Source organism: Geotrypetes seraphini, chromosome 10 (assembly GCF_902459505.1).
Source record: "Geotrypetes seraphini chromosome 10, aGeoSer1.1, whole genome shotgun sequence".
NCBI lineage: Eukaryota > Metazoa > Chordata > Amphibia > Gymnophiona > Dermophiidae > Geotrypetes > Geotrypetes seraphini.
In genome coordinates, this window is record NC_047093.1 from 20,940,285 (window position 1) to 21,058,561 (window position 118,277).

Here is a 118,277-nt window from a genome sequence, read left to right on the forward strand (position 1 = left end):
CTTCTCTTATCTGCTGGAGGCAAAGAAAGCGACCCTCCCCTCCCTGCAAATTATTGGATTTTAAACGCTGTTTCCCCCCCCAAATGCAAAACCGACTTTCATTTTCTGCGCTCCCTATGCATTAAAGTTCACAATCTCTTTTAACATTTCGGGGGACTGAAAGCTCTGAAACCCAAGTCCGAGTTTGAAATCTCGTTGACGGGATCCGAGGGAGGGAAGTCGCCTTTCTCTGTGGATCATCCGATTGCGAGATGCCGGGGTGTGACGAGGCATTTAAATGATTCACATGGCTACCGTTTATTTAAATGTGTTGCATGTGAACGATGAAAGTACAAATCTTGTTCCGACTGGCCCCGGATAGGCAGCGGGGTGAGAGGAACATTTTTTAACAGAATCAAGAACAAAACAGTCCACGATAGCATAAAAATGCATCGTATTAACAGCCCTTAAGGACAGGAAAAAGGTCCTATTCGCGCCAACATTTACCACTTTGAACCAAAGTGGGTCACAGTAAAAACAGGCGAATCAGGCAACAGGAGAGAGGCAGAACAATGGTCCTTCCAGAGGAAAAGAAGCCGAAAAGAGGATCAATAAAAACATCCATTTATTCTGTCCATCCGCAAAGATAACACAGTAAAAACATACACAATGCAAAATAAACTCATACAAACACACAATATTCATCTTAAGAAACTAAACAATTACATACATACAAATCTTTTAACAGAGTCCCACCAACAAACATTCACATTATCCTGCCCTGGACACAATGACGAGAATACAGCACTCACAGAGCTGGTTACTATGATTATACCTCTGCTGTTGCATCAGACTTAAAACACCCTTGTGCCTTATGCAAGAAAAAATATCCCTGAGGTGTTGCAAGTAAAGCAGCTCATGAATATTAATATAACTATTATTAAACTGGCCAATTTAGTTACATATTGGTTAATTGCACACTCAATACAAGGCTAGATATGGACTATATAACCACTAACCCCCTGATTCTTGCATCCCCCCCCCCCCACACCTTTACACTTAGCGTGCAAAATTATGTCTGCAATACCTAAATTGACAAATTTGCTGCTAATTGGCACAGACAACCAGTTATTGGTCATAATTGTTATTGATCTGCACTAATTAGAATTACACGCATCACTGGCCTTAGTATTCTATAACCCTAGCATACAAATTCTATAGGGTGTGGATGGAGAGTGGGGGTGTAAGGGGGGCCCCAGAACTTATATGCTAGGGTTACAAAATACTGACACGTGTAACTGTAACATTTAGGGCTCCTTTTATCAAGGTGCTCTACGGGGGTTAGCGCGTCGGACATTTAGGCACGCGCTAACCCCCGCGGCACACCAAGACACGCCTCGTCAATGGAGGCGTTAGCGACTAGCGCGGCAGGCGGTTGAACGCTCGGTATTCCACGCGTTAACCGCCTACCGCAGCTTGATAAAAGGAGCCCTTAGTCATGTACATTTGCTCCAGCCACTGACATGGTATAAGGAGCTGTGCCTAATTTTTGTCTGTACAGAACTACCCCAAATTCCTACAAGACCCCTGTGGACTGATTTTCCAACTTCTGGGTTTCCTTTTCTCCCAGATATATCCCCACCTCCTCAGTGCTGCTGTTCAGAAACTGAATCCAATCCAAACCTTAGGGCTTATTTGCTGCCTCGCATTAATGCAGTGGTTCCCAACCCTGTCCTGGAGGACCACCAGGTCAATCGGGTTTTCAGGCTAGCCCTAATGAATATGCATGGAGCAGATTTGCATGCCTCTCACTTCCATTATATGCAAATCTCTCATGCATAATCATTAGGGCTATCCTGAACACCCGAATGACCTGGTGGTCCTCCAGGACAGGGTTGGGAACCACTGCATTAATGGTTTATGTATCTTTCTTTTAAGTTTTCCTTGCACATCCAGGGGGTGGGGGGGGGGGGGGGAGGGAACTGTATTTGGGAAATTGATATTAATTCTTCATAATAAAGTAATCACTAAAGATGTCTTATATTATTAATAATTGAGAGAAGGGTAATATAGTGTAATCTCTGTAATAATTTTTGTGTTTAATCAAATGTATTACACTGTTTTAGTTTGTAAAACAATAAAATTTTAAAAAATAAAATAAAAACCTTAGGGCTCCTTTTATCAAGGCGTGCTACGGGGGTTAGCGCATCGGACATTTCATCATGCGCTAATTCCTGTGGCACCCTAAAATCCTAATGCCTCATCAATGGAGGCATTAGGTACTAGCGCGGCGGCTGTTTAACGCGTGGTATTCTGCGTGTTAAACCGCTACCGCCCCTTAGTCTTATATACCAGGTCATTCCCACTGGGGACTCGATCTGGTTCACAAAATTAATTAGAAAGACAAAGGAAAGCTTTGATTGACCAGAAATTAATCTGTTACAGTCTCTTATTTATCTATTAAAAAATTTCTGGAAAAGATACGTCTTCAAGGTTTTGCTAAAAAATGTCAAGGATGAAAGAAGTTTCATTTCCAAAGGAAGATCATTCCAGATTTTTACCAAGGTAAATGCTATAGAGCAGGGGTGTCCAACCTTTTGGCTTCCCTGGGCCGCATTGGCCGAAAAAAATGTTTCTGGGGCCACGCAAACGCTGCAGCAAGACAGAGGAGGAAGCCGGCAAGACGGTAAACACCCAGGGGCAGCAGAGGAAAACACTGCATCAACCTCGATCGGGGCCACACAAAATACTTCACGGGGCCACAGGTTGGACACCCCTGCCATAGAGTAAGACAGCCTACCCAAGGTTTTAATACCCCTAATGGAAGGGAATACTAATTTAAATTTGTGTATTCCTCTAGAGCAGGGGTCTCAAAGTCCCTCCTCGAGGGCCGGAATCCAGTCGGGTTTTCAGGATTTCCTCAATGAAAATGCATGAGATCTATTTGCATACACTGCTTTCATTGAATGCAAATAGATCTCATGCATAATATGCATGAGATCTATTTGCATTCAATGAAAGCAGTGTATGCAAATAGATCTCATGCATATTCATTGGGAAAATCCTGAAAACCCGACTGGATTGCAGCCCTCGAGGAGGGACTTTGAGACCCCTGCTCTAGAGGAATGGGGTTGTTGGGAACTGAAACCAAAAGTAAGCAATGGGGAAAAAAATCCCGTATAAGATTTTAAGTACAACACTGGCACGCTTAGGGCTCCTTTTACTAAGCTGCATTAGGGCATTCACGCACGGAATAGCAAGCACTAGACGCTAACGCCAGCATTGAGCTGGCGTTAGTTCTAGCCACGTAGTGTGGGGTTAGCGCGCACTAATCTGCATGCGCTAAAAATGCTAGCACACCTTAGTAAAAGGAGCCCTTAAATTGAACCCTCCAATGAACCGGAAGCCAATGCAATGTCCTCAGCAATGGAGTAAGGGAGAGAAGGAAGGACACCTGCCCCACCAGCACGCTTTCAAGAAAACAGTTGCCTCTTAGCTAACGCCAATAAAGTTAGTCGAGTTGAACATGTGCTGAAGTGGAAATTCTATTGCAAAAGTATCTAATTCCGTGTTCATTTCAAAACAAGTTTCCATCTTAAACTAACCTCAGACAGTCAAGGCTTGGATTTACCTCATACCTTTTTTTCAATTGTAGCTCTGTTGTTTTTTTTTTTATTGGGGGGGGGGGGGGGGCACAGATGTTGAAAAAAGATGGGAGTTCCTTGAATTTTTTAGACTGTAAGCTGCTGAGAAAGTATGCCCTTGGTGCGGAATAGCAAAAACGAAATATACTTGGTGCCAGTAATAGGAATTTATTTATTCATTTTCCTTCACTTGAGTCTTCACTGACCCTCTTGGTACTTCCTATAGGGTACTTGGTACCCTATAACTTTATTGCCTGATGAATCAACAGAATGTGATTTATTTACCTAACATAGAAACATGATGGCAGATAAAGGCCAAAAGGCCATTATCTCTTTCTTTCTCTGAGAGATTCCAGGTGCCTATCCCAGGCCCTCTTGAATTAAGACAGTCTCTGTTTCCACCACCTCTTAATGTGAGTACCTGCCTCATGTTTTCACCCTTTACTTTTTCCCCTTGCTTCTGCTCTTGAGCGTTATTTTGAAATACTTTAATCTCCAAACCCTGTTCCCATTGCCAGGGCAGGATTAACCAATAGGCCAATAAATGGTCAGGGGAGCCCGATGAAGGAGGGCATCAACATTGTTTTTTCCAAACGGTGATGGGCCCCTCCATCATCAATCGGCAACGTGCCCCCCCCCCCTCCCCAATCGACAGAAAGTAAGATAAGCAAGCAACGCGGGTAAGAAAGGCAACAGGAACTGTAATTGTGCAAGTGGTGCTGCTTGCCCAAAGCTTCCCTCTGACGCAGCATCCTGTTTCCGCCTGGGCACAGGGTGGAGTGGGGCGGGGCAGGGGGGGGCCCAGTGTACTTGGGTGCCTAGGGACCCTCGACAAATTAATCCTGCCCATTGCTGTCCTCTATATCTGTTCCATGTGTGCTGAATTCTATCACAGTACTGGTGTCTGTCATCCCTGGTGGTAGTTTATTCCAGGTATACCCTTTCTCTTGGTAAATAATTTTTTATTTTCTTTTTCATTTTTTCCTCAGAAGTTTACTCTCCTTATTTTCAGACCATGACTCCTTATCCTTGAAATTCCTTTCCTATAGAATATCTTCACTTTCTGTTATTTATGAATAATAACTTAATAATAACTTTATTCTTCTATACCGCCACAATCTTGCGACTTCTAGGCGATTTACATTCAAGAGAGCTGGACATTCAGCGAGTTATAATATGCAGATAGTCAGAGGAAATATAGAGTACAGAAACTTTTAAGAAAGCGGAAATGTAAACTGTACAGTTTGCTAAGCGAATATATAAAATATACAGTTTGCTAAGAAATTTCCGAGAGGACCTGTTAGGAAAAGGTCGCGAATTACAAAAAAAATACAGCGACAATTACAATATACAGCGAAAATTTCATTATACAGCGAAATTCCGAGAGGGCCTGTTAGGAAAAGGTCGTGAATTACAAAAAAAAAATTACAATATACAGCAAAAATTTCAATATACAGCAAAAATTACAGTATACAGTTTGTTAAGGATTTTCAGTGGGGACATATTAGAAGACAGGTTCCGAATTTCAAAATACGATTTGATTAGGATTTAGAGGGGGCATATTTGGAACGAGAAAAGAAAAAAAAGAAAAAAGTTCTTCATCCAACTGTTCGGTGAAGATTCTGTTTAGGTGATATATCTGTCGAATAAGGCACTTTTTAATGAGTTTTCTAAGGTGCGCTAACCGATTAACGCAAGCTAATCGAATTAGTGCAAAGCCTGTTGAACAGCTAGAAACCAGTAGCCCCATCGCCACATTCAAGTGGAGCTCTGCTGATGCGAGGGCCAGTGCAAGCGTACTGGGTGCCTTATATGAACCCTCAGCCTTGCAACTCCCCTCCCTAAATCCTCATAATCACTCTTTCTGGAAATAGCCGCAGATGTGAGCTACTTGAAAACTACCTTCACTCCCTGCTGCTAGAAACGCCTCTTGCTTCTTTGAGTTAGTGTTGCGTTGGGATAGATTGTTTTGTCTTGGCTATACCTGCTCTTTTCTGCTCTCCCAGAAGCTGCTGCCCTAAGCGAGTGCCTAGTCCTACCTAATGGTTGGGCTGACACTGGCTGTTGATCGGAATAAGGGTCTCATTGAAGATCTTACAAGAGCTCTGTGTGGGTTTAACCTCCCACGAAAGATTTCGAGCTCCATAAACTGCTTTGGAACCTCAGCTAGTGAGCGTTCATTACCTCCCCAGATGAAATTTCAAAGACAATCCACAGCGTGACTAGGGCCGCCCAAATCAATGTAGTCTATACTTACTTACTGGTGAACTGGGCTCTCATGTTACTACGAGAGGCCGCTGAAAAGTTCTCAGCCCAACCAACAAAGTTGGGGCAGTCTCCAGCGAGGGCTATACACTTAGGGGGCCATTTTCTAAGGCGTGCTAACCAATGTAGCGTGCGCTAAAGATTAGCTAAGGCGCCTATTGAATATAATGGGTGCCTTAGCATTTAGCATGCGCTAAATCAGTTATTGCGCCTTAGTAAAAGGCCCCCTAAGCAGGGCCGGATTTAGATGAAAAGAGGCCCTAGGCTATTCCACTTATGAGGCCCTTTCACCTCCCATTTTTAAGTTTGTAAATTACATGAGAGATAATAAAATACATCATTACTGTGATATATATCAATATGTTAAATGAAACATGTTGTTATTGGTACTAACCTTTATAAAAAATGTGACACGGATAATAAATAAAAAAAAGTCGAGAACACTTATTTGGACATTTATTCTCAGCACCATATATAGTACTTGTAACAATAACTAATCAAACATAACACACAACATTGCCCCTTCCTATGTCCATAGTGTCCCCAGTGCGTCCTTCCTCACCTCACCCCCCCCCTCCGATGCCCACCTGTCTCCCATCTCCCTTCCATTGAACACCCTCCCATGCCATCCTGCCTGCCTGCCTTCCATTAAACCCCCCCACCCCCCCTCCGATGCCAGCCTGCCTGCCTCCCATCCCCCTTCCACTGAAACATCCCCCCCCCCCCGATACCAGTCTGGGCAGCCCTGTCCTGACGGATCCACGTTTTGCCTCTCTCCCCACGGGGCCGAGCTTTGCCCAGCTGTTTCCGGACTGACGTCTTTCCCTCCCCGATCCCCTTCCCAGGGCAAGAAAAAGAAAGGGAGAAGCCGAGTCGGCGCCCCGTTGCGGCCGGAGCCGGTTCCGATCCCGAAGCGTAGAATTTCTCCTTATTTTCGGTTCAGTGTTTTAGTGTTCACTGTTTTTAGAATAGTGTAATTTTAATTTTGCTAACAATTTGAATGTAGGCCCCTCTTGATCTTGAGGCCCTAGGCTGAAGCATAGTTAGCCTATAGGAAAATCCAGCCCTGCCCCTAAGTGTATAGCCCTCGCTGGAGACTGCCCCAACTTTGTTGGTTGGGCTGAGAACTTTTCAGCGGTTCCTCGTACTGAAGCATGCCAATGTCTTAGAGATTTGACCAGCATATGCTTGCCATAAAGTAGACGTCAAGTATTTGAATGATCCTATCATAGGACTCCTTTTCTCTTCTTTCTTCTAGCACGAACCTTTTGGTGGTTTTAAGTCTCTCTTTGTAAAGCTTATGTAGCAGGCCCTGCATTATTTTTGTAACCCTTCTCTGACCTGCTTCCTGCTCGCAATGTCCTTTCATATCTCGATATTTTTCCCTATCTCCACACGTTTCCTTCCATAGTATTATCATACACCCTCCACTGTTTCAAATGGCAGTGTTTAACTCGAAATCATTGTGTAATACTGTATACAAATGATGCAACAGAGAGCAGTTAGTTTGCATTTTCTTCAGCTCTGCAAGTTGTCCCAGCTGACAAAAGATATATTTACTTGAATCTACAAGACACTAAGGAACTGAACTCAGGTAACACTTCCAGTATATGAGCTCCTACCCTTACCTTTCGGGGAAGAATGTCCAGAGAATGACTTCAGCATACATTAACATGCAACTTCATGACAAAGGCTCAGGTTGTCAACTTCATAAAAGAACCACTGAAGTCTTAACATATGGTACCGAGGGCCTGATTTAGAAATATGCATATTACACCCCCCCTCCCCCACTCTTTTACAAAGCTGTGTGACAACGGCCCTGAAGCCCTTTAAATCCCTATGGGCTTTGGGGCAGTTACTGCAGCGGCCTGCATTAAATGGCTTCGTAAAACAGGCCCTGTTAGTAGACCAGTTGGGTCACTTAGTCCTCGCTTGCCAACAACGTCACTATATTGATGCTATAAAAATTCTGTTCATGATGTTTATTTGAATAATTTGTTGCTGGAGAAAGCAGTGAAATCAATTAGCTTAGCGGGGTTTAAAAAGGTTTGGATAATTTCCTAAAAGAAAAGTCCATAGGGACATTTTTGAAATGGCTTGGGGAAATCTACTGCTTATTCCTAGGATAAGCAGCATAAAGTCTATTTTACTCCTTGGGATCTAGCTAGGTACTTGGGACCTGGGTTGGCCACTGTTGGAAACAGGAAACTGGGCTTGATGGACCTGTGGTCTGTCCCAGTATAGCAATTCTTATGTTCTTTATAACCTTAGCAAATTAAAGGCTCCTTTTACTAAACCGCGGAAGAGCTTCTTACTGTGGGCCGGCGAGGTAAAAGCTCTAACACTCGTTCAATTCCTATGAGCTTAAAAGAGTTGAGTAATTCTGGAACAAAATTTAATAGAGGAAACTCCCTTATGGATAATTCCATGGTTACCTAATGAGAGCTTGAAAACAATTAGCCCTTAATATTAATCCTATTATACAACATACTTTGACATTATGGATTAACATACAAATTAAACTGATGGGCCACCGAAACTTTTTCTATGAATCAGCTATAATATATTTGCCGCTTTTCATTATTGGGAAAAACACGGATTAAGGTTCTTGGGCCAATTAATAAAGGATGGAAAACTAATCTCATTTGACTGAAGTTAGACTATGGCACGGAAGATAGAGATTTATATAATTATAGACAAATAAATGATGTCAAGTATTACAAGAACTAACTCAATCGCCTACATTACTGGAGAAGGCTTTTTATATGGAGTAAGTAGAAGGACTATTTCATGATTGTACAATGCGATTATTCATATTTTAACAATACCATCAAAATATAAGGCAGCTTGGGATGAGATACTTGGAAAATCCTATGAGCAAAATGTCTGGAATAAACAATTAGAGGGGCATAATAGAAAAAAAGCATCTAAGTCCCCTTTTGGCCTAAGTCCCTAAACGTTCAACCCAGAAGCAGGGAAAGTGTCCATAACCAAAACAAACGTCCCATGTTTTGATTATGGCCTTCCTCTGCCTAAACGCCCAATCTCCGCTTCGTCTAAAGGTGCACCCACACCACGTCTACACATTTTAGCCATAATGAAACAAAACAACGCCTAAGCCACAAACGTCCAACAGAAGGGCTTTTAGGCGAAGGAGGAGCCAGTCCTTCGCCTAAAAGCTGGATTCTGTAACCGGTGTCTGTCAAAAACAACACCGGTTACAGAATCCCCCCCCTCCCCACAATGATCCAGGCAGGAGGGTGCCCAAGCCCTCCTGCCATGGCAAACCGCGACCCCCCCCCTCCCGACAACATCGGGGCAAGAGGGAGCTCAAGCCCTCTTGCCCCAGCCAACCGCGGCACCCCCGACATATCGGGGCAAGAAGGAGCCCAAAGCCCTCTTGCCCTGCTGCAACCACGACTCCCTCGACTCAATCGGGGCAAGAGGGAGCCCAAGCCCTCTTGCCCTGCTACAACTGCGACACCCCTGACTCGATCGGGGCAAGAGGGAGCCCAAGCCCTCTTGCCCTGCCGCAACCGCGACCCCGCTGACTCGATCGGGCCAGGAGGGAGCCCAAGCCCTCCTGGCCCAGGCGACCCCCTACCCCCACCCCCCACTACATTACGGGCAGGAGGGATCCCAGGCTCTCCTGCCCTCGATGAACCCCCCTCCCCCCAACGTCCACCCCCCCAGAACCCCCAACTGCTCCCCCGGCTGACCCCCGACCCCCCAGCCGACCCCCCAGACCCCCCCCCACCCTTCCCCGTACCTGGTTTGAAGTTGGCCGGACAGACGGGTGCCCAAACCCGCCTGTCCGGCAGGCAGCCACTGGCAGAATGAGGCCGGATTGGCCCAGCCATCCCAAAGGCCCGCCCACAGGTGGGGCCTAAGGCGCCTGGGCCAATCAGAATAGGTCTAAGTGCCGACTAAACTGTTTTGATTATAGGTGTTTATTGAATATGGTTACATTTGAAATATTAGATCATTATAGCAAATGGATTGGGCTAGTTATGACATCAGCACAAATGGTATTAGCTGCATATTGGGGAAAAAAAGATATACCATCAATTAAGATAGTACAATGTAAGATAAAATTTGTCTATAACATGACTAAACTAACTGTAATGAGAAGAAACCAAATATCCACCTTTCAAAAAAATATGGTCTAAATATAAAATCTGGGAAGAATCTGCTATATTAGAATAGATCACAATGGTTTGAATTTATAGCGTTTTTGTCACCTCCTGGCCTTAAGGGAGGGGGTGGACGGGGGGGGGAGGGTTGATGGGGAGGTTGGGTTTTAATGATTTGGATAATTATAATAGGAAAGAATATGATTTTGATGAGTAGTGTTATCTGTTATTTTTTCTTTATTGTTAGATATTATAATATGTAATATATGTATTATAATATGTAATATGTATAATTATAATATGTAATATGTATTATAATAGTAACCATATAATAGTGAATGAGTTGGGGATAATTTGTATATGGCTGCTATGATGTATGATTTTGAAGCTTTGTATTTTGAAATACTTTAATAAAGAATATAAAAGGGGGGGGGGGGGGAATTCCTGTGAGCTTTGGAGTATTTGCCTTACCAGCCTTTGGTAAGAAGCTCTTTTGACCACAGAAATGTCCAAGTTTAAAACGTTCAAATCCAGACCATTAGGAGTGGGAGGGGCCAGCATTGTAATGGATGGGCCACACAGACATTCCAACAGGGCAGTGGGGCACTGCTGGGAACTTCACATAAAGGGTGCCGGGGTACATCTCACCAGAGCCCCCTTATAATGTATGGTGAGCCCTCCAAAACCTTTTATACCCACCTTTTATACCACCCCAATAGCCCTTATGGCTGCAGGTGGCATCTATATGGCAGTAGAGTAGGTTATGGTGGCCTCACACTTTCCACCAAAAATGTAGTGGTTAGAATGGCTTGTGGGCCTGGGTCCTCCTCTCTATGGCTCACTTTCCCTCTCACCAGGCTTCTTAAGACACCTGTGTGATGCTCTACTAGGCTTTCCCTTACCAGATATTGTTGATCCACTATCTCCTCCTCTCCCTAAGAGATCCGATGTGCCTGTCTTTGTCTCCATCACCTCTACAGGACAAAGGAGCTCCCAGAACAGCTCTGAGGGCTAGATTCTCAAAACTTTGCGTTAAAAAACGACGGGCCATTGTCGCAGCCGTTATTGTAGTGATTTCAAAAAGGTGAGTCATTCTCTAAAAAATGCATATGCAAATGAGGTTGGCGAAGAGTAGGGAAGGTTTGATAAATTTGCATGTGCCCATTGCTGGTGATAGCAAACAGCACATGCGCAGAATAAACACACACAAACCCCCCCAAAACAAACAAACCCAAATCGAGATTGCAGGAGGGATGCCCACTCCCTCCCTTCACTAAAGTCAAGCAGCCCCTCCCCCACAGCAGCAAGAGAGATGCTCACTCTCTCCTGCCCACCGAAGTCAAGCAAATCCCCCCACTGTAACGGGAGAAATTCCCACTCCCACTGCCAAGCAATGCCCCCCAACACCCCCTGGCAGCGGGAGAGATGCCCACTTCCTCCCGCCACTGATGTCAAGCAACCCCATAGAAGGGGCCTTGTACAACCTGGGCCAATCAGAGCCTTAGGCTTCTCCCCAGGCCTACTGGCCAGAGGGAGTAGGCATCCCTTCCAGCCATCCATTGTAAACAAGGTATGGGGGAGGAGGGCAGAGGTCACTGGAGAATGGGGGTGTCAGGAGTGAGTGAGCATCTCTCCTGCTGCCGGTGAGGTGTCAGGCATTGCTTGGTGGCAGGAGGGAGTGTCATGGGGGCATTGCTTGGTGGTGGGAGGGAGTGGGTATCTCTCCCGCTGCTGGGGGGGGGTTATCGTGGAGGGCATTGCTTGGTGGCGCGAAAGGGAGGGGTTTGGTGTCGGAGGGGTTTGGGGGAGACATTGCTTGGTGGTGGTAGGGAATAGGCATCTCTCCTGCTGCTGGGGGGGGGGGGGGGAGGTGTCAGGGGGTTGTTTGACAGTGGCAAAATTTTCTGACAGGTTTGAGCTGTCAAGCGTTACTTTCCTGTCAGTGCCTCAGCCAATCAGCTCAATGACAGCTCAGACCTGTTGGCAAATTTTGGCCGTAAATGTGGCACAACAAGTCGGCAATTATAGAGAATCGCTCGGAGTTCTTATTTTAATATTAATGCCTTCGTACTACATTTGCATGGCTGTATCGGAGACTGCTAGAAAACTCAGAAAAGACCATGGCAAGCCATTTTAATAACCTGCCACTAAAACACATGCATGCTAAACCAGCTGGAACCGGTTTAGCAAGCAGGTTAAAGGCAGATTTTAGCTTTGAGAACCTGCCCCTGAATTCCTTGACTGCCCTTGGATGTATCCCATCATGCCCCATCGCTTTATCTAGTTTTAATTTAGCTAGCTCCTTAGAAACAAGCTCATACACTTATTTTTTGTACTGTAAATTTTTAATTAAGATTTAAGCAAATTTGGATCTTATTTGCCTTTCGTAAAAAGGAAGAGAGAATGTTAGGGGAGAAAAAAGGGATTCTGTAGTGTCCTCAGTAAATTTTACATTTCGGAATCCCGAAGAGGACTGCCAAAAATGGAAACCAGATATAAGCTGAGGTTTCTGGGTATATCAGTAGACAATGCAATGTAATATATACTACTAGTTACATTAACGGGTGCTAGAATATATGTCTGTGTGTCTTTATTTCTGTCTCTCCCTCCCTCCCGCTGTCTGTCTTTCTCCCTGGCCCCCTTTGTCTGTCTGTCTTTCTGCCCCTGTGTCTTTCTTCTTTTCTTTCTATCAGTCTCTCTTCCTGCCTCCTATGCAGCAGCATTTCTCTCCCACTATTTCCCTGTGCAGCACCCACTGGCAGGATTCCCTCCCCCTCCATTTCCTTCCCCCCACACCACTTCCCTGTGCAGCAGCAGCATTTCCCCTATCCCCCCTTTCCCTTCCCGCGGTCTGACCGGCTCCCTTAGTCCCTTACTGCCCCCCCCCCCCTTCCCTTCCTGTGGTCCCGACTAACCTTCCGATTCCAGCAGCGTCTGCAGCACTCTACACACTGCTGCTTCGGGGCCTTCAGTAGAAGGCCCCGAAGCAGCGTGTGTAGAGTGCTGCAGACGCTGCTTGAATCAGAAGGTTTCAGGACCCGCAGCCCTTGCCGGACCCAAAGTGAGCTCTGGGGTTGGTTTTGTTTTTGTTTTTACGCGGGCCTAGCCGGAGCAGGAAGCCTGGGAAGGCAGGAATTAAAGTCCGTTGTGGCCCCCACTGACGTTGCCCTGGCCAGTTAACATCCTTCAGACTGCAAGAGCCGCCGCATCTGACAGGCTCTGTGACACCGCGCGCATGCGCACTCCTACCTGCGGGTCCCTACAGCTTACGGAAAACGGGAGCACGCAGGTGGGAGTGTGCATGCGCGCTTTGGGCTTTATTATATTAGATTCCACTCATGGAGCACTAAATACTATGCTGATTTTCCAGTCTATGATAAGACTGTGCGTAGGCTCCAATTCTGAGGCCTTTTCCTGAATAGAAAGAAGTTGTTATATGTAATATAACACTGTATATGCACCTCCTGGATTGAGTGGAATAGTATATATTACGTTATATTGATTATTTATACCACTCAGGGTGATAAACCTTTAAGTTATACCAGTAGACACCCATCTGTAACAGTTCAGGGCAGTGCATTCAGTTCTGCTGCTGGAGGAAGGAAGGAAGGGATGGGAATTTGGGATTTAGTTGACACCTTTTTCAATTGTAGCTCATGGCAGTTCACACCATGTATGTGATCAAACTCTTTTTCGAAAAATTAATTTTTTTTAAAAATTGCTCGTGAAAGAATATTATTTAAAAAATGTTCAAATACAGTTCATTTATGTTTGCAATCCAATGTAAAACACAATCTCCTCCCAATTTTTTTTTATCAGGAGGGGGGGGGGGAAGCGTGGTGCAGTGGTTAAAGCGACAGCCTCAGCACCCTGAGATGGTGGGCTCAAACCCATGCTGCTCCTTGTGACCCTGGGCAAGTCACTTAATCCCCCCAGGTGCCAGATTGTGAGCCCACTGGGACAGACAGGGAAAAATGCTTGAGGACCTGAATAAATTCATGTAAAATGTTCTGAGCTCCCTTGGGAGAATGGTATAGAAAATTAAATAAATAAATTTGTCTGAACACCCACAGAAGTCTTCGTAAGTGCTACACTGCTATAGTTATCCCATGCATTGACAAATTTAAGATAAGCTTGAAGACCTTCTTATTTAGTGATGCCTTTTCCTGTGTTTAGATTGTCCTATACATACATATAGGGGGGGGGGGGGGTTTCTCTCTCTTTTCTTTTTTTTTTTTTCTTTCTTTCTCTCCTTACTTCCATTCTTCATCTTTTTCTTCTTTTTATATTCAACCAACCGCTTTTATAAAGCGATCCCACCCTATTTGTTTTACCCTCTTCCCTCTTTCTCCTTTCTTCTTTTAACATGTAACTTTCCCCCCCCCCCCATCCTTCCCATTTTTCCCTCACCTTCAAGTCTGTCTACTTAATGTCTTCAGTGTACACTTTGATTATTTTATATTTATTTATTTAATTTTTCCTTTCAAATTTTTATTGTAAACCGGCCAGATACTTGTTGATGGTCGGTATATTAAAAGCCAATAATCTTGAAACTTGAAACATGAATCAAATCTACCAACTAGCTCCAGAAGCCTGTAGCTTTGCTAAGTGTCAATTCTGTTCTCAGAATGACACACAGGCATTGGAACATGGGGGAAGGGTGAGCGCTTGAGTCCTGGCTTCAGCAAAAGTTTCCTGATAGCTGTCACCTTCTCTTACCTGCAGGGCGGCGGGAGCTTGTGTTTCTGCTTCAGCCACTCTGCCACCCTTGGCCATTGGCACTTTGGCCCAGATTCTATAAATGGCGCCTAAGCGGACCTACAATGTAGATGCCGCTCCGCAAGTTGCAAATCAACCACTAGACGCTTCTTATAGGATTGCACCTAGAGACAAGTTTTACCTGGCTTAATTTGCCGGTGTCTAACTCAGACAACGCCTAGGTTTATCACACCTAGGGGTCCTTTTATCAAGGCGCGGTAGGGGAATACCGCGCGTTAAACTGCCTGCCGTGCTAGTCGCTAACGCCTCCATTGACCGGGCTTAGTTTTTTTGCTTGCCGCGGGGGTTAGCACGTGATGAAATGTCCGACGTGCTAACCCCGCTAGCGCGGCTTGATTAAAGGACGTTACAGGGCGGGGATTGGTGGGCCTTGGGGCGGGCCTAGGAGGTCTGGATTTTCCGATTGGAAAATCTGGCAACACTAGGGAAGTGAAGGCACGTACGGTGGGGAGAGGAGTGGGAAGGAGCGAGTGAGAAGGGGCGGGGGTCCAGAGAGGAGGACAGATGTCAGCGCCCCCACCAAAATGGTGCCCAGTGTGGAGTCGGACCCCTTTACTACGCCACTGGCCTTATTCTACTATCATTTTCTATGTTTCAGTGTTTCCAAGTCATAAGTGCCATAATCTTATCTCATTTGCTAACGGCACACATAAACCATCTTTAAAGAATTTCAGCTCAAAAACACTTCTGCCAGGAGTGGAACCGATGCACAACACAGTCACTGAATTAACGTTTGACACAATTAGACAGAAAGGGTTCTAAAAGGTGCAATTAATGCACAAATAAATAATTCAGTGGTCGTTGCTAGGAGTGAGAATTTCCTGCAGGTATCACTGCTAATGCATAATGCATTTGCAGAGTCAAGAAGAAACTCCTGATCAGCTTGCCCGTGCCTGCCTTCCTCCTCTGATCCCAGCCCTTGCAAAGATGAACTATAAATTTAAAATCTATTTTAAGCTATTTGATTCCACGCCTCAGCATATAAGCTTGGAGCGTGGCACAATAAAACGCGCTCAAAATCACCATACTTAAATTAAAGTAGAACCACAAGGTGAAAAAGATTTAGCAGGCACAAAAGAAAATGCAGAAAAATAAACAATTAGGTTAGTGCCTTGTTCATAGAAGGGATTGGAGAAGGGTTACAGAGTGACAGAAGGCACAGTATATATATTGAGTTGTCTGTATTGCTCACAACTAAATCTGGTTTTTTTGCACTGATGTGCCTGTCACGCTTATTAAATAAGAACATAAGAACGCTAGAGCATCTTTGTAAACAGAGCCCTTAAAGAAAAAGGAAAGTATAATAAGAATTATGAATTATGGGCTTCTTCTATTAAACTACGCTAGCAGTTTCTAGCATGGGGAGCCACCCTTCCCCTCGCCACGCGCGTACCCCCTTCCCTTCTCCTGTACTTCTAGTTCACCACCGAAAGCAATAACTTCACCGTGCTCCTTGTGACCACGTTAACTCTCCCGCTGATGTCACTTCCGGGTGCCGCGCATAGGAAGTGGCGTCAGAGGGATGGCCGACGGGGTCTCGAGGTGCACACTGAAATTCTTGTTGCTTGCGGTGGTGAACAACTAGATGTGAAGGGAAGGCCCCGAAGCATCAGTGTGTAGAGTGCTGCAGACGCTGCTGGAATCAGAAGGTTTCAGGACCCGCAGCCCTTGAAGGATCCGAAGCGAGCTCTGGGTTTTTTTGTGGTTTTTTTTTTACGCGGGCCCAGCCGAAGCAGGAGGAGAAGCCTGGGAGGCAGCAATTAAAGTCCGTTCCAGCCCCCGCTGACGTCGCCCTGGCTAGTTCACATCCTTAAGTTCAGACAGCAAGAGCCGCCGCGTCCGACAGGCTCCGCGCCCCGCACGCATGCGCCCTTAGGGCTTTATTATGTTAGATTATTCCCTCTCAATCCAGCTGATCTCAGGGGGAATAGTGGTAGAGAATGAATGTGAATCTCTGAAAGTTGTTTGCTGCTGTCAAAGAGAGAACATTACCAATAAATTTCACCTCTGTAGGCCACTGGCAACCTGGCTTTCCTACAAACATTATTTCAGTTTTGTCTACATTTGGTTTCAGACCTTGTTCTCCCATCCACTCCTCAATTTTACACATGTATGCGGTCAATAATTGTTCAACATTCTTATCCCCTCCACTTTGGCGGGGGGGGGGGGGGAAAGGGAAGGGGGTTGAAGAAGGAGAGTTAGGGGAACAGCAATGCTCCTTTAGGAATATGCTTGAAAGCTGCATCTTGCAACTTCATTAGCGATGAATATTGAATCTGGATGTCTAAGGGCAACTGTGTTACCGTCATGAGCTGCTGTGCAATTTGGCCTATTATAATACTTGTTTAGGAAAGCAGTAATTTGCATTTAATTTCCATAGTTGCTTAAATTAGATCCTTTGTTATTAGCCCTAAATGACATCTCTCAATTGGCAAAAAAAAAATAAAAATGAAATAACACCAAGATAAGCTCTTTTGATCTCTTTGAGTGTGATTCCGTTTTCATCGAGATAAGTAATATAGATTTGGTGTGAGGATTTTAAACAAATGTTGTTTTTATCTGTCTCTTCTAACTTCTCTATAAAGCAAGACCCCTAAGGACGATACATGGTCGTCTACTACTATTAATTATTTCTATAGCGCTACCAGACACACGGCAGCGCTGCACAAAGTCACAAAGAAGAAGAAAGCTCCTGCTCAAAAGAGCTTACAATCTAAACAGACAAGACAAACAGAATGTCATGGATACAGTTAAGGGGAACGGTTAATCTGCTGGCTGGGTTGGAGGGAAGAGGGGAGTACAGGACAATCAAGCCAATGTGACATCACTGATGAGGTTGGCTCTTATTGGTGGAATGAGGCATTATGACATCACACTCTCAGCTCTGCTTCTCAAAGACTGAAACTCTTCACACTACCACTACTACTACTATGAATTATTTCTATAGTGCTACCAGACGCATGCAGCGCTGTACAGTGTCACAAAGAAGACAGTCCCTGCTCAAAAAAGCTTACAGTCTAAACAGCCAAGACAGACAAACAGGATGTCATGGATACAGGGGGAACGGTTAATCAGCGGGATGGGTTGGAGGGGCAGAGAAGTAGGGTTAAGGATTGAAGGCTATATCAAAAAGATGGGTTTTCCGTCTGCTTTTAAACAAGGGAAGGGGCTTGACGGACAAACTCAGGTAATTTATTCCAGGCATAGGGGTGCAGCTAGATGAAAAGAATGAAGTCTGGAATTAGCCATGGAGGAGAAGGGTAAAGCTAAGAGCGGCTTATCTGAGGAATGGAGTTCTCTGGGTGGTGTATAAGGAGAGAGAAGCAAGGAGAGATTGAGGGGCAGCAGAATGAACACACTTGTAGGTCAGCAAAAGGAGCTTGAACTGTATGCGATGACAGATAGGGAGCCAGTGAAGTGACCTAAGGAGAGGGGTGACATAAGCGTAGCGAGGTTGGTAGAAGATGAGTCACGTATAATCATGATATAAACTTTACCCTAACACTAGATAGCAAGTGAATATTTAACGTGTAGTGGGGGGGGGGGGTTTCCCCCCACACCCCTCAAAAAACAACATGGTATCCACCACCCAGTTGTCGGGTTGCACACTTGTTCCTGCACGCAATTGTCAGGGTGCATTTGACCTGCGCTCATTTGACGGGTCACCATATTTTATATTTGTAAACCACTTGGACCTGTCGTAAGAACAAGCCGTATAACAAGTTTTAATAAAACTTAAACACCACACCCAAAGACAAACACAAATATTTTCTTAAATTATCAGGGCTCTCTGGTGTTTTTTTCCCCCACTTTGCGTCAGTGGCAGAAACTCTTGGTGATCGTGAGGGTTTATTTTTTGTTGTTGTTGTTAGTCCAAATCTCTTTGATAAGGACACGTCTGTTTTGCCTCAGATTTCCATGGTTTCAAAGATAGCTTTAGACTCTTGAGACTCGTTTGTGAGCCAGTGTCAGGATGTGTTTACAAGAGAATGGCAGAATAAAGTTTGCCCTTTTCAACTTTACCTCATTGGAAGTACAGAATTCTTGCACAGATTTACTTTTCTAAAGGCACTAAGGGGCCTTTTTACTAAGCTGTGGTATAAAGTGGACTTAGCACTCTCTTACACAAGTTTTTTTTCCCTCAATCTAAGGCTGTTTTTACCACAACCAGAAAATGGACAATTTTCCATTTTCCAAATTGAGTGGCCATGTGCTAATAGAAAAAAAAAATAGGGGTCTGACACAATGGACTAGTTTTACTAAGGTGCACTATGCGTTTAAGTCTATGGATGCGTTAGCATTTAGCGCACGCTAATATTTGTAAAAGAGGGGGAATGTTTTCCAACCAACAGAAGAAATTTATTTATTAGCTCTTTGACTCCACACGGTCCTGTGTTTCAGCGGAAACCCACCGGCCTCATTGTATAAGATGTACGTCCACTTATTTTCTCTCTATAATTTCTATTCTATTTTTGGATATTGAATATCTTATTTTATATATATAAATACAGTATTGCTACTTATATTGTTTATATGTTGTTTATGTGTTTTGATTGTTGACATTGTGACTCCTGAGGCAGGTAGGTTTCCACCGAAACATGGCACCTTGTCTAGTTAAAGAGCTAATACATTTTACATAGTAACATAGTAAATGACAGCAGATAAAGACCTGAATGGTCCATTCACTCTGCCCATAAATTATACCCATTAAAAAATACATGATTAAATTAACTTGTCTCTTCTTTGATATTTCTGGCCCGTAGACTATTGTCCTAGGTTGCAAATATTGAAGTTGCCGTCCAAGCTCACTCCAGTCTATCCAACCATCCCGTTGTTTGCAGGACATCAACCGTGAAGTCTGGCCAGTAACAACCTCCTGTTCCAAGTTAGTGGAGTTCCCATTGATGCCCTCCCCAGCCCATCCTACACCAAATCACCATATATGGGACACAGACCGTGCAGGTCTGTCCAATACTGGCCTTAATTCTTTAATTTACATCCTTCATTTTCTAATTAGAGATCCTCTATTTTTATCCCACACTTTTTTTGAATTCCATCACCGTTTTCTCCCCATCATTTCCCTTTTTGATGATTGAATACATTTCTTCTGTTGGTTGGAAAACCCCTAGTTTCGGTTTATTCTTGGTTTCTGCATTGGGGTTACCATTTTGCTTTTTTGGGTTTCTTCTAATATGGCCATTACCCAAAACATAGTGCAGGAACCCTTACCACCACCTATTTTGTGCATGGTAAGCACTGGCATAGCAAGGGTGGGAGGCGCCCCCTCACCCTCTTCTCAGCCCCCTCCCCCCTGCCCCTTCCTTTTCCTCATACCTATTTAGTTTCCCCAGGGGGGGGCGAAGCATCTCCAACATGCTGCCCGCATCGGCATTGGCTCTCCCTCTGATGTCACTTCCTAGTCTTGGGACCTGGAAGTGACATCAGAGAGGAGTGCTGAGGCCAGTACGAGCAGCAACTTGGAGCTGCTGGTCATGCCGGCGAAGACCTAAAGGTATGGTGGGGGGAAGTGAGGCACACACGCAGTGGAGAAGGAGTTGGAAGGAGCGGGGGGGGGCAGAGAGAAGCCGATGTACCAGTGTCCCCATGAAGACGGCACCCATGGTGGTCCTTCCCCCTTCCCCCTTACATGCGGCCCACCAGGTACTATTTTGAGGCCCTCGGTATGTTTATAATAATAATAATAATTTATTGTTTATATACCGCCAAAGCCAAGTTAGTTTGAGGCGGTTTACAATAAAGAAGAGCTGGACATACAGCGAAAAAAAAAACAATGAAGTCTTTGAGTACAATTCAGTGCAGTGCAAAATAGAAGAGCTGGAACATACAGCGAAAAAACAGAAACAAGAAGGCTTTGTGTGCATGACTGTTTGTATAGAATAAGGTAACATTGTAGGGACGGTTTGCAATAAGAGTGAGACAAAAGGGAACAGGTCGTACAGTGAGGGGTAAGTAGTGAAGGCTTTGGGAGATTTTGGTCAAAAGGGAGTAGGTCGAGGAGATTTACAAAGAAGGGTAGGTCATACAGTGTGGGGATAGCAGTGAAGATTTTAGGCATTCCTGGTCAAGAATCGGTTGAACAGGTTGGTTTTGATTAGTTTTCTTTTTTTTTTTTTTTTTATTCTTTATTTATCATTTTAAAAATTTTAACAAAAATCAAAACATTTTGTACAGAAAGATTGTCAGATCGATCACAAAATAATAAGTAAATTATTAACATAAAAAGAACAAAATTCAAATCGGACAATCTCAAGTCCTCAATAATTATGTGATCCAAGATATATATAAGAGTGAACTTTTAAGGAAATCAATTATAAATTCTATATAATAAAGAACAGTATCATGTGTCTGACTTGAGGAATTATTCTATTACCAAGTCCAACAATTACTTAGTTGTTATTGTGGTAGTTGTTGTTATACCCTCTTTTTCCAGACGTTTCAGTCAAAAGGGAGTAGGTCGAGGAGATTTACAAAGAAGGGTAGGTCATACAGTGTGGGGATAGCAGTGAAGATTTTAGGCATTCCTGGTCAAGAATCGGTTGAACAGGTTGGTTTTGATTAGTTTTCTGAAGTTGAGGTAGGATGAGGAGTGCATGATGGTGCTGCTTAGCCAGTCGTTCTGTAGGCTTGCTTGGAAGGCCAGCGTTCTGTCAAGGAATTTGTAGGGTGGCTGAACAAGCGTATTCTGCGTGTAGGCCTGGTGGAGCAGTCTAGTTTGAATCACAAAACTAAAATAAAAGTTTCTTGATCATATGTCTCTTTAGCTATAAATTACAATATTATTCTTAAGCTATAAATTACAATATTATTATTAAGACTTAGCCAAAAGGAAAGATTTGTAAACTCTAAAGAGTTTTACCTCATGCAAAATTGTCATTTCTTTAATAAGCCATTAACTATTTTTTCTGAAGCCCTCCAAATCTAAAATGTGGCCCTGCAAAGGGTTTGAGTTTGAGACCACTGAGTGATGTAGCTATGCTAACTGATTCACACCGTCATGTTCATCACTCTCTACCCCCAGACACCCCCTTCCCCCCACTAAGAAAAATAAAGAAAATCTTTTAGCATATTATTGACTTTTTCTGCAAGATGCCCCAGCGCACCCTATGGTAAGCCATTTTAAGCTACTGCTTACCACCTATGTGAAATTGTAAACACGATTTTGCAGCTCTGCTTGATGTTTGGTGGTAGTGAACTTGGGTTTGGGATGAGATTCCCCCTTTGCAGTAAAAATGAGGTTTCCAGCTGGCTTTGACATTTTGCCAACTCTGCATTTCTCTGGCACTTTCAAGTGGTTTGAGGTACCTCTCATGTGGCACAGTCAATTGAAAATCTTTTTTCTGTATCTTTTCAAGTTTGTAAAGAAGGTGTGTCTTGTCAAAGACCCTGCAGATGTCACAGCCAGAGAAGGCAATGTTCCCAAGTTGACAACGCCTCGTTGCCTTTTAAATTTCCACTGCCGAGTGTCAACCCACCCACATCTATCAGGCCTGACAACATAGGGCAAATGTTACAGAGGGCTTTATCTTTGTGTTACATAATACACAGGATTTTAAACTCTTTCCCAAGGGTCTTAAGCTAAGCGCATGAGTTTTTTCAAGTCAGTACAGGTAAATTGATGAATTTTATGGGGGTAATATTCAGCCTTCGACAATAAGTGGCTGTAAGTTGCTTCCAGCCAAAGGCTGATATTCAGTGTTGGGGCTTGCGTGGCTCCTGCCATTGAATATATAGGTATCTGCACTGACAACCGGGCACTGGTTGATATTCAAACCAACGCCAGGGTGACTCAGCGCGTAAAGGTTTGGGCAACCTCAACGTCACTGCTAATCATCCAATTGCTGCCTCCCATCCAACTCCGCCCCTGAACTTGGAATTAAGAGCAAAGAGGACTGGTCAGAGGTCTTCTTCCTTGAACCCGGCGGCTTGAACGCTGTAGAATAGGACGAGTGACAGCTGAGAAGCCGCAGAAATGCGAGTACGCCCAGCTGGCTCAGCCGAAGGCCAGTAAAAGTTCGAGCTTATTTTATGAGGCACCAAAAGTGAGTCACTTTTGTGATTAAAACGTTTACAATATGGTATACCTGAGCTTCAGTGTCTGAGACTTTTGCGATTTAAAAAAAAAAAAAAATATATATATATATATATACTGTATACATATATATAACATCAGTACGTTACACTTGATCTTCAATGTCTGTGTTTGGCAGTATTTCTCCCTGACAGTGCACTAAGACACATAAAAATCATCTTTCTTGATTTATTACAAAATTAAAGGAGGCTAAGATAGGTGTTTTTGATAGATCATTTCATATCCTTTCCTAGAACTAAATCCTTCATCAGGTCGGAGCAGAGCAGATACATGAAGCTAGTCCAGTAAACAACTCTCACCCATATTTTGCTGAGTGATGCTCTTTTCTGCATATTACACCGACTTGCACAGCGACACGATCTCTCTAATTCTGTAAGTTAATGCTTAGCACGCAAAGTTGCATGTGCAAGTTATAGAATAGCGCAGTTGTGGGCCTAAATTAGTAAATTAGCTGCTAACAGTGGCGTAGCGAGAGGCACCCAAGGCGGTGGCGCCCCTTCCCTGCCCCCACGCCTTCCCCGATCCCTTCTACCCTTTTGCTGCTGTTCCTCCAGCTTTTCACAACCTCTTGTTCATTTGTTCTAAATAGCGCCAGAGAGAAGACTTCCCTGAGGTCCCTCTTTATAACCAGGTCAAAAGCCAACAGAATTTTGTTTCTGAAAAAAACTTTTCAGAACATAAGCTGACAACTGGCTATTTTACAATAGACATATTTATTTCATTTTCTATACTGTTCTTCCAGGGGAGATCTGAATGGCTTACATGAATTTATTCAGGTCCTCAAGCATTTTCCCCTGTCTGTCCTGGTGAGCTCACGATCTATCTAATGTACCTGGGGCAACGGGGGGATAAAGTGATTTGTCCAGGGTTACTAGGAGCAGTGTGGGATTCGAGCCCACAACCTCAGGGTGCTGAGGCTGTAGCTTTGACCCTCTTTAAGTTGGTCCATTTATAAATCATATCGTCACTCAACTAACAAGAACCAGCTTTAAATCTTTAGAACTCTTCGGGGATCCCAGCTTCGGCTTTTAAATGTCATAAATTGTTAACAAAGGGATCAGTGAAGAAAAGATGTGTAAGTCCCCAGCGATTATGAAAGATTGAATCGCAACGGGTAGCGTCGCTGAGATCGCCGAGGAGTTCTAAAGATTTAAAGCCGGTTATTGTTAGTTGAGTGACTATCCCACCCACCCCTTATACAAAACCATGTGCCAGCCACGGCGGTAACAGCTCCGACGCTCATAGGAATTCTATGAGTGTCAGAGCTGTCGGCACTAAACACCATGCAAAATGAGGGGGGAGGGGATATATCATTATATGAAATAGGCATAAAAATATGGACGACCTGATACTTCCTAATGAGTCATTCGGCACTTTTATCAGGCTTTGACTATGGAATGTGGCTGAAGATATTAATAAGACATCTTGCATTGGACAGACTGCAAAATGATTCTGTGTGTATTACACTGGTATTTATGCTGAATAAAGCAAAGGTATTATAGGTTGGAATAAGATAGATTGTTCACGTCGGTAAGAAAGCTTAGGCCTATATGCTCAAAACTCGCCGTGCCTTTAACAATCGATGCTACACCAGTTTTAACCTGTTTAGCATCAAAGCACTTCAGCTATCGATGCCCAAAATGGCTAATCGCACTCTTTTTTCGTGGTTTGTAAGCAGCTTCAGATAATTGTATGTAAATAGAATACAACGAGCTCATCAATATTAAAATGAACACTCTGATCGATGCCCATCTCATGCACAAAATGAAGTGCCAGTTTTTAATGCTCCAAAATCTCTGACAGGTTTGGAGGTGCTGATCAACGGCCCACATCCCCCAAACTTAAAAAAAAAAAAAAAAAATCAGCAGGAAGGAAGCCCACTCCCTCCTGCCTCAGCCACCCGGACCCCCCAATTTTAAATTCAAGATTGGCAGGAGGGATGCCCACCCCCTCCTGCCGCTGAGCAGAAACCCAGAAAGTAGAAAGTAAAATGCATGTGCAGTGTTTTAAGGGGTTAGAAAACACGGCCAGATTTTAGGCGGTGACATTTTGAGCTCATCTTATAATCGTGTCTTAAGAGCTTTGAATCAAAAATAGAGCTTAACTGCATTTATAGCCCTGGAGAGACTGTTAATAGTGATGTAGAAACCTAATTATCTTCCCTCTCAATGAAACAGAAGTGAGGAAAGCCCAAGATCACATGAAGCAATTAGTTTGTTTCATTTTGCAGGGCGGAAAATCTTATCGCTGCTTTATAAAGGAAGAACATTTTCCAACAGGGATTTATTTGACTGTTTTCACATCAGACAGTGGGATGAGTTGGAGGCTAAGGCGGGACCTAGCAGGGTGTCACTCAGACACGCCCCAAAAACATTATCAGGGCCATTAAATAGTCCTAGAGCCCATTCCCCAATGATCCACACCTGCATCACCCAGCCCAGCCATCACTCAACCTCCCGGGGTGCAAATGACAAAAGCCATGGAACTGTACAACTTTTAGTGGGATTGAAAAGAAGAAAAGGCTAGAAAGAACTGCTAATCTGACACTTAATTTAGCTTCAACTGTGTCAGCATCAAGAGAGTTTACTAGAGTTTCCCATAATGCCCCTGCCTCTGACTCTAACCCCCCCAAAAAAAAATTTTTTTCAAGGTCACAATTCATTGAATAAATTCTGTTCTTACCAGCCAAGAGAAATGGTCCAGCATAAGCAATTGCACGGGTGGCTTGTGAGAGCAGAGAGGAAAGGTCTTTCCCTGCCTATGGCCACCGGGTCCCTTGGGTCCAGCTCTGGCCTCCTGGGAGCTGAGGAAGGTTTTCTACTGTGTCTTGTTGCCAGGAGACCAGCAGCAGCCTGGGAAGCCTTCAGAATCTTGGCCCTCTCAAGGCATTCCCAATCAAATGCCAAGAGGACTCTCGACCTTGCCAGCGGAGCCATTCTGATGGACTGCATCCCCCCAAAGCAACACCTGGTAAAAACCACAGGGTTTTCTTTTACAGTGAAGGTATTGCCTTTGAGAGCTAATGAAAAAAAAAAAATAATAATGCATTGCTAGTCCCATAGAAATATATCATCACATATTTTTTAGCGTGCCACCGTGAGTTGGGCTTGATGGACCATTGGTCTGACCCAGTAAGGCATGTTCTTAAGCATGTGCCAAATAGGAGCTTAATGCAGGATGCCTGAGCGCATCCCACGGTAAGTCATGTTAAACGGGAGTGGCTGCGTGCTAGCACATACTGCGGCTTAGTAAAAGAGCCTCAGTTAGGTGACTAAACCCTTTTTTTTTTTTTTTTGTATAATATTTCTTTATTGAGCAAGCCAACAGCATACAAAACAATACAAAGCAATAACACATCTGCAGATCCAGCGCACCCGCCCAAACGGGACAGGTGATAAATATCAAGCAATAGTCCAGCACAAAGCAGATGTCATGCGAATCAAATATGCCCAATACTGGATTTTACAATAACCGCAAACACCCGCCCCCCGAGGAAACAGAGTAACCCAGAACACAATACAAAAGCTAAGAACTAAAAGACCCAACAGCCCAACCCACCCATCTCCCCCCCCCCCCCAACCTGTGAAATGTGGAGGAAAAATTTAAAGAAAATAAATAGAGGCGAAACAAAAAAGAGAAAGGTGCATCCAAAAGGAGTAGAGAAAAGACAAAAGGAACTACACAAGGAGGCGAAGTTCCCCGTCAATATCTAAAAATTTAACAACATGCTGTGCTCCCGATGCGGAAGAGAAAACCAGTACCCCTCCCATATATCCTGAAACCTGGTCCAAAGGCGCTCATCGTGCGTCCCCGCCGCTCTCCGTTCCAGGAGAGCTAAATCAAAGAGGGACAAATGCCACAAAGAGAAGGAGGGAGCACACGGCGTGCACCAGAAAACCAAGATGGCCTTCTTTGCCAAAAGGAGAGCCTTAAACACCAACATCCTCTGCCCCTTGGATTCACGGGAGAGGGCAGCTCCATCATAAAAAAAAGAGCAATAGATGGGGTACATGTAGGCAACGAAGGAAGTATGGAGATCAAGAAGGCCCACACCCGCTTCCAAAAAGTCCGTATCAAGGGGCAAGCCCAGAACATATGACCCGGGGAAGCAGGCGTCATGGAGCATTTGGGGCAACCAGCATGCTCAGCAAAGCCCGCCCTATAGACCCTTTGTGGGGAAATAAACGTTCTATGGAGAAATTTGTACTCCTGTTCTCTGTGAAGCATGTGAGGACATGAAGGCTGCCAATCAAGTGGAGCAAGCTTCTTCCAAGGCAAGACAAATCATAGGTTGCATACGCATGAGTTTCGTCAGCTGTAAGCCTGAAGTCATTATGCCTTTGTATAGATCCATGGTGAGACCCCACCTGGAATACTGTGTGCAATTCTGGAGGCCGCATTACCGTAAGGATGTGCTGAGGCTGGAATCGGTCCAGAGAATGGCCACCCGGATGGTCTCGGGACTGAAGGATCTCCCGTACGAAGAACGGTTAGATAAATTACAGCTATACTCGCTCGAGGAGCGCAGAGAGAGGGGAGACATGATCGAGACGTTCAAGTATCTCACGGGCCGCATTGATGCAGAGGAGGATATCTTCTTTTTCAAGGGTCCCACGGCAACAAGAGGACATCCGTGGAAAATCAGAGGCGGGAAACTGCGTGGTGACACCAGGAAATTCTTTTTCACCGAAAGGGTGGTTGATCGCTGGAATGGTCTTCCACTTCAGGTGATTGAGGCCAGCAGCGTGCCTGATTTTAAGGCCAAATGGGATCGACACGTGGGATCTATTCGCAGGGTAAAGGCAGACTGGATGGGCCGTGGCCCTTATCTGCCGTCAATTTCTATGTTTCTATGTTTCTAAGGAAATAGTACGCAGCAGAACAAAACAGTGAGAAATCAATGTGGATGATAGCATTTCCCAAGTCAGCACTCCATGCCCCTGCCAACCAATCGGCCCGCTCCGTCATCTGAGAAGAGTTCAGTACGGACTAAACCCTTTTAAAAGTGATCTCCAAGCAGCCCCCTGGAAGACTGGCTGTTTTGGGGGGGTATCAAGGGCCTCTTTTTTCATTCAGAAAAAAACATATTATTTATGTAGAAGTCCATACCTGTTTACTATGGACCTGGATTATACCACATTAATTCTGTATGTTCATAAGAGATAAAAGCAAACCAATTTCCTGTATCTATATAGCTGGTAAAGGAAATGTAAAGGGTAATACAGTAGTTATTTTTCCCTTAACATTCATAAAGTACAAATGCCAGGTCTATGAAATAACAAGCATATAGTTTCAGTGAGTAGTGAGGAAACAAGAAAATTTCCTCTTAATATAGAAATGTGAAGCTTCAGTGCTCCTAGAATGTTAATGCATCCGTTATATTCTATGGACGCTTTAGCATGTGCTAAATCGGTTAGCACGCCTTAGTAAAAGACCCCCTTGGAGAGCTGGTTTCAGTGAGGTGCACTAAATGATTATATGGAATGGAGTGTCACATCATTTAATCACATGGAGCAGAGCTAGTGAAGAACCTCTTGATAAGAGATTGAGAGCACTTCATTTGGGTTCATAGACAACGGCGCGAAAGACAAAAGCGCGCGCCGACAATTGAACGCAGCGTGGAGGTGCGCGCCGCACAAAATTACAGTTTTTAGGGGCTCCGATGGGGGGTTTTGTTGGGGAATCCCCCCCAGTTTACTTAGACATTGCGCCGGCGTTATGGGGGGTTGTAACCCTCCACATTTTACTGTAAACTGAACTTTTTCCCTAAAAACAGGGAAAAAGTGAAGTTTTCAGTAAAATGTGAGGGGTTACAACCCCCCACGCCCCCCACAACGCCCCCACAACGCGGCACGATGTCTATTAAGTAAAGGGCCCCCTGTCGGAGCCCTAAAAACAGTAATTTAGAGCGGTGTGCGCCTCCGCGCTGCGCTCAATTGTCTGGGCGTGCCTTTGTCCCGGCGCGCTTTTGACCTGACACCCTTCATTTGATGTTTTATTTTCCTTACACAAACATATATGAATTTAGAATATGATCATAGGAAGGGCTGAATTGTAGCCAAGTACTGGGGCAAGGGAGAGGTCTCCCCTGAGGAAGAGGAGGAGTGGTAATGGTGATGGAGGTGACGGTGGAGGAGACCTTTCTCGGTAATCTACAAGCCCTAGGAGCCTCTTTGTGAAACTGTACCTTTAAGGAAGCCGATTTTTAGCAGCCTGATTGGCTTACTAGGGGATTCCCAAATTCCCAATAGGTCATAGCAAGGTTGAAGCAATGGGAACACTACATTTTTATGCAGATATCTTATTTACAAACCACTTCTCCCCCTGCACGCTATATACATTTGTTGTTGAGCCCTTTCTTTTTCTTTTTAAGGGGGGTTGTTGCAGATTTTGTGTGCTAATAGTGCAAAAACCTAAAAAGAAAAGCCTTCAGAAACAAATATTTTTAATTTTGTAATTAGCGCATTTTAGAAAAATAAACCTGGTATAGTGTATGTTATGTGTTATACGAGTTATTGCACAGAAGCACAATTTGAATGTGTTATATGCAAACATGCAACTTAATTGAATAACAAGCCAATTAGCATGATAATTGGTTTCGTGATACAATTATTAACACTCATCGGCTTTAATTTAAAATTATATGCACAAATGTAGGTGTGGGATCCGAGCCTAAAACTTGCATGTGGCACTACAAAGGAGGTGCAGAAATGAGCTGATTTGGGGGCCGTTCCTCACTGTTGCATGTGCAATTATAGAAGAAGGAGCATCTATGCCTAACCTGAGGTATGAGATTTTGCACCACGTGTCCATTGGTACAAATGGTTGCGCCTAGAGTTAAGCATGGTTCCTGGGTGTAAATGTTATTCATAAACCGTGCGTAACTTTACGTACCATTTATAGAATAGTCCTTAGACTGGTTTTATTCCAGCATCATTTTTTTAGGTGCAATAAATACACTTCCCCCTCCGTATTCGCGAATTCCATATCTACGGATTCACTTATTTGCGGTTTTAAACCACAAAATTAATTTTAATTTTTCAGACTATTTTAAGCCCTATAAGCCCTCCCCCCCCTTAAGCCTTACCTGGTGGTCTAGCGGGTTTTCGGGGCAGGAGCGATCTTCCAATGCTCCTGCCCAGTGCAGATCTCTCACAGGAAATGGCTCGAGAGACTATGGGAGCTCAAGGCAGCCATTTCCTGTGAACGATCTGCACGGGGCATTAGCGTGGGAAGATCGCTTCTGCCTGAAAACCTGCTAGACCACCAGATAAGGCTTAAAGGGGGGGGGCTTTCAGGGCTTAAAATAGCCAGGGGGAAGCGGGGCTTAGGGGCAGAACCGGCCCAAATATTATTTGCGGTTTTTTAATATTCGCGGGCCGGCTCTGCCCCTAACCCCCGCGAATACGGAGGGGGAAGTGTAGAATTCAGTCCTTTATCATCTGAGCACAGGTCTTGCATATCTCCCGGGGAGGGAAAGACATAGTGCAACCTAGCAAGTAAAATGTAATAATATACTGGACTGTTGCAGTGGCATAGCGAGGCTGAGAGGCACCCTTCCCCCACTCCTTTCCCATCCCCCTTACCTCTTTAATTTCTCTGGCACGAGCAGCATCATCAACTTGCTACCCGCACCGGCGCTGGCTCTCCCTCCGACATCACTTCATAGGCACGGCACCCGGAAGTGACATCGGAGGGAGCGCCGACACCAGCGTGAGCAGCAGGTTGGAGGCGCTGCTCATGCTCATGCCAAAGGTATGGTGAAGGGGAAGTGAAGGAGCTTGTGCGGCGGGGGAGGGGTGGGAAACATCGGGGGGGAGGGGCAGAGAGGAGGAAGGGGCGAACTGCCCTCCCTTACTTTGCCACTGGATTGTTGATTCAACACAGCCTTGATCATGAGTGCGGGGCTGTTAGGCAGACTGGATGGGCCACGCAGGTCTTTATCTGCCATCATTTACTCACCCCCTCTTCTTTTACTAAGGTGCGCTAATTGGTTAGCGCGTCCATAGACTACCATGCACACGTTAGCGTTTAATAATAATAATAATAATAATAACTTTATTTTGTATACTGCCATACCCAGAGAGTTCTAGGCGGTTCACAGCAGTTAATAAGATTACACACGAGATAACATTGGAATTAACAATTTTTTGCAATGTACATGTCGTTGAAGTTCACAGGGAGATACAAGGCATATACAAGGACACTATAGATCACGCCCTACTACTCAATCGTTTGGAATCCTTCGGTATTGGAGGACAGGTACTGGAATGGTTTCAATCTTTTCTTTCCAATCGATTTTCAACTGTCATGATCAAAGAAGATTACTCTACCCCTTACACTTCGCCTTTTGGTATACCTCAAGGTTCTATTCTATCACCTCTTTTATTCAATATCTTTCTATCACCTTTTCTTACTATCTGTCAATCACTGGGTTTTACTTCATTTTCCTATGCTGATGATATCCAACTTCTCCACCCACTTGACCCCAGAAATAATGAAGAAATTATAGCCATCAATACCAAATTGGATATAATAAAAAACTGGCTCTGCAACAACAAACTCTCACTAAATATACAAAAAACACAAACAATGCTATTTACATGGAAAAAAGACATTATACCAATATCCCCTTTTTTGCTTGAAAATAACACAATTGAATCTGTTTCATCCATAAAAATTTTAGGAGTTACTATTGATATGAACCTATCTTTTCATGATCACATAAGTCAAATGGTTAAATCCTGTTTTTATAAATTACGTTTGATAAGATCTATTTCATCCTTTCTAGAACCAAAATCTGTTAATATCCTTGTTCATTCTATGATCATTTCCAAATTAGACTACTGTAATTCTTTATTATATAATATTTCCCAAAAAGAAAAGAAAAGACTCCAAATAATCCAAAATATCGCCATAAAACTTATACATAAAGCAAAAAAATACGACCACGTAACACCCCTTCTTATTAAGTCACACTGGCTACCTATTAATCATAGAATAACATTTAAAATAGCATTTCTAGTTTTTAAGGTCCTACTATATAATACCCCTCAATTTATATCCAGAATGATTATTCCATATCATTCAAATCGATCCCTTCGATCGTCACAACAAGAGTTATTATTGGTCCCTTCCTTAAAAATTGTGGGAACAAGGAGAAACGATATGTTCTCTGTTTTAGCTCCCCAACTCTGGAACACTCTGCCTCTTTTTATTAGAAAGGATAGAGATCTTGTCTCTTTTAAAAAACTTTTTAAAAACTTTCTTATTCAATGATGCCTTTATCGATTAATTAATCTTTTTTTTTTTCCTCTCTCTTTTCTTCTATCTTCTTCCCCTCCCTTTGTTTTTTTCCCTAATTTATGTTTTCTCCTCCACCAAGAGAAAAATTTGTAACTTTTTCCCCCCTTTCCCTCTTTTCATGTTTGTTTTTAACATTATGTATTGAGATCTTTTCTGTTTTATGTAATTATTTAACAGATTTTTATTTTTATTTCGCTGTTATTAATGTATTACTAATATGATTGTATGTTCTCTTATAACTTGTTTTTAATTGTACATCGCTTAGAATGTTCTAAATAGGCAATTCATCAAAAATAAAGTGAACTTGAACTTGAACTTGAACTACAAGGAATATATAAGGAATATAATACAAGTAATATACAAGGAATATGCGAGTAATATACAAGGAATATAGTACATGGAATATACAAGATTGTACAATAGTTTTTTGGTTTTTTTGTTTGTTTGGTTTTTTTTTGTTGTTATAGGGAAAAAAAACATACCGGTCAGGGAAGTTAATTGGTTTGGAGGGTACCTTGGGGAGGGGGGGAAGGTGGAGGTTCAAGAGTAATTGAAGGGAGTAGAAGCCGCGAGAGGGAGAGTTAGGGATTCTGACATTGGAATAAGTGAGTTTTGAGTTTTTTTCTGAAGTCCAGGTAAGTGGGGGCGTCAAGTATAATTTGGGCAAGCCATGAGTTAGTTTGGCCGCCTGGAAGGAGAAGGTTTTGTCAACGAATCGTTTGAGAGGACATAGTTTTAGGGAGGGGAAGGCGAACAGATGAATTCTGCGAGAGTTCTTATTGTCGTGATTTAATTTAAAGTGGGGGGATGAGGTAGCTTGGGGATAGACCAAATACGGTTTTGTAGCTGAGGCATGCGAACTTGAACAGGACTCTGGATTCAAATGGCAGCCAGTGCAGTTTATGGTAGAAAGGGGTGATATGTTCCCATTTGTTTAGACCAAATATCAGGCGGACGGCCGTGTTCTGGATCAGTTTTAGTCTCCTGGTGGTTTTCTTCATGGCGCCTAGGTAAATGATGTTGCAATAATCGAGGATGCTGAGAATGGAGGATTGTACTAACAGTCGGAATGAGTTGTCATCAAAGTATTTTTTTATGGTGCGGAGTTTCCAGAGCGCCGAGAAGCATTTCCTGACGGTAAGATCAGTGTGCTTCTCAAGGGAGAGGTGTTTGTCTAGGGTGACTCCTAGTATTTTTAAGATTTGTTCTAGGGGGAAGTCCGATCCATTCACTTGGATTGAGGTATTTTTGAGTTTATCATTGGGGGAGGCCAGGAATAATTTAGTTTTATCAGCGTTTAGTTTTAGTCTATAGGATAGCATCCAGAGTTCTATCTGTCTGAGTAAGTGTGATATAGAGTCGAGCAACTCTGGGGTGAAACTGGTTAGTGGGATGATTATTGTGATGTCGTCTGCGTATATGAAGAATTTTAGCTTGAAGCTGTGCAGTAGGTTTCCCAGGGATACGAGATAGATATTGAATAGGGCGGGGGATAGTGTTTAGTGCGCGCTAATCGGTTAGCGCACCATAGTAAAAGAAGGTCGTGTTACTCGGTGTAAAAATACGGTAGTTTACTCCTGGATGCTACGTGCAGTGGCGTAGCGAGGGCGAGAGGCGCCTCATCTCCGCCCCCCCCCACTCCTTCCCCGATTCCTCCTGCCCTCTAGTTATTCCCCCTCCCCCTGTACCTCCAGTTATTCACTGCCGCGAGTAGCAACTTCAAGGTACTCCTCACAAGCCCGGCAGCTCTCCCTCCGACGTCACTTCCTAGGTACGGCACACCCGGAAGTGACATCAGCGGGAGAGCCGACGTGGTCGCGAACGACATGTTGAATTTGCTTGCGGCGGCGGACAACTAGAAGTACGGGGGAAGGGAAGGGGGAGGCCGGCGCCCCTATCAACATGACAACTGGGGAGGATCGTCCCCTCCCCCCCTCCTTACTACGCCACTGGCTGTGTGAACGAAGGATGCTCCAGAACACATTTGGTGACATAATCTAATCTAATCTTTAGTTCATCCCTACAAGAGGGCTCGACTGGCCAAAACGTTCAGGGCATATGTACAGCACCTAATAAAGCGAGCACTCTTGAATCAAAGTCTTCTAGGGGTTTATGCTCATTTAAAACACTCGATTGCCCGCTGCTTCTGTCATTTGATCGTGTTATTTGTCCCAAGCAATATGCTACAATGTATCCAGTACTGAAGAACATTCCAGCCTCGCCGCACTAATTCTGCACTCGGCTGCTTTGGCCTAAGCCAAGGGTTCCTTTAAAGCTGAGCTTTCGTGGGCCCTATTGTGTTGGGAAAGGGCTTCAATGCAGCTCCTCAATGGCTGTCAGAATGGCTATAGTTCAGGTTTCTGGTGCTAAAGGAAAGCCATTGCTTTTTAAGAGGATATCTTATTTCTTGGCTTGAATAGAAGGTACCAAAGATGGTCCCATAAGCACAATGGTTTGTGTCAGCCAGAAGCACAGATGAAACTATCTTGACTTCTTTGCATGTTTAAGTTATTCACGAGAGGGTAGCTTGTCTTCACTAAGAGCTCTGGGTGCAAAATGAAGCAGCAGCGCTAGACAAACGCCCTAGGTCAGTGGTCTCAAACTCAAACCCTTTGCAGGGCCACATTTTGGATTTGTAGGTACTTGGAGGGCCGCAGCAAAAATAGTTAATGTCTTATTAAAGAAATGACAATTTTGCATGAGGTAAAACTCTTTATAGTTTATAAATCTTACCTCCCCCTCTGAAGGCCTGCATGTTCCCCCCTTCTCTGCAGCGTCCTCCAGCTTCCCCCCTGGTTTCCCGGTCTTAGTTTCAGCTAATTACCGCAGCCTGCAGAGAGGATTGCCAGTGCTGTAGCATTCCTTGCAGGCTGCCATCGGCCTCCACAGCCTGTTCCCTCTGAAATGGTCCCGCCCCTCCTCTGATGTCGGGGGCAGGATCGCGGCAGAGGGAACGTGCTGCTGAGGACGACAGCAGCCTGAAAGGATCGCTACAGCACCGGCAATCCTCTCTGCAGACTGTGGTAATTATCTGAAGGTAAGATTAGGATTCCAGGGGGGAAGCCGGAGGACGCTGCAAAGAGCGGGCAGCACTAGTACAGACCGCGGGCCGCAAAGTAGAACCTAGTGGGCCGCATGTGGCCCCCGGGCCAAGAGTTTGAGACCACTGCCCTAGGGAGACTACAAGAAGAGCTCGGATTGTTTCATGAGTCACCGGCTAAGAAAACTCACGCCCATCATTGTTAAAATTCTTTATTAAACACTTTCCGGTGTCTTTCCTTTCTCTGTGGATTATTTAGTACATCGCATAAAAATGGGTAAAGCAAAATGGATCAGTTGCCTCGGCTTTAAACTTCCTGATGGCTCTAGGGCTCATAAGGACGAAGGCGATTTCGATAGCAGGGCTGAAAATGGGGAACAACTTTAGTCGGGCAGTTAAGGATGATGGAGAATAAACACAGTTTTAAAAAGCTGCTGGAAACAACCTTATTTATGGAAGTGTTTTCTTAAACATATGGTCAGTTTATATAGCAGGAAATAAGAGCAACATAATAACATACATAGTAGATGACGGCAGATAAAGACCCCAATGGTCCATCCAGTCTGCCCAACCTGATTCAATTCAATTTAATATGTTTTTTTTTTTTCCTTCTTAGCTATTTCTGGGCAAGAATCCAAAGCTCTGCCCAGTCCTGTGCTTAGGTTCCAAGGAATTAACGAGTTCAGCGAGACAAGCAGCTAAAATACGATTTTAAATTTTTGTTTGCGCTTTTACAAAACCATAGCGCGGGTTTCAGCACTGGCCACGGCGGTAACAGCTCCAACACTTTGAGTATCACTATGTTACCGCCATGGCCGGTGCTAAAAACTGCGCTACGGCTTTGTAAAAGGGGGGTAATGTAACTATGGGCTCCTTGTACTAAGCTGCACCAACGGTTTTAGCGCACGCGTAGCACCCGCTGCAATGCCGCGTGCGCTAGACGCCAGTGCCTCCATTGAGCTGGCGTTAGTTTTTGGCACATAGCGGGGGGTTAGCACGCGCGGCAATGTCGCGCATGCTAAAAACGCTAGCGTACCTTAGTAAAAGGAGCCCTGTGTTTGTTTAATATTTTATGTATTTATGGTTGTAACCCGCTTAATCTAATCTAGTCTAATACACAACTTATTAATTGCACTATACCAAAAAAAGGTTCAAGGCGGTATATTTCAAAAAGGCTGTAAAATCTACAGGAAAATACAAAAGCAATCAATAATTTAAATTAAATTAAATTAAAAAAAATATCTTCGAAACATGAATATTACTGCAAGTCTCATAAAAAAGTTTTCAGGTTTTTACGAAATTTTAAGGCCCAGGGCTGCCCAAGTCCGGTCCTTGAGATCTATTGGCAGGCCAGGTTTTCAGGATATCCACACCGAACATGCATGAGAGAGATTTGCATACCAAGAAGGCAGTGCAGGCAAATCTCTCTCATGCATGTTCATTGAAGATATCCAGAAAACCTGGCCTGCCACTAGATCTCGAGGACCGGACTTGGCAGCCCTAAGCAATCGCTATCAGTCCTAATGTGAACGGCGTTAGATGATTCCAAATTGTAATGGCGGCATTTTCTGACTGCTGTAACATAGTAAATAATGGTCGCTAAAGACCGATTGGTCCGCCAAATCTTCTCACACCAGATTCCTCCTTTATGGTCAGTGCTGATGCAAGGGAATCTTCAGCTTTGCACCCCCCTTTACCTCATTAACCCTTAAGCTCCTGGGCGCCACCTCCCCCCACCCCCACTCTGTTTGAAATTTTGCAAATTAATCTCCTGCCGATCAACCTAAAAGCACCCCGACAGTCCTGTTAAAACACACGCACACATGCATAGACGGACTATTTGAAAACACGCCATCCTTCCTCTAGTTAAAGGTGTGCGCTGATGGGTTTTTAGTTTGCGTGGCTGTCAGGACCTATTGTCGTGCTTTGACTCTAGCCGCTGTCCTAGGTGAGGGCCTCATTTGTTTACTGGTTAAGCTCAGTGGCATAGTAGGGAGGTGGCATGGAGGGTCCGTGTGCCCCAAGCACCGTCTTGGTAGGGGCGCTGGCACCCGTCCGCCCCGCCCTCGCCCGCCCCTTCCCACGTACCTCTTTAATGTTTGCGACGTGACCAGCGACCCCAACTTGCTGCTCGTGCCAGCGTCGGCACTTTCTCCGACTCCACTTCCTGGACCCACGCCTAGGAAATGATGTCACAGGAAGAGCCGACATTGGCGTGAGCAGAAGGTTGGGGTTATTGCTCGCGCCACGAATGTTACAGAGGTACGGGGGAAGGAGCGGATGGGAGTGGGGTGGGGGGGGGGCACCACTACCCCGGGTGCCTCTCAACCTCACTACACCACTGTTTAAGCTGATCCTGTTTCTGGTTAGGGTTGCGTTGGTTACCCCAGTGAAGTGAAGTTTGCTTAGTATATATTTGCACTTTTCTTTCTGAGTAATCGATAATATATATTTTTTCATTAAATTCTTGATATGGTACAACCAAAGCAGCTTATATTTACTATCTCTCCCCTACTTTTACAAAACCACAGCGCAGTTTTTAGCGCTGGCCGCGGCGGTAACAGCTCTGATGCTCAAAGAATTCCTATGAGCGTCGGAGCTGATACTGCCACGGCCGGCGCTAAAAAACGTGCTACTTTTCTAAAAGGGGAGGAGGGGGTTCTATTTCTAATGGGCTTACAATCTTTTTTTTTCTATCTGGTACAATGGAGTGAATCTTGGCAGTAACTTGCCCAGGGACACAAGGAGCTGCAGTGGGAACCAAACTCAGTTCCCCCCCTTCTCATTTGCATCCCACTGCTCTAATCATTAGGATATTCCTCCATTCTCACAATTGCACCTTTTTTTTTTTTTTTTTTTTATCCTTTCAGAAATGCCAAGTTACCCCGTTCTAGACTGGAGATGTTTTATCCAGTCCTGGTTTTGAACTTCCATCCCAAATCAGTGTGGGATTTGTAGTGCCAGATCCTGCCCACTGACATCAGTGCTGCAGGTCCCATGTAACGTACCAGGATGGGGTGGAGAGAAATCCAGAACTATCCCAAACTTGATTACGGTAGCATGGAAAGACTCTCTTTTCTGTGTCCTGTGGGGCTCTTATAATGGTTTCACGGACCTCCCAGGGGTCCATGGACTGTGGGTTAGGAGCCTTTCTCATGGTTGCTGAGGTGTTCTACCTTTGCGTGAGTGATGATAGAGTCGCTGAGGAGACGGCTGTGGAAGACCCCAAACTTCTGTGGTTACAATGGCAGAGGATGAGCTTCTCAGTGACTCGATGAGCATCAGTTTTGAAAGTCCCATGTTGTTCTCCCTTCCTTTGATTTTGGCTATAGAAATTTATTCCCATTATGTCTGTAATTTTGTCTTCGCCCTTGGAAGAGGTAAATAGCTCTCTTGTCTGCTATTAAACTGAGGGATGTGCTTTAATATACAAATTTATTCTATCTGGCTCTTATATTTATAACCTCTCTCAAAGTCAAATAGTATAGTAGAGTAATCAGAGAGGCTTTAGTATCTCATGACTCACTGACCTCAGCAATGCCTGGGGATATGTTCGTTAGTCTTTAGAGAACATATAGACCCAAATTGGCACCCATAATCGTCATAGGTCAATTATAATATTAAGTAAATAGTTTATATATATTTAAAGTATTAGAAAGTACTCATCTGTTAGTTTTGCTTTCATCTACGCGGGTGGGGGTGGGCACTCCGACATAGACTATGTTTCGCCCATACGGGCTTTATCAAGGAATCCCCCTGCAATAATAACATTTCATTGAAATCATTAAACGTTACATTCATTTTAGTATAAAACTATATTATAAACAAGATATTCTACAGTACCTTAAGTCAAGCGACTCATGCTTCCCGCTATAGAGTTTTGTATCAGGAAAACATGGCCGCGGCGTTTGTAGCTATAAATAGCTATACTCTAGCGTAATGACGTGGCTTCAGCGGCAGACACACCTCCCGTCTAATTTCCTCACTATATCTTATTAAAGGAACACCATCTCAGTCATATTAAATTAAAGAAAACCATTCGATTTCGGCATTAAGTCCCGACGGTATTACAGTGTTTAATCCATAGATCCATTTCTGTTCTTTGAAATTCAATTTCTCTTTAATATTTCCACCCTCCCACCCACATAACACCTGATCTATGACCCTCCATTTCATATCCATTATTTTATGTTTTTTCTCCCTCCAATGCTGAACTAGGGGGGCCTCTAAGTTTCCTGTATTTATTCTTGATTTATGTTCATTTAGACGGATGTTAATTTTCCTACTTGTTCGTCCAATATACAACAGTTGGCATGGACATTGAATCATATAGATGACAGAAGAACTCTGACAGGATGTATTTGAGCGAGCTCGATATATAATATTAGTCCCCGGATCTTTCCAAGTGGGGCCTTCCAGTGTTAAGTCACACCATTGACACTGTGAACAAGCTTGATGATTAAATAAAGTCATGTCATCTCTTCTTTTTATTTCATACCGATGCATAGATAGAAATTCTCCCACTGTCCTTCCTCGCTTATAAGAAGCAATAGGATACTCTTGAAATAAAGGACTGAGTTGAAGCGTTCCCCAATGGTTTTTAATTATAGCAAAGAAAGCAGTACTTAAAGATGTATATGGAAGTACCATTATTAGCTTTTCATCTGGAGGCTCTATATTTTTCTCCCTAAGGAGAAGAGATCGTTGTGCATACTTAGCTCTAAGATAGGCACGTTTAACTGATTTACGAGAGTAGCCCCTATTATAGAATCGATCACAGAGAAGCTTCGCTTGTATTTCAAAATCCACATCAGAGGAACAAAGTTTCTTAATACGCAAAAATTGACTGACAGGGATGTTAAATTTCAGAAAAAACGGATGAAAGCTGGAAAAATGAAGGAAATGATTTCTATCCACTTCTTTTCGATATAACGTTGTTCTAAGTTGTTGGTTCTCATTCTTAATCAGACAAATATCTAGAAAAGAGATATGATTTTTATGGTAAGTCATAGTAAACATCAGGTGGGGGTTGAGAGTGTTCAACCATGATAGAAAGTCATTAAGTTCGGATTCGGATCCATCCCAAAAAAACAAAATATCATCCAGATATCTTTTCCAGAGGGTAATATGTTGAAAATTAGAAGCAGGGAAAACTTTAGTCTGTTCAAAATGAGCAACATATAGACTTGCTACAGATGGAGCCAGGGTGGCCCCCATTGCTACACCCTGAATTTGTTTATAGAAGTCACCATTGTACCAAAAGAAATTCTCTGTTATTACTAATTTAGCTAAAGCTAGAACCCATTCAGATCTAAATCTGCCTAAATCTATTTGCAAGAGAGTCTTTTTTATAACCTCTAAAGCCGCCTCTTGAGGTATTTTTGTATATAGGGATGTTATGTCCATAGTCACAAGAAAAGTGATGTCATCAAAGTTGTTATATTCCTCTAGCATACGTAGTAGGTGGGCTGAAGGACAGTGGGAGAATTTCTATCTATGCATCGGTATGAAATAAAAAGAAGAGATGACATGACTTTATTTAATCATCAAGCTTGTTCACAGTGTCAATGGTGTGACTTAACACTGGAAGGCCCCACTTGGAAAGATCCGGGGACTAATATTATATATCGAGCTCGCTCAAATACATCCTGTCAGAGTTCTTCTGTCATCTATATGATTCAATGTCCATGCCAACTGTTGTATATTGGACGAACAAGTAGGAAAATTAACATCCGTCTAAATGAACATAAATCAAGAATAAATACAGGAAACTTAGAGGCCCCCCTAGTTCAGCATTGGAGGGAGAAAAAACATAAAATAATGGATATGAAATGGAGGGTCATAGATCAGGTGTTATGTGGGTGGGAGGGTGGAAATATTAAAGAGAAATTGAATTTCAAAGAACAGAAATGGATCTATGGATTAAACACTGTAATACCGTCGGGACTTAATGCCGAAATCGAATGGTTTTCTTTAATTTAATATGACTGAGATGGTGTTCCTTTAATAAGATATAGTGAGGAAATTAGACGGGAGGTGTGTCTGCCGCTGAAGCCACGTCATTACGCTAGAGTATAGCTATTTATAGCTACAAACGCCGCGGCCATGTTTTCCTGATACAAAACTCTATAGCGGGAAGCATGAGTCGCTTGACTTAAGGTACTGTAGAATATCTTGTTTATAATATAGTTTTATACTAAAATGAATGTAACGTTTAATGATTTCAATGAAATGTTATTATTGCAGGGGGATTCCTTGATAAAGCCCGTATGGGCGAAACATAGTCTATGTCGGAGTGCCCACCCCCACCCGCGTAGATGAAAGCAAAACTAACAGATGAGTACTTTCTAATACTTTAAATATATATAAACTATTTACTTAATATTATAATTGACCTATGACGATTATGGGTGCCAATTTGGGTCTATATGTTCTCTAAAGACTAACGAACATATCCCCAGGCATTGCTGAGGTCAGTGAGTCATGAGATACTAAAGCCTCTCTGATTACTTTAATATACAAGTCATAAAGGATTTTGAACACTGGCCCGGGAACACTAGTGGTGAAGCCTCTGAAGAATCCATAAAATGCAGACTCATAAAGGAACGATTACACCTTCTGCTGGGTGGACAGAACAAGCAACGGTGGGCTAATCCAGTGCATCGCAAACTGTGTGCGGATTCTGGGTGCGCCGTGACGGAGGAAAGGCGCCGGCGCCGGCTGACTGCCTAAAGGACGTGCCTCTCATGGCGAGAAGAACGTCCTGTAGGCGGTCAGCTGGTACCTCTCCTCCTCTCGCATCCCCCCATCCCACTGGCATAGTAATAGGAAGCTCAGGGTCCCTTCTGGAGGACCTCTTCGCACCAACATCCGTGCCCTCCAGATGAAGTCCCGAGTTTAGTGTGTCGCAGCTTCAAAAAGTTTGCGAGACCCTGGGCTAATCCATAAACAAGCTACAGGTTGGGTTATAAAAGAGACTTTGCAGTGTCAGTTTAGTAAGATGGGGGGCAGGGTTTTGACCCAGACAGTCCGATATTCAGCACTATTTAACTTTCTGGTTAAGTGCTAATATTCGGCATTAGATAACTGCTGAATATAATTGCTTTGCAGCTAGTGGATAGTCAGCTATGTGGCATGGCTTAGCCGACTTATCTGAAAAATTTAAAACGCTAGCTGGCTATGTTTAGCAGCCAAACCGGGCCACGTAAATAGCTGGTCTGTCACTGGCCGCTATAAACGTAGCTAGCTACTGCTAAATATCAGGTTAGCCACCTAAGCCCACCTTTTATCAAGCCGCTTTAGGTGTTTGGGTTTAAAAAAAAAAAAAAAAATCGCTGGCCACTGCGGTACAAGCTCCGACACTCATAGGAATTCTAAGAGCGTCGGAGTTTTTACCACAGTGACCAGTAGAAAAAAAACCCCCAAAAACCCTAATGCAGCTTGATAAAAGGGGGTCTACATTTATAGCGGTTAAAAATAAATCGCATATTCAATGCCGGTCACCGGAAACAGCCCGGTATTAAAAATCCATGCTCAGTGTCGACCACAGGAGTCAGCCCGGCTGGCCCCTGCGGTCTGAATAGTGGCCCCTGAATGCATTTGTGACCCACTGAGCAAAAAGGTGCCGGAAGAGGGGTTACAAATAACAGCGATAAAGGCTAGACAAGTTTAGAACAGCCAATATCCATTTTTGAAAGTTATGGTTTAAATTTATTGAATATACCACCCTTCCTTAATTTATTGAATATGCCTGCACGGTCTGTGTCCCATATGTGGTGATTTGGTGTATAGTGGGCTGGGGTGGGCATCAATGGGAACTCCACTAACTTGGAACAGGAGGATGTTACTGGCCAGACTTTACAGTAGATATCCTGCAAATGGGATGGTTGGATAGGCTGGAGTGAGCTTGGACGGCAACTTCAACAGTTGGCACCTAGGACAATAGCAGGTTGACTTTATAGTCTATGACCCAGAAAATCAAAGAAGAGACGAGTTAATTTAACCATGTATTTTTAATGGGTATAACTAATAGGCAGACTGGATGGACCGTTCAGGTCTTTATCTGCCGTCATTTACTATGTTACCTGGCAGAAACCCAAAGACTAGCAACATTCCAGAGCTTAGACTGTGATGTCATAATGCCTCATTCCACCAATGCCTAAGAGCCAACCTCAGCAGTGATGTCACAATGGCTTGATTAGATGGAAACTTCAGCATTTGGAACCTAGGACAATACCAGATGGACTTTACAGTCTATGACCCAGAAATATCAAAGAAGAGACGAGTTAATTTAATCATATATATTTTAATGGGTATAACTAATGGGCAGACTGGATGGACCGTTCAGGTCTTTATCTGCCATCATTTACTATGTTACTAATTACAGAGTGATTAGCAATAAAATAACGCCAAGAGATAAAAGCACACAAGACAAAAGAAAATAAGCCTCAATAATAATAGGAAAGAGTAGGGTTACCAGATTTTACAACTGTAAAATCCAGACCCGTGGCCCTGCCCCTAGGCCCGCCCATTTATATTTAGCTCCGCCTCATTCTGCCCAAATCACGCTGGTTAATATTAGCTGGTCATGCTTTCCACAGTTTTGCTGCTTGAAATGCCCATGTGGAGTTACAGGTTCTATTGTACCTAATGTTCCTAATAACTGGATACCGAAAAGCATCATTGTTTCATAGGTTCAAAGATGGATTACTGTATTTCCCCACATATAGGCTGCTCCCTTGTATAGGCCGCAAAAAATGCCTATACGAGATTAAAAACTGTTAGATATGCCACCCCATTGTATTAGCCGCGGCTTATCTACCAGTAACTGGGGCGGCCTATACAATGTTTAAAACTCATCCCCTCGCCCTCCCTCACTCCCCTTATCTCCCTCTCTGGCAGCGGCCTCCTCGAATCGCGCCACCAGCAGAGCAGGAGCAGGAGCAGAGCAGGAGTGACCTTTGCGCGCTGCTTCCTGTATGACTTTGCTGTTAGTTCTTGCGGGAGGTAAGGGGAATGAGGGAGGGTAGGGGGATGATTTTAAAATCCTGTATAGGCCGCCCCAGATAAGCAAGCCGCTCCCACTGGGCCGGCTTGCATAACCCGCGGCCTATATATGGGGAAATACGGTATTAGAAAATTTAACAAGATGTGGCATATAATCAGGAGTTTCTCCAAACCGTATTTTAAATAGAATACAGTAGAATTTATGAAGTATTCTCCCTTCTATCGGTAGCCAGTGTAATGTGTAATCTTATCACTTGTCTTCAATCTGAAGATTAATCTAATGGCTGTATTCTGTAGCGTTTTGAGTTTTTGAAATGATCAATTTAGGGCAATCTAAAAAAGTGATATTGCCCATTTTTGGTATCCTTTTGCTCAATGGATCACATTTGTTTCCTAATTTAAGCTATTAATATATTTATATTTGGCATAAAATGGTAATTTGATGTCACTTTTACAGTCCTTTCCCCATTTTGGCAACTAGGAAGCTCTTCATAAAGACCCTTCATATCTTTAAATGGTTTATTGATTTGTAACACAGAATTGCACTTACTCGAAAGCTTACACAACCAGTAAGATTTCTTGCGTCAGCTGAAAAGAAGCTTCTGCCTCTTCTCATTATTGCGGTTTTTCTGAGAAAGAGGGGAGGGGAGACTCTCACGCCGAAAACTCTAAATTGGTTTGTCTACAGGGAAAGCGGAGAAAGGACCCAATGGAGCACTTCACCACGGCAGGCGACGTTCAGACAAAGCTCCCAGGTCTTAAAAAAAAAAAATTCACCAGTGCTCAAACATATTACTCTGATCAGAACAAAGCAACAGTCAGCAGAAGATACCGCTTGCAAATTACTCCTTGGGACTGATTGGTTAACTCTGGGAGTTAGGAAATTAAGCCTCTGCTTTTCATCTCATTTATTTGACTATTTCACCTGCCTTGGCTGGTTAAACACATTCGGGGGAGGGGTGGGTGGGGGGGTGGAGGCTATGTTCAAAGATGGCCTGCGAAGGCCAAAAAAAGTGAATAGCTTTTCCCTATTATATTCATGGGTTTTTGGTACAGCCCCTGCGAATACCGTGAAATCGCAAATAAAACTTATCGTTGTTATTTGTGCTTGCTTTAAAAAAATGGTTCATAGACAACAGCGCGAAAGACAAAAGCGCGCGCCGACAATTGAGAGCAGCGCACGCCGCCGCGCCGCTCTAAATTACAGTTTTTAGGTGGGTTTTGTTGGGGAACCCCCCCAGTTTACTTAATAGACATCGCGCCGGCGTTATGGGGGGTTTGAGGGGTTGTAACCCTCCACATTTTACTGTAAACTGAACTTTTTCCCTAAAAACAGGGAAAAAGTTCAGTTTACAGTAAAATGTGGGGGGTTACAACCCCCCACAACGCCCCCACAACGCGGCGCGATGTCTATTAAGTAAAGTGTGGGGGGGTCCCCCCCCCCACCCCCCCGTCGGAGCACTAAAAACAGTAATTTAGAGCGGTGCGGCAGCGTGCGCTGCGCTCAATTGACTGGGCGTGCTTTTGTCCCGGCGCGCTTTTGACCTGACACCAAAAAAACAATCTAGGCATTGCAATACCAGACCACGCTGAAGCAAGTGCCACAATTTTCTCTCCGTACACTTTTTTTCCAATGCGGCCGTTTGCCTGACCGAACCGGAAAAAAAAAAAAATGCGTTGAACTTTCTCCGCACTCCAGGATGACATCACTAGGGGGTGGAGCTATCAAGACAAAAACCAAGATGGTAAAGGGGATGGAACTCCTCTCGTACGAGGAAAGACTTAAAAGGTTAGGGCTCTTCAGCTTGGAAAAGAGACGGCTGAGGGGAGATAGGATTGAAGTCTACAAAACCCTGAGTGGAGTAGAACGGGTTCAAGTGGATCGATTTTTCACTCCGTCAAAAATGACAAAGACTAGGGGACACGCGATGAAGTTACAGGGAAATACTTTTAAAACCAATAGGAGGAAATATTTTTTCATTCAGAAAATAGTTAAGCTCTGGAACGCGTTGCCAGAGGATGTGGTATGAGCGGATAATGTAGCTCAGGGGTAGGAAACTCCAGTCCTCGAGAGCCGTATTCCAGTTGGGGGTTTCAGGATTTCCCCAATGAATATGCATTGAAAGCAGTGTATGCAAATAGATCTCATGCATATTCATTGGGGAAATCCTGAAACCCCAACTGGAATACGGCTCTCGAGGACTGGAGTTCCCTACCCCTGGTGTAGCTGGTTTTAAGAAAGGTTTGGACAAGTTCTTGGAGGAAAAGTCTATAGTATGTTATTGAGAAAGACATGGGGGGAAGCCACTGCTTGCCCTGGATCGGTAGCACGGAATGTTGCTACTCTTTAGGATTCTAGAATCTTATTACTCTCTGGGATTCCGGAATCTTGCTATTCTTTGAGATTCTGTATGGAATGTTGCTACTCTTTGGGATTCTAGAATCTTATTACTCTCTGGGATTCCGGAATCTTGCTATTCTTTGAGATTCTGTATGGAATGTTGCTACTCTTTGGGATTCTAGAATCTTGTTACTCTCTGGGATTCCGGAATCTTGCTATTCTTTGAGATTCTGTATGGAATGTTGCTACTCTTTGGGATTCTAGAATCTTGTTACTCTCTGGGATTCCGGAATCTTGCTATTCTTTGAGATTCTGTATGGAATGTTGCTACTCTTTGGGATTCTAGAATCTTATTACTCTCTGGGATTCCGGAATCTTGCTATTCTTTGAGTTTCTATGTGGAATGCCTTGGGTTTTGGCCAGGTACTAGGGACCTGGATTGGCCACCGTGAGAATGGGCGACTGGGCTTGATGGACCATTGGTCTGACCCAGTGAGGCTATTCTTATGTTTTTAAAAATAACTGATGTCACGAGTGCCGAAGTCGCAACTATGGAGGGAAAAGTGTATTGATATTTGGCCAGATTAAACACATAAATAGGACTGCATTAAAGTCAGTTCTATCTCTATACACATTGGCATAGTAAGGGTGAGTGGCGGCTGGGATGGTGTTGCCCCTCCCTTGCGCTCTTCCCTGCCCCCCCTGCCACGCGTATGCCCCCTTCCCTTTCCCCGTACCTTTTATACTTCTCTGGCGTAAGCAGCATGTCCACGTCGGTGTCATCTCACCCTCTGAAGTCATGTCCTAGACGTGGGTCCCGGAAGTGAGGTCAGAGAGAGCGCCAATGCCGACGCGGGCCTCAGCCTCACACCATGGATGTAAAAAAAGGTACGGGGGAAGGCAAGGGGCACGCACGTGTGGCAAGGAGAGGAGCAGGAGGTGGAGAGGAGGAGGACGGTGCCCGGGGCGGACCCGTCCCATCGCCTCCCCCCTTACCAAGCCACTCTTTATGCAGCACGTCATTGGTTCTCAAACCAGCCTGTCGGGTTTTCATGATATCCCAAATGAATGTGCATGAGAGAAATATGCATGTAAGGGAGGCGGGAGGCATGCAAATCTGGCTCATGCATATTCATTGGGGATATCCAGAAAACCTGACTAATGAAAAAATGACTGCTTAAACACCAATAGTCCCCAAAATGCGATGTATACTGCCAATCACGCCATAGAATTTACATGTGGATCTTTTTAGAATAGCACTTAGCAAGATGCGCACGCAAATCCGAATTGCTGCCAATTACCGCCAATAATTGATTGTTAGTACTCAGTTACAGACACTTAGGCCCCGGCTTTATATATAGCACCTAAAAATTAGGCGCCAAGGAAAGCGACACATAGGGCTACTTTTACTAAGGTGCGCTAGCGGTCTTAGCGCGCGCTTAGCGTGCGCTGCATTGCCACACGCGCTTGACGCTAACGCCACCATTGAGCTGGCGTTAGTTTTTAGGTGTAGCGTGGGGGGCAGCGCACCTTAGTAAAAGGAGCCCATAGTCTAAAGTGGACTTAGGTACCGGTAGGCGTCAAAACCTTAGGCGTCCCCTATTTATGCCAGGATTTTCTTGGTCTAAATACCAGCGCCTAAGTTCAATTTAGGCGTCTCCATGGGAGTGGCCTAAGGGATCTACCCAATTGGAGTCTTAGACCAAACAACAAGGAAAGACAAGGGGGATGTTCTACACCATCAAAATAAGTCTCTATTCAAAATAATAAATTCCTTATTCGAAGAAACAAGTCCCAACAAGGATCCTGATTTTGGCGTTTAGACGACGCTTTCTTCAGGGGAAACTTTGCCGAAAACGATGCAGACACACATTAACGGCTCGAGTAGAGAGCAAAAGTGCTAGGCTGATCGCTGTGAAGAAGGCGTCATCTAAACGCCAAAGTTGGGACTTGTTGCTTTGAAAAAGGAACTTATTATTTTGAATAAAGACTTGTTTTGGTTGTTTAACACATCCCCCCCCCCCTTGTCTTTCCTTGTTGTTTTGTCAGTATCCGAAGACGAGGGGCTCTTCTGTTTTGTCCAACTGGAGTCTTAGGTCACTTCCAGTGCATCCCAAAATGTACTGGGAGAGAGGCCCAAGATTCCAGTTGGCCCAGGGAGAAGCCTTACGTGCCTGGGCTAATCAGTGCCTTAGGCCCCTCCCCGGTGCATCCCAGGATGCATTGTAAAGGGGAAGGTCTGCCATTCTGTGGAGGCCGGCCTGCATGAAAAAGGTACAGAGGGGGGGAGATCTGGGTGGGCTTGGGGGTGTCAGGGTGGAGGAATTTTTTTCTTGGGGGGGGGGTTCCAGCAGGAGGGAGTGGACATCCCTCCTGCTGTTGATCTTTGGGGGTGGAGGGGGTGGGGGGGGTTCTGTCAGCAAGGACTGGGCATCCCTTCTGCCATTGATCTTCGTTGGCGGGGTGTTCTGGCAGAAGTGATTGGGCATCGCTCATGCCGGGAATTATTTCAGAATTTGTGGCAGGAGGGAGCGGGCATCCCTCCTGCTGGCCAACATCGCGGATGGATGGGTTCCCAGCCACATCCGCTAAACTGACTGTCACAGGGAGATTCCCTTGCGGCGATCAGCTCAGCGGCAACACGATTCTCTAACCAGCGCCTATGACATGGACGCCGGTTAGAGAACTGGGGTGCTTATAAGGGGTTAGGCGTTTGTCTGTCAGGTCAGATGCAATTCTATATAGGACGCCCGTGTGCGATTCTCAAAAGCTGCTTAGGCGGCTGGCGAGACGGGGCGTCCTATACAGAATCCGGCCCTAAGTGTATAACTCTTGACGGAGACCACATTGTTTAACTTACTTTCCAAACCACCCTCATAGTGCACAATTTTGCACACACACAAATTTGTACGCCAGTTATAGAATCCAGGGGAAATGAATTATATCTTCATTTAAAAAAAAAAATTCAATTTATTGCCATTAAAAATAGACTAAGCTACATTATGGGCTCCTTTTACTAAGCCGCGTTAGGGCATTAACGCGCGGAATAGCGCACGCTAACGCTAACGCCAGCATTGAGCTGGTGTTAGTTCTAGCCACGTAGCGCGGGTTTAGCACGCGCTAAAAACGCTAACGCAGCTTAGTAAAAGGAGCCCATATTAACCAGTGCTTCTATTCTGCCTATACCAAAATTACCTCCCTTTTACAAAACCTTAGCGTGGTTTTTAGCGCTGGCCACAGTGGTAAGAACTCCAGCGCTCATAGGAATTCTATGAGCATCGGAGCTGTTATCGCCACGCCCGGCGCTAAAAACCGTGCTACAGTTTTTGTAAAAGGGGGCGTGGATGGGGGGGGTAAGAGAACTATGTACAACAGTGTTCTAGGAAGTACAAGAGCATAATGCAACAAAATAAATATAATACAACTAGTCTTTAAGTCCGTTACATTAACAGGAGCTAGAATAGATGTGTCTGTCTATCTTTCTTTCTCTCTCTCTCCTTGGATGCTTTCTGTCTGTCTGTCTGTCTTTCTTTCTGTCTCTCTCTCTCCTTGGCTGCTGTCTCTCTGTCTTTGTTTCTTTCTGTCTTTCTCTCTCCTTGGCCCCTGGCCCTGTGTCTGTCTTTCTTTCTCTCTCTCTCCTTGGCCGCTTTCTGTCTGTCTGTCTGTCTTTCTGTCTCTCTCTCTCTCTCTCTCCTCGGCTGTCCACCACCACCCCCTGTCCAGCAGTAACGCTTTCTTTCTGTCTCTCTCTCTCCTTGGCCGCTTTCTGTCTGTCTTTCTGTCTCTCTCTCTCCTTGGCCACTTTCTGTCTGTCTTTCTTTCTCTCTCTCTCTCTCTCTCCTTGGCCACTTTCTGTCTGTCTGTCTGTCTTTCTTTCTGTCTCTCTCCTCGGCTGTCCACCACCACCACCTTGTCCAGCAGTAGCGCTTTCTTTCTGTCTCTCTCTCTCTCCTTGGCTGCTGTCTCTCTGTCTTTGTTTCTTTCTGTCTCTCTCCTTGGCCGCTGTCTGTCTGTCTTTTTTTCTGTCTCTTTCTCTCTCCTTGGCCGCTTTCTGTCTTTCTTTCTGTCTCTCTCTCTCATTGACCACTTTCTGTCTGTCTTTCTTTATTTTTGTCTCTCTCCTTGGCCGCTATCTGTCTGTCATTCTTTCTTTTTGTCTCTCTCCCTCCCGCTGTCTATCTTTCGTTCTTTCTATCTCTGTCCCTCCCGGTGTCTGTCTGTCTTTCTTTCTGTCTGTCTCTTTCCCTAGGTCTTATTTTCAGGGTATGCACATGACCATCTCTCCCTTCCTCTGGTTCATCCCAATTCTTCCTCTTTCTTTTCTCTCCCCCACATGTGCAGCATCGTTCCCCTCCCTCCCTCCCATCCCCTTGTGCAGCAGAAGTTTGCCCAGCTTTTATCCTTCCCTCCCTTCCATCCCTCGTGCAGCAGAGCCCTTGAGCTCCCCCCACCCTCACCACGCATCCAAACCCTTGCTGACTCTCCATCCTTTCCTCCCCGCCGACCGTGAGCGAGCCCTACATTCATCCAAAGCAGCGTCGGGCCGGCAGCACTCTAGACAGGCTTCTTGGCCTTGTCTGTCGGGGATTTCACTCTGCCGCGTTACTAATGATGTCATCAGTAATGCGGCAGAGTGAAATCCCTGACAGACAAGGCCAAGCAGCCTGTTTAGAGTGCTGCCAGCCTGACGCTGCTTCGGATGAAAATAGGGTTCGCTCACGGTTGGCGGGAAAGATGGAGGGACAGCAGGGGTTGGGCTGTGGCGGCGGAGGAGGGGGGCTGGGTTGAAGAGTTGCCGGCGAATCCCGGGTCTAGGCCTTATTTTTGGGGTAGGGCTCATTTAAGACTTTATTTTCGGGGTATATCTTTTTTGGGGAAACACAGTATTAAAAAAAAATAAAACACTTACCCCCTCTTTTACAAAGGCGCGCTAAGCTTTTTAGCATGCGCTAAACGCTAACGCGTGCATGTTATCCTATGGACACATTAGCGGTTAGCGCACCCATTGATTTAGCGTGCGCTAAACCCGCGCTTAAGCGCTCAGCGTGCCTTTGTAAAAGAGAGCCTTCGTTGCGACGTCATTGACCAAATGGGATCGTTACATAAGCAGGTGAACTATTCCGCACTTTAGCTGCTTAATAGGAAAAATTTGTGGAAAAGATTTTAAGGGAGTTTAGGCCCTAAGAAGGAGTTAACAATTTCAAAATTATTCCTCATTCTACACCTCGAGTCTAAAGTTATAATAAGTCTAATCATATAAGGAGGTGCAACGCCAGTTTACCTGCTTCATAACAAATCAGCCAGTTAATGAGGGAACAATTAGCTATTTCAGGCAGAGAAGACGCTTAGGTAGAAACCTGATAGACAGAATCATTTAAGGAACTTCTGTAAGGTAACACTTATCCCTGCCTCAACACGGAAATCATAACATGTATTCCTGCTTTTTACTTATGTAACCTGCTCTGTTGCCATCTTGCAGAAACGCAAAGATTTAAATATGATTTTTTTTAAAAAAATCTTAAGCCATAAATAAGTGCAACATATCTAATATAATAAAATGGTAAGCCGCGCATGCGCACTTCCTAAGTGTGTGCCGGTTTTCCGTGAGCTGTAGCGACACATAGGGAGTGCGCATGCGCGGCTTACGATTCTTTGAAAGACGCGGCGGTGGCTACTCTCACGATCCCCTCCTGCGTCGGACTTCCGACGCAGGTGGGGATCATGAGAGGAGCCACCGCCGCGTCTTTCAACTAAAAAAAAACAAAAACAAGGCGGATGTCGGCCCGATGGCTGGAGTTCACCGCTGAGTCCGGTGAGGAATGCTTCCCTCAACAGGAACCGTCGGGTCTAATTCAAATACTCCCGGCAGGTCGGGAGTGGGCGGAGCAGGCTCGCACGCCTGGCGGTGACCGGACAGGAACTAGACTCCCTGCAGGAGCCAGCCTGATGGCTGCAGATCACCGGACTGGACAGGGGGAGCAGGTAAGGGGGTGCTGCAGTACAGGAGGAGCAGGGAAGAGGTGATTCTGGACAGGGGGGGGAGGTAACAGGAAGGGAGGCCTACTGCTGGATAGGGGAAGCAGGGAAGAGGTACTGCTAGACGGGGGGGGGGGGGAGCGGGAGGGAGGTAAAAGGAAGGGAGAAGGGCTCCTGCAAAGGAGAAGAGCTACTGCTGGATATGGGGAGCTGGAAATGGGGTGATGCTGAACAGGGGGAGATAAAAGGAGAAGGGCTACTGCTATATAGGGGGAGCAGGGAATGGGTGGGGGTGCTGCTGGACAGGGAGGAGGTAAAAGTAAGGGAGAAGGGCTGCTAGCACCCATTAATGTAACGGGCTAAACAACTAGTTACAGTATAAAAGCACTTAAAATCAATCAAATTGTAATCTATGACAAATAGATATATCACCCCCCATACTCATATTAAAATATTACACTCAAATTAAAGAATTAAAACAATTTTTTCAACCTTCCCTCCCACCCTGGACGTGCATGACCAAAGGACAAAATCAACAATCACTCTGCAAAATTTTGTCGATGGTTCCCAAATCTTCAGAAACTTTTTGTAATGTCCCTATTGTACAGCCATAATACGTTCCATTTTTTTAAAAAAAACGTGACCCAGAGACTCCCACCAAAAGGTATAGTTCAATCTATCCCAGTTTTTCCAATTCCTTAAAATTTTTAAAACTAGCAGAGGTGGGCAGCAATTCTGTATGAACCGAGATGGAAAAAGATGAGTGATGTGCAAATCTTGTATCCCAGATCACCAAAGACAAATTCACTGTTGACGCATTTGAGAATTTGGGTGAAACATCATGGATGAAAGGGGACTGGGATTTTTTTCCCTGTGGCCTACAAAAGGTTTTTTCCCCAGTCTGAAAACCCCCAGCTGTCTCCTGCCCCTGAATTGCAAGTTTCGCTCCTGTAAATTAAGTTGCTCTGCTCTTATTTCACATATGGATAAGATATTTTCCCACTATGATGGATTTCCGCAATTAGAATGTGTCAAAAATTAAGCAAACATTACATTAGCCAATTTAGTTGGGCACGCCTTGGATCAGCATCCAGTTTTGGGCTCATATGACGTTCATAGGAGCTCTATGACGATCGGGAGCAGCGCAGAGCATTCAGCACGCCGTCTGTGCTAAAAATCGCTATAGCAGTTTTGTAAATGGGGAGGGTTTAAGTAAATAAAGCCGATTGTGAGATATTGAGTGCCAATATCAGCACCTAATTTAGGCAGATTTTATAGAATCAGGACCTAAATGATCAAAAAAAGACATAAATAAATTAAAAAAAAACAAAAACCAATTATCACAAGTTCAAAAACGAACCTACTATTTTCCAAAAAATTCCCAACAAATATATAACTCATGGGCTTTCAAAGACTCAAGAAGAAGCCACTAGAAATGGTGACATTTTAACTATCTTACCAGGGAGCGGGTTGTTCACATCCAGGGCTGTCCTGAGGGCTGCATGAATGATGTAGCCATTCAAGGGTGCAATGGAGATGTGGGTATAAAATCACTCTTTGTCCATTGTCTTCCCTGTGGGGCTGCGGTACCGAAGGCGGGATGGGGGCAATAGGGGACATATCCCACAGGGTGGGATTCTGGCTGAGGAGGTTCCTGTTCACCTCTAGTACCTGAAGAACGATAAGAGATTTCTTTCTAGTAACTTCCATGAATATTTAACCTCCCGCTCTCTCTCTGTATATGGCCTATGAATGATTCACATTTTTTCTCAGTAAATTCAGTCCCTCCAGTGGCAAACAACTGCTATAGATGGCCAAAGACCTCCAGGGCAGTTCTGGTCTCTTGGAGGCTGCACCTCGTGTAATAAATTGCATTTCTCAGGCATGCTGTGCCCTGTGTCTCATAGGAAATCTCTGTGTATATCAGCGACTCTCAAACTATTGTAGCTCCGGTACACTAAACGGAGCAAATGTTTTTCATAGCACATTATAATTGCGAAACCCACAAAAAATTAACATTTGAGAGTTATTTATTGAAAGTTCTTTAAGCTAGGCATGGGTAATTGTAACAACGGTGAAACTAAAGCAGATAGACTAGAATTGTTAATCAACGCGATGGATGGGATTTTTTTTGAGTGAACGAAGCAAAAGCCCAGATGTTCCACAGTCAAAGAACGGAAGTCCAAAGCACAAAAGAAGAACAGACTGTGGAATACAATGATCTTGATGAGGCGTTTATTGGACGAGTCAGATAAACGTATAAATACAAAATAAAATAACTTCCATGTCATGAATAACTGATGTGTAGTGTGATACGGTCCGTGTTTCGGCAAAAAGCCTTCTTCAGGGGGTCCTTGTCCGTGAAGACGCTAAAATGAAAAGAAACACTTCTGCGAAGCAGGAGTAAAGGCCTTGTTTTTGAGTGCAAATGAGCTCAAAACACGGCTCAATAGTCGACAAGCGTTTCATCATCCACCATCTCCAGTCACTCTCTTTTTTTTCATTTTAATTTCCCTCAAAGCTGACAATCCAAGTTCGCAAAGATAAGAAGATCCAAATGGTAACAAAGCCTTGATTGCTTTCTTGCTCAACTTAGGATAACTACTGCATAAAAAAATAAAAATAAAATTACTTGCCTTTAGTTTTTAAGGACCAATCACGTCAAAGAATGATGCTTGTCTGGGCAGATGTATCTTTACGCACACAGACACTCATAACACTGACAGACATAAAAATATAAGAACATAAAAACTGCCGCCGCTGGGTCAGACCAGTGCCCCATCCTGCCCAGCAGTCCGCTCACGTGGCTGCCCCCAGGTCAAAGACCAGTGCTCTAAATGAATCCAGCCTCACCTGCTTACGTTCCGGTTTAGCAGGAACTTGTCCAACTTTGTCTTGAATCCCTGGAGGGTGTTTTCCCCTATGACAGACTCCGGAAGAGCGTTCCAGTTATCTACCACTCTCTGGGTGAAGAAGAACTTCCTTACGTTTGTACGGAATCTATCCCCTATGCAATGTACATGTCATCTATTCAAGTGTATGCTTAAGAAGGGAGTTTTTAAAAATAAAGTAAAATTCTGGAATCTCTCGAGGCACCCCCGGAATCTCTTTGGGGCACACCAGTTTGAGAGACACTGGTGTATATGAAAATATACAATGCAAGAAGGCTGACAGGCCGTGAGAAATGGAGGGGAGAAATGTTACATCCAGAAAGGTTAGGGTTATTAAAAACGGTGTCAGGTCAAAAACGCGCCGGGACAAAGGCGCGTGCAGACAATTGAACGCAGCGCGGAGGTGCGCGCCGCAAAAAATTACAGTTTTTACGGCTCCGACGGGGGGGGGGGCCTGGGGGGGAACCACTTTACTTAATAGAGATCGCGCCGCATTGTGGGGGCGTTGTGGGGGGTTGTAACCCCCCACATTTTACTGAAAACTTCACTTTTTCCCTGTTTTTAGGGAAAAAGTTAAGTTTACAGTAAAATGTGGAGGGTTACAACCCCCCAAACCCCCCACAACGCCGGCGCCATCTCTATTAAGTAAACTGGGGGGGCTCCCCAACAAAAAACCCCGTCGGAGCCCCTAAAAACTGTAATTTTCTTTGGCGCGCGCCTCCGTCTTGCGCTCAGTTGTCGGCGCGCGCCTTTGTCTTTCGCGGGGTTGTCTATGAACCTTAAAAACTGACTCTGCTGCAGTTGTTATACAATCATAGAGGGGTTAGAAATTCAGTGTTCCCTCTAAGCGGGCGGGTGTTGTGAGCAAACTTTTTTCACTGTGAGCTAAAAATATCGGGCGCCAGCAAGTTATGAGCCAAATAAATATGTTGCTTTCTACCACAGAACTTCCTTACGTTTGTATGGAATCTATCCCCTTTCAACTTTAGAGAGTGCCCTCTCGTTCTCCCTGCCTTAGCTACTAAGTCTATTCCCTTCAGTACCTTGAATGTTTCTATCATGTCCCCTCTCAATCTCCTCTGCTCAAGGGAGAAGAGGCCCAGTTTCTCTAATCTTTCGCTGTACGGCAACTCCTCCAGCCCCTTAACCATTTTAGTTGCTCTTCTCTGGATCCTTTCGAGTAGTACCGTGTCCTTCTTAAAGTACCAGTGCTGGACGCAGTACTCCAGGTGAGGGCGTACCATGGCCCGGTACAGCAGCATGATAACCTTCTCTGTCTCTTCAGTCCAGCATCTGCCCCTTCCATTCACTGTCTGTCTTTCCCTGCCATCTCTCCTCCTGCCCCCCTCCCCACCCCCCAATTTGGTCTAGCATCCATCATCTTCCTTCTGTTCCCCTCATGGTCTGGCATCTCTATCCTTCCCTCCCCCCTGTGGTTTTTAGCATATCTCTCTTCTCATTTCCTCCACTCAGATCTGATCATTCTCTGCTCTCTCTTCCCTTTTCTTCTCTGGTCTTCCTTCTCTATTTTCTGCCTCCATCTAAATTAAATTCTTTCTTACTATTTAGTCCCGTTTCCCTCTTTTCACTGTGTCTACACACAGCTTGTCACCCCTTTCCCTCACCCCTCCATTATCTTACTATTTTCTTCCCCCTTTATTTATCTCCTCCTTCCATCCAGTATGTGTTCTTTCCCCACTTCCATTCAGCATCTGCTCTCCCTTCTCAACTGACATCCATCTGCCTTCTGCTCTCTCTCCCTTCTTCTCACTTCCATCATCTGTCCCCTTCTCTCTCTCTCTCATCTCCTCCATTCCATCATCTGCCCCTTCTCTCTCTCTCTCTCTCTCCCCCCCCCCAACTTCCATCATCTGCCCCCCTTCCCCTCACCTTTGTGGGTCACTTTCTTTCCCCTGAGGGTGGCTCATGTCACAGGGGAAGCTTTGGCCGAGCAGAACCGCTTGATTGACAGTGGAACTTACTTGATTGATGTCGATGCTGGGGCCCGTTGCCGTTTGAAGGAAAAAAAAAAAAGGTGGAAAAAAGGAACCTGTAAAGGCGAGAGGAAGGGAAACCTCCAGGACAGCTGCTTTTTGCCCTCCTTCAGCGGCCCAAGAGTTCAGACCAGCAGCGGCAGCTCTGTATGCTTTTAACTTCGGCACAGAGCTGCCCCTAATCAATAGTTTAGCGCGGTTTCATGAGGCAGCCTCGGGGCCTTTGATAGCCGGCCCGCTTCGATGATGCGATGTGGGCCGGCCTAGCAAAGGCCCCGAGGCTGCCTTATGAAACCGCGCTAAACTATTGATTAGGGGCAGCTCTGTGCCGAAGTTAAAAGCATACACAGCTGCCGCTGCTGGTCTGGAGGTGCAGAGACAAGGCAGGAGGCAAACGCGGTGGAAGGCAGGAGTCCCGGCGAAGGCAGGAGTCCCGGCACAGCGACTACAACAGGAAGTTGCAAGTCAGCTGACGCCGGCCTTTCGTTGCGGCGGGGACCGAATCCTTCACGGACCGGCAAGATTTTGTTTGCGGACCGGCGGTTGAAGAACTGTGCTCTACACTGTGTGCGCTGTGACGAGAAACTTGTGCGCTGCGAGGTAATATTTTGAGCGCCAACGCACCCCAGCGCAGCTTAGCGGGAACACTGCGTTGAATTTTTAATTAATATTAATTATTCATTTTTTAAAATTTGAGTCACATTACAGAAGAACAAAATGTTTGCTGGTGAAAACTGGAGTCCTGTTAGCTTGCATCACTACTCCACAAATTCTCTTTACGTGTTCTGACCAGATGCTGCCTCTGTCAGTTCTGCAAAGCTCACTATCACTGGGAAAATTCACTCCATTAACGCAACCTTTGCCATTCGAAAGAACAATGCTCTTATGAGCCATTTTCTAAAGTAATAGCTTTGTCTTTATATTCCCTCTGGATTAGAGAAATCTTTTTATGAAGCTATGGGAATGCGTGATGGGGGACAAAGGTTGGGATGCAGCACCCCTGAGGGGGGTTTAGAACGATTTATCGTGGCCATTTCAGTCCTGCGATGGAGGCCGCAAAGATTCGATGGGTCTGGGAGCTACCGCAGAGCAGGAATCTCGGGCTGACTGCATTGCGGGGAGGCGATGCCCTCACACACACTTAAATCCCTTGCTCCCTCTCGCCTCCTTATCCGAGATCCACTGGCACCTTTCCCTGCTCCTTTGTCCGTGGCGACAATGGAAGGGGACGATTCAGCACAGCCGTTTCATCACAGCCATGCTGAAACGTCCCGCGATGAATCATCCAATTCCACCCTGATGGTGCACACATGCATTAAAATATATCCAGTCTGCAATAATTTTCTGTGATCTGAGTGGAAGGGTCTGACAACCAGGGGGAACTAGGTTCAAATCCTACCACTGCTCTTTGTGATTTTGGGCAAGGCACTTAACCCAACTTAGATCGTAAGCCCCTAGAAAGTAAGAATAGATCCACCCAAGTGGGAGAAACTATGGGTCAAGAGGGAGCTTGGGGGAGGAGTTTCTGTTCATGAATGGATCATAGACCCTTTTTAGGTAAATGGAGAACCAAACTTTTTCCTAGATAATAGGTTGGCTTTTTTCCTAGTTTGTATCTCCTAAATTTTTTTTCTTGAATCTTACTGTGTGTGCGTGTGGAGGGGGGGGGGGTAAATTTCAGTACTGAATGGAACAGTGATTTCCAGTTATAAGTGTTTTACCTAATTTCCTTTGCTATTCAAATTATTTTTCCCTTATCTTGTTTAAAAGCAGACCGAAAACCCACCTTTTTGATATAACCTTCAATCCATAACCGACTCCCCTCTGTCCACTGCTCACCACCCTAGCCAACAGATTCCATCCCCCCTAACTGTATCCCCACCCTGGCATTGTCTTTTTAGATTGTAAGCTCTTTCGAGCAGGGACTGTCTCCTTTGCGACTCTGTACAGACCTGTGTACGTCTGGTAGCATTATAGAAATAATTAGTAACAATAGTAGTATTATTATTTTGATTTGATGTCATTTTTTTTTTTATTCTAATAAAAAAAAACAACCAGCGACGTGGTCGGAGCCACTCAATTAAAAAGGAAGGCTTTTCTTGTCTTGAAACCTAGAGTTTTGGCTCTAAGAGCCACGTTTTTCTTAAAGTTTCCTTGCAAATGTTTGGTTAAATTTCAAGAGAAGGAATTTGTCTTTTGGGATCCAGTTAGAGCAATTTTTGAATTTACAAGAACAGCAGAAGACTTAAATTTGACCGATATGTAAGAGGAGTATTAATTTATCACCTAATAGTAGAGGATTTTGAACCGACTCTATGAGTTAAATATTGGTTTATTTATTTTTTCTTTTTTATTAGTCTAGTTCATTGTATCCATAATTTTCCTTTTTCTTATTTCTTCTTAATTAAAATGAGTTCTATCTTCTCATTATGTGGGCTAGATGGAAAATATGGTAAGAAATGTTATGCATGGAGTGTAATTATATTTCCATTCCTTTACTGTTCTATATTGAATTGTTATGAAAATTTATAAATAAAAAAATCAACAACTAGCTATTCCAAAAATGGGTGTCCATGGCAGTATTTCTGAAATGTTCCTGAGCTTTGCAGTATTGACAAACAGGGCTAGGGCTGGCCATGTGCAGCTCCTACACTCCCACATCCTGCTCATTGTACCATGTTCCTACCTCTCTTTAACCCAATACTGACATCTAGTGGAAATTTCCAAACTTACAGTCTCTTCCACCAGTTCTATGGCATTCCTGCATGGCTTTGGTGCATCTCCTGTGCCAGACTAACTATATTGCATCTATGCCAATTAATATTAGGAAAATGGCTTTCTAACATTACTCTTGTTGTGGTGCTGTGAGCCAGCTGTTGCTTGCCCTACCCCTGGTATCAGTGCCTTCCCCACTCCCCCATGGCATCAACTCTCTCCCTGCCTTTCTCCTTCTCCCCCTGCTGGCATCGGCTCTACCTTTTACCACAGTGAGGGCACATCATTTTGCTCTTCCTGCTCTGCTCAGCCACTGGCACCTTCCCAGGTTTACACACAAGAACAGGATGTGCCCGTTCTTGCATTGAAATCCACAGTAGTGCCGGAGGACAAGCAGAAAAGAGATCAAAACACGCTCTCACTGCTGTGAAGGCTAAGCTGGTGAGACAGGCTTTTGGCACCTTTGACCAGTGTCCTTGAACTGACCCTGCTTGTTGCTTTAAGTCACCCTTCTATGATTTTGTAATTTCGTGTGTGTCTTGTCTACATTATCAGCTCCGTTATGCAGAACTGTCATTTTTATATGTTTTGAAACATAGAAACATGATGGCAGATAAAGGCCACATGGCCCATCCACAGCATCTACTATTTCCTCCTCTCCCTATTGGCTAAGGCTCTTAACATTTGCATCTCCTCTTCCTATAGGCTAAGGCCCTTTACACCTGTATTGTGAGATCATAGAGCTTTAAGGTAATAGACTCATAGAAACATAGAAGCAGATAAAGGCCAAATGGCCCATCCACAGCATCCACTATCTCCTCCTCTCCCTATTGGATAAAGTTCTTAACATTTGCATCTCCTCTTCCTATAGGCTAAGGCTCTTTACACCTGCATTGTGATGTCATAGAACTTTATGGTTATAGAAACATTGTAACATGATGGCAAATAAAGGCCAAATGACCCATCAAGTCTGCCCATCTGCTGTAACCATTAGCTCTTTCTCTCCCTGAGAGATCCCAAGTGTCTATCCCATGCTTTCTTGAAGTCTCTGCTTCCACCACCTCTTCCGGGAGACTGTTCCACGCATCTACCACCCTTTCTGTAAAAAGTATTTCCTTAGATTACTACGGAGCCTATTAACTTCATCCTATGCCCTCTCATTCCAGAACTTCCTTTCAAATGAAAGAGACTCGACTCATGCGCATTTACATCATGTAGGTATTTAAACGTCTCGATCATATCTCCCCTCTCCCACCTTTCCTCCAAAGTATACCGATTGAGATCTTTAAGTCTGTCCCCATACGCCTTATCACAAAGACCACGCACCATTTTAGTAGCCTTTCTCTGGACCGACTCCATCCTTTTTATATCTTTTTGAAGGTGCGGCCTCCAGAATTGTATACAACATTCTAAATGAATACTTTTGATTTAAAAATATAGCCCACCCGATATTCAGTGCTCCTGGATGGTTAAATACCACTTAGCTTGCAAAATGCTAATATTCAGTGTGAGATAGCTGCTGAAAATGAATGCTTAGTGGCGAGCTCAGTTGCGCAATATAATTGGTTCGTGCCAGCATTCATTAGCTGACTGGCTAAGTTTAGTGGCCAGATAGACCCACATAAAAAGCAGGTCTATCTTTGGCCATGGCCACAATAGCTTAGCCCAGGGGTGGGCAACTCCGGTCCTCGAGGGCCGGAATCCAGTCGGGTTTTCAGGATTTCCCCAATGAATATGCATCAGATCTATTTGCATGCACTGCTTTCAATGCACATTCATTGGGAAAATCCTGAAAACCCGGCTGGATTCCGGCCCTTGAGGACTGGAGTTGCCCACCCCTGGCTTAGCCAGTCAGCCAATCACTGTCGATTTAACCAGCTATGTCAAAGTGGCTAAAAATATCCTGGAAATTCAATAATGATTGCCAGATGTGGCATGCGCGGATGCCCCCTCTCAACGCGATTTTGGCAGGAAGCTTTTCAAAACCCGGGCAAAGTGCTGGGTTTTGAAAAGCCATCCAGACCCCCAGACATGTCCTCGAAAAGGAAGACCTGTCCGGGGAAATCCGGCTACCCTACTCACAGCTAGCCCCAGAACCTTTCGTCTTTGAACTAGAGGGAAGATTCTGGCGTCAACATAATTGTAGATCGCTGCTTGCTGCCAGCAACCTTCAGAAGTGAACTTTTAAAAAAGAACACGGGGCAGGGGGGTTGAGAGACAGGAGGAGATGCTGGATCACCAGTGGGGAAGGGGGGGGAGGAGAGATGCCAGTTCACAGGCTGGAAAAGGAATGGAAGAGAGAGAGAGAGAGAGAGATGCCAGATGTTGGACGGGGAACAGGGTGGAAGGTCGGGTGAGAGAAAATTCTCCTAGGACAAGCAGGATGAGTCAGCCACATATGGGTGTTGTCCCAACACCTCCCAATTTGCGGATAAGCTCTCCAATAGCTCAGAGAGATTTTTTTTTTTTCTCTCTCTGAGCACGTGCAGTGCCCGGGCCCCACTGGGCATGCCCGAGCCCTACCCATTTCCCCCTGCTTCCCCCTAATCCCCAGTCTTTAGTTTCCGCCCGTTCCCATCGGTCGGATTTTTCTACAGCTCTCCATTACAACTTTTCTACTCATCAACTTGAAGATGCCTGAATCATCTAAAGAAACAACTGGGATGCAGGAGGAGGATGAACACACTGGATCCTCATGAATTGTGCGCCCACTGATTGGATCCGGCGCTCGAGGTTTCCGTGTGGCTTGCATTGTGCGCACATGTCACCACGTGCACGCAAGCTAAGGAAGAGGGCACTGAGAGACTTCATGAAGAGAAGTGAGGCCCGAGAATCTTCCTCCAGCAGCCATCCTCATCGGAGCATAGCAGAGGGGGATCCACAGACGAATCCGGTGAGGAGCCTCCAGGACATCCTGGCTCAGTCAACCCCCCCGACTGCAACTTGCCCGGTCGAGAAATCTCTCCCGGAAGTCCTGCATGCTGTCGCTAGCCGCCAGCCCCTGCAGGAAGCCGATAGGAGTCTCACCAGACTGAGAGATCTCTCCAGGAGTTCCTGCATGTTACTGCTTACAGCCAGCCTCTGCAGGGCATGAAGAGAAGTGAGGCCCGAGAATCTTCCTCCAGCAGCCATCCTCATCAGAATGCAGCAGCGGGGGATCCACAAGCTACACTGGCAAGGAGCCTCCAGGATGCCCTGGCTCAGCTAATCCCCCCGCCTGCACTTGGCCCGGTAGAGAAATATCTCCCGGAGTCCCTGCATGTTGCCGCTTAGAACCAGCCTCTGCAGGGCAGCCGATAGGAGTCTCGCCAGACCGAGAGATCTTTCCAGGAATCCCTGCATGTTGCCACGCACAGCCATCCTCTGCAGGGCAGCCGATAGGAGTCTTGCATGCTGCTGCGTAAATCCACAGCCTCTGCAAGCAACAGATCGGGGCTTTCATCCTCCAGACGGCATGCTGCCTCTTACAGCCAGCCTCTGCAGGGAGCCGATTGGGGTTCAAAGGTAAGTCCTATCTGCTTGTTTTTGGGAAAACCTCTGATAATCTGTTGCAGCCCCAAGGGCTCTTCTCCACCCTCCTCCCAATCTGAATTTAAGGAGAAAGAATCTCCCATGCTTCTTTCCCTTGGAGGGGACCTGCAGACCTCTCCCCCCAGTAGGAGACATGCTGCCCCAGAGTTCAGCTCATAAAGGACATGCTGAAAAAAAAACAAAAAAACCCCAACTTGATGTTTCTTTCCCTCTTGGGGTCCTGCAGAGTCTACAATTCACACCTTTCCCACCCCGCCCCCCTCCCCCTCTCATGTTGGGAACGAGGAGTCTGCCTTTCTCAGCAGGGTGCTGATATCTTCAGAGATGCGGCATGTCAGACCATGCCTCTCCAAGGGTGGGGGTTTGAAATTCCTCAGTCTAAAAAGCTGTTTGCTCTTCATAAAACCTAGGCAGAGTGCTTTTCCAGCTAGCATGAGGGACTCTGTACTATTCATGATTTCTATAGCACTGAAAGGCATATGCAGCGCTGTACAGTTTAATATACAACAGGCAGTACAGCAGCAGAAGCCCACTCAAGAGGCATTATCACTCCTCTTTCTCTGCCTCCAGGCACAGTGGGAAACGCAGCCAGGAGCACTGGCACAGATGAAGGGGTGCATCCTGCCCCTTCTCTGCAGGCTCTCCCCCCCTCTCAAGAAGGACAGAGAAGGGCGGTGGGGTACATGGAGCCACCCAACCAGTCAAGTGGAGCAGCACATGAACCTGCGAACCACCAGGGGTGGGACCAGCAGCCACAGTTAATCCTCCTGCTGACCCACTCCTCTCTCAGCGGGCTACACTCCCCACAATGTCCCCCTTTACAGGGAGCCACGCACAACAACATGGTGCGGTTCAGCGGCATGCCATGCACCCAAGCAACGTAGGAACAAGCTACACACCAGCCTCCAGCCATGCCCCGAGTCACCACCCACAAAAATAAATAAATATTTACTTAAAAAAAAAAAATAAAACCCCACAAACGAGGACTCACCCCAAGTCCCTCCAGAATCTCACAGCCTTTCTCAAGATCCACGTGGGTGGACAACAAGTACCCAAGACAGAGTACTACAAGGCCTGAACTACCAGTACCAGTACTTCACGCAGGCAGTGACAATTCCAGTCCACAAGAACCTCCTGGACTGCAGAGACAAGATTTGGCTGACTCCCTCCTCAGGGCAACCAACATCAAGGAGACTGGGATTGAAGTACCAGATCTTTCCAGCCCAGATATTCGACAACCCGCAGCAGCCATACATGGACATTGCGGTAGCTTAAGAGAAACAGGGCAGCACGACCCCCCCTCCAACCCCCGTCAGGGAAGGACCTGAAAAACCCTGGTTTCCACGGGGAAAAAGACCTTCGAGGGTGCAATGCTGAGCGCACGAATTGCTGCGCTCAAGTTCCAGATGTGGCTTTATCAGGAGGCCAGTGAGAGGAAATAAATAAATAAAATAAAAAAGAGACCCCAGCTCACAACTGAGCCAGTCCACACTGGCAGCAGTCTGTGCCCCAGCGCTCGCAACAGTAACATAACTGCTATGCAAACAAGCACCGCCCTAGGGGCAGGGCATCCAAGGGCAGCCCTCTCCCCAAGACAAAAACAGAACCTTGACCACCCTCCGGCCCAGCAGGATCAGATTGTCTGCGAAGGCTTGGCTCAGGATCACCATCGACCAGTGGGCCCTCAGCATCATCAAGCAGGGATTCCGAATTTGTCTCCACTCCCGCCCCCCCCCCCCCGAGTGGGCGAGGCACCCTCCATCTGACGACCCAACTTTCCTGCACCAAGGAGAGGACCTGCTTCGGCAGAATCAATAGAGGCGGTGACGAACAGAGGAGATCACCAAGGGGTTTCTACTCCAGGAACCCCCGCGTCACCATGGACAAGGACAACGCTCGTTCCTGGATCTCTGTAAGCTCAACAGATGCATACACAAGGTCCAGATACACTCTCTGGGTATAGTCTTGGCCCTGTTACAGCCCGAGTAGTGGCTAGTATCCCATGCACCCAGCCCACAGGAGGCATTGTCGCTTCTAAAGCCAAGACAGACGCCTCCAGTACAAGGTCCTGCCCCTTGGACTCTCAACGGCTCCAAAAGCGTTCACAAAGTGCGTGGCAGTGGCACATCCTCGCCTTCAAGGGGTGCGCATCCTATCTTATCTCGACAGCTGGCAGCCCCATCAACCACCAGAACCCTCCTCCAAGAACTGGGGTTCCTCATCAACTACATGAAATCCCACCTGATACCCACCCAGGGGATATCGTTCATCTGGGCAGTCATCGACACCACGCAGACCAAGGCCGTCCTACGGGACTACCACATCGACGCCATGACATCCCTGGCCCAGTGCATCCCTGCCAGCAGCTCATTGTCAGCACGCTCCGGTCTTTGTTGTGCAGCACACCAGACTACTCATGTGATCCCTTAAAGGGCACCTCAGACGTCACTGGGACCAGTGTACCCAACCTCTGACCACCCACCTACTGGAGCTCAGGGCCTTAGGGAATGCCCTCGAAACCTTCAAACAGGCAGGGCAGTCCTCACCCAAACAGAAAACCAAGTGGCCTTGCACTATATCAACAAACAGGGAGGGACAGGGTCAACCTCGCTATGCAAGGAAGCTTGCCACATGTGGGAGTTCTCCAACTCCATTCAATGCCCCATCCAGGCAACTTACCTCCTGTGGGAGCAGAACGACTTGGCAGAAAGACTCTGCCACCAGCTGGATCCCGATGAGTGGTGTCTCAACCCAGCGGCGATGAAGAAGATCTTCAGCACCTGGGGCACACCGAGCATCAACCTGTTTGCAACCGAACCGAACTCAAAATACTCGACCTTCTGTGCAAAGAGATCAATCCATCACCGTCTCAGCTCCAACGGTCTGTCTGTGAGTTGGAACACCCTAAGTCCTGCAGAAGATTCTTCAGGACAGAGCAACGGTGATCATGATTGCCCTGTTCGGGCTCCTGCAACCATGGTTCCCGTTCCGGCAAGGGATAGCGGTTCACCCACCTCTCCCCGCTCCCGATCAGTGCAGTTCTCATTACACAACGCGGGAACCTTACCCTCCACCACAACCTGCGTTCCTTAGCCCTGACCGCATGGATGATGAGAGGATGAACCTACCACAAGACGTGGAGCACACTCTTATGGCAGCCAGAAGACCTTCAACCAGAAAACGCTATGGGTTGAAAGGGAGAAGGTTCCGCTACCAGTGCACAGACACGCAGCGAGACCCCTACAACTGCCCCATACCGGACATCCTGCAGTACATACTGAGCTTATCTCAGGGGGACCTAAAACCCACTTCCATCAAGGTCCACCTAAGTGCAATCACGGCATACCACGCTGGCCTAGACAGCAAACCAGTGTTGACGCATCCAGTAATCACAAAATTTCATGAAGGGACTGTCCAATCTGCACCCACCGGTCAGACCACCACCGCCCGGATGGGACCTCAACTTGGGGCTGCATCATCTCACCTCGACCCCTTCAAACCTTTGGGGGAGGCAAATCCCGTATTCCTGGCTGGGAAAACCCTGACCATCGTGTCTACCGACACACTCCCTCATGAGAACAGGGTGGTACCCAGAACCCACCCCCGATTCTTGCCGAAGGTGGCTTCAGCGTGCCTCCCAGCACTCTACATCTCCCCACAGGGAGGCACACTGCCACCTCAGCAACACCTCCTGGACTGTGTGCGGGCCCTGACTATGTAGCAGATTAGACAAGCCTCAATTGTTCGTCTCCTACGACCAAAACAAACCAGGACTTCCGGCCACCAAACGCAGGCGCTCGCGCTGGATATAAGAGTGCATCCCCTTCACCTATAGAAAAGCGCAGCATCAACCGCAGGTGGGAGCCAACGCCCACCAGCACAGAACCATAGCCAACACAACGGCACATCTGCACCACACACCAATAGGGGACATCTGCAATGCAGCCACTTGGTCCTCCATGCACACCTTCACCAAGCACTACTGCCTCGACATAGCATTCCACGCTCCAAATGTATTCGGCCGAGCAGTCTTGGAAGTGGTTCTTCCCTCCCGGGAGGGACAGCAACCACTAGCACAGCCTTGACAAACACTGATCAAGTAGGGTGTTATAAATATCGACAAACACTGTTCAAGTAGGGTGTTATAGATATTGATTAAGTAGGTCTTCCAGCACTCCTTCCTAGACTGAATGTGGAATAGGCAAGTATGAATTCTCACATGCAAGTACGATTTGTCACTGTTGACCAGTTGGTTTTTCACTGTTCATTGATTGTCATTGACCAATTTCACTGTTCTGTGAGTTAAGTAGGTCTTCCAGCAATCCTGTCTAGTCTGAATGTGGAATAGGCAAGTATGAATTCTCATATGCAAGTACGAATTGTCACTATTGACCAGTTATGAATTGTCACCGTTGACCAGTTGGTTTTCTCACTGTTCATTGATTGTCATTGACCAGTTTTCGCTGTTCTGTGAGTTAAGTAGGTCTTCCAGCACTCCTGTCTAGACTGAATGTGGAATAGGCAAGTATGAATTCTCACATGCAAGTACGAATGGTCACTGTTGACCAGTTGGTTTCTCACTGTTCATTGATTGTCATTGACCAGTTCATTGTTCTGTGAGTATTATTGCTCAGTTAACACAGCACTTTATCTAAAACCTTGTTTCCACAACTTTACTTGCTTTGCCTGATTACCCTGCCTGGCTCGGCCTCCACAGCCAGGCGAGGGATGCACAAAGCGCTAAGGCACAGGTCCAGTCGGTACATCCCTCGGCTAGGGAGTCACCCATATGTGGCTGACTCATCCTGCTTGTCCTAGGAGAAAGTGTAGTTACTTACCTGTAACGTAGGTTCTCCGTGGACAGCAGGATAGTCAGCCACACAACCCACCCGCCTCCCCATACGACCGACCCGGCCACAGCTAGGAACATCCTGGGGATTAGGGGGAAGCAGGGGAAAATGGGTAGGGCTCGGGCATGCCCAGTGGGGCCCGGGCACTGTACGTGCTCAGAGAGAAAAAAAAAAAAAAATCTCTCTGAGCTATTGGAGAGCTTATCCGCAAATTGGGAGGTGTTGGAACAACACCCATATGTGGCTGACTATCCTGCTGTCCATGGAGAACCTACGTTACAGGTAAGTAACTACACTTTTCAAGCCCACCCGCTCAAAATCTGCTGCTTGAGCAAAATGCAAACACTTTACCACAGAGGTCACAACCGATTTGAGGGTGAGTGGAATCCTTTATCAAAAGGGAAGCATGATGGCTCTTACCTGGTAATAATACTCCGTGTATTCCCTCTCATAATGTGGCCACCCGGCATTTTCAACTCCCAGCGCGTCTTTGAATAGCTCTTCGCAACCTGATTGGAAAAAGCAGAAGAACAGTGGCTCAGTCTCTTAATCTGCAACATCCCTAATCTCTCGAGGTTATTTTAAGACAAATCAACATCAATATTTGTATCAGACTCTCTTACAGGGCAACAATCTCTGATAGAAAGCCAGAAACCAACTAATGGACATATGTAACACTGTACAGTTCCGACAGTACTGTATTTCTATACAATATGCCCCTAGCCCAAAGAGCTTACAATCTAAGGGAGCTATTCTGTTAATGAGTGTTTCATTTAGGCACCTTGAAGACATGCAGTAGGATTCTGTTGTATGATGGTAAATCAAAAAGTAAAGGCAAAATGCATTTAATGACTTTAATAGAAGTAACTGTGAGCGATTGAACATATCACTTTTCCACTTAGTCCCCATGGAAGATGACACGTTTGTTGTATCGTTCAACTAGCTTATGCATTCCTGCAGAGAAGAAGTTTCTCCCGAAGCCAGGTGAGCACCGTTTTCTTTACTTCATCTTGCTTTGTTTTTAACTCTCCGGGTCACAGTAATGCACCCGTGTCTCGTCACCGGTGACAATTCTCTCCAGAAAACTCAGATCTTCTTCATACTGTCTCAAGAATTGGGTCACAGCTAGAGGTCTGCACGGGAATGGGGGTCGCAGGAATCCCGCGGGTCCTGCAGGGGTCCCATGGGGACCCCCCTCTGGCCCACGGGACTCCCACGGGGACCCCCCTCTAGCCAACGGGACTCCCACGGGGATGGAAGGCTTTGGAAGCAGGGTTCGTCCATATAATATAAAGGACACGTCAGCCTTAGTAAAAGAGGGGGTTTATAAGTTAATTACCTGAACAGAAAACAAAAAAAGGGTTCCACCAAAGAGATTCCACAAGGAAAACAGCAGCGCAAACACAAAAGAAACTGTGGAATTGATAATCCTGCCAGAAGTAATTGCTGCTTTTTATGGGGACGGGCAGGGATGGAGGTAATTCCCTGCGGGGATGGGTGGGGACAGAGAGGATCCTGACGGGGATGGAGAGGATCCTGGTGGGGACGGGTGGGGATGGAGAGGATCCTGGCGGGGACGGGTGGGGACAGAGAGGATCCTGGCGGGGACGGGTGGGGATGGAGAGGATCCTGGCGGGGACGGGTTGGGACAGAGAGGATCCTTGCGGGGATGGGTGGGGACGGAGAGGATCCTTGTTGGGATGGGTTGGGACAGAGAGGATCCTTGCGGGGATGGGTGGGGACGGAGAGGATCCTTGTGGGGATGGGTGGGGACAGAGAGGATCCTTGCGGGGATGGGTGGGGACAGAGAGGATCCTGGCGGGGACGGGTGGGGACAGAGAGGATCCTGGCGGGGACGGGCGGGGATGGGTGGAATTTCTGTCCCCGCACAACTCTCTAGTCACAGCCTCCACACGCTGTTGCTTGTGCAGATCAGTAAACTTTTTGGGAACTCATCATGCGCAGACTTTCCTGTATCCCAAGTCAGCATGTGTTATGGCAAACGCAGGTCCATAGCTGATATCCAAATCTGCAGCCAAAGGAGACACCATTATCCATTGGTCTTCTCTAATCAAGGCATCCACCCTGTCAATGTACTCTTGTGTGCGTGATGTTAATGGGCGGCCAGAACGACCTTTGTCGGTTAAATTTTCTCTTCCCGTGTTAAACCTTTTTACCCGCTCATAAACCTTTTGTTGATTCACGGTGCTACGGAGTCAATATCCTAGGGTGAATTTTCACATGTTTTACTCCCTCTGCCCAAAGAAAGCGCACTCCTGCACGCTGTTCTTCGATGGCGCAATCTCGCAATGGAGCGTCCATGTTTCTGACCTCATGGCTGCCACACAACTAAAGGTCGAGCGCTGCACCGTGCAGTGTTCGGAAATTACGTTCAAACTGTTTATTAAAGTTTCAAGAAACATACCAAAGCAGCAGAAAACATACACAGGTCAATAAAACAGGGAGAGCAATAACATATGTTAGGAAATTGTCCACAATCGCATAAATGAAGTACAGATGTGTTTCTAGAAATCAGCATAGACAGAACAGAAAAAACACAATCCAGGCCCAGGCGGTGCAGAGAATAGACAGCAACTCCCCAAACTCTCCCCCTCATTCCCAACTCCCTCCCCATCCCCTCCCTCAATCCAACCCAACACCCCTCAAAAAAAAAAAGGGGGGGAGGTCCTTATCCAGGGAGGGGCACTCCAGAGCCCCAATGCCCACCGCTCAGTTTCGGAAATTAATTCAGACCACTTTGTTCGATAAGTTTATTACTTAATGAGTTTTATTATTGAAATTCTATTTTACAAATATTTGTATTTTTTTTAACTATATTATTGTATTTCGCTGATTGTCCAGCTCTTTTTAGTGTAAACCGCCTAGAACTTTTGGTTATGGCGGTATAAAAGAAAAAAGTTATTATTATTATCCAACAGGCAATGTACGAATACATATATTGCATTTCGCTAGCTCCGTTTTGGTTGTCACGTAATTTAACAATTGCCTCTAATGTTTGATTTGCTGTTTTATAATGGAGTCTGGGCACCCAAATTCTATTATAGAATACTGGCATAACCCAGTGTCAGGGTGTTTAACATTTAGGCACCTGAGTTCCACCTGGAAAGGAGTGTAACGTACGCTATTCTACCGAGTGGCTTTGGAAGTTCCTCAGCCTCACGAGGAGCTTTAGTGTCCTCCAAATCATTCCTCCCGATAAAGATATGGTGGAACCTTGGTTTGCGAGCATAATTTGTTCCAGAAGCATGCTCATAAACCAAACTGCTCATATATCAAAGCGAGTTTCCCCATATGAAGTAAGGGAAACTCACTTGATTGGTTCCCCTTCCCCCCCCCGCCCCCCCACCCCCGAGGCCACCGGCGCTGCTTGCTTTCACCCCCACCCCACCACATCCCAAAAGGACCCTCCCCATCCCTGCGCGCTTCCACCCCACACCTGAGAACTGGCATCACCCCCACCCCTGCCCGCGAGCCCTCCCCCCGAGAACCGGCATTGCTCGCCCACTCAAACCCAAGCCCTTACCCCGATCTGGCACCGGCACACAGCATCAACCCACAGGACATGGCAGTGCCTGAAGATGCTGCCTCTTGCCGCTGGGCTGGGCCTTAAGCATCTACGCATGCTCAAGGCCTTCTGGCTCCCGCTTTTCCCAAGAATCTCGGAGAGAGCGGGAGCCAGAAGGCCTTGAGCATGCGCAGATGCTCAATGCTCAAGGCCCAGCCTAGCGGCAAGAGGCAGCATCTTCAGGCATCGGCACGTCCTGTGGGTTGGTGCTGCGTGCTGGTGCCAGATCGAGGTAAGGGTTTAGACGGGCGGACGATTCCGGTTCTTGGGGGGGGGGGGCTCGTGGGCAGGGGGGCGATGCTGGTTCTCGGGGGGGGGCTTGCAAATCGAGTCAACGCTCGGTTCGTGAGGCACGATTTGCTTGAGTGTTTTGCTTGTCTTGCAAAACACTCGCAAACCGTGTTACACGCAAACCGAGGTTTGACTGTATTCGGGGATCTCAAAGTCCCTCCTTGAGGGCCGAAATCCAGTCAGGTTTTCAGGATTTCCCCAATGAATATGCATTGAAAGCAGTGCATGCACATAGATCTCATACATATTCATTGGGGAAATCCTGAAAACCCGACTGGATTGCGGCCCTCAAGGAGGGACTTTGAGACCCCTGCTGTATATTGAAACCCGGCCGGACTAGAGTGGAATGTATTCAGAGCATATATACAGTCAAACCTGGGTTTGTGAGTAACGCGGTTTGCGAGTGTTTTGCAAGACGAGCATAACACTCCCGCAAACCTTAATTCGCAAAATGAGCGCCGTCCCGATAAACGAGCGCTTACGTCTCGTGTAAGCACGCACGTCGTCGATGAGCGCTCTGTGCTGTGCTCATCGACATTGTCCGTGCTTACACGTGACGCGCGTATATGTGATTTTTTTTAATTGAAAATTTTTTTTACATGAATCCCTCAAGTATACAGAAAATTGGAATACCATAACAGTAAACAACATAAGTAAATCAAAGGCAGGAATCGTATCTCCTCTATAGTAACGGAAATCTGTCAATACAAAGGGCTCCTTTTACTAAGCTGCGTTAGAGCTTTAACGCGCGGAATAGCGCATGCTATATTGCTCCGCGCGCTAGACCTTAACGCCAGCATTGAACTGGCATCAGTTCTAGAAGCGTAGCGTGCGGTAATTTCCTGCGTGCGCTAGACCTTAACGCCACCATTGAACTGGTGTTAGTTCTAGAAGCGTAGCGTGCGGTAATTTCCTGCGTGCGCTAGACCTTAACGCCACCATTGAACTGGTGTTAGTTCTAGAAGCGTAGCGTGCGGTAATTTCCTGCGTGCGCTAGACCTTAACGCCACCATTGAACTGGCGTTAGTTCTAGAAGCGTAGCGTGTGTTAATTTCCTGCGTGCGCTAGACCTTAACGCCACCATTGAACTGGCATCAGTTCTAGAAGTGTAGCGTGCGGTAATTTCCTGCGTGCGCTAGACCTTAACGCCACCACTGAACTGGCGTCAATTCTAGAAGCGTAGCGTGCGGTAATTTCCTGCGTGCACTAGACCTTAACGCCACCATTGAACTGGCGTCAGTTCTAGAAGCGTAGCGTGCGGTAATTTCCTGCGTGCGCTAGACCTTAACGCCACCATTGAACTGGCGTTAGTTCTAGAAGCGTAGCGTGTGTTAATTTCCTGCGTGCGCTAGACCTTAACGCCACCACTGAACTGGCGTCAGTTCTAGAAGCGTAGCGTGCGGTAATTTCCTGCGTGCGCTAGACCTTAACGCCACCACTGAACTGGCGTCAGTTCTAGAAGCGTAGCGTGCGGTAATTTCCTGCGTGCGCTAGACCTTAACGCCACCACTGAACTGGCGTTAGTTCTGGAAGCGTAGCGTGCGGTGTAGCGCACGGTAATTTCCTGCGTGCGCTAAAAACTCTAGCGCACCTTAGTAAACAATATAGCCTAAGAAGTTATTTATCAAATTGACCTAAGAATTCTTCTAATCTAATCTAATCTAATCTAAATCTTAAGTTTATATACCGCATCATCTAGTTGAATTGAGTCAAAAAAAACTTACAGGCCCTTTTACAAAGCCGAGCGGCAACAGCCCCGAAGCCCTTTAAATCTCTATGGGCTTCGGGGCCGCTAGCGCAGCTTTGTAAAAGAGGCCGTTAATCTTTACTTTGAAATGTAACCAAGCATTTGCACGGGAAATTTATAAAAAAAAGTACCACCGAGATCTACCACCTTAGACTTCAAAGGCTTTCCGTCTAAGCTGGGTGGCTCTTGCCACATCGGGAAAACTTTGAATCTTTGCTCCACAAAACATTGCCAATTTATTCTTAAGGTATAGTTTCATGATTAATGCCTTGTCACTCTCATTCACACAAGATACCAGGAGAGTGGATCTAGTCTGGATCGTGTCTTGGGAATCTTCCGGAAATTGTGTCAGGTCAATATCTATAGTAGTCAATTGATCTATTCCCTGTTCAACCGAAATTTTTTGTTTTCTAGGAATATAATAAAGAGCAGAGACAGGTACTGAATCAGGATTAGCTCTCCCTAAGATTTCCCCAAGATACTTCCGAAAAAGTATCTCGGGAGAGATCAAGTGGGTAACAGGAAAGTTTATCAAACGTTGGTTTCTAATCCTTGCTGAATTCTCCATCATTTCTAACTCCCTCCGTATTTGCGGTTTCAGCATTCACGGTTTTGATTATTCACGGTTTTTAGCTTGCTGGCTCCTCCCCCCAAATTACATCAGCTTGCATAGAGAAAATGCTGATTCCCAGCACTTTCTTCACCGTGTTTTGCCTCTCCTTCAGGAACAGGCCAGGTCTCCCACCATGTTATTCACGGTTTCACCATATTCACGATGGTTTTTAAATAGAAAACAGCGAATAACATATGAAAAAGTTATTTGCGGTTTTTCTGTATTTGCGGTTCTGTTAATCCCCTATCACAGCAAATACGGAGGGAGAAGTGTAATATGGAAATCACTTATAGCAGATGTGCAGAATCCTCGAAGGTTAGAAACCTGCTTATACGTTCATCCAATACTTTGAAATTTGAATCAACATTCTCTAACTTAACAATCACCTTTCTTGAGAATATTTGAGACTGACTTATGACAGATTTCAATAATGTCTCCATCCTCACATTAATTAACCATAAATGTTTTAGACACATCCTGCCTAGATTCATCAGAGGCTTCAATTAAAAAAAAAAAAAAGTCATGTTAATTCAGCCTAATTTACAAAGAGGAGAGATGCACGTACAAGTTTCTTTGCACCTAGGTTAATATTTATGATTCCTGTTCTTTGGGACCAATTGTGGTGTTTTTGTTGTATGGAAATCATTTAGCTTAGCAGGGTTTAATAAAACCAAACTAAAACTAAAACTTAACCTTATAGACCGGGTCTTCAACCACAGGAAGCTCGACGCAATTAACAATAAATTTTTTTTTTTAATTAAGTAACCTGAAATAAAGAGTTAGTTTTCAAAATGTTTTAGCGAATAAAAAAGGTTTTAGAAGTTTACGGAAGAGTTGGAAGGAACGGGGACACCTCAAAATTAGGGGAAGTTCATTCATAGTAACATAGTAGATGACGGCAGATAAAGACCCGAATGGTCCATCCAGTCTGCCCAACCTGATTCAATTTAAATTTTTTTTTTTTTCTTCTTAGCTATTTCTGGGCAAGAATCCAAAGCTTTACCCGGTACTGTGCTTGGGTTCCAACTGCCGAAATCTCTGTTAAGACTTACTCCAGCCCATCTACACCCTCCCAGCCATTGAAGCCCTCCCCTGCCCATCCATTCCATAGTTAGAGAGCTGCTAAAATTCTTAACTCCTTGAATTCCTTTCCTAGAAGGAAGAGAAAGTTTAAATCGATGATAACTTCCTATAAGAGAAGTCCTTAAGCCATTATTGAGATGGATATGGAGAAATCCGCTGCTTATTCCTAGGATAAGCTGCATAAAATATGTTTTACTCTTTGCCTGGAACTTGGGACCTGGGTTGGCCACTGTTGGAAACAGAATACCGCGCTTGATGGACCTGTGGTCTGTCCCGGTATGGCAGCTCTTATGTTCTTATATACACACAGTATAAAATAAGGATGCCAGCTGGGCTGAAAGAACCAGCAACCCAGTCCTTGGTTCTGAATGCATGCGATATGTATTTCAACAGTACTGACGACACTAAAAGGATGCTTTTAGTTTGAAACAACCAAGGCAATGTAACAAAGCAGAAAACAACACAAGAGAAAATGATCAAACCAGAAGCCATCAAGTTTTCACCCAACCCACCCCCAACCATCCCAAATGAAAAGGAACTCATCCCCAGATAAGGAGAATGAAGCCATAAGATACTTACACTCTTAGCACCCCATGGCAAACCCAAGCCCAGAAACTCCCCCCCCCCCCCCCCCATTCCCAACCCGGGCTACCCTCCCCCTCCCACCCCAGGTGGATGTGCACTCAATGGCATAGTGTTCAAAATGCAGCTCTTGGAGGCAAAACCTGCCAATAGGGAGATCAAACCTGCACAAAAATAGAGCTTTTCCGAGGAGAAGAGGACGCCAGACGAGCCTCCCAACCCCATCAACTCACGCAATTTGTTTCGCCAATACCAAACCGTGGGTGCCTCCACCGAGGTCCAGTGGGTTCAAATACATTTATTCCCCAATATAAAACATTTACCCAGGAACTTCCGCTCAGAAGAACCAAACATAGACCGCGCAGAAAACTGCGAAAATAATATCGGAATGGCAGCCACCGAAAGCGGCGCCTGCAATGGTCTCCCCAACAAAGAAGCTAGGGCACTCCAGAAGGCCCGAATACTAGGACAAGACCAGAGCCCGTGAAAATAAGAATTCCCAACAACAGAGCATTTTGGGCTTAACTGGGTCTCCCATGTAATAAGCTTGGCTTTGGGAGGCATAGGCTCTCAACATGGTGCGATAGTGACATTCCCGAAGCTCAGCATTGTACACCAACCCTGGAACCCCCTTAAGAGCACGAAGAAACAAAGTGGCCGACAACATACTTCCCAGATCCCTCTGCCACGACAGTAAAATAGAAGAGAAATCACGAGGTGCCCACAGAACAGTCAATTGTTTATAAAAATAAGACACCGAGGGCTCCCCTTCTGGTTCTGCCTCCAAAAAAGAGAGAAACCTATCCTCAAAAGTCAACAACAAAGAGCCCGAAGGAAGGGATCCCACGTAATGACCCAACTGACACTGGGCAAGAGAAAGCCCCAAGGGCGGCACTCCATAGAAACATAGAAACATAGAAAATGATGGCAGAAAAGGGCCATAGCCCATCAAGTCTGCCCACTCCAACAACCCTCCCCTAATCTACACTCTATCACTCATCCCCAAGCTGCCTTCCTCTATGCTACCCTCGTAGGGATCCGACGTGGGCATCCCATTTGTTCTTAAAATCTTGTATGCTGCTGGCTATGATCACCTGCTCCGGGAGCTCGTTCCAATGGTCCACCACTCTTTCAGTGAAGAAGTACTTCCTGGTTTCCCCTGAAATTTCCCCCCCTATCCCCATGAAAGCGTTCGAAGAAAGAAGCGTGCCGTCATCACTCAAAACATGCTGCAACTGGCTCACCCCCCCCCCCCCCCCAGTCTGCCACCTATGATAGATTGAGGGCCCCATCCCAGGCAAAAAAGACCGATTGCCCACCAGGGGCAAGAGGACATTGACTGTGGGATCCTGGTGCCACAACAGCAGAACCATGCGCCATACCCGCCAGAGGGGACAAAGCAATATTAAAATTATGCTTTAATGCGGCCCAGTGTAATGTGGTCTAGATTAGAAAGTGGTTTTCTCTACTCTAACTGCTTTCTTGAGTTATAGAAATGTGTAGCAAGGGCTCCCTCTGCTGGATAAGCCTGCTGATTGCTCAGGCTTATTCTTATCCTATATTTAGAAAATTATTAAAAACTCATCTGTTTGATAATCAAGAATGTTGATCTTCAAGCTTTTTAATGATTTTATCATGCTGTGTTTGTAAATTTTTCTTTTAAGTTGTATTTAAATCAAGTTATTAATACTTGTATGTTTAAGTTGTATTTTAACCATCCTATATAATAAAACGCTAGACACGCATGCGCACTCAATTGCGTGCTTCTGTAATCCCTGCTCCGTGAGATGTAGGTCCATGGCTTTGCAGGAGTGCGCATGCGCGAGTCCCCAGCCTTACTTAAGTTTCCAGCACCTACCACTTGTCGCTAGCGCTGGACTTCCTGCTCTCCGTGTTGTATAATTCTGCTCATAGAAAAGTGTATACGATTATATTTATCTACTGTTGTGAACTGCCTAGAACTAATGGCAGGGCGGTATTTAAGAAATAAAAATTATTATCATTATTATTATTTATTTGCTTCTCAGCATGCTACTACTCCTACTACTATTTATAATTTCTATAGCGCTGAAAGGCGTATGCAGCGCTGAAAATTTAACATTTAATAGATGGTCCCTGCTCGGAAGAGCTTACTATCGAATTTGGACAAACAGGACATCTCAGGGTTGGGGAGATTCTGGTATAGGAAATGAAATAATGGCTATAGGTATCTGATAGCAGTGAGTTGAAAGCAGTTTCAAAAAAGTGGGCTTTTAGTTTGGATTTGAAGACCACTAGAGACAGAGCATGACGTATAGATTCAGGCATATGGCATGGAAAGAAAGAAGGGACGGAGTCTGGAGTTGGCAGTGGAGGAGAAGGGTACAGACAAGAGGGACATACCCGATGAACGGAGTTCACGGGAGGGGGGAGCATAGGGGGAGATAAGTGAAGTGAGATATTGGGGGGCTACAGAGCGAATGCACTTGAAAGTCAGTAAGAGAAGTTTGAAGTGTATTCAGAAACGGATGGGGAGCCAATGAAGTGGCTTGGGGCGAGGGGTAATGTGAGAGTAGCGGTTCTCACGGAATATGAGACATGCAGAAGCATTTTGAATGGATTGAACCAGCAGAAGATCAGACCAATGGTTCGACAACGATCTGCTCCAACTTAAAAGACAATGCAGACGATTAGAAAGAAAATGGAGGAAAACAAACCTAGATCAAACCAAAACTGCCTGGAAAAAAATTAACAAACAATATAAACTCCTACTAAAAGACAAGTGGAAAACTCACTACACAAATCTTATAGACACAGATACCCAAGATACCAAAAAACTTTTCCAAATATTAAAAGACCTAACTGACACCAAACCCTACACGACCACAAACACCCCACCCCCCTCAGCTACCCTCTTAGCAGACCACTTCAAGAACAAGATCACTAACCCCAGAGCCACCCTCAATCTCACCTCATCCCACCCAAACGAAATCATAATTCACCCCACAGAAAAAGAATCAACAGCAGCAGACAGAGCATGGTCTCAATTCCCCAACATGCAATGGTCCGAACTCAATAAACTCTACAAAAAATACAGCCACGCCTCCTGTGACCTCAACCGCTGCCCATCATATCTCCTTACTACCGCCAGTGTGAAATTCCGTACTCTACTTCTGCAATGGATACAAACTACACTCACAGATGGCATTTTCCCTACTGACCTCAGCGAAATTATCATTACCCCAATTCATAAAGACCGAAAAGGACCAATGGACCAACCCTCTAACTTCAGACCCATTGCCTTAATACCGCTATATGTCAAAATTACAGAAGGCCTAGTAGCCAAACTCCTCACAAACTACCTAGAGGACCATAACTTACTCCACCCCACGCAATCTGGCTTCAGAACCAACTTCAGCACTGAGACACTACTAGGCTCCCTTATGGACACAGCCAGACAACATCTTAGCACAGGAAAAAAATGCTGCTCATACAACTGGACCTAACTGCAGCATTTGATCTAGTTGATCATAACATCCTTTTTCAAATCTTGGATGCAATAGGTATCTCAGATAAAGTATACTCTTGATTTGAAGGCTTCCTAAAATCCAGAACCTACAGAGTAAAATCAAACAAAGAAAAATCTGAGCCTTGGTCAAACCCTTGTGGCGTACCACAGGGATCCCCACTATCCCCTACTCTCTTCAACCTATATACTGCCTCTCTCGGAGTCTACCTGGACAATCTAGGCATAACCACCTATAGTTATGCAGATAATATCACCATCCTCATACCATACGATCAGCCAAAGACCACCATGACAAATTTACTACATAGAACACTAGAAACAGTTACGACCTGGATGAAAGAACACAAACTGAAACTCAACCCAGATAAAACTAAATTCATTCTCCTCGAAAATGACAAAGTCCCAACCATAACCAACTTAGAACTCAACTCAATCAACTACCCAATCCAAAACACCATAAAACTACTAGGAATGACAATAGACAGATGCTGTACTATGCAACCACAAATAAATAAAACAATACAGAAATCCTTCGCAATAATGAGAAATCTGAGACAAGTCCGGAATTTTTTGAAAGAACACAATTCCAGCTTATAGTGCAATCCCTTATCCTGGGACTGCTAGATTATTGCAACATCCTCTACCTCCCCTGCCCTGCCGCTATGACCAAACAACTACAAACAATCCAAAATACAGCTCTGAGACTCATCTACTCATTGAGAAAACATGATCATATCACAGAGGCTTACATCAACTCACACTGGCTACCAATCCAAGAAAGAATACTATTTAAATTCTACTGCATAATATTCAAAACCCTAAATGGAAATAGCCCATCCTACCTAAACAACCGCCTCATCCAAGCAACCTCAACCAGACATAGAAAAACTCACTCCCCATTCACACCACCACCGATCAAAGAAGTGAAAAGGACAAAACAATACGATGGCCTCCTGGCCACTCAAGCCGCAAAACTAGACAACCAAATCTCCACCCAAAGTGCCGGGTTTTGAAAAGCCATCCGGATCCCCGGACATGTCCTCAAAAGGAGGACATGTCAATGGGAAATCCGGACGTCTGGTAATCCTTTAGAAGGATTACCATATGGCTCCTGAAAAAGGAAGATGGATTGAGACATCCGGATTTTACTTCTATTGCTTTCAATGGAGGTAAAACTCAGATGTCTCAATCTGTCCTCTTTTTTGGGGGATGGTAACCCTAGACTCAGGGCTGGTTTTAGACATGCTGGGGCCCAGGGCAGAAATTAAGGAGGGGGGGGGCCTTTCTTTTACCTGCCCTTCTCCAAATTTCCTCATGCACCATTACGACTATATACGTGTAAAGCATTACGAAGGGAAATGGGCTAAAAAGATTTTGTTTGTTAAAAAGAACTCACGCAAGATGAAAATTTGGAAAAGATATGATCAAATGATATGAATCAAAAATATTTTGAGCTGCACATACTGGGGTCCAAATATATTACTAAACAAAATTGTAGCCCTACTGGTTTTAAGAAAGGTTTGGACAAATTCCTGGAGAAAGAGTCTGTTATTGAGAAAGACATGGGGGGAGCCACTGCTTGCCCTGGATCAGCAGCATGGAATGTTGCTACTTTTTGGGATTCCGGAATCTTGCTATTCTTTGAGATTCTGTATGGAATGTTGCTACTCTTTGGGATTCTAGAATCTTGTTACTCTCTGGGATTCCGGAATCTTGCTATTCTTTGAGATTCTGTATGGAATGTTGCTACTCTATGGGATTCTAGAATCTTGTTACTCTCTGGGATTCCGGAATCTTGCTATTCTTTGAGATTCTGTATGGAATGTTGCTACTCTTTGGGATTCTAGAATCTTGTTACTCTCTGGGATTCCGGAATCTTGCTATTCTTTGAGATTCTGTATGGAATGTTGCTACTCTTTGGGATTCTAGAATCTTGTTACTCTCTGGGATTCCGGAATCTTGCTATTCTTTGAGATTCTGTATGGAATGTTGCTACTCTTTGGGATTCTAGAATCTTGTCACTCTCTGGGATTTCGGAATCTTGCTATTCTTTGAGATTCTGTATGGAATGTTGCTACTCCTTGGGTTTTGGCCAGGTACTAGGGACCTGGATTGGCCACTGTGAGAATGTGCTACTGGGCTTGATAGTCCATTGGTCTGACCTAGTAAGGCTGTTCTTATGTTCTTATGTCATTTCTAAGCTCCCTGGACATTAATACAAGTTTAGAAATATCTACATTAAGCATCGCTTACCTTTGATGGCAAAAACTCCATGGCAGAAGTCCTTGAAGTTTAGTTTGCCCAGGTCATGTGGGTCCAGGTACTTTGCAAGTTTCTCCACCTACGAGAAGAGAAATAGGAAAGATTTTACTTCCTGTTGAATCTGCTCCAGCCTTCCATTTGTTTTTCTAGGAGCAGGTGATTCCTAAGAAAAGGGGCTATAGGGAAAGGCAGGCCCAGATCACCCTGTGAGCTATGGTTCCCCCCGACTGTCAGTGAAGAATTTGCATTCTGGGAAATATTTGAAAATTCATAAATTGTGGTGTGTGTCACAGCCAAAATCGTTACCCAGGGCACTGGAGGATTTCAGATGTTTTTTTTCCCCTGCCATATAATACAGATCCTGGGATTGTTTCCTGCTGAGCCCATCAATAAGTCTTGGCTTTTCAACTTTACATAACTGGTTCTGAAGGGTTGTCATAGTATCTTGTTCAGTACAGCCTAAATTCTATATACACTTCTCCCTCTGTATTCGCGGTTTCGATTATTCAGTTTTTAGCTTGCTGACTCCTCCCCCCCATTACATCAGCTTACATAGGGAAATCTCTGATTCCAAGCGTTTACAGAGAAAATCGCTGATTCCCGGCACTTTCTTCACCGTGTTTTGCCTCTTCTTTTTTTTTTTTTTATTATTTATTTATGATTTTTGTACAACCAATGAAAATGGTACAGAGAAATACTGAAATACACATATTAAGTCAATACAGACTAAAAACAATATACAGGCAATATACTCATTATTATAGTCCTCAAATGGGGAGGAAGGCAAGACAAAGAAAAACCCCCTGGGGAAAAGGGATATACCAAAAACATAAAGGAAATAGCAGTACTTAGATATTAACCTACTATTAAACTAAATTCCGCTCTAAATCACTTGATTCATTCTGGCTGCAATGGAGTCCCTTTACTCTCTAAGAAAAAACCTAGTTGGGCAGGCTCAAAAAATATATATTTATTCCCTTGATAGGTAATAAAACATTTACAAGGAAATCTTAACTGAAAAATTGCCCCCAATGAAATAACTTTAGGACGATATTGCAAAAATTCTTTCCTCCTGGATTGTGTCCATTTCGAGACGTCAGGAAATATATATACCCTTTCACCTAGAAAGGTGACTTGTTTCAACTTAAAGTATAATTTCAACAGCATTTCTTTATCTTGTAAGAATACAAGGGAAACTAGTAATGTTGCCCGACCCAGCAATTCAATTTCAGAGGATTGCAATATTGCTGATACATCTAATTGCTCAGTTCCACCTTCTAATACTTTTTCTTTTTGAGCATTCTTTAAATAATAAATTTTCTGTATAGGTGGAAGATTCAATTCTGATACTTTTAAAACTGTGATCATAAAGTTCTTGAAGAGTTCCTGGGAGGACATAAATTTTGCTATAGGAAAATTAAGAATCCTAAGATTCAGATTTTTTTGCTGATTTTCCAAATTTTCTATCTTCCTCAGAAACATCATTCTATCAGTCATTTGTTTGGTCTGCAAATTTTTATTCTCAGTTGTTAGTTTTTCTAGTTTAGAGAAGTCAATCTTCTGCTGTTGAACTGATGTCTCCAAAAGGGTTATCCTGGAAGAGGTATTTAAAGTAACAGAAATAAAGTTTGTACAAACCGAGTGCAGGTTTTCAATTGCAGACCATATAGAGTCAAGGGTCACTGCCTGTGGTTTCTCCAGCGGCTTGAGGGGGGAGATAACTGCCAGGTTCCCATAGGCTAAGTCTCCAGAGATCAAACTCCGGGCTCCCTCACCCTCCCCACCGCTGGTTCCTTCAGGATTAACGCTCCCGTGTTGCAACGATTCCTGTGCCAGAATCGGCAGCGCTGTAATCACATCCGGGTCAGCCTCGGGTGCAGTATGCGTCATGCTCGATGTGGTCGGCATGTCCTCCAACTGCGACCGCTCTCGCGAAGTTTCGCCGGGCATTGGGGGCGTGTGCGGTCCTCGTGGGCTCAGCGAAAGTTCGCCGTCCAAGCTGTGATCCACCCCAATCACAGCAGCAGATACGCCCGGTAAGTAGGTTGGGACTGCATATGATGTTATGGCAGTCTGTCGTGGGGTTGAAGAGCCAGATAAAGGTGGAGGAAAACCTCTCTGTTTTCCCCTTCTTTTAGGCATCGAAGAAAAATGTTTGAGCAATATAACCCGAAAAAAAAAAATTGCCGTGGGAAGAGGAGCTCTCAAACCAACGTCTGCTCAAATCGCCATCTTCTGTTTTGCCTCTTCTTCAAGAACAAACCAGGTCTCCCACCATGTTATTTGCGGTTTTACCATATTCATGATGGTTTTTAATAGAAAACAGCGAAAAACATATGAAAAAGTTATTCACGGTTTTTCTGTATTTGTGGGTCTGTTAATCCCCTATCACGGCGAATACGGAGGGAGAAGTGTACAATATGGCGTCCCAAGTTATGTATGTGTGAACTGGTGCACACAACTGATTTGTGCACGCAATGTAATTGTTTAAGAAGCCAACACAGTGTTAATGCCTATTGGTAATGAAGATTATTCCTTTAAATCGACTTCTCTCTTTTTCCGCCTTTTTCCCCCGTGAACTAGTAATTAGTGGTCTAAGGGCTGGATTCGCAAAGCAAAACCAATCATGTACCGATCGGTTTGCGATCAATTTACGACCCCGCTTCCATTCACTAACCTTACTCCCGATCCGATTCCTGCCCGATCCAATCTGCGCATGTAAATGAGGGGGAATTGCATGCAAATATAGGAAGGAAGCGATTCACAAAAGAAAACTTCAGGAACACCGACTGGGCTGGCCAATCAAAAGAAGCGACTGCTGGGGACCAGTCGCTCACCGCCTTTCCGACTGTCCTGCTCTCTGTTCTCGGCCTGAAATCCCAGCCCTGCAGCCCTGAAACTATCCAAAAAGCGCCCAGCTCTCTGCCGCTCTCCTCTCTTCCGCCATGCTGCCCTGCTCTCTTCTTTCCTTGCCTCTGCCATGCTGCCCTGCTCTCTTCGGCTATGCCCCACTGTGAGCCCGTGTTTTTAACCCCCGGCTGATCTCCTTCATGTCTCCTTCCTGAACACACCTGCCTGCCTACCTGCCACGATTACGCCTGCCTGCCTACCCCGAACACGCCTGCCTGCCTGCCCCAGTGCAAGCCTGTGGTTTTAACCTGAAGCAGGTTAAAACCTTGGGCTCCTAAAAAAAGAAAAAAAAAAACTATGCTAGCCCTGGAGCTCCAACGCATGCGCAGACCATCTACAGATGGTCTGCGCATGCGCTGGGATCGCTATAGAGCGATCTGGGCAGGAAGATGGGGGCGTTCCTCCGATCGCCCCATCTGCATATTGCAGTTTTCTGAATTCATCGGACCTGCCCGGATTGGGCCCAATCAGGCAGGTTTGTGAATCTAGCCCTAAGGAAGGAAACGTTTTCCAGCGGCAGCAATTTCAAACGGCCCGCTCTCCCCGAAAGCTCCTCCCCTCTCCCCGAGTACAGCCAATGAGGCGGAACGCCCCAGAGGTGACGTCGGCGGCACAGGGCAGACTGGAGGAGGAAGGGCGGAGCCGATCAGGGAAGCATCGCAGCCGCCACCATGTTACTGGCGGCGTGCTTGGGAGAAACCATCCGCCTTAATTTCTGCCTTTCTCCCGCGTGAACTGTAATTAGTGGTCTAAGGAAGGAAACGTTTTCTTTATATGTTATTTTGATTCTAGTATTTTTATATTATATTCCAGCTGTATTGCTATAACAACAGGTTCTTCTTGTGAACTCATGTGGAAATGATAAATAAAAAAAATAAAAAAAGAACCCAACCGATGCCAATACTTGGCAATTAACACCTAATAATTGATGCTAGTACAAGCTACGTGCACAACTTGGTAGGTACATTCTATAAATGGTATGTGTCACTTCTAGTGTGCAAATCTCAGAAGTGGGAGTGGCCAGGGGAGGAGCATGGGCAGATTGTGTGCGTTCCTAAAAGTTAGGTGCACTGTTTTAGAATACGTCCAATCTGTGCATAGCTTAGACGCAGGCATTTAAGCCTGGTTTTCCTTGGCCTAAATGTTATGCTGTGCGCGGCCGCTAAGAATGATCCTATACATAGCAGGAGCCTTTTATAGAATCATGCTAAGTGCCATGCTTAGGGTTACCAGATTTTCTGTTTGGAAAATCTGGACCCCCTAGATCAGGGGTGTCCAATGTCGGTCCTCGAGGGCCGCAATCCAGTCAGGTTTTCAGGATTTCCCCAATGAATATGCATGAGATCTATTAGCATACAATGAAAGCAGTGCATGCAAATAGATCTCATGCATATTCATTGGGGAAATCCTGAAAACCCGACTGGATTGCGGCCCTCGAGGACTGACATTGGACACCCCTGTCCTAGATCCTCTGCCAGGCCCACCCAGTTACGCCCCCAAACCCACCCTAGCCCAACCCCTCACTGCCTGCTCTCATGATGCATGGATGCGACGCGATGATGTCAATTGCATGCACGTGTGCACATGACATCATCGCGTGGCATCTGCCTGACAGAGATTTGTTCTAAGCTTTTCATAACCCAGACAAAGTGCCAGATTTTGAGAAGCCGTCCGGAACCCCAGGCTTTCTTGAATTCAGACACACCTCTTCCGGGAGACTGTTCCACGCATCTACCACCCTTTCTGTAAAAAAGTATTTCCTTACATGACTCCTGAGCCTATCACCTCTTAACTTCATCCTTTGCCCTCTCATTCCAGAGCTTCCTTTCAAATGAGACTCGACTCATGTGCATTTATGCCACGTAGGGTGGTAGATGTGTGGAACAGTCTCCGGGAAGAAGTGGTGGAGACAGAGACTGTGTCTGAATTCAAGAAAGCCTGGGTTAGGCATGTGGGATCTCACCGTTCCCGTCCCCGCGGATAACCCCGGGAAACCATCTTCATGTCATTCTTTAAGGAGAGAGGGAAGAATCAGAGTATGAATGGCCACAACCACTGACCCGCAAGCTTTGCTTTGAAGAATGCTGGTGTAGAAGGACTGAGGTTGAAACAGACACTACAGAATGACAGTCTCTGGTATCCAGAGCAGTTATGACATGGGATTATTTCCCGCGGTTATCCGCGGGGACGGGAACGGTGATGAATTTTGTCACCGTGTCATTCTCTAATGGTTACTGCAGATGGGCAGACTAGATGGGCCATTTGGCCTTTATTTGCCATCATGTTACAATGTTTCTATAACCATAAAGTTCTATGACATCACAATGTAAATGTTAAGAGCCTTAGCCAATAGGGAGAGGAGGAGATAGTGGATGGGCTATTTGGCCTTCATCTGCCGTCATGTTTCTATGTGAGCCCACCAGGACAGGCAGAGAAAGTGCTTGAAGTACCCGTATGTAAACCAGGTGTGATTGTATAACTACCAAAAGATGGCATCCGAATCCCTTTCCCTTTCTTTTTAGTCTGCGCTGTCTGTTGATTTTTGCTGCCGTCTGCTACTCCAACTGGGGTCTGGGCTATATTTAAGTGTCTGACAAAACTTGCAACATCATAAGGCTAATTTAATGGCTATGGTAGCAGTGTGCACCTGGAGCTTGTAAATACATCTAGTATCTTATAAAGCCTCCATATAGCGCAGAATGTTGTGAATTTCTTACTTAATAGGGAGATAAAGCTTAGTATTCTGTGGCAAGAATTACTCTATAATAATATGATCACAGCTATAATCTGTTGTTAATAATATTACTTTCCATATATTATTTTAAATATTATTGTGAAGTGCTCAGACCAAGTAACCCAAAATATAGTGAAGTCACTACAATGAGGTTAACAAGGGGACCATCATCGCCTTCACCTGTCCCCTGCCCTCCCTAGATGAACACAAAAATTTTTCAGATCAACTTAATGTACTTATATGAATAGGGGGGTAGTTGGTTTCGTTAATTCTCATTGATGACTGTGTACTAATAAAAATCTTTGTGCTCCGTTAAAATCCTAGAACTGTTCATTCATTCTTCCAATCCCGTCCCCCCGACTCGAGTTTCACCTCTTCATCAGGGAGGGACACTGGTAATGGCTCACTGAGACCAGACTCATTCAAAGCAAACGGGTCTTCTCTTGTTTCTCTATTTTCCTTCTCTTTTCGTTTTCTCTTTCTCTTTCTCTCTTCTTTTTCTTCTCTCCTTCACTTCGCTGATTCCAATTTATTTAACCAACCGCTTTAAAAAAAGCGACCCTTTCCAATATGTTTTTTCCCATTCCCACTTTCTCCCTTTCTTCTCCAAAACATGTAACTTTCCCCCTCCTTTCCCTCTTATCCTCACTTTCATGTTAGTCAAGTTATGTTTTTGATGTTCACCCATCGGCTTTTTATATTTATGACTCTTTTCTCTTTTTATAATTTTATTATAAACCGGCCAGATACCTGCTGATGGTCGGTATATTAAAAACTTAATAAACTTGAAACTTGATGAACAAAACTGGTGGAAATGGGACTGGTTTACTTCCATAAGTGATTAAAAAAAAAAAAAAAAGACGACTCATTTACAGGAGTACAATGAACACTAAGGAAAGGCCTTCCAAGAGACCTTCACTTTTGTTGTATCTGCAATTTGGAGACTTTGGGCGGAGTCTGTATAGGACGCCTGAGCGGCTTTTGAGAATTGCATACGGGCCTCTTATATAGGCAGCCCCCCAGATCCATGACCTGTAAGTGATCCTTTACCTACACCTTTTATTCCCTAATCATTTAATATCCTGTATAGTAACCCTCTATCTATACCCTTCAATCCCCTTCTCCTTCAGGAAATCATCCAATCCCTTCTTGAAACCCAATATCGTACTCTGTCCTATCACCCCTTCTGGAAGCGTATTCCAGGTGTCCACCACCCTCTGAGTGAAGAAGAACTTCCTAGCATTTGTTCTGAATCTGTCTCCTTTCAATTTTTCTGAATGCCCTCTTGTTTTTATTGTGCCTACTAGTCTAAAGAATTTGTCCCTCTCCACCTTCTCTATGCCTTTCATGATCTTATAAGTCTCTATCATGTCTTCTCTAAGTCTCCGCTTTTCCAGGGAAAAGAGCCCCAGCTTCTCCAGCCTCTCAGCATATGAAAGGTTTTCCATGCCTTTTATCATCCTTGTTGCTCTTCTCTGGACCCTCTCGAGTATCGCCATATCCTTCTTAAGGTACGGCGACCAGTATTGGTCCAGATGTGGGCGCACCATCGCCCGACACAGTGGCAGGATAACTTCCTTCGTTCTGGTCGTGATACCTTTTTTGATAATGCCCAACTTTCTGTTCGCCTACTTTGAGGCCACTACGAATTGTGCCGCCGGCTTCATTGTTATATCCACCAATACCCCCAAGTCCTTTTCTAGGTTGCCTTCCCCCAGTACCATTCCTCCCATCGTATAGCTACACATCGGGTTCCCTTTCCCTATGTACAAGACTTCACATTTCTCTACATTGAAGCTCATCTGCCATTTTTTTGCCCACTCACTCAGTTTGTTCAGGTCCCTTTGAAGTTCTTTACATTCCTCAACAGTTCTAACCCTACTGGAGAGTTTTGTGTCACCTAGCTGTGAGAAGAAGCCTGGATTTACAGGACCGTACCAGATAAGTGACCTCTAGTGCAGTGTTCTTCAACCGCCGGTCTGTGGACCAGTGTCGATCCTCAGAAATTTCCTGCCGGTCCACAGGGCCGGCACGTGCATCGGGCCCCAGACAGTGCTCTTCAGCCGCCAGTCCATGATACGATCGATGCGGCATTGTCTTCGGGCCGACTCCTTCTTCCTCAGTGCTGCAGTGCACAAAGCCGTGGGCAGAGGCTCCTACGCGCGTCCTGCGCTTGAACCGGAAGTGATTGATTTACATCTGCTGTCTGTTCAGGAAGAAATGCATTTGTTTCTTTTCCTCTGGGGTTCTACTGCATGCAGAGTCTTGCATCATAGGGTTTGTTTGTATATATTAGTATTTTTAGTTTTTGGTCCCTTATTTGCATGCGGTTATCTGTGTTCTGATAGGAATGAATATTGAGAAGCATACAGTGGGCTAGATTCACTAAGCAAACCAATCATGTACTGATCAGTTTGTGACCCCTTAGCGACCAAATTCCCCTCTTCCCGATTCACTTACCTCTCTGCCGATCATCTTCCGATCCGCGCATGCAAATGAGGGGAGAGACATTCAAAAGTAGGGAAGGCAGCGATTCAAAACACAATCAATCCGATCCGACTGGGCTGACGGATCAACTCCAAAAGCGATTGCTGGGGAATAGTCATTCAGTGGTTTCCGACTGCATATCCTGCTCTCTGCCCTGAAGTCCTGCTGCCCTGCACTGCCCCGAATCTCCCCGAAGTCATAGAAGCATAGAAGATGACGGCAAATAAGGGCCATAGCCCATCAGGTCTGCCCACTCTACTGACCCACCCCCAAGTCTACTATCCTAGGGATCCCACTCCTGGTGGCAGGTTCCCTTAGCTTAACCCTCTAAGGGATCCCACATGGGCATCCCATTTGCTCTTAAATTCTTGCACGCTGTTTGCCTCGATCACCTGCACTGGGAGCTCGTTCCAAGGATCAACCACTCTCTTGGTGAAGAAATATTTCCTGGTGTCACCATGAAGTCCTGCCACCCTGCACTGCCCCGAATCTCCCCGAAGTCCTGCTACCCTGCACTGCTCCAAATCTCCTACTCTCTGCCCCGAAATCCTGCCGCCCTGCACTGCCCTTCCCCACCCTGCGAGCCTGTGGTTTTAACGCACGGGTTTAAAGTGGGTTAAAACCATGGGCTTGCAAGGCTCAAACTACTAAAAAAAAAAAAAGTTAAAAAAAAAAAAAAAAAAGCTCCGATGGGCATGCACAGACCATCTACAGATGGTCTGCACATGTGCGATCCATGCAGGCAAATGGGGGCATTCCTCCGATCGCCCCCATCTGCATATTTTACTTTCGTGAATTCGTCAGACCTGCTCGGGTCGGGCCCGATTGGGCAGGTTAGTGAATCCGGCCCAGTGTGCTTTGTGTAGTTTAATTTTGTGGTTAACCATTATGTGTTGTTAATATGATTATATTATGTGTGTGTATATATGAAAAATGAATGGAAAAAATGGTGTTACATGACCATCGGAGCAGTGCAACGCATTCAGTGCGCCAGCCAGTACAAAAAAACCTCTTGCACAGTTTTGTAAAAGGGGGGGGGGGGAGGTTAAATTTTCTGATGACACAAAGTTGTTAGATCGCAAGAGGATTGTGAGAAATTGCGAGAGGACCTTCGGAGACTTGGGCGTCAAAATGGCAGATAACGTTTAATATGAGCAAGTGCAAAGTGATGCATGAGTGGGAAAGAGGAACCCCCGAACTATGTCTGTGTGATGCTGGGTTCTGTGTTAGGAGTCACTGCCCAGGAAAAGGATCCAGGTGTCATTGTTGAGGAGATGTTGAAACCCTCAGCTCAATGTGCGGCAGCAGCTAAGAGAGCAAATAGAATGTTAGGAATTATCAGGAAAGGAATGGAACACAAAGATGACAATGTTATAATGCCCTTCTATTGCTCTAAGGCAGTGATTCCCAACCCTGTCCTGGAGGAACACCAGGCCAATCGGGTTTTCAGGCTAGTCCTAATGAATATGCATGAGAGAGATTTGCATATGATGGAAGTGATAGGCATGCAAATTTGCTTCATGCATATTCATTAGGGCTAGTCTGAAAACCCAATTGGCCTGGTGTTCCTCCAGGACAGGGTTGGGAACCACTGCTCTAAGGTACAGCCGCACCTTGAATACTGTGTACAATTCTGGTCGCCGTACCTCAAAAAGATATAGCGAAACTAGAAAAGGTACAGAGAAGGGCAACGAAAATGATAAAAGGTTTGCGACGACTTCCTTATGAGGAGAGGCTAAAGCGGCTAGAGCTCTTCAGCTTGGAGAAGAGACGGCTCAGGGGTGATATGAAAGAGATCTATAAAATACTGAGTGGAAAGGGTAGATGTGAATCGCTTGTTCACTCTTTCCAAAAATACTAGGACTAGGGGACATGCGATGAAGCTACTAAGTAGCAGATTTAAAACAAACCAGAGAAAATATTTCTTCACACAATGTGTAATTAAACTCTGGAAATTGTTGCCGGAGAATGTGGTGAAATCAGCTTAGCAGGGTTTAAAAAAAAAAAAAAGACTTGGCTAGTTTCCTAAATGTGAAGTCCATAGGCCATTATTGAGATGGCTTCAGGAAATCCACTGCTTATTCCTAGGATAAGCAGCTTAAAATCTGTTTTACTACTTGGGATCTAGCTAGGTACTTGGGACCTGGGTTAGCCACTGTTTGAAACAAGATGCTGGTGGGCTTGATAGACCTTCAGTCTGTCCCAGTACGGCAATTCTTATGTTAGCCAAGTAGAGGACAAACAAGCCATTGTGACATCACTGATGTGGCTGGCTCTTAGCCATTGGTGGAATGAAGCATTATGACATCACAATCTCAGCTCTGGAATGTTGCTACTATTTGGGTTTCTGCCAGGTACTTGGGACCTGGATTGGCCACTGTTGGAAACAGGAAACTGGGCTTGATGGACCTTCAGTCTGTCCCAGTATGGCAATTCTTATGTTAGCCAAGTAGAGGACAAACAAGCCATTGTGACATCACTGATGTGGCTGGCTCTTAGCCATTGGTGGAATGAAGCATTATGACATCACAATCTCAGCTCTGGAATGTTTGCTACTACTTGGGATCTGGATTGGCCACAGTTGGAAACAGGATACTGGGATTGATGTATGACACTCAGTTCTTATGTTATGTAATATTTCTCTAAGTAAAATGGCCCAACTTTATGCTGTACTTCTCAAATGTGGCAAAAAGTATGTATGGGTTCTTTAATTCTTCACTTTTCGCTATAAAGAAAAAAGAGAGGTGTTCACAAGCCCATACTTAAGTTGGGGGGGGAGGGGAGAACCCAGTGCATGTCCATTCAATTCTCAAATACAATATACCGCATGTTCTTCCCCTCTTTCCACTGTGGCCAATAAAAACAGCAGGGCAAAGCAAGTGGGCAAATTCTTCCAAGAGAAACAACACAGATAATTTATCTTTGAAAATGTGCATTGAATAAGAGCAACAGTCTAACGTACCACTGGGCAGGCTGTTTAAACATTGCTCCCCTGCCACTCTCTTGGAAATCAGCCTGAAATCTATAATGAATTTTGGCAAGTTAGATGAAGCCTTGTGGTGCTCGTAACAGAGGTTCAGCGTAATAACCAGCACTGAACCAAAACTAACCCTTTAGCCCTTTATGACTGTCTATTTTTCAGTGACGGAAGATCATTACAGGCTGTTTCCAGAACAAATCGAATATTCAGTGGCATAAGGCAGCCGGCTGCACAGATGGAAAACCTGTGATTTATTTCTCCGATGGATATTTTTAGAAACTCAGTCACTTCGTGTCTGTTGTTATTACTTTTCGGGCCACGCAGCGCTGGCTGGAAGCTTCCAGAGCTTGTGAATCAGGTAGGCACAAATTTATGATAGATTTTTTTTTTTTTACTTAAAGCTCAGTAATGTGCTGAGTTGAGATCTATTTATAAGCCACTGAGGGTAGAAAAATGGTTTAAAAACAGTTCTCGTTCTCCTGCAGGCTGCTTTTGGCTTGTTAACCATATTTTCACTCTGAATCAAGTTTTAATATTTGTACATGACAAACTGGGTATAGTTTCCTCAAAATACTTCTTTATAACATAACATTATACTTATAGACCGTGTTACCATAAAGTTCTACGCGGTTTACAAAAGATTATAAACATTAAACATAATCATATATTTGAATGAGTCAGCTAGTCAGGTATTTAGAGAAAATGTCTGTAAGAAACAGCTGTGAGCAACAATGATCGAAATTATTTTTCATGAGAAGCAGCCTGAGATGCTAAAGAGTGATTTAGGAATTTCCTGCTTTTACAACCTTTTACAGAAGGGAAATTGAACAGAGCATGAGTTTTTCTACTGCATTTGTGCATATGGAAAAACTATTAGCCAGATAAGTAGGGGCTGCACCATATAAAATCTTGTATTGTCTGGCAATAATTTTTTTTCCTTAACCCGAAGTTCTATTTATCCACCTCCAGTTACTTGTTGAATTTTCAAGAATAAAGCATTTCATGGTTACTAACCTCTGCTACTGAGCAAAGATCGAACCTGGAAAGAATGAAAGGGTAATAATCACTTAGATGAGTCAAAGGTGCCATCACCGTAATTAACAGGCACCTATGTGCACCTAGCATCTAACTTCAAGGGGGACATACATGTGGCTGGAGCTTGGGTGGGCCTTGGCTGTGTCTCCCATTTGCCCACCTAGTTTACACAATAGTATAAATTACGCATTTCACTTGGTACACTTAGAAGCGCTAACTCACACCTGTCATGTACAACAGATGGCGTAAGAAAAAGCTAGAGTTACCATATGGCTCCAGAAAAAGAAGAGGACGGATTGAGACATCCGGGTTTTACTTCCATTGAAAGCAATGGAAGTAAGGAGGACAGATCAAGACGTCCGGGTTTTACTTCCACTGAAAGCCATGGAAGTAAAACCCGGATGTCTCAATCCATCCTCCTTTTTCTGGAGCCATTTGGTAACCCTAACCCAGGGGTAGGCAATTCCAGTCCTCGAGAGCCGGAGCCAGGTCAGGTTTTCAGGATATCCACAATAAATATGCATGAGATAGATTTGCTTCTCAAGGAGGCAGTGCATGCAAATCCATCTCATACAGATTCATTGTGGATATCCTGAAAACCTGACCTGGCTCCGGCTCTCGAGGTCCGGAATTGCCTACCCCTGCCCTAACCAAAGCCAACCCAAGCTAGTATTCTATAACAGAATTTTGGCACCAAGATTCCATTATAGAATTGGCATCGGGGTACTTTAACTGAGGCGCCAATTTATAGAATTGCCACCTTAGGTATTGTAGAACATGTAGATACATTTGGGGTTCTGCTGGTCCCTAAAATGGAGCAATTTGATCCAAACCCAGGATTATCAACCGTCTCCCACTTTATTATAGCAGTTTTCAACCTAATCAGATGAGTTGTTCTGTCGCTGAAACATGCACACTGATGGACAGACAGATGGACAGAGACCAATCAAGCATCAACAACAGGCATCCTCACGCTGTCAGACACACCTAAACAGAGTCATCCTAACTTCATTTTGGTTCAAACCATTGCTTTTTTTGAGCATTCATCATTCCTTTTGTGTTCACAGTGTTGCCAACTGACCTAGGTCAATCCACATTGCTGGCCTACTCCTGGTTCTGCCTTTGTATTCATCTGGACTCATGGCCCTGTTTTTCTTGGTCCCAGAAAACAGACTGGCAAGTGGTCTGTCAGTTCCAAAAGGAGTGCAGGTGTCGGAGAAGACATGGTGATGACAGCAACGAAGACATTATTGTTAAAAAAAAGAGTTAAAAACAGAACACATAACACAGCTGTGTTTCGCCCAGCAGGGGCTGCTTCAGGGGCTCAAGTTAATAAGGGTTTGACTTTCACCACATAGCCTGCCAGGATATTTTAGGACAAGTTTTTGCACCTTTTCCTCCTAATTCTATAATCTTGCACATCCAGTTTTACACTTACTCCTAAATTCTATCAAAAGTGCCAAAAATTGTGGGGTCTTTTCCAGATAAGCCCTGCCACTAATACAAAAAGTGCACGGGCGAAAACTTAAGCCCCGCCACCACTAATGCAAAAAGTGCACGGGCGAAAACTTAAGCCCCGCCACCACTAATGCAAAAAGTGCACGGGTGAAAACTTAAGCCCCGCCACCTTATAAATTATTAAACTATTGAAGCCCTCCGAGGAAATTATTCACATGATTTGAATAATGACTCGGGGGGGTTCAAGGGGGGGCGGAGCACCCCCTTGTATATCACTTTCCCCAAGTATTCACTTAGCTAAATCTGTGGCGGGGGTTAACTTTTTGGCGGGGCTTATCTGGAAAAGATCCAAATTGTGCATGCTATTTTGGTCGCATTTCCAAATTGTGTGCAGAATTTAATTAAATAACAAGCTTATTAGAACTGATAATTGGCATTTTAACAAACAATTATTGACGCAAAGTAGAGTCAAGAGTTGCGTACATAAACGTAGGTGTGGGATCTGCACCCCAATTTTACATGCAAGTCAAAAAAAGGAGATGTGGAAATGGGCAGGTCATGGGCGCATCAGGGTCGTTCCTTTAAATTACTTGTGCAATTACAGAATTAGGGCCTCGACGTCTAAATTTAAGTGCGGGCATTTGCACCGCATTTGTATAGACGCAAGCGGCAGTGCCTACATTTAGCTGTGGTTCCCAGGTGTATGCTCTATCCTATAAATTGCATCTAACTTTAAGCGTGGTTTATGGAATAGCATGTTTTGGGGCGCCATACATAGAATTTAACCCATAGTGTGCAAAATTGCATGCACAGGTTATAGAATACCTATGGGATGCATGTAGCTTAATTGTTAAATTAGCTGCCAATTAGCAATCGATTATTGGCTATAATTGGAGTTAATTGCCAGTAATAGTTTGCATTTGCATGTATAACTGTGTTTAGTTGGTCCTCTATAACCTTAGCGCATTATTCTTTCAGCATGCAACTGCAAGGGGGGTGCGATGGGAGGATCACGGGTGGGTCAGCAGTTATGTGTGCAGGTTACAGAATACCGTCACTTACACACCAGACAACAGGAGTGAGCATTTACTGAGCTGTCACATGTGCTCATGCCTGAAATTAGGGGTGAAATTGTGGACTTACACTATGGCCCTCTTTTAATAACATAGTCATGTAAACATTAATAATAATTATAATAATAAGGCAGCTATGATTAAAAGACCTCTGCATAAAAATTCCTAAAAATAAGTGGAGAAAAAGTGACCTCAGAAAATATTTGCTTCTTATTTTCAATTCGCATATGTCCTATACAGGAGTAGAGAATGACACAGGGATAAATTTTTCCCCGTCCCCGTAGGAATTCATTTTCCTGTCCCATCCCCATGAGTTCTTTTCCTGTCCCTGCCCCTTTTCTTCAAGCTCCGTCCTCATCTGCACAAGCCTCAAACACTTTAAAATCCTAAGTAGCAACATTCTAGAGCTCAGATTGTGATGTCATAATGCCTCATTCCACCAATACCTAAGCTCTGTTCTCATCTGCACAAGCCTCAAACACTTTAAAATCCTAAGTAGCAACATTCTAGAGCTCAGATTGTGATGTCATAATGCCTCATTCCACCAATACCTAAGCTCTGTCCTCATCTGCACAAGCCTCAAACACTTTAAAATCCTAAGTAGCAACATTCTAGAGCTCAGATTGTGATGTCATAATGCCTCATTCCACCAATGCCTAAGCTCCGTCCTCATCTGCACAAGCTTCAAACACTTTCAAATTATAAGTGTTCGAGGCTTGTGCGGTTAAGGCTGAGCTTATAGGATTGGGGCAGGGACAGTGACAAAACTCACGGGGACAGGACGAGGAAAAATTTGTCTCTGTGTCATTCTCTACACTGCACCACTCTACAAATCAAAATGTAGTAAAAGTGAGCCAAATATAGGTCAATCAAGCTATTGGTGGAATGAGGCATTATGACATCACAATACCAGTTCTGGTTATCAGAGGCTTAAACTTTTCACACTATTTATTTATTCAGTTTTCTATGCTGTTCTCCCAAGTAGAGAATGACACGGGGACACATTTTCCCCCATCCCTGCAGGAACTCATTTTTCCATCCCGGAGAATTCTATTCCTGTCCCTGCCCCTGCCCCATTCCTGCAAGCTCTGTCCTTATCTGCACAAGCCTCAAACACTTTAAAATCCTAAGTAGCAACATTCTAGAGCTCAGATTGTGATGTCATAATGCCTCATTCCACCAATACCTAAGCTCTGTCCTCATCTGCACAAGCCTCAGACACTTTAAAATCCTAAGTAGCAACATTCTAGAGCTCAGATTGTGATGTCATAATGCCTCATTCCACCAATGCCTAAGCTCCGTCCTCATCTGCACAACCTCAAACACTTTAAAATCATGTGTTTGAGGCTTGTGTGGTTAAGGCTGAGCTTACAGGAATGGGACAGGGACAAAACACACGGGGCCAGGGAAATTGAGTTCCTGCAGGGGACGGGGAAAAATTTGTCCCCGTGTCATTCTCTATATAGGAGCTTAGCATAGTCATCAGTCTCTAAAAAAAAAAAAAAACCTCCACCAAAAAGTACAATATACTCAATTCTTCAATAGCAATATATCAAATCAAGTCATTCCTTATAGGGCTCAAGTTATGTATCCTCAAAGTTAACCACAGGTGCACATAGACATCCCACTGCTGATCGTCATGTCGCAAACAATTCCACATTGAGGACAGTTAAAACAACAAAGCTTTAGTGGCCCTGTTTCACATCGAGCGACCATCAGCAACTAAAATATAACTGTGTTCCAATAACGACTCGCCGGTACCTCTTAAAAAACCACGGTAAAGGTTTTTACCGCGACCCAGGACACTAAATGCTTCAACGCTGCTCCGACACTCATAGGAATTCTATGAGCATCAGATCAGCGTCAGAGCATTTCGGTAGAAACCTCTACCATGGCTTACTGAAATGGGGTGGGGGTATATCCTATAACAGCAATTACGTATGCATGCAGTGCTCACACTTTGGGCACCTAACTGAGAATTACGCCCTTTATGTACAAGGAATGATGGTATAGAACATTTATTATGTCCAGAGAAGTAATCTGGCTACACTTTTGTTCGTTAGGTTCTTTTGCATTTAAAATCATTTTGAACTGATGAACAAATATATTTTAATGGATACTATCCCCCCTCCCCCCTTTTACAAAACCGCAATAGTGGTTTTTAGCGCTAGTCGTCACACTGAATTCCCTGCGCTGTTCCCAATGCTCATAGGAATTCTATGAGTGTTGGGAGCAGCGCAGGGCATTCAGTGCACCGGCCTACGCTAAATACCGGTATCACGGTTTTGTAAAAAAAAAAAAAAAAGGGGGGGGGGAGGGCATATGTATGGATCTCTATTTCCAACAGGCAAACAAACAGGGGAGATGTCCAAAAACCACAGGTGTGCTTGAGTATTTAAACACTCTGTTTTTTTTTATGCAATGACTCGCCGTGCACGTGTTTCAGCCCAAATGGCCTGCCTCAGGAGTGTACAAATTCTTGACCCACAAAAAAATAGAAAAACGTATATCATGTACATGGTTATTATTTGTGTATGTGGATATTTGTAATATGTTTTTATATTTTGTGTGATAATTTGTAGACTCACGAGGCAGGCCATTTGGGCCGAAACACGTGCATATCGAGTCATCGCATAAATAAAACAGAGTGTTTAAATAATCAAGCACACCTGTGGTTTTTGGACACCTCCCCTGTTTGTTTATCCGGGTTTTGAAAAGCTTTCCTTCGGAACGAGAGCGGGTAGCAGGGGGCGGGATTGGAGGTGTGGCTGGGGTGGGCTTGGGGGTGTGATGGGGCAGAACGGGGTATGACAGGGTGGAGATGGGTGGTACTGGGCGGGCCTGGGGGGGGCGGGTCTAGGAGGGGTCCAGATTTTCCAGATGGAAAATCTGGTAACCATATCTTGAAGGGAGCAGAACGTGATGAATAGAAAAGTTAAATCATGGCTGTCCAAGGTCATAATTTGAATTCCTCATTCATTACTTCCTTCCTCTGAAGATGCGTGTTCTAACTTTCACGTGGACAGTTTGCTTCTAATCCAGTAAAGTAGTCCTGCCTTTCCTCTTACCATCCATCTCCTCCTGATCACTTCCCGATCCAAGTATATGTCATGGACCAGAAGTGCCTAGAAAAAGTCCAGCAGAAGAGTGTCAGCTAAATTGATGCTATTAATAGCGTGAAAAAGTGTTATCGCACTATTTTATAAAATCACTGAGCACGGAGATGGCACAGGGTCATTCTCATTACTCACACAGGGCCTGGAGTCTGCCTGCAAAATCCAGGCAGCTCATTTTGAAACATTTCCAGGATGAAAGAGCTGATGTCCTCGGGGAAGATGTATGGGACATGGCTGCCGGCTTCTTCAAGCCCTAGTGAAGACTGATGTCCACAGCTGCTATCCTTTATGTGCTGCTGGAGGCAATCCTGAGCTACTTAGCATAGGGGAGAGTGTGGTACAGTGGTTAAAGAACAAATACAGAAGAAAGTAATAGGAACAAAACCCCCATGTAAAATCCAACAGAGAGAGAATAAATGGGTCATTGGCTGGATCCTTTCAATATAAGGACATTACGTCCATAGGACTTTTTATACATGTGCTCTTGTATTTATTTTGAATTCATAGAAATGAAAGGTTGCAGCGGTTAAAGTTACAGTCTCCAAAAGGAAAAGACTGCAGAATGGAATGTACAAGGTACAGGAATCTTTTAATTTAAAAAAAACATACAAATTTGTAATCCTGAAAATGGCTCTCATGTACATGGAATACGGACCCAACACGGTCCGTGTTTGGGAGAAACACTCCTTCCTCAGGGGTCCGGGATGTTCAATATATCACATGTAGAGAGTAATGCGGAAAACAACATTGTATTAAGATCATCAAAATTTTTGAGTTGGAGGCTCGAAATTCTCCTTCCGAGCTGAAGCACGGAGTGAATACAGCTGTCGAAAATGCTTCAGCTCAGAAGGAGAATTTCGAGCCTCCGACTCAAAAATTTTGATGATTTCAATACAAGGTTGTTTTCCGCATTACTCTCTACATGTGATATATTGAACATCCCGGACCCCTGAGGCAGTGACGTACCTAGGGTATGTGACACCTGGGGCCCATCATTTTTGACCCCCATCCCCGCCCTTGGTACACCACTGCTACGGTTCTTTTCTTCAATTATAAAACACAGCGGAAAATCCGGTGCTAGAAAAAGAATAAGAAGCCGGCAGGAGCGGGACATGCAAGGAGCCGCTGGCCGCAGCTTTGTGCACTGCATCAGTGAAGAAGAGAGAGCCGGCCTGAAGATAACACCGGGGACGGATAAAATGGCCAGGTGGGAGCAGGCCACAAGGTAAAGCATAGCATAGAGGGAGGGAGACAACAAAGGTAGGGGGGGAATGATTTTATTTTTGAATTTAGTAATTGAATTATGTCAATTTTGAAAATTTACATCTGCTGTCAGTGTGCTTTGTGTAGTTTAATTTTTGTGGTTAACCATTATGTGTTGTTAATAAGATTACACTTCCCCCTCCCATTCGTGGTTTCTGCATTCGCGATTTCGCATAATTGCGATTTTTTTTTCTGGGGAGGGGGAAAATAAAAAACAACATATTTTTTTACTCCCTGCCGCCTTCCTGGCTTACCTGGTGGTCTAGAGGGCTTTTGGAGCAGGAGCGATCTTCCCACGCTCCTGCCCCGTGCAGATCGCCATGAGGAAATGGCTGTAGGAAGTTCCAGTCGTAGTCTCGAGAGACTACAGGAACTCACAGCAGCCATTTCCTCATGGCGATCTGCACGGGGCAGGAGCGTAGGAAGATCGCTCCTGCCCCGAAAGCCCTCTAGACCACCAGGTAAGGCCGGGAAGGTGGCAGGGAGGTGGGGGTGGGTCAGAGCCAGATAATCACGGTTTTTCGCCATTTGCGGTCTGGCTCTGCCTGTATCCCCCACGAATAACGAGGGAGAAGTGTATATTGTGTGTATCTATGAAAAATGAATGGAAAAAATAGTGTTACAATTAGCGCTATTATGGGGGCGAGGTCTGGGGTGGAGATTGGGTAGAGATGGGCGGGGTCTGGCCCACAACTTAGCCCAGTGTTCTTCAACTGCCGGTCCACAAAATAATTCTTTTATTTCTACCGGTCCAAAGGTGTAAAAAGGTTGAAGAACACTGTATTAGACTATACAATGGCTATACATTGAAATTTACTATAATTGTACAGACTGCAAACTCAAGTAAACATAGAAACATAGAAAGATGACGGCAGAAAAGGGCCATAGCCCATCAAGTCTGCCCACTCCACTAACCCACCCCGATAAGTCTAGATGCTAGTGATTCGTGCTATGTAGGGATCCCACGTACATGTCCCATTTACTTTTAAAGTCAAGCACGCCGGTGGCCTCGACCACCTGCACCGTAAGCTTATTCCAGTGATCTACCACCCTTTCCGTGAAAAAATACTTCCTGGTGTCACTACTAAACTTCCCTCCTCTGAGTTTAAGTGGATGCCCTCTTGTGGTCGAGGGTCCCCTGGGCAAGAGGATGACATCTTCCACCTCGACCCGTCCTGTGATGTATTTAAATGTCTCAATCATGTCCCCTCTCTCCCTGCGTTCCTCTAGAGTGTAGAGCCGCAGTCTGCTCAGTCTCTCTTCGTACGAGAGACCCTTGAACCCCAAGATCATCCTAGTGGCCATCCGCTGAACCGACTCGATTCTAATCACGTCTTTACGGTAATGTGGCCTCCAGAACTGCACACAGTACTCCAGATGAGGTCTCACCATAGTCCTGTACAGCGGCATTATGACTTCTGGTTTACGACTGACGAAACTTCTTTTGATACATCCCATCATTTGCCTTGCCTTGGATGTGGCCTTCTCTACCTGCTTGGCAGCCTTCATGTCTGCATTGATGATTACTCCCAAATCTCGTTCTGCTGAGGTTGTGGCTAATGTTTCTCCATTTAGGGTGTAAGTTCTGCACGGATTTCTGCTACCGAGGTGCATGACCTTACATTTCATAGCATTGAAGCCTAGCTGCCATGTCGAGGACCAGTTTTCCAACGTACGAAGGTCCTGTGTCATGCTATCCTGTAAAAAGCTTTCACTTACTATGTTGCACAGTTTTGCATCGTCGGCGAATAACGTTGCTTTACCCTGTAGCCCTCGTGTCAAGTCCCTTATGAATATGTTAAAAAGGAGAGGACCCAGGACCGAGCCCTGCGGCACTCCGCTGGTTACCTCTGATGTTTCAGAAAGGGTACCATTGACCATTACCCTCTGAAGTCTACCACTCAGCCAATCATTGACCCATGCGGTTATCGTCTCGCCCAACCCCATTGATTTCATCTTATTTAGTAGCCTGCGGTGTGGGACGCTGACAAAAGCTTTGCTGAAATCCAAGTATACTATGTCCAGAGACTCTCCTGAGTCCAACTTTCCTGTTACCCAATCAAAGAAGCTGATGAGGTTGGATTGACACGACCTACCCTTAGTGAATCCATGTTGATTAGGATCCCTAAGATTCCCCTCATCCAAGATCGTGTCCAACTTATGTTTAATTAGTGTTTCCATGATTTTACATACTATCGATGTGAGACTCACTGGTCGGTAATTCGCAGCCTCTGCCCTGCAACCCTTTTTATGCAGAGGAACAACATTCGCTGTTTTCCAATCCTGGGGGATCTTTAGGGAGAGATTGAAGAGCATGGCTAACGGTTCCGCCAGGACCTCGCACAGCTCTCTGAGCACTCTTGGGTGCAATTCGTCTGGACCCATAGCTTTGCATCGGGCCATCGGGCAGCGTTTTTCTGATGTGGGGTTTCAAATATTTGTGGCAGTTACTTTCTTTTCAATCGCTTTTCCTAATGATTCGTTAGGGAGGAAATGGAACGCCTCAGCTGGTGTTTTTATGTCCCTCAGTGTGTTTTGGTGAATTAACAACATATAAATAACTTCCTAGCTCAATCTGTCACAAGATGAAAAGCCCTATTTACTAAATAAAGACCTGTTTTTAATTTCCTGCTGCATCTTTTTTTTTTTTTTAGTATGTTAGAAAAGAGTATGAGCAGGTTCTATAAAGGGTTTCCGCTTTTAGGTTTCTTGAATATATTGTTTGTATTTTTCTTATGATGTATGTGGCAATTTACGCATTTCTGATTTCTTTCTTTCTTTTTTTTTAAATTTCTTTATTCTTTTTCAAACTTTCATCAAGTGCACAAAAAGAACAACATGAAATACTATCATATAACACTTGAACATCATACATTATATTCTTAATATGTAAATTAATTAAAAACCCTCCCCCCTCCCATTTTTCTATACAATCATTAAAATATCATATTCCTTTAAAATTTCAATTTCGCTACATCTTATCTTCCAATCCCCACCCCCCTATGTATATTATCAAAGAAAAATGATGCCTATTCACTACAAAAATCAACCATCGGTCTCCATATCTTTAAAAAATTTGTATAACTTCCTTTCTGAATTGCAATTGCTCTTTCCATCTTGTAAATATGACACAGGGAATTCCACCAAAACGTATAATTGAGATTACTATAATTTTTCCAGTTGTTAGTAATATGTTGCATAGCAACACCCGTCATTATCATCAAAAGCTTATTGTTATGTGCTGATAATTGACTTTTTTTCCTCGTAGACATACCGAACAGAACAGTATCATATTTATTAACAGTGAAGTTACACAAACAGCCAGGAGTCAACAATTCCGGAACAGACAAGCAAATACCGCAAGGTATAGAAGAGCAGCTGACAAAGTCTAAGCAAACCAAAATACGAGAACCCCCAATACAGGCCATCAGCAGGAAATACGAGAAGTGTCCCCACCCGGAGTCAGTGCAAACCCCATCTTTTACATTTTCTCCCAAAGGTTCATAGAAGCCATCCCTCAGACCCCACTTGAAAACCCACTCAGACCATTTGCTCTCAACCAACTGTCAGCAACATTGCCCCCCCCTCACTCACCCAACCCCCACAGTCATTCCCCCCCCCATCTATACAGGTGTGTGAAAAATAGTGTCCTGAATTAATGTTATCTTTTTAGAATGAAAAAAAAAAACTTCAAACAATATTTTCCATCTCATTCTATGTTGTTTTCCACTCAAAATGACAAAATAAGGACCTCCATCTTTGCCTCCCTCCCCTCCATTATCATGTGCAACACTTCTTTCTCTCTCCCCAATGCACCATCTAACCCTACCCTCCACCTTATATCCAACATTTCTCCCTCTCTCTTCTCCGTTCATGTCTCCCTTCCCTCCATCATATGCAGGATTTCTCCCTCTCACTCCTTTCTACCTCTTTGCTTCATCTCTCCCTTCCTCTCTTCCCCTCTCTGTGCAGGCTTTTTGGAACTCCAAGTATACGATGCCTATGGGGGTCCCTTCGTCCATTTGCTTGTTTATTCCTTTGAAGAAGTGCAATAAGTTCATTAGGCACGATCTTCCCTTGCAGAAGCCATGTTGGCTTGTTTTCATCAGTTTGTTCCTTTCTAGATGCTCATCGATGCTCTCTTTTATCAGCGCTTCTGCCAACTTCCCCGGAACCGAAGTCAAACTTACCGGTCTGTAGTTCCCCGGGTCGCCTCTCGATCCTTTTTTGAAGATGGGCGTAACATTTGCTATCTTCCAGTCCTCCGGGATCACCCCTGTTTTCAGGGATAGATTACAAACCTGCTGTAGTAGTTCCGCTACTTCTTCTTTTAGTTCTTTCAATACCCTAGGGTGGATTCCATCCGGGCCTGGAGATTTGTCAGTTTTTAATCTATCTAACTGCTTATGTACGTCTTCAAGGCTTACCTCTATGGATGTTAATTTTTCTGCTTGATCTCCTTTGAAGATTTTTTTCAGGTTCCGGCACGTTGGATGTATCCTCTTTTGTAAATACTGACAAAAAGAACTTGTTTAGTCTATCCGCCACTTCTTTTTCCTCCTTCACCACTCCTTTCCTATCTCCGTCATCCAGCGGTCCCACCTCCTCCCTTGCTAGCTGCTTCCCTTTAACATATCTGTACAAATGTAAAGTCATAATTAGTTTATCTATGCTTTACGTATGTCAACCTTGTTACCCGTTCTGAGCTCGTTGGGGAGGTCGGAATATGAAACTACCAAATAAATAAATAAAATCACCCACAAGCTGTCTCTCCATGGGTGACCAACTCGGGCCATCCAGCCCACTGTTATAGTCGCCCATCAAGACCAGCTCTTGGGCTCTTTTTTTCAGTACCTGATGATAAAACTGACCGCCAGCACATGGCATAGCCGGGAGGCATCACATCTAAGCCTGGCATTAACTGCCCTGACACGGCTAGGGACGCTCTCCAAGCTACTGACCAAGACGGCCAACTACGAAACGTTCAGGAAAGAACTGAAAACTATTCTCTTCAAAAAATGTGTCAAATGATCTAACTAAAACCTTATCAACCCTTCCCCAGATTCCTTCGCTCTTGTAAGATCATTCTATCTAACAACTTTGTAAACTCCCTGGGAATGCCCAGACCAGTTCTTTTTTGTAAACCGCCTAGAACTGAAAGGTATTGGAGGGACAGGAAACCAATAATGTAACTCTGCTTCCACTCACTCCCAAGCCCTTGAGCACTGAAGACATCTAATTGCTACTTAGACTCCAAGTACCTGAGACATACTGTACCTCAGTGAATAATTACTAACCTTCAAACAAACGGAGGTTTCATTCAGCCTGCATCTCTGCTTGACATCCTGTCTCCCTCATCTGCTAATCACCTGCTCCTTAATGCGTCTTCCTACTGTCCCAACTAGGGACCTCGGTGACGTTTTAGCGCTGACGGATCCTAATACTTTTCCCTCCCTATGCTGAGACGGATCCGTCAGCGCTAAATTGTCATCGAGGTCTGTCAGAGCCAGAAACTAACTACAAGTAGCACGGACCTCAGATTTTTAAGGACGTGCGGGTTTAGATCCGCGAGGTCCGTCAGGTCCACTTTTACCCCTTCTCAGCTTTAAGCTAGTCGACGTGTGTTCCATTCATAAGGATTTCCAGTCCTTTAGAAACCAAATGCTTTACCATTAAATTACACTTTCATCGTCTGTAGTCTTCGGCAGACAATGTCTTGGCTTCTGGCTTTTTATCACTGTCAGCCCGCACGTACATATTCAGTGTTCATCCCACATTTCAAACAATTACGAGCGCATTGCCAATACTGCTAAGGTGTTTCCTTGTGATATATCACATTAAGTAACCTGAAAGTGTTGTCATGGCAACATATTGGCCAATGGGTCAATGAAATCATGGTACATCTCATTTCCCTGCAGATGAAGCATGGCCCGTACTCTTTATCCCTTAGGCAAGCAATGATGAATAATTTCAAAATGGCCAATGTTTGCCAGTCAGACCATTCTGAGTTAAACGGTTAGGGCTCTTCAGCTTGGAAAAGAGACGGCTGAGGGGAAGATATAATTGAAGTCTACAAAATCCTGAGTGGAGTAGAACGGGGTACAAGTGGATCGAGTTTTCACTCCATCAAAAATGACAAAGACTAGGGGACACTCGATGAAGTTACAGGGAAATACTTTTAAAACCAATAGGAGAAAATTTTGTTTCACTCAGAGAATAGTTATGCTCTGGAACGCGTTGCCAGAGGATGTGGCTGGTTTAAGAAAGGTTTGGACAAGTTCCAGGAGGAAAAGACCATAGTCTGTTATGGAGAAAGACACAGGGGAAGTCACTGCTTGCCGTGGATCGGTAGCACGGAATATTGCTACACCTTGGGTTTTGGCCCGGTACTAGTGACCTGAATTGGCCACCGTGAGAACAGGCTACTGGGCTTGATGGACCATTGGTCTGACCCAGTGAGGCTATTCTTATGTTCTTAAGCTGCTGTAAGCAAAAGAGTGTCCTCACTACAGTTTAAAAGGGCGGCATGTCCTGCTGTAAGTTCTGAATGTGCTCATGCAAATCACTCACTAAAAATATATATTTTCTTAGTTTTCTAGGAGGAGCTATGTCTGGGGGGTGGAGAGTAGGTGTGTCTGCGCTAACTGATTTGCATGGGATTTGCATGTGAGCCCTTAGTACCTACAAAATAGGTAGCAGTGAGGACTCGTGTGCTAATTTTTGGTAATGGCTGCACGTGAATGGCGTCATTACCTTAGTGCATGGCCAGAAAATGGAAAGTCAGCCTTAGCACACAGGAAAGACCCATGTAAGGGCATACTAAGGGCACTTTTTACCATGGCTTTGTAAAAGGAGCCCTAAGAATACCTACATGGTATCCAGAAAAATATGGGACTCCTTATACCAGGGGTTGAGCACTCCGGTCCTCGAGAGCCGTATTCCAGTCGGGTTTTCAGGATTTCCCCAATGAATATGCATTGAAAGCAGTGCATGCACATAGATCTCATGCATATTCATTGGGGAAATCCTGAAAACCAGTACTCCTCTGATATTCGCGGGGCTTCCGTTCCAGGAACCCCCGCGAATGTTGAAAAACTGCGAAGATGATTTTTAGTAGGGGAGACAGGAGAGGGCAGCTGGAGCGCCGGCGAGTGAAGGAAATCATTTACGGTATGCTCCGACCGCCTCTTCCTGTACTAAAGTTGGGTCTCAGTAATCAGGAGCTGCTTTGACACACAGCTCCTGATTGGTGAGGCCCGACTTTAGTACAGGAAGAGGCGGTCGGAGCATACCGCGAGTGATTTCCTTCATTCGCTGGCACTCCGGCTGCCCTCTCCTGCCTCTCTGGCTGCCCTCTCCTGCCCGGTCATTCGCGGTTGGAAAATACTGCGAATGACCGGGACCATGAATCGCAGACCACGAGTTCGCGGGGGAGCACGGTATAGTTTCAAAATACTTGGCAATTATTTATAAACATTTAGGCCTCCTTTTACAAAACTGCGATAGCAGTTTCTAGCACGGGGAGGCGCGCCGAATGGCCCGCGCTGCTCCCGACACTCATTGAGCTCCTATGAGCATTGGGAGCAATGCGGGCCATTCAGAGCAGCTCCCCACGCTAGAAACAGCTATCGCAGTTTCGTAAAAGAGGGTGTTAGTATGACCTTTGGAAATATGAGTACGTTAATATAATGATATCTTTTCTTAGTTAATTCATAATTTGTTCAAAGGGTCTTTTGACCTGACACATTCATGAAGTCTTCGATGCCACCAGTAGCATGTGATGAGGGGATTCAGTGAATCCCAGCTCTACAGCCCTGTTTTGGGTTTCTTTGGGGGGGTTTTGCCGGATCCAGTTTGATTTGTTGAATAGGCAGCCTGCCCGACCAGTCAAACAGGATTCATAGACAAAACCGCCGAAGACATAGGCGCGCGCCGACAACTGAGTGCAAGACGGAAGCACACGCCGAAGAAAAAGAGTGTTTTTAGGGGCTCCGATGGGGGGTTTTGTTGGGGAACTCCCCCACTTTACTTAATACAGATCGCGGCGGCGTTGTGGGGGGTTTGGGGGGTTGTAACCCCCCTCATTATATTGGAAACTTAACTGTGGCGCGATCTGTATAAAGTAAAGTGGGGGGTCGGAGCCCTTTAAAACAGTCATTTTCTTTGGCGCGCGGCTCTGCATTGTGCTCAGTTGTCTGCGCGCGCCTTTGTCCCGGCGCGCTTTTGACATGACACCGTCAAACAGCATTAAACAAAAAACAGGGCTTGTGGGCTGGGAATTCTCTGAACCCCCCAGAAGGCCCCGACGGTACTGATCTGAATTTGATTGGCTGAGCAGCATCTGCCTGTTGCCTGCACAACCAATCAAATTCAGAGCTGTGCCCTCAGGGCCTTTAGGGGGTGGGATGAATCCCCTGAAGGTCCTGACATGATACCACTGAGTAAACACCATTTTGCTAAAATGAATCTTAATGGTCACTTCTTGAATGATGCCATTTTGAAAACAGAGATCATCCAATTTGTACAGCATCTTACAATAGCATCTGTCAATAATAGTAATCATTTTTTAAATAATAGCACATTTGTTTTTGGGTTATTTGAGGTTCCATTTTTTCTGGACTCCATATACACTTCTCCCTCTGTATTTGCGGTTTCTGTACCTGCGGTTTTGCTTATTCGCGATTTTTTGGCTGATGACTCCGCCCCCACAAAAATGTCATCACTAAAGTTTTTTCCTCTTACTTTTCTGGACAGTACCGATAAAAAAGTTTATCACTTATCATTACTGTATTGTAACTTTGAAAATCGCTGCTGCCACGCTTTCTCACACAAATTTGCTGCTTCCATATTTCCCAATGTGCACTGAGAAAAACGCTGCTTCCCAGCATCCCTAGAGAGAAAGGCTTCTTCCTGGCATGCATGAAATCGCAGCTTGCTTGCCTGCCCTGAAATCGCTGGTTGGCTGCCCAGAAATCGCTACTTGCTTGCCTGCCCTGAAATCGCCGTTATTTGCGGTTTCAATAGTAAAAACGAAGTCACTTTCCAAAAACCGCAAATAGCATATAAAAAAGTTATTTGCAGTTTTTTCATATTTGCGCCTATTGCCGGAACGCATCCACTGCGAATACGGAGGGAGAAGTGTAGTAGAGTTTGATGTGGAAGTACTACAGTCTAATATTTACTGTCTGTATGGGAAAAGAAAGAATTGTGGAATACTATGAAGACAAAGTCTCTGGCAGGAGATATGTTGCATCTGAAAGTAAAGGCTGCAGGGATTAGCATGAGCCTTTCCACTTAAAGGAAAAAGCATATTTGTTGACACATTGGCAAGCCAAACATTTGAAAACACATGCATTATTTGTTAAACAAACAAACAAACCTGACATCTGTCAACACATAAAGACATTTGCATGACAAATACTATCCCTTCCGCTCCCTTAAAGATCCAAAGTACTTGTTCCAAGCTTTCTTGAATTCAGGTAAGTTTTCTTCTGCACTCCCTCCACCAGGAGGCTGTTCCATGCATTCACCACCTTTCCCGTGAAAAGGTGTTTTCTGAGGTTGCTGGTTGCCTCTGAATCAATCCCCTTTCACCTTCATCCTCAATTTAAAGAGACTCGCTTCACGCGCTCCCGCCTTACCTTCAAAGAATGCATATCGAGATCTTTAAGTCTGAGTCCATATGCCCTAGGACAGTGGTCTCCAATCCTGTCCTGGAGGACCACCAGGCCTATCAAGTTTTCAGACTAGCCCTAATGAATATGGGTGAGAGAGATTTGCATATAATGGAAGTGACAGGCATGCAAATCTGCTCCATGCATATCCATTAGGGCTGAAAATCCGATTGGCCTGGTGGTCCTGCAGGACAGGATTGGGGACCACTGCCCTAGGACAAAGACCATTGACCATTTTAGTAGCCTCCCTCTGGACCAACTCGTCCCGTTTATATATTTTTTTTTAAAGTGCAAAGGGTTTCTAAATTTTTATTTAATTATTTATATACCAGGTTTACATTCAGGTACTTTATCATATTTCTCTATCTGTCCCAGTGGGCTCAAACTCTGTCTAGTGTACCTGGGGCAATGAGGGGATTAAGTGACTTACCCAGGATCACAAAGGAGCAGTGAGGGATTTGAACCCATAACCTCAGCTGTAGCTCTAACCACTGTGCCACACATAGATGGGCCTGGTGTGATGAATAGGTAGGAAAAACAGATGAAGCACATATACCAAGGAAGCAGAAAAGAAGGATAGAGGGATTTTTTTTTTTAAAGGGCAGAACTGATTTTATGAGTAGAGGCTCAAACCAGTCCTGGAGTTCAATGAATTCAAGAAATGTATACGCAGGAACCATATTCCAGACAAAATAAAATACCTTGGAGCCTCCATGAATAAACTTACAGCTTACAATCGGATCTCACAGACCTTTGAAATTCCAGTGTAAGGTACCGATTTACAGATCTCTAAACAAAGGCACACAGAAATGAATTCTTGCAATAGCTGAGCTGACTAGCCACTGGCATTGTTTTAAGGCAGGGGGTGTCAAAGTCCCTCCTCGAAGGCCGCAATCGAGTCAGGTTTTCAGGATTTCCCCAATGAATATGCATGAGATCTATTTGCATGCACTGCTTTCATTGTATGCTAATAGATCTCATGCATATTCATTGGGGAAATCCTGAAAACCCAACTGGGTTGCAGCCCTCGAGAAGGGACTTTGACACCCCTGTTTTAAGGGGACCGAAAGAAGATTTTATTGCACGGGAGCTTAGAGCAGGGGTGACAAAGTCCCTCCTCGAGGGCTGCAATCCAATTGGGTTTTCAGGATTTCCCCAATGAATATGCATGAGATCTATTAGCATACAATTAAAGCAGTGCATGCAAATAGATCTCATGCATATTGATTGGGGAAATCCTGAAAACCAGACTGGATTGCGGTCCTCGAGGAGGCACTTTGACATCCCTGTACTAGGGTATATACCAGGGGTGGGCAACTCCGGTCCTTGAGGGCCGCAATCCAGTCGGGTTTTCAGGATTTCCCCAATGAATGTGCATGAAATCTATTAGCGTACAATGAAAGCAGTGCATGCAAATAGATCTCATGCATATTGATTGGGGAAATCCTGAAAACCAGACTGGATTGTGGCCCTCCAGGAAGCACTTTGACATCCCTGTACTAGGGTATATACCAGGGGTGGGCAACTCCGGTCCTCGAGGGCCGCAATCCAGTCGGGTTTTCAGGATTTCCCCAATGAATGTGCATGAGATCTATTAGCGTACAATGAAAGCAGTGCATGCAAATAGATCTCATGCATATTCATTGGGGAAATCCTGAAAACCAGACTGGATTGCGGCCCTCGAGGCGGGACTTTGACCCCCAGCTTAGACAGAGAGGGAGACAAAAAAAAGGACAAACTGTCTACCTCATTCTTAAGGCTAGATTTTGGCACCGTAGCATGATTTCTGGTGAGCTTGAGCTTAAATAGCAAACAGGCGACTAGGAGGAAATCAGTAGCAGGCGAGATCTCGCTCTCGGGCGTCATTCCGAGCTGTCTCACCTCATCGCCTTGTCCGAACTGCAGCCCCAGGTCTACGAAATGTTCCACCCGGATAAAGCCGTCCGCGTCCTCGTCGAACACGTCGAAGACCTGCTTTAGCTTCCGCAAAAACTGCAGCAAATTCTCCGGCACGGCGCAGCCATCGCCTTCCATGCTGCCGCCCCCCAACTGGCGATAAACTAGCGGGGTGCTGCCCCTAGCAAAAGGGGAGCCTCAGTCGCCATGATCGGCTCCAGCCACGAAAAGCAGCATCGCTCTGACATCACGAGTGCTACCCGGAGGAAAGGAGGGAGGGGGGAAGAGCAGAAGAGGAGGTGGAGGAAGGGAGGAATGGTAGGAGGGAGAGGAGGCAAATGAGGAAGGAGAGAATAAAGAGGAAAGGGAAAAAGGGAGGGAGAAGAAAAGGCGAGAGAGAGCAAAAGAACCGGGAGTGAAATATTGGGGGAGGGGGAGGAGCATGAGAGGGTAGCCAAGGGCCCAGGGATTCAGGAGAGGTTGGTGGAAAGGCAGCCACAGACATTGATGATCGTGTAGCATCAAATAGCTGAGATCGGAGCTCTAGAAGCAGAATCGGGCATTTGGTTTTTTTATTATTCGGTGGATCCGTCTTTTACTCGGATCCATCCCTGACATTTTTTAATTATTCGGTGGATCCGTCCCTGACAATTTTTATTATTCGGTGGATCCGTCTTTTACTCGGATCCATCCCTGACAATTTTTATTATTCGGTGGATCCGTCTTTTACTCGGATCCAGTCCCTGACATTTCCGACCGGAGCAACCAACGCTCGGAAAATAAAGCCGAACTAGTACGAAAGAAAGGTTCAGTGATGCCTGGGCCCGCAATCTCTCTCATTGCGCTCTTCTGGGCTTTATTCAGGAATTAGTCACTACTGCAAAATGGTTCTCTCTTTATAGTTGTGTTTTTATGGATATCGGAACCAACTTTTCAAAACAATTACCCCACACAAATTAGCATTCCTTGGACATTGTAAAGAGTGCTCAGTTTTGAGGAATGTTCAAGCACCCAGGAGCTGCACCAAAGATCTTGTTATTGAAGACATAAAAATTGCCATACTGGGACAGACTGAAGGTCCATCAGGCCCAGTATCCTGTTTCCAACAGTGGCCAACCCAGGTCCCAAGAAGCCCAAAGAGTAGCAACATTCCAGAGCTGAGATTGTGATGTCATAATGCCTCATTCCACCAATGGCTAAGAGCCAACCTCATCAGTGATGTCACAATGGCTTGATTGTCCTATACTTGGCTCACATAAGAGCATAAGAATTGCCATACTGGGACAGACTGAAGGTCCATCAAGCCCAGTATCCTGTTTCCAACAGTGGCCAGTCGGGTCCCAAATAGTAAAACAGATTTTATGCAGAATAAGCAATGTATTTCCCCAAGCTATCTCAATAATGGCCTATGGACTTCTCTTATAGGAAATTATCCAAACCTTTTTGAAACCCCGTTAAGCTAACTGATTTCCAGAGTTTAATTACACGTTGTGTGAAGAAATATTTTATCTGGTTTATTTTAAATCTGCTACTTAGTAGCTTCATCGCATGTCCCCTAGTCCTAGTATTTTTGGAAAGAGTGAACAAGCGATTCCCATCTACCCTTTCCACTCCACTCTGCCATATCACCCCTGAGCCGTCTCTTCTCCAAGCTGAAGAGCCCTAGCCGCTTTAGCCTTTCCTTATAGGGAAATTGACCCATCCCTTTTATCATTTTTGTCACTCTTCTCTGTACCTTTTCTAATTCCGCTATATCATCTTTGTTTTCCATTCCTTTCCTGATAATTCCTAACATTCTATTTGCTTTCTTAGCTGCCGCCGCCGCACATTGAGCTGAGAGTTTCAACGTCTCCTCAACAATGACACCCTGGATCCTTTTCCTGGGCAGTGACTCCTAACGTGAAACCCAGCATCACACGGACATAGTTCGGGTTCCTGTATCCCACATGCATCACTTTGCCCTTGCTCCCGTTAAATGTGATCTGCCATTATGACGCCCAGTTTTCCAGCCTCACAAGGTCCTCTTGCAATTTCTCACAATCCTCTTGTGTACCCATGGCCCAGAAATATTTAAGAAAAAGGGCCATTTAAACTAAATACAATGGAACCTTGGTTTACGAGCATAATTCATTCCAGAAGCATGCTCGTAAACCAAATTACTCATATTTCAAAGCGAGTTTCCCCATAGGAAGTAAGGGAAACTTGCTTGATACGTTTCCACCCACCCCCATCCCCCGAGGCCAGCGGCACTGCTCCACCCCCCCCCCCACTTGCTTGATCTTTCTCCCACTTTTCATCCCAGTGAGTCCACTGTTAAATGAGCTCTTCTTGTGCCTCCAGTCAGAGAGATTTAACCTCTACACTGGAGATAGGTAATGCTAAAAATTTGTCTTGCTCATCCATAAGAGCTGATTGAGCAGGCAGATTAACTGGTCTCATGCCTCCAACGTATTGCTCTCACTGAGACAGAGATGATTCGTAGCGTATGTTCACAAGTGGAAGTGTACACGATCAAGAATCATCTGTCATTCTTCTAGACTAGAAGAGTCGAAGCACAGCCTAAAAGAACATTAGTTCTCAAGCCTCTTCTTTAGGCAGGCTTAACCAGTTGGGTTTTAAAGATTACCACAATGAATATAACAAAGACCTATTACACCCAAATTTATTTCAAGTCTATTCATTGAAACTAATTCTGAAACTGCCTAACTGCTATCAGCCAAAACCAGGTGATAAGTTGTGGCTTAGGGGTGAAACTGAAATCGAATACTAAAGTTTGATTGTGTGAATGTGAACCAGCTAGGCCCACTGGGGATTGTAAAAGCACAGGCTGACAACTGGGAGAGCCATTTAACAAGACTGACACATTTAGGTTCCCAATAGAGAATGACACAGGGACAAATTTTTCCACGTCCCCGCGGGAACTCATTTTCCCGTCCTGTCCCAGCGAGTTCTTTTCCTGTCCCTGCCCCATTCCTGCAAGCTCCATCCTCATCTGCACAAGCCTCAGACACTTTAAAATCATAAGCAGCAACATTCTAGAGCTCAGATTGTGATGTCATAATGCCTCATTCCACCAATGCCTAAGCTCCGTCCTCATCTGCACAAGCCTCAGACACTTTAAAATCATAAGCAGCAACATTCTAGAGCTCAGATTGTGATGTCATAATGCCTCATTCCACCAATGCCTAAGCTCCGTCCTCATCTGCACAAGCCTCAGACACTTTAAAATCATAAGCAGCAACATTCTAGAGCTCAGATTGTGATGTCATAATGCCTCATTCCACCAATGCCTAAGCTCCGTCCTCATCTGCACAAGCCTCAGACACTTTAAAATCAGTGTTTGAGGCTTGTGCAGTTAAGGCAGAGCTTACAGGAACAGGGCAGGGACAGCGACAAAACACACAGGGATGGGACAATTGAGTTTCTGCAGGGACAGGGACAAATTTGGCCCCATGTCATTCTCTAGTTCCCAAGTCAATGCAGATGTACTTAAATATCCTCTGAGACAGGACCTTTCTGAGAACATGTGAAAAATAAAAATAGGCAGGAGACCCTGGTGAATGAGTTAACAGAAGACCAACAGGAATTGAATAATAAAATGAGCAGACAACAAAAGGTAGAAAAATAATTTTATTTTCTATTTTCTGATTACAATGTATTTGAAATGTGTATCCTGCTAGAGCTGGGGTTAGACAGTGAGCATGAGCTAGGACCTAACAGTTTTGTTTACATATGACAGCGCTGGCATGGGGTTGGAGAGGGCAAAGAGGGTGGGGTGGGTGAAGAGCTGCAAAATAAACCCACCATCTAATTTTAAAGATGCTCGTATATCATAGAAAGCTAATCAAAAAATCAACTGGCAAAATCGAATTAGACAGCTCGACTCGGCACTCGCTGTTACCTGTGGGTCCCCAGAACAGGCTTGGAATGCCGTGATTTAAAAGGTATTTTTAGTCAGAGAAAGAAATCAGAACATCACAAGGATGACTACACTGCTTGATACTGTCAGCAGTTATTTAGCAAGGAACCATTACAGTCAGTTAGCAGAGTTACTTCAGACATACAAGGGAGCAAGAACAGGAAGAAGCCTGACAGGACAAACAGGCCATCAGTCAAACTATCAGAGAGGCCTGAGGAACATTCTTCACGGTCAAGAAAGAGCCTGCAGTCCTCTGGGTTTAACTCTTGCAGTGTTCTAGTCACGGCTCAAGAGCAAAATGAACTGACATTACAGGGCCCACCCTGCCCAAATCGCTGAGTCAGCAAGAAGAGGAGGGGGGTGGGCGGAAAAACAGGCAGAATAATGTGGTTACATTTTCCACAAACCAAGCTCAAAGGTAGTGCTTAAGCTGTCACTTATTCTGTTTTTTTTTTGTTTGTCTTTTTTAATTCATCTGCCTACTGACTCAGCTGAAAGTAAGGCATCTGGGAGGTTCAGGAAAGACATTTTGGACCCAGTTCAGTAAATGACGCCCCAATCTCGGTGCTGAAAAAAAAAATTGGCATGTAAATCTCTCACAAATATTCATTGCAGATAGAAATTCAGTTTGTCATATATATAAGATGGAAAAGATGTTAGCGTTACAACAAAGGAATCTTCATAATTTTAAAAAAATATGGGAACCATTGACTAATTACTCTAATGATCAGATATTTTAGCACATGGGTAGCAGATATGTGGGGGTGGGGTGGGAAATGTATATCATATGGAATTAGGAATATTGATAAAAAGGGGGGTATTTATTTTATCTTACAAGACTATTTGTTTGTAAGTACAAGTGATATGTGAAAATTGTTTGTATTATGTTTAATTCACTTCTTGTAAGAATTCAAAAATGAATAAAGAAAAAAAAAAAAGAAAAAACCTGACTGGCTGGGATGGCTCCAGGCCCACGTTTCAGAACCACTGAACTAAGGACTAGGTTCTATAAAAGGTACATAAAAAATTGGAACTGAAACATAGGCCCTCTTTTACTAAGATGCGCTAACCGATTAGCGCACCTTAGGAAAAGCGGGGAAAGTGCTTAGCACTATTCTATAAATAGCACAAAGTTAGGCACCAGGAACCGCAGCTAACTGCTAGGCACAGTTCGTCCCCCACCAAACTATACCAAAAATTGTCCGCACACGATAGCATGTATATAATTTTCTTGCTATTTTGCTGAGAATCGCCGTAAAACAAAAATTGCTCCCACCACGGTATCTTTATTTATTTTTACCATGGTGTCGGAGCTTAGAGAATCTGACTCTTACCCCCTCTTTTACTAAGGTGCGGTAATCGAATTAGCACGTCCATAGACTAACATGCAAGTGTTAGCGTTTAGCGTGCAGTAATCAGTTAGCGCACCTTAGTAAGAGAGGGCCTTAGTCTTCTGTATCCCATTTTTGCCCAATTATTTTGTGTTACCTTGTAACCCAT

The 118,277-nt window shown here is 44.9% G+C and overlaps 1 protein-coding gene across 1 annotated transcript; it reads right to left on the bottom strand.

Moving 5' to 3' along the window:
• Positions 1-35,495: 35,495 nt before the first annotated feature.
• On the bottom strand, positions 35,496-113,148 carry LOC117368518 (rab11 family-interacting protein 4A-like). The gene is made up of 4 exons (XM_033962256.1): positions 112,844-113,148; positions 82,224-82,311; positions 68,981-69,069; positions 35,496-35,620 (listed from the first exon to the last, which is right to left on the bottom strand). Exons 1-4 carry the CDS (start codon positions 112,994-112,996, stop codon positions 35,582-35,584), a joined length of 369 nt encoding a protein of 122 aa, XP_033818147.1. The 5' UTR covers positions 112,997-113,148; the 3' UTR covers positions 35,496-35,581.
• Between the last annotated feature and the right edge of the window lie 5,129 nt (positions 113,149-118,277).

Bases quoted from the DNA above. Each gene is read 5' to 3' on its own strand.
- LOC117368518 (XM_033962256.1), bottom strand. From the start codon at position 112,996: ATGGAAGGCGATGGCTGCGCCGTGCCGGAGAATTTGCTGCAGTTTTTG. The intron at 82,312-112,843 runs GTGAGACAGCTC...CTCTTCTCGTAG, and splicing joins AGTTCGGACAAGGCGATGAG to GTGGAGAAACTTGCAAAGTA. The intron at 69,070-82,223 runs GTAAGCGATGCT...TTTTCCAATCAG, and splicing joins TGGAGTTTTTGCCATCAAAG to GTTGCGAAGAGCTATTCAAA.